The sequence below is a fragment of the Anastrepha ludens genome, chromosome 5 (assembly GCF_028408465.1).
Source record: "Anastrepha ludens isolate Willacy chromosome 5, idAnaLude1.1, whole genome shotgun sequence".
Lineage (NCBI taxonomy): Eukaryota > Metazoa > Arthropoda > Insecta > Diptera > Tephritidae > Anastrepha > Anastrepha ludens.
Window position 1 is genome coordinate 60,800,334 of NC_071501.1, and position 144,179 is coordinate 60,944,512.

At 36.8% G+C, this 144,179-nt stretch overlaps 1 protein-coding gene across 6 annotated transcripts; it reads left to right on the top strand.

Moving 5' to 3' along the window:
• Nucleotides 1-26,116: 26,116 nt before the first annotated feature.
• On the top strand, nucleotides 26,117-89,167 carry LOC128865360 (excitatory amino acid transporter). Of its 6 annotated transcripts, XM_054105619.1 has the most exons (8): nucleotides 26,117-26,549; nucleotides 38,815-39,127; nucleotides 53,390-53,569; nucleotides 74,724-75,057; nucleotides 82,798-83,385; nucleotides 84,048-84,377; nucleotides 86,979-87,090; nucleotides 87,512-89,167. In XM_054105619.1, the coding sequence occupies exons 3-8, from the start codon at nucleotides 53,407-53,409 to the stop codon at nucleotides 87,665-87,667; spliced, it is 1,683 nt and encodes a 560-aa protein (XP_053961594.1). In that variant the 5' UTR covers nucleotides 26,117-26,549; nucleotides 38,815-39,127; nucleotides 53,390-53,406; the 3' UTR covers nucleotides 87,668-89,167. The 6 variants fall into 6 exon arrangements, with proteins under 6 accessions (XP_053961594.1, XP_053961590.1, XP_053961591.1 ...); XM_054105615.1 differs by lacking the exons at nucleotides 26,117-26,549; nucleotides 38,815-39,127 and adding an exon at nucleotides 51,886-52,419 and having other exon boundaries at nucleotides 52,485-53,569; XM_054105616.1 differs by lacking the exons at nucleotides 26,117-26,549; nucleotides 38,815-39,127 and adding an exon at nucleotides 51,886-52,399 and having other exon boundaries at nucleotides 52,485-53,569.
• The last annotated feature ends 55,012 nt before the right edge of the window (nucleotides 89,168-144,179 follow it).

The window sequence follows — 144,179 nt, forward strand, 5'->3', positions numbered from 1 at the left end:
TAACTGCAATATTTTATCTTTCAAAAAATATGGGTTCCCTTTATTGCTATTGTTGCGATACTTCTGTGTGATTGTGTTCAATTGTTTTATTAAAATGGTACATTTCAATGCTTAGGAATAGTGCCTAAGTTGATTAAAGAATTTAGGTTGGCTAATTTGAGCTGGTGCCCAATCGCCTTGAAAGTGTGGAGCGTAGAATTTAATATCGTTGGAATTTACATATATATAATATTTTGCCTTTAATTTGAATGTGATATTATTAAGTTTTTGATTGCATTTATTTTATAAACTGTTTGGAAGACATATGGGTTGAAAATGGTTTCCATGCAATACTCATTTTAGTTGAGCGTTACCACCTATTTGTAAATAAAATTATAAAATATATATATAAGTATTATAGCCTAGTTATCAGGTAAATTTTTGTAGGAAAAATTCTATTACAAGAGCATATTTCTTATTAGCGTTGTCATCTGAATTTAGGGCAAAAGTTCTTATATATCATACATTTCACTTGAAATAGGTACCAAATAAAAGAAGTTTAATAAAAAAATATACTTAGTTGGTGCAGCCACCTATTTTTTGTTTTTTTGGAAATTGGTGTTTATAAAATCTTAACGTTGATGCTTCGCTCTGTTGAAAAAAAAAAATTGAGATTCAATTTAGAAACTTACGGCAAAAACCGCTCATCCCCGTCTGCCTGCAACGCTCAGTAATTATAATTACTGGGATGTGGTTAATGTCGTCGAAAAAATGGAGGTCAGTCACCTTCACATTGCAAATCCCGCTACATAAAACTACTGCATGAGATGCAGTGAGTCCTCGTTGGATACTCCCAGCCGCCGAAAAGCAACTTTTTTTGTTCACATCACTAAGTGGTTATTATAAATCTGGATACCAATCATCCTCTTCTGGCATCGGATTTAGCAAAACGGATACTAAATTGCTCTTGACTTACAGTCAAAAAACCGGTATTGCGTACTCTTGCGTACTTTTCAATTGATTAGTTGATTCAGTTTTTGCCGGTTTCAGAGGGAAGAACTTTTCAATACCACCTGGCCAAACTGTTAATAAGGAATATTATTTGAGCTTTATGCGTCGTTTACGTGAAGCAATTCGTCTAAAAATACCAGAATTATGGGCCAACCACTCTTGGTTTTTGCATCACGATAATGCACCGTCTCACACTGCACTCGTTCTTCGAGACCATTTCGCCAAAAATTCCACGCATATCGTTCCGCAACCACCGTATTCGCCTGATTTGGCTCCGTGTGACTTCTGCCTATTCCCAAAACTCAAGAGACCACTCCGGGGAACGCGTTTCGAGTCGATTGAGGAGATAAAAGCTGAATCGAAGAAGGTGCTGATGGCTATATCGGAAATGGACTATTTAGCATGTTTCGGGGATTGGAAAAATCGTTGGCATAAGTGTATTTCATCGAGAGGGGATTATTTTGAAGGAGATGAAATTGATTTACAAGAATAAATAAAGATTTTTCATTTTACAACCAAATTCACCTTACTTTTTGCCCACAGTTTTATACATATTGCACATTAAGAAAACTTAAGACATATGTTTGTATGTATTTTCAGCGCACACAGTTTTTTCACATTTGTTTGTCTTTTTTTAACTTTGGCGATGTTTTACGCACTATTTTATAAAGAAAGCATATCAGTTTTAAGTGAATTCAAAAACATTTAAGAACGAGGGAAATAATGATCAGTTTAAAAAATCTGTTAAAAGCTGCCTGAGTTATTCATATTTTAATGCAATTGCATTCTTATGCAAGTAAGTAATTATTTACTTAACTTATTTAAAAATACTGTTTTCTTTAGCTGTATAACCAAAATTGTATTGTTTATGTAGTTCATTAAGTAACTTTGTCTCTGGGACAAATATTTAAATTTAAAAGAAGATTATGAAAATAAAGTTCATTCAGACTTCGTGCAAATTGAGAAAAATTCAATAAATTTTCATCAAAATTTCAGCCTAAAAACATTCAACAGTGCAGTTTTATGGCCCATTCAAATTAACAAAGTAATAAAAAAATGTACAGTCGAACTTCCATATAGTGAATTCGCACGGGACCTGAAAATCACTTCACTATATAGAAACTTCATTATAAAGGAACATTGATTTTTTATGTAACTTTATTTAAAATAATCAGTGAGTTTGGTTTGAATTACAGTCTTCCATTTTTCATTTTCAATAAAAGCTTCCAAATCATGTAGAGAGTTGAAAACATTAATCGGCACGTCACTCCTCATTTCCACAAAGGTTCTAATTACGCTAATGGATGAAGCAGCTTGTATCAACGTAGGTAATGCCTCCTCAGTTTCTGCCAATTCTTCAACGGTCAAATCGTGTTCATCGTTATCTGAAATAATAGGTCTATTTATAAGTTCGTGCGGTTTTACAACAGATGGCGTAACTTGATTATTATTCCATCGATCCACATTTCCAAACATTCATTGGAGAGCTACTGTCGTAAGGCACAAACGTCAGTATAAGTTTTTTATTTGAAGCGTAAACAACAATATTTTTACCACACTTGAAAATGTCGAATTTCGTGCCAAATAATGTGTTTTTGCGGGGAATTCTTCTTCATTATTTTAATATGAAGAAAAAAGCAGCCGAAAGTCATCGTATCTTGGTGGAAGTTTATGGTGAGCATGCTCTATCTGAGCGAACGTGCCAGAAGTGGTTTGCACGCTTTAAAAGTGGTGATTTTGGCTTGGAAGACGAAGAACGCGAGGGTGCGCCGCCAAAGTTCATGGATACCGAATTGGAGGAATTGCTCGATCAAGATCCGGCTCAAACGCAAGAAGAGGTTGCAAAAACTTTGGGAGTTGATCAATCAACCATTTCCAAACGTTTAAAAGCCATGGGAATGATCCGAAAGGTAGGCCATTGGGTGCCGTATGAATTGAAGCCAAGAGACGTTGAACGCCGTTTTATGGCATGCGAACAACTGCTTCAACGGCACAAAAGAAAGGGTTTTTTGCATCGAATTGTGACTGGCGATGAAAAGTGGGTCCATTACGACAATCCAAAACGTCGGGCAACGTATGGATACCCTGGCCATGCTTCAACATCGACGTCGGCGCAGAATATTCATGGCCTGAAGGTTATGCTGTGTATCTGGTGGGACCAGCTGGGTGTTGTGTATTATGAGCTACTGAAACCGAATGAAACGATTACGGGGGATGTCTACCGACGACAATTGATGCGTTTGAGCCGAGCACTGCGAGAAAAACGGCCGCAATACGCCGATAGACACGACAAAGTTATTTTGCAACATGACAATGCTCGGCCACATGTTGCACAAGTGGTCAAAACATACTTAGAAACGCTCAAATGGGATGTCCTACCCCACCCGCCGTATAGTCCAGACCTTGCGCCATCCGATTACTATCTCTTCCGATCGATGCAACATGGCCTGGCTGACCAGCACTTCCGTAATTACGATGAAGTCAAAAAATGGATCGATTCGTGGATTGCGGCAAAACCGACCGAATTTTTCACAAAGGGAATCCGTGAATTGCCAGAAAGATGGGAAAAAGTAGTAGTAAGCGATGGACAATATTTTGAATATTAAATTTGTAACCATTTTACGTCAATAAAGTTTCAAATTTCGAAAAAAACCGCACGAACTTATTCATAGTCCTATTAATATTTACATATTAAATTTTTATTTGACTATAAAAAGATAAATGCTTACCAGGTTCAGCTGGACTTTCAAAAATGCTGTTGAGAATATCTTTTTCGGATGGGTTGTCCCAAGTCTGCACACCATTATCAACATTTACGTAGTCATCAAACGATGCTTCGATATTTGCTACTTTTTTAAATGAAGACTGTAAAGCAGCCAAATCCGATATTGAAAGAAGGTCCTCTTCATCCCAATGCTCAAATGGAATCTGCATAGCATCTTTTGAAAATCCAGCCTTTTTAAAACAGTTGGCAATTGTTTCTGGTTTAACATAGACATTCCATACATTGCTAAGATTTCGAACTGCTTGCAGCAAGTCTATGGCCATAACAGAATTTCCCTCATCCACTTGAGTCAATATATTCGTTAAAATTCGTTTTCTGTAATGTGGTTTCATGTTGTAGATAATGCCTTGGTCTATTAGTTGCAGTAACGAAGTCATGTTGGGAGGAAAATAAGCGAGATGAATGTTTCTCAACTTGTCTCTTACATCTTTAGGGTGGGCAGTGCAGTTAGCAACAAAAAACAACACCTTTCTGTTTTGATCACAAAATTTTTTGTCGAGTTTTACAATCCATTTCGTAAAAATCTTACTGGTCATCCATGCTTTTTTGTTAAACTCATAATCGACACCTAAAGATTTTATCCCCTTGAAGTACCTCGGATTTTTGGCCTTTCCGATTACCAGCAATTTTATCTTTTCTGATCCTGTCATATTGCTTCCCACCAGGACAGTTATTCTCTCCTTGCTTTGCTTCCCACCAAAGCATTTTTCATTTTTGAATGCCAGTGTTTTAGTTGGCAAGCATTTGAAAAACAAAGCAGTCTCGTCGGCATTAAAAATGTCGTTAATGTTGTAATTTTCAATTAATTTCGGTAAGACGTTCGTTACCCATTCATCATGGTTTTCTATGTTGGCGTCAGCACTTTCCCCACATAATGTCTTTTGAATAACGCCATGCCGACTTTTGAACTTGTCTAACCAACCTGTACTTGCCTCAAATTCGTGGTGTCCTAGTGCTTCCGCAAAATCTTTGGCCTTTTGCTTCAATAATGGTCCAGATAAAGGGAGATTCTTACCACGTGCAACGAGTAACCATTTCAGCATTGCTTCGTCAATATCCTCAAAATGACAAGGTCGAAGTCTTTTGCGTTTGGTATTTACTGCCAAATCCTACGCATTTTTTAAAATCACTTCCTTATTTTTTAAAATATTTGATAAAGTGCTGGGAAGAACTCCGAATTCATTGGCAATATCTTTTTTTTTTTCTTTCCTTCATTAACTTTGTTAATCATTAAAAACTTTTTTTCAAGCGAAATGCTGCTTCGATGCGTCATTTTAACTTCAATCACTGAATAAAACTGTAATAGCTCAGCTCTTTCTGTTTTAATTTTGGGATTCCCCTCATTACAGATTGTCCACATCTAACCGTAATTTTTTTCAACAGAACACTTTTGAAAAAATTCACTATATGGAGACAAAAACTTAGGACGCTTGAATTTCCAGCTGTAAAATTTGTTCATTATATAGAAAACTTCACTATATAGAAATTCATTATAAGGAGACAAAAATACACCGAAAGTAGAACGAAAAAGCAGTGTCTTCGAAACCAGTTCATTATAAGGAGAGCTTCATTATATGGAAGTTCACTGTAGAGAAGTTCGACTGTATTTATCTCGATACTTCACAAGTTGAAATGTGGAAATAACTACGAGTCTAATACTTTTGAGTTCGAAAGTTTTGACGAATAAAAAAAAACAAAATTGTATTGAATTTAATTCAAACCCGTTTTTATTGAATCTATCTTAAAACTGCGTTAAAATTACTGTTACAGTGTTATTTATTGTTTAAATTCTGTGTATGTTGCATATTAGCACGGTGAATAGTTCTGTGGAATTGTTTAGCGTTTATTTGGCAAGTGCCGGAAAAACAAATTCGGCAAAAAGCTGATTAAGTGTTCAATAAAAATATAAGTTGCATTATTGCTCTTTTAATATGTATGTATGTATCAGAGACCTGCATGGCTCACTGCTTTCTTGAGTTGTTCATACGCTAAATTTCTTGCTCACATTCAGTCAATTGAACCAAAATATTTGGTCAAGTGCAGTCAGCTCATGCAGGCGAACGCGTAGTTCAGCTCAGTCAACATGTATGATCTAATGTCTTCGGCTCAAATCTAATCATTGAACAAAAAGCAGCATTGAATGAAATTAGCATCGGCCTTTGCGTTCAAACGATCAAACTTGTTCAAAGAAGTAATTGTCATTATTGTAAATAGCACATGTTCGAGCAAACGAGCGTTGGCGTACAATGTACGCTGTAAATTGCGTTTCGTATTTGAAAGGATTAGTTGGTTTCAGCAATGTTTCCTTATTAACATTATTTTCTTTCGTGTTTTATTATAAGTTTTAAGAAAAAAAACAAATATGAAAATATAGTGTTTTTGCTTTAAAACTTTGCTTTTACTTTGCTATCGTTAGTTACAAGCAAAAACTCAAGCGGGATCATACGTGTTCAAACCGGCTCATTTGGCTCTATAGCCCTTTTATTCTTGCTCAAAAAAATGAATGTATAGCCGAACGAGCAAATACCCGAAACGGCTGCTATGAAGACGATTGGTGATAACATCGGAAAGCTAAAACGCAGCACATGATTTGATTGAGCTGAAATAAACAATGACAATAACTTATTTGAACAAGTTCGATCGTTTGAACGCAAAGGCCTGGTTTTTTGTTCAAGCGAAGCGTATGAATGTTTTACACTGAGCCGGTGCAGTTCTCTGGTATGTATGTATTAAGGGGCTAAACTATAACATCTAATCTGCGTATTCGGTTATCTAGATTTGCTAATTAAACGAAACCAGAATTAAAATCATCAAAATAACTTGAAATTGTCTCAGATAAATAGTTGTGGCAAACAAAATAATTTACAAGTCATTTGAAGTGCTCAATGAACACATCGCACTATCTATGTTCATTTTCAATTCAATTTTAATTCTTAAATTTCAATTTTTAAAAAATTATTTTTGCAATCACTTATAAAAACTTGGCGCGTTTGGAGCGACTTCTTCATTTTGTGGCAGGTTCTTTAATAGTTTTCTACATTTTTAGAGGCTTATAATTTTGAAAACTCCCTATGTAGCTAGTGATTTTGATAATTGATAACTGATATTTATTCAGTAAATTTTGCCATTTCATTCGTTAATACCCTAAAAGCATTTATAAAAAGTTTTCATTTGTTTTACTAAGATGATGGAAACCAATTTTTCCAGAATTGTGAACCAATCATATTCTAACAATAATGGCAAATTTATGAGAAGTACCCCTATATGAAGTGTGCCCTCTGCCATAAATCGCTTAATCATTTTGTATGTCGGAGAACAACTGGTTGTTAGGAAACCTTGATTATTTTAAGGCAACACGTCCGCGAAAAAGTTGCGCAGTATTAAAAGTATTTAGAGGGTTTCCGTAAGTATCCCACTCTCTGGAGTTCAAAATTAATGCAGAGTTTATTTGAAAACTTCATAAGTTGTTGCTGTAATAAAGACCTTAGATCGACACTGAATTGAATATCATCTGTCAGTGCTATTAGCATGTACACATTTACATATTCGTGTATGTTCAATATTTGGCGCCTACATTTGGCGGATTTCGGTGGGCTCCTTCTCCAATCTGTGGTGTATGTCTTGATGTTAATAAACCCAACGGTTAGTATCCTACCGCCTAACCGACACATGATCTACGGTTAATTTCTGCATTAACGTTGGGTTAAAAAAAGGCAGGAGTTTGTTAAGCGTCGACATCTCAAAATCTTTAGCTATAGAAAAAATGCATCAGGTGAATTAAAAGTTATAGTCAATCATTTACTAAGAGATGATAGTATTGTTTTCTTGATGGTAAAAAGCGGACCCGACAATCAAAAGTGCCCTTGATGCAAGAACTTACAGGTTTTTGCCGACACTGAACAACAGTATCTTACCATGCCATCGGCTGCAGTTTTTGTGGAACTTTTATTTCAAAATAATATATCATAAATAACATAAATATACAATATATAAAATTCAAGGGCATCAAACTGAATGCTTTTGGGGTCCAAACATATCGATGTAACTATCATACATTTCAAACAGTTTCCAATAGGTATAGCTTTCCACGACAAAACCGCAATGTTGTAACTCTCCCCGATGCCCTTTTCTGGGTGTTTGGCCGACTTCTTCCTCCTATTTGAGGGACCTTAAGCCGGCTCCGAGCGACAGATATTTTTCATGAGGAGCTTTTTCATGGCAGAAATATACTCGGCGGTTTGCCATTGCCTGCCGGGGCGACCACTATTCTTCATTTTGGTGTTTCACGGAGATTCGAACCTGCGTTCTCCGTATGGTAGTCACGCACCAACCCATTCGGCTACGGCGCACACTGGGGATTTTTGTACTGAGATGCGGAAAAAAGTATACATACCAAAAAATATTTACATTTTTACTACTTACGAAGTTGTATATATTTGTGTATGAAAAGAACATGTTTAAAAACATTATTTTTTAAAACTATTTTTTAAAAAAATTTAAAAAAATAATGTTTTTTAAAATTCATAAATTTTATTTTTAAAAATATATGGAAAGAACATGATTTAAAACAATGTTTAAAAACTGTTTTAAAAAAATGTTGAAAATCAATGTTTTTTCCATATAGAAATATATACTACTGCGTTATTTGTAAAAATATGAAAATTTTTATATGGACTGCCGACAAGTGAATAAATAATGAACAAATATTTATTTTTAATGATGTCATACATACACAAATTATACACATTACATATTCATATAAAACATATTTTTTTGCAAATTTTATTCTTGTAAAAGCGCAATTACTTCCTTGCTTAAGTCACTGTGCTTTTTCTTATTGAAAGAAGGTGTCAAATGTGATATTAACGGGTCTGATGTCACCATCATTCGGTGCATGATGTCTTGATTCGTGGCAATTCTGCTGCATTTTCTGGAGTGTCTGAGTCTATACTTTTTGTAGTCTTTGTTTCGACATTCCTGAGCCTCTTCAGACAATATACCCACAGGGAAAATACAATTTTCCATTATATCCTTACCGTGTATGAGAATTTTATGGAGAGTAGTTGGCATATTGTACCATTCATACAAAGTAACAAACTTTTTTGCTGTCTCCATACAAAAATCTCCAAATTTTGTTGGGTTCACTGGCTCACGTATGGTTATGGCTTCAAGAATAACAGCCAATCTTTTAATTAAATCTTCGTCCAAACCTGTTATTTCAGAAACTAAGGTTGGATTGGCAAAGAATCTTCGTGACGTGTTTCCGGAATTTGTTGTGCCGGATCCTTGCTTGACAGTATCAACCTGTATCCCAATTTTATCTTTTAGCTCTCGTTTTATCAATTGTTTTCTGGCTTCTTTTATTGGGCGAGTATGTGAGTCGACTCGTCCTCGTTTAAATTCCATATTATAGACTAATTATTACGATTCACAGATTATTATTAACCAGTTAACTGTGATTGACGAGTATACTCGTCATGGAGAAGTGGCAAAATTTTGTGTATTGACGAGTATACTCGTCATGCGTATAAATTAGTGACCATTGGCTATTTAAATTACAATTTTTGAGAAAAACTACACATATTCTCAAATTTCACGATGTTTAGAATATTTTGAGGCTATGCTAATGAAAACCATTAACAAAATTATTGCCGCAGATTTTTTTTTTTTTTGTTGCCCTGTGTTATCATTGCCAAAAAAAAGGCAGTGGCGCCTGGTGGCACCTGCAATTCATTAAAACTGAAAGAGACGCTATTAAGGAACACGTTGATACTAGTTTCTGACCGTAGGTAAATGTAGCTCAACTTGCAGATCCAAGAATATGAAGGAATATGATTTTTTTTTTGTTTTTGTAAAATTAATTATAAATAGATAATCAAATGCTTCACAGCCTTTGTTCTTCCGGCTAAAATATATAAAAATATCGTACCCTAAATGAAAAATAAAAAATTCGAAGTCGGCTCAAGCAAAAGGAAAAAAAACCACCTTGGGCTTTGAAGTTTTTTCTTAGTCAGTTCAATACTATAAAACAATTATACTTTTCACATATCTATAAAAAAAAAACTGTAAGTCGGAATTTAGTAATTCTTTTTGATTTTATTGTTGGTTCTATTCTGGAATTTAGAAATACCATTAAACATTGCGTAGGTGGTATGTTGGAAATTTGACTTTTTTCCGCAAAATCCCCAGTGTGCGGCGGCCGCACACAAACACATAACAAAACAATAAAATACTGAATTCAAAGCAAGCGATAATTTTTTCTTCTGGCAAAATATATACATATTGGAAAATTTTATACACATCTTGAAAATTTTGAAATTTTGTTGAAAATTTGTTAATTGTGTTTTTGTAATTTGCACAAAGTTTGAAACTTAGATTTATATTCCTTTTGTAATATAATTAACAATATTTTTATAAAAATAATTATTAAGATGAAGTAAGAAACAAATGAATTGCCAAAATGTATCAATAAGTCCCTGTGGTGTAAAGTGTCCTATACTCGTCTAACCTATATTACAAAGTATATGTGCTTAGACCTGCCGTATAACGACTTTACAAGACACTCCCCACCAAACCATTATGGAGGCCGGATGGTTGCTACGCTGAACCCTTGGACAAACATTTTTTGACTTTTTATAATACCTATATTAGGAAAGTCAGGAATATATTACTCATTATCCGCACCGTTCTCAGAATATTTAACACAGAATATTGAACCATAAAAATTTTGCACCTCACCTAGATCCGACATAAATATTTATTATTGAAATTGGAGAAAATCAATGCTTACTTTATATGTTAATGGTAAATTTCCGTCCGTCAGTCAGTTACAAACTATGCTTCTCATTGTCTTTGAGTTTGTCTGATTACTAAAATTAACAACCAGCTAAAATTATTATTAAATGTGTGGGGGTGTATATATAAAGTTCGGCCCGGACCAAATTTTAGAACACATTTTTCCCTCTACCATAGTTACAAGTCTAAAACCGTGCGTTCAACTTTCTATGAGCCTTGTTTTTTATATTTATAAGTATGTAAATACGTATATTTCACATTAGTAAAGTAATTAAAAAATATGATAACGGGACTTTTGCGTATAGACATAAAAATGTAAATAATCGATTTTAGAGAGAAATGCTACTTTGACTTGTTTATCCTTTCTTTGAATTGCCTGTTGAATAGTGTTACTATTTATATTATGCAGGGAAGACGCCGAATTATTTTTTTACCACTGTACATAAATATAAACTATGAGAAATCATAAAATATTTTCGTTAATTTTATGCTATAATACCAGAAGCTGTATTTCCTATAAATAATTTGATTTCTTCTGCAAAGCTTCTTTGTATCAAAAAGCTTTATTCTTAATACTAAATGTTTGAAAACAGCAGGACGCAAAAGTTAGAGCGAGATAGACCGTAAACAAAAATGCTTGCAACTGCGCATGGAGAGTAGCTTCGAGGTAGGGAGATTGAGCGTCGTATATGGAGAGCGCCAGTATACAGGGAAAACATGTGACATCTTCCGTCGCGCTATCAGAAAGGACAGACCGTAAACAAAGACAGCTGCTTGAGGCAGCGACGCCTGGCCTCTCTGCCACAGCAGACAGTACCCACAATATGCAATGCCGCCAAGATGTCGTTGCACGCGTGATGGCGCAGTTGCCAAATACTTACCCTTTGATGGCTTTATTTTACGCCGCTGCGATTATTTTTCTTTGCAGTTTTCCGGTTTGCGTTGCGGCGATGCCGTTGCCGCTGCTACTGCGCTTTTCGAGCTGAGTGGGTCAGGTGCAATATAGTCATAGCTTTTTAGCGCATTTATAAAGCAGGTGAAAATGGCGGAAAATTTAAAGGGACGAGGGTAAGATGCCAAACGAAAACTAAAGGTACAACGGACACACTTATGAAATGCCGATTTGCAATGACGTAGAACGCAATTTGATGGTGCAGCTGAAATTAGAATGGTTTATTATTCAATTTGTATATTTGCATGTCTGGATGTATGATTGTACGAATGCATGAATAGGGCATTCAAAAGTAAACAAATCTAAAATATTCTTTATTAATATTGTAATTTGAAGCTCATTAAAGTTAATTGTTATACAAATTTAAAAGCTTTTCACTTTCTGCTAGCGAATATCTAAACATTTCAGTGCACAAGCACCGATACCAAAAGTATTGTCGGTGTTGAAATTGTGACCGTGAACTTGTGTACGATTTTTCCATTAAGTTGTGTGGGCCAGCTTTTATTGTACATAATTTAAAAGTATGAATGAAGACTAACGAATCCACAACAACAATCTGCTATGTGTCGCTTTGCTTGCTGCACCAAAACGTTCATTGATATCGCAGTTTGAAACTGAGACCTAATTGCGCGTGAGTTGTGCACGCTGAGGGTGGTGTGCCCCAGATAGTAAGTCGTATTCACTTATTTATCAACACACGTACACTCATATGTTTAAATACTATTGGCATATTTGTGCATACATATTTATTTATTTATATCAAAGCAACTACTTTAACATACTCAGGAAGGCGGGCGGATAAGTAAATGCACTCGTATAAGTATTATGAGAATGCAGGTCAACGGCAATGATAAGTGGGTAACTCAGAAAATAAAAGTTATATAAAAGTGTCTCTAAACTGTTTCCAAAAAAAAAAAAACTAGTGCTTATTTTATATTCGTTTTTTACCTTAATATAGCGCTGACCTCGAAAAGTCAACCTCTGCTATAGCTAACTATAAGTGTAGGGATTTGGAAACCACAACGTGTTCACTGCTAACAATTTTCTAGAATACTTTGTTTTTGTATTTACCCAAAATATTTCGAATATGGAAGTTACCATAGCCAGGTGTGGCTACGAAACGGTCGGCGCCAAATTCGATCTTTACTATGGACATGAAACACAGCATTTTCGAGTGCATTTCTGCTATAAAAATATTTTAATAAAAACCATTGCCTTTCGAAATTGGCAAACAACAGCATTATAATAGGTCTATTTATAAGTTCGTGCGGTTTTACAACAGATGGCGTAACTTGATTATTATTCCATCGATCCACATTTCCAAACATTCATTGGAGAGCTACTGTCGTAAGGCACAAACGTCAGTATAAGTTTTTTATTTGAAGCGTAAACAACAATATTTTTACTACACTTGAAAATGTCGAATTTCGTGCCAAATAATGTGTTTTTGCGGGGAATTCTTCTTCATTATTTTAATATGAAGAAAAAAGCAGCCGAAAGTCATCGTATCTTGGTGGAAGTTTATGGTGAGCATGCTCTATCTGAGCGAACGTGCCAGAAGTGGTTTGCACGCTTTAAAAGTGGTGATTTTGGCTTGGAAGACGAAGAACGCGAGGGTGCGCCGCCAAAGTTCATGGATACCGAATTGGAGGAATTGCTCGATCAAGATCCGGCTCAAACGCAAGAAGAGGTTGCAAAAACTTTGGGAGTTGATCAATCAACCATTTCCAAACGTTTAAAAGCCATGGGAATGATCCGAAAGGTAGGCCATTGGGTGCCGTATGAATTGAAGCCAAGAGACGTTGAACGCCGTTTTATGGCATGCGAACAACTGCTTCAACGGCACAAAAGAAAGGGTTTTTTGCATCGAATTGTGACTGGCGATGAAAAGTGGGTCCATTACGACAATCCAAAACGTCGGGCAACGTATGGATACCCTGGCCATGCTTCAACATCGACGTCGGCGCAGAATATTCATGGCCTGAAGGTTATGCTGTGTATCTGGTGGGACCAGCTGGGTGTTGTGTATTATGAGCTACTGAAACCGAATGAAACGATTACGGGGGATGTCTACCGACGACAATTGATGCGTTTGAGCCGAGCACTGCGAGAAAAACGGCCGCAATACGCCGATAGACACGACAAAGTTATTTTGCAACATGACAATGCTCGGCCACATGTTGCACAAGTGGTCAAAACATACTTAGAAACGCTCAAATGGGATGTCCTACCCCACCCGCCGTATAGTCCAGACCTTGCGCCATCCGATTACTATCTCTTCCGATCGATGCAACATGGCCTGGCTGACCAGCACTTCCGTAATTACGATGAAGTCAAAAAATGGATCGATTCGTGGATTGCGGCAAAACCGACCGAATTTTTCACAAAGGGAATCCGTGAATTGCCAGAAAGATGGGAAAAAGTAATAGTAAGCGATGGACAATATTTTGAATATTAAATTTGTAACCATTTTACGTCAATAAAGTTTCAAATTTCGAAAAAAACCGCACGAACTTATTCATAGTCCTATTATTACGTCGAAATCATCGATTTGATGAGAAACTCGGCCGCTTTGTTGCATCGTTAAGTTTTTCCCAAGGCAGAATTAGTCCGGGAGCCAGGGGTTTTTATGCCGATTGAAATTTTTTCACATAATTTTGGACACATATGAAAACATAATAATGATGGTCGGCTGCGTTTATAACGCTGGGAAGACCGTCAGCCGAATAGTCCGGGAGCCAGGGATCATTTTGACCTCATCATTTCATGCCGACTGATTTTAATACTGCAGACAGACGCTATCCAATGGATGACGAAATCAACCGTCAGCTGGTCCAGTAGCGGTGGGTAGGTGCGTGGGATGCTGTGAAACGTGTGGAATAGCAAAAAGCGATTAGCCAATTTTATTGCCGGTACTTATTCTTAATTTCATTTCTTTAGTTAATGATATGCTGTTTCCATGTTAGTTTTTCGTCAATAGTTACTCCAAGATATTGACGTCTTGTTGTTTGCATCTATATATAACTTGTATAGTTTTGTCCTTATTAACTTCTAAACACCATTCGCCAAACCAGTTTACTGTATTGCTTATTAATTTTTCAAGTGTGAAGGTTGCCAGTTTTTCGTTGTTGTTTGGTGCCATTAATACAGTATCATTGGCACATCTGCCGTGTATATTAGATATAAAAGAGGCCCTAGTACACTGCGTTGCGGTACTACAGCTGTCATTGGTAGGATATCGGAGTATTAGGCTTCATTTCTTATATATGGTTATCTAATAAGAGGAGTTGTTTTGATATTCAAGCAAAAATGCTATTTTTTAATATAATATAAATAATCAGATGTTTATTTCATTATAAAGAAGAAGGTATGCCGTTAATCGTGGAAAATAACATCAGGCAAATGACCACCATGACCACGCTTACAGGACAATATACTTTTCATGAAATTTTCCATAACCGAATTGCAAAGTCGCTGCCCTATGTCCCCGATAGCCTCACGAATTCCATCTTTGAGGTCTTCAATCGGGCCTTGGCTGTTGGCGTAGACCTTCTCTTTCGTGCGTGGCCCCAAAGAAAAAAGTCACAAGGTGTTAAATCACAAGTTCTCGGTGACCAATTGTGATCACCTCTTCGAGAGATAACGCGGTCCGGAAACTTTTCCCGTAAAAGATCTATGGTTTCGTTGCTTGTGTGGCACGTAGCGCCATTTTGTTGAAAATAAACGTTGTCCAGATCAATTCCATCCATCTGGCCATAAAAAATTGTTAATCATCTCTCGATAGCGCAATCCATTCATTTATAACACCTGTTATTGGAAAACCCTTTATAAAATTTTCAATCAGTTATGTAGCTCTTCAAAAGTTCATATTAATTTTGTGGAAAGATTCGTTTGAGCTTATGCAAAACTCCTTTATGCCAAACTTTATCAAAGGCTTTTGCAATGTTCAAGTATACAGCTACACAATATTTTTTGTTATTCATATCGTTAAGTATTTTGTTGACAACCCTGTGGATTTGTTGGATTGTTGAGTGTTGCCGCCTAAATCCGAATTGATGGCTTTTTGATCACTTTTTTTGCTGTCAAAAGTGGTTCTAATCGGTCGAACAGTATTTCTTTAAACACTTTTGAAAGTATTGGCAATAAGCTGATGGGTCGATATGAGACAGTTTTGGTGGCAACTTTTCCTGGATTGGGTATGGCCATAATTTGAGCAATTTTCCATAGCCGTGTGAAGTATTTAGTCTCTAACATACAATTAAATATATTTCTTATGAATTGCAATGCTTTTTCAGGTAACTCTTTTAAAATTTTTCCAGTCATTAGATCTTATCTTGGAGCTTTTTTGTCGTTTAACTTTCTTATTTGATTTTTAATTTCGCTTATGGTGGTCTTTCTTGTTTTGGTTTGCGGGATGTTTATTATGTTGTCAGATTTAATGTTAAGGATTTGATTATCCATTTCGCTTGTGAATGTGTCTAAGAAGTGTTTGGCTAGTGTATCGGCTTTTTCTTTACTTATGTTTGCCCATGTGCCGGTTTCGGTTTTGATGAGAGGTTTATGTACTACAGCGCCATTAAGTGTTTTGTTGCTTTCCATAAGGAGTAATTTATAGATGCTGCTGTTCTCAGGTTTGCCATATAAAGGGTGATTTTTTAGGAGCTATAGGAAAGTTTTTCAAAAGCACACACGTAAAATTCAGAAAAATGCACGAAATTTTTATTTAAATCGATATAATTTTATGTTTGAAGATTATTTCATGCAATTTTGGCATACTCTTTCTAATGTCCAAAAGTGGATCTTCGGCCAACTTTCCAAGAGCGCATTCACCAAAAATTCTGCGTTGCGGTAGGTCGTTCGGCTTCAATTCTTGCACCAGCTGTATTTTGAAAGGCTTCACATCTAAACCCTTTCGCAAAATTGTCCACGTTGTTGAGTAACAGAGGCCCAACTACTACTAATTGATGGTCATCATTAACACTGGCCGTTATAGCCGCGATATTTTCTTCAGTTCGCACTCTACGTAAGCGTGTTGGTGGTTTGATGTCCAATAATGCATGACTAAATTTAGTCACAATAGCTCGAATAGCCGCTTCAGTGGGTCGATTAAACTGACCATAAAATGGAAGAAGTGCGCGATAAACTTTCTTAACAGAACACGTATTTTTTATAATAAAATGCAATGATTTGCAAGCGCTGTTCGTTTGTAAGACGATTCATGGTTCAATTATAGACTTCACGGATAATGATGGCTCTGTGCGACGGTGCGTTATCATGGTCCAAAATCCACGAGTTGTTTTCCCACAAATCCTTTCTTTTTTGGGGAATTGCTTCGCGCAAACGTCTCATAACACCCAAATAATGTTTCTTGTTTACTAAGTGCCCTGCTGAAAAAATTCGTGGTATACCGTTGGTTGTAATATTGTCATCCATAAAAACCGTGAGCATAACTTTCTTTTTTAAGTGAAAATTACGTGGTTTACGCTTAAACTGAAAAAAGTCAATTTGTGGTTGAATCAAACAATGTTATTTAGCTTATTTTAGCCATAATATAAGAAATCGATACAAATCATTGGATTCTAAAGTGTAGTGTTTAAGGAATTATACAAATTTCAAATCATGTCGTAAATTTCTATCTTTATCTAACTCAGCCAAGGGCGTTTTCTGAAATAATTTTACCGCCATTGCTGTGGGACTTATTGGAACGTTCTGCATTTCACTATCTTGAAAAAATTGCACAAACTTAGTGAATCAAAATCCATGAAGGTAGTTTTGTATTTCGATTTATGTCGATACTTCTAACCCACCCTTGGCGGTGTTGAATAGACATTGAATGTTTTCATTGACGTCACACAAGATATCATTGATAATAAGAAATCTGGTAACTTTCGGGAAAACATAAAACACTTGTTGGACTGCTATTAAGAATCTTCAAAAGCATGCAAGTTTTTTTCCGAAAATATGTGTTCAGTTAGTAACGAACACGGAGAACGCTTTGATCAAGATATCGCTGCATTTGAAAAACGTGACCAGGGAAGATATATTTTATTGCGAGTAGATTTTAATTTGCAAAAAGAACATCGTGGTTTTAAACTTGGCTTTTTATCTGGGGTTTGAGATGTGGTCGAAAATTTTATTTGAATTTTCTTATTCTACCAATATCAGACAATGTTATCCAACAAAATCAAGAGTTAGAAATTTGTTGAGTAGTACCATCTCGAGGCTAATTCCAAAATTTGCAACGCCACAAAAACATTCAGATCGCAGGATCCCGGAACTTCGGGCATGCCTAATACTCACGTATGCCTACTTTCACAGATTATTTACCCAAGTTGCATGCAGCAGTTTTGTAAGATTATCACCTTGGCATTGCCGAGCAATCATCGTAAAGCAAAACTGTATTTGCATCTAATTACATTTCTTTGGTTTTATAAATGTTTAAGTTGATCTTTGCTGCGGCCACCTGGCATAAAATAACTCTTCTATGTGCCTATATTCTGACATGCTTTCCCATTTGCCTTTTGCATATACGCCTAGGTAAAATCTCTTCGGTCACGCAAACTTTGCAAACGCTTTGCACCTCATAACACAATACATTCGCACAACATTTCATTTGCGCTTGGTTTGTTGAAAGGTGTTTTTTTTTATGTTGCATAAGTAGAAAATAAATTATCATAGAATTATTTTATTTTGGTTCACCGGCAAACGCAATTTACAGATTGAAAACTTGGCAAATCGTCTAGAAATATTCGGTGAGTGTGAAATGCAAAAGATTGATGATACTAATATGTGCTTATACGTATGTGTGTATGTATGTATGTTAATATATGTGCATATAAGTGGGTGGCAAATGTTAAATTATGCCGGCTTTATGGAATCGTATATGATTAAGTTGCGTACAAAATTTGGTTACAATATTTTTAGTTTTGTCATTTTATCAAAGTTTTAAGTACAGTGCCTCCCAGTTTATTTTGAATGACGCGTTATTCAAAAGAAAATTTGTGATATTTCTTATTTATGTTCCATTAAAAAAAAAAAAAAAAAAAAAAAAAAATAAATGTACTTTCCAAAAGTCTTACATATATTTGAATTATAAACACCAACAAATAAATTCGAAGTAACTTTAATTTAAGAAGCAAATAACTAATTTTGCCAGTGCATGATATGCGAATCTTTCCATTATAAAAACTTTAAATGGCTTGTAAACAAAGAATAAATTTACAAATCGAAAACAGTTGTTTATGCGCTCAAACGAGAGACGATATATTAAAATGTCGTATAAATTTTGATGCCCTTACCGGTAATAGGTGTTGCTTCCAGTACTTCAAAACGAATTTATATTAGTAATTTACGTTCTAATGCGGACACAGCTTAAAAATTTATAGTACAATAGAAAGGAAAGGATTTTTTATAATAACATCTGAACTTTCAAATTATTTGAAATATTCCTGATTTATTATTATAGTATTTTGGGCTTATCGAAAATCGTAACCTATAATTTCTATTTAAAGTTTAGGATACAAACTGCTGCTTGGAAAATTCCGTAGCAAAATGGCTTATAATTGACTTTTATTCTTTTGGTCACAGATCCGTTGCCCTTTGTACACATAAAATAACAAAGAATGGAAAAATGATCTGCCACTTGGAAGCAGCATAAAGCTCAATTCCCCTCCTAATAGATAGATGTTTGATATGAGTATAGTTTTGACCAAACTTAAAATGTTCCGCCAAGTGGCGCTGCAGTACTCTTTTGTAGGGAAGATACCTTTAAAAAATCAGAGCCTCTGCCAATTTTGTTCAAACTTGGACACAATCGCCCTTCATGGTGAAAAAGTTATTCACAGTAATTAAATTACAATACAAAAACAAAGTGGAAAGCCAATTTTTTTTTAATTTGAATAAAATCGGCAAATCTTATAGTTTCTAATAATTATATAGAATTCTAAATGCACAAATAAACACCCCATGTTTTGAAAAGTCAGATAATAAATATGATTAGAAATGTGAAAAATGCTACTCGTAGTCTTTCGCACTTTAATAATGAGCCGGCTTTTAATCATTTAATAATAATATCTCGCCATTTGTTTTTTAAAACAGGACCATCGATTATAATGTTTATAAACCTGAAATCACTGGAATTGAGCTGCGGAGCCTAAGCTAAACGTCGAAAAAATTTGAATCAAATATTATTAAAGCTCCGACTTTTTTGAGAAAATCTTTGCTTCTTCCGCTATGACTTTTGAATTCTATGTACTCCAGTTTCCAGAACGCCCAGCTTCTGCATGATAGCCCCTAAGGCACACCGTCAAACAGTGAGTACCGCAGGAGCTTATTAAGAATCATGCCCTTTCTAAAAGTGCTTGTATTCACCTCGTTCTGACTTATTAAAATAACTGAAAATTAAATTTATTTGAATTAAAATATGAATACGAAATGAAAATAAGCCTTTTGTTTCGTTTAAAAAAATTATTAATAATAAAAATAGTAAAAAATTGAATTGTTTTTTGTGGTGAGTTTGAAGCCCCCCTGAAAATAAAAATAAATGGGAAAAATTAAAAAAAAAACACTAAAAATATATTAATATGGTTCTTCTATTCTTGCTATAATTTTTTGGACATTTGTGAAAAGAAATTGAAACAGTTGATTAAATAATATCGATCTGTGAACATTTTATACAAAATTTACGGAAAGTGGATTTATTTTCTATACAAATTCAGTGGTAATAATAATTGTTGCTGCCATGAAAAAATATTGAATACAAATTTAAGCGAAAGAGGTAACTCATAGAACAAATTTAGAGAGTAGCAATTTTTTGGGCCATCCTCACAATGTACTTATAGTGCGTATACAGACATATGCAGCTATATTACACATTTATTACTTATGAACTTTAGCAAAACAAAGCTAATGAGCTTTTACATTACATATTTAATCTTAATTCAAAAGGCACTGAAGTTTTGCCTACACATAAGTGCTTGAATTCTTGATTGAAATGGCACACTTATTTAATTCACTCAATCATAAAAGTTCAAATTTGTTTATTGCATAAGCAAAACGTAAGGGCTTGTACAGGACCACCATTCGACGGGTCTGAGTTCGAAATCTATTCTCGACATGAAACATGACATTATAATAGAAAACGTTTAAAAGTATAAAATGCTTTTAATAAAAAACATCTGGCGCTGGCAATCGGCATTAACTATATAGACTATAGGCCAGCATATTTGTTCCACAACATCAATTAAAGGAGAAGCTCGGCCAAGAACCCAGAAAGAGAATATGCCCCAATATATATAAGATGTCATAAGTGAGTGTAAGGGTACAATTATTTAAGAGCTGAATACATTATGTGCGCTGTTGAAGATGCCATGGCGTATACGTAATAACTATTTCGCCTATGCTGACTGCAAGTACAATACTGAGACTGTGTGATTATCGCAAATTGTGAGCAAGTAGCACAAAGATATGAGTATAATTTTTCTATTAACGTCCATGATACTTATATTCAATTTAAATTAGATAAAGACTGCAATAACAACAATTAAGGGACAGATGTAAGCAGTAATAGGATAAAATTTGTCGTAGCATAACAAAACAAGAAAACACTAAAATTAGAGAAGGGAGGCATGACGTAAAACTTACAAAGTAGGAATGAGGTTCACTAAAACGATAAGGAGGAAAATAAAACACATGTGGGTAATTTCATGGTGCCGTACGTGACATTCGTACTCTTGTAAGGTAAAGTAAATCTTAAAGAATTTTAAGTGACTGATAAACAATTTGTGTATTTTATTTAAAAAAAAGGTCAAGCACCCTTAAGACCTTTGTCCCCTACATGGCGGCAAACTAAGATAATGCAATACGTGACAAGAAACGGAAGTGAGTTTAGGGCGCACCATAAAATAGGCCAAGATCTGCGATTTTTCGGCGGTAATTTTTTATTATTTCTTGAATTAAGCCATTCACCTTAAAGGGGGGAGCTTGCTTTAGAGGCTTGAAAAAATCGATTTTTTTTGCATAAGTGTCTTCTCAAACTATCCAAGAATGTGTCCTTAAAATTTCAGAAGCAAACTCAAAATATTTTCGGAGTTACAGAAGAAATTGTGAGCAAGCGTCGCGCAGGTATACGAGCGGCCAGATCGCTCGAAGCGCGATTTCTCGGTTTTTTTTTACGATTTTTCCTAATTGGCGGGAAAGATAGGGAAAAAGTTAAACGTCCTATCGAAACGAGATAGCATTGATTGTATTCGGAATTAAATACTCTTCTAGTTGAACCTTAAAAAACCTTAAGAACCTATGATTAACCCACTCTTTAAACAATCTAAAGTGAATTTGTTTTTCCAAAAAATTTAATTTGTTTTAATTAGCGAAAAATTGTTGAATTTCGCACTTTTTGTTTGATTTTCTTGGTTTAACTAGAAGCTATACTATACTAAAATAAAATTTTTTTTGGGTTTCTGGTTTTAGATGAAAATTGCGGCCTGCATCTTTCCCGGTGCACGACACATGCACACTCGAGGCGCCTCGGCAAAATGCTTGTACCAGGCATAATATTATATGACATATATTTTAAAGAAAAAATTTGATAAGACTGTTGAAATATATAATAATAAAACCTGAAAGTTTCGTTTCAATCGAATATTTCTTTTATTCCCAAAAAAATCCACGAAAACATCGATTTTTTGAAGCCTCTCAAGCAGGCCCCTCCTTAAAATGATATGGGATATATTGTATATGACCTATTTTATCTCATACATATTTAAGTAATAAACTATAAATTCTTTATAAATCTAATCTAGAACTGAAAAACAATTTAAACACATATGTATGTATATATATCCTTATTCAAAAAGAGGCCAGACCCGGATACCCAATCGAAGGTTTTAAAAAAGGTGTTCACCGGTAAATTTTTCCACTCTTCTTCTCTTCGTAATACTTTTTAAAAATCATTTCATGCCTTTTTATTTTGTCAGTCGTGGATGATATTTTCATGGAAATACCCATATGTTTGTGCTAAGTATGCTTAATCTAGTTTTGTTTTCAGATATGTGTATGTGTGTATGTATGAGAACAACATATGCATTGTACATGCGTGAAATACAATAATAGTAGCCTAACCTTGGCAGATTGAGACGAAGCTTTCTGACGAGTGCCTGATAGCATTGCACAAAATTCTTCGAAGAACCCTAAATTTTATTGCGCTGTTTCATATCTGCTTGACCATAACTAAGACGCTTGTCGACGCACAATTTATTTGGTATATTCAGGGTGCTTTCCTTGACTCTAGATTTTTCGACTTATCTGCTATGTTCGGGAACTGGGATGCGAGCCACTGGTTTAGGCTCATGTGGATACCCTGTGTGCTAACGAAATATGTCAGGCAGCTACGTAGGCTTAGAGCTATGTGGGTATGTCGGTGTGTATGTATTTACATGTCAAATGCATTTGTACATGCATGTATTTTAATGAGCGAAAAGCAGAAATAGCGAACAACGGTAGAAACAACAAGATTAACATTAGCATAACAGAGGGGTAAGGTCAGGGCACAAGATGATACAGGTGACGATTCTTAAGATCAAAAAGTGTATATCGAATCTTCGCAAGCAGACAAACTGACTTTAATTCATATTATATGGATGTGACATATTACTTTTTTCCTAATAAGCATTTCAAATTAATCAAAATTAATAACAAAAACAGCCCACACCGCACAAGAAATGCAGTTATGACAAAAGCAAATTAGAGAAAAAACCAGCGCCGTAATAGTTTGCCAGAAAATTTTCTGAGCCCAGTGAATTTCTTCATGGGTGGAATGCGCAGAGAAAGTGGCGAAATAAAGGGTGATTTTTTAGCTATTATCTTTTTAAACAGTTGGTTTAAACAGCTGACGCACGTTTTGTGTTTTGTTTCACTGTCAAACATCTTCAGTTTGGTCTATAATTTAAACATGAATCGTCTTAGAAACGAACAACGCTTGCAAATCAGCTGTATCGGCCAGTGTGAATGATGACCATCAATTATCGATTCGTCGCCGTTCACAGCAATTGGGCCTCTGTTACTCAACAGCGTGGAAAATTTTGCGAAAGGACTTAGGTGTGAAGCCTTTCAAAATACAGCTGGTGCAAGAATTGAAGCCGGACGACCTACCGCAACGCAGAATTTTTGGTGAATGGGCTCTTGGAAAGTTGGCATACACTTTTTTATCAAAAATTTGTGTTCAGCGACGAAGCTCATTTTTGGATCAATGGGCACGTAGATAAGCAGAATGGTCGATTTTGGAGTGAAGACCAGCCAGATGAATTGCAAGAGCTACCAATGTATCCAGAAAAGATCACAGTTTGGTGCGGTTTATGTGCTGGAGGTATCATTGGACAGTACTTCTTTAAAGATGCTGCGAATCGTAACGTAACTGTGAATGGTGAGCGCTACCGTGAAATGATATCCAATTTTTTTTGCCCAAAATGCAAGAGCTTGACTTGCATGACATGTGGTTTCAGCAAGACGGTGCCACATGCCACACAGCACGCGTAACAATGGACTTGTTGAGAGGCAAGTTCGGTGAACATTTTATTTCATGTTCGGGACCTGTCAATTGGCCACCCAGATCGTGCGATATAACGCCTTTAGATTATTTTTTGTGGGGGCTATGTTAAAGCTCATGATTATTCAAACAAGCCTGCTTCAATTAACGCATTGGAAGACAACATTAAAGCATTTCCGAAACTTTGGAAAGAGTATGCCAAAATTAAACTAAGCGGATGGACCATTTGAAGCGCGGTCGCGGTCAACATTTGCATGAAATAATCTTCAAACATTAAATTATATGGACTGTATTATCGATTTATATTAAATAAAAATTTTATGCATTTTTCTGAATTTTACGTGTGTTTTTTTGAAAAACTTTCCTATAGCTCTTAAAAAATCACCATTTATTATCATAACACCTACTTTTATTTCTTAAGCATATGTTATATACTAAACGTAAATATAATCACTAGGCTGACTCAACTTCTCTAAATCCGAAAATTTCACCGCCAAATAAGTGAATGAGTGAGTGACTGCATAAATGTGCGCTAATAATTATGGACAGAAATCTTCAATTTGAACAGGGTTTCTAATTTCTTCTGGAATGTTTTTGTTAGCATAAATTATATAAACTATAAGCTAAAAAATTTATTTGTAGGCAGTTCTCATCCGAGTCTTCGCTTTCGTTTTCATCATGACCGTCCTAATGTATGGCGCACAAGCTTGGACGATGAAAATATCCGTTGAAGCGTCGCTTGGAGTGTTCTGAGATAAATATTCTGCAGAAGATTTTTGGACCTTTTCACATTGGTGACGGCGAGTTTTACAAGCATTAAATATATTCGATACGGCACCAGCTGGTGGCGGCAGAGGAAGAGGAAGGTCTCCTCTGAGTTGAAAAGATGAGGTGGCGAAGGATTTGGCTTCACTTGGTGTACCCAACTGGCACTAGTTAGTACGCAGAAAGGAACGTCTAGCGCGCTTTGTTAATCTCGGCAAAAATCGGATAAGCGGTTGTCGCGCTTATCAAGAAGAAGAAGATGTCAGAAATATCTTAAGAAACCATAATATTATTTTTGAACTGCAACAAATCAAGAATAACTCAACCGGTTTTTAGCATAAAAATTTTTGAACTGCTTCTGCATCAATAAAATATATGATTTATTTATTATTATTATTAAAATGAAAAAAAAGGAAAGCTTGAAAAAGAAAAATACAGTTTGGGTGTATGTTCGATGTGCGTGGAACTTCACTAAACTGGGGTGGACAATGTATGCTCTCCGACTTCTGTATCTGCTAATTTGTTATTACGTTGCTGACTGCTTCTTCGTACATATTCTGCTTTAACGGTATTGCAGCGAAAACAATGCTTATTTAACATTTCTAATTTGTATTTAGTGAAAGCATACATATATCCATATATATATATATATTTTTTTTTTGTTTTTAGTGCGTTTTGTTGTTGTCCAATTTTAACACACCTTTCCTATGGAAGCAAAACAAAATATGAACCACCTTAATGTATGCACATATGCATGTATGCATTTCGGTACAATTGTTTGTTTATTTTTTTTCTTCACACGGGCATCATTAATGAGCTTAAAATTTTATTAACATATTGCCAATGATGGCATAAGCCCTTTGCTCTTACGCCAGCCACAACAGCAACATCCAACCCTTCTACTCGTCAATAGAAACACACTTCTTTGTATGAATTCACATGCATAAGCACAAGATTATATGAAAAAGTGCAATGCTTGAGAATTTGTGCTAAATTTAATTTAATACTCATTGAAATTTTGTCGACGGTGGCGTGCACCCTTTCGCCATTGAACGCGCAGGCCATATACTTTTTGTTTTGCTTACAAATGATTACATAAATGCTCACACGTATATACATATAATATATGCATATGTATAAACATATATATCTATGTACATGTATATGCATTATATATTGTCTTCTCCATCTGCAGAAATTACGACCACTACTTAACCGCAACAGCTTAGCGATGCGTCTATTGCATCGAAAACAACTTCGACCAGCCCGGCCAACCAGCCAGCCAGCCAAACAAATTTCCGTTCTATTCGCTCGCAGTTACACATCAGCACGATTTGGTGACAGTCGCCGTTGTTAAATAGAACCAATTGTTCACAGTTCAAGCAATTTGCTAGTCATTTTTTGCCTCGATCCGTTCAATCGTTACAAAACACGCTCCGTCAATTGCTCGACACGCAGCGATAAAGCCTCATCAGTTTTTATATTCAGTTGGCGCGTAATTTCTCGCCATTCGTTTGTTTTGATAATTTGTGCGTGGAATTATCTCCGTAAATTGTGCGTCACGTGGCATGTAACTACAAGCAATAACTTTCTAAAATCGCAAGTGATTTTACTCAGTCGGTGCGCGCTTTTCTTCCTCACATAGTGGTACAAAAGCTTACTTCGGAGCAGAAAGTTGCTTGGAGCATTTCGCACATACATACACACATAAAGGACGCTTTGTGAGTCCTAGAAAATGTGAATATTTTTTTAAGTGACCTTTTAACTGTATGCGTAGTTACGAAAGAAACGCTTTTTGCGTGCGATTTTTTGTTTGTTGTTGTTTTACTTTTCTTTTCACTAAAATGTTTATTGATTTTTAATTAGCATATGGCGCATACATATATTATGCATTACATACACTTGTGTTAGCACTAAGGGTATACAAATTTTCGAAGGTCTTCAAGTATTGATTCCCGACCACTCAAAGCTAAGAATATAAAATTCAAGTACGATCTGTTTAAATTTGTTGGAAACGTTGTGAGATTAAAAGTATTGATGCGCTTTATCGTGAGACAAGTTTTGATAGCTTTATTGTTCATTACGCGATGGGTGCATTTTTTCAGTCCACATACAAGTACAAACAAGGTTTGAGCGCAGCTCCAGCACCGGATTTAAGTTTCATAAAAGACGCGTTGATATGCCCAGAATGTGAGTCGGAAGCTTCCACCGATGTATTGAAGGAGGAAGCATTTGTGGTATTCTCTGTCTATTCTCACAGTGCGATCGTAAAAGTTATATTACTTAATTACATTTATTTATTCAACAATTCATTAGCACAAAAGGATCATGACTGCATCAATAAAGTTTATGAGTAGAATAAAATACCAAATTCACAGGAATATCAGTAAAGTAATTGGAAATAATTTCAAGATAATACGATTGCATACTCGACTAGGATATATGCAGATAGCAATACTCATAGTGCAATATTATGTGTCAGCGAAAGTATGAAAATAGAATTTTTGGGGTTAGCTTATAATTTCGAGGTTAGTAATTGGTGTTGGTTCCTCCTTTTATTACATATTAACTTCTGATAGTCGTCGAGTCATCAATTTGATTCAGTTTTTTTATAATATTATGGTTTGACCAGTTTTTGACCGTTCGAGATTAATACTTTTGAGTTCAAAAGTTTTGATGAATAAAAAAAACAAATTTATATTCAATCAAATTTAAACTCTTCTTTATTGAATCTATCTTAATAATTCTGTTCTAATTCTGTTTAATTGTTTGCCGTTTATTTGTCAAGTGCCGGAAATGCAAATTTGGCAAAAAGGTGGATTTATGTTCAATAAAAATATAAGTTGCATTATTGCACTTTTAATTCTGCACTGCAATTCTAGACGGCACATGGCGGAAATGCAAGTTTAGTTAAATTATGTATGTATTAAGGGGTTTAACTATAACATCCCCCCCGTTAGTTTGAGGCTCCGACGAAATATGCAATACATATTTCTTTTTTCTTAAGTTATTCGAAAAAAATATTGTTAACAAAATAATTATGACTATGATTATTGCGCTAATGCTGATATTAATTCAACTTTAATATAAAGGGGTTTTCAATAAGGGCGGGTAGATGTTGAAATGGAATAAAATGACGTTTGCTGTGAGGAACCTGCTGGAACCACATGTCGTCTAGATCCATATGCTTCAATATGGGCCATAAGAAATTGGAGGGGCCACCACGTCTACCGAAAAATGGGCGCAATGCGCGCAACGTTTGAACGCAACGTTGAACACTCATTTTGATAATAAAGTTTTATCATTTGAACGAGCTGTTCAATCGTGTAACTTGCCATGATGATTTGGCATAAACAACTGAACAATAAACAAAAGATTTGACAGATGTCACCAAAACAAAATGGCTGCCACAGGGCGCCAAAATAGACCCGCGCCAATTGAAAAACCCTTTACATTTTGTTTGATAATTTGTTGAATTGACTTGTTTTCCTTGTTCTAAGTACAGCGATTCTAATTTTAAGTCGCCTATTGTTTAATTTCTTCTTTCTTTTATATTTGCTAGGGAGTTTGGTAAAATGAATTTGTCAAATATTTTAATTTTTGTATTAAAAAATATTATGTTAAGTATTTGGATTTCACAATTTTCAAATTTAATCATAAAGTTTCCTCTCTGTTTTTTTTCAATTTTACTACAATTATGAGTTTTCTTTGAATCAAAATTCTTCAATGTAAGTATTCCGGGGATGATGTCTTTTACTTCAGTTTCTTTACAGTCTTGCATATCGCAATATGCTTCTTCAAAATTGATAATATTTGATAAATATATGTCTGTTAATTTTACTTAGTTTCTTTCTAGGTTTCCCTTAACATAAGTGTCAAAAATATCATTATTAAAATCTACAAGTATTTCATATAGGCTTAATTTAATAGATTTATTATTGATATGGCGGCCGCCGTAGCCGAATGGGTTGGTGCGTGACTACCATTCGGAATTCACAGAGAGAACGTAAGTTCGAATCTCGGTTAAACAGCAAAATTAAGAAAAACATTTTTCTAATAGCGTTCGCCCCTCGGCAGGCAATGGCAAACCTCCGAGTGTATTTCTGCCGTGAAAAAGCTCCTCATAAAAATATCTGCCGTTCGGAATCGACTTGAAACTGTAGGTCCCTCCATTTGTGGAACAACATCAAGGCGCACACCACAAATACGAGGAGAAGCTCGGCCAAACACCCAAAAAGGGTGTACGTGAAAATTATATTTATAGATATATATATATTAACCACCCTACCTACCTACCTATATATATTATATTATTGATATTAGGCATTGGTTCAAACACGATTTTTGATAGGATTCTTTCTGAATATTGAGGGGTTTGAGGAATTAAAATAATGTCGTTCTCTTGTAATGCGACGGCTACTTTAATGTTAGTGTAACTGTCGAAGTCGTATATCAAATCTAAGTCTGTTTTAGTAAGTATGTCGGAAGGGATTATTCCTAGTTTACAGGAGAATATTATTTGTCCAATGCCGTCAATGTTGTCACGTAAAAGGGATATATCGTTATTTATTCGATAGATATTTTCTAAAAATGTTATTTCGTCTTTGTTGCTACATATATTACTGTAGCTATTTTATTTTGTAAGAAGTTTTTGAAGTTGTTTATGTAATTTCCTATAAGAATTTGCCTCTGATTTTTTTTATATTTTGTATTTGAGAGGAAATTATATTAATTACGCTTGTGAGTTTGTTCAAATTATTCATTAAAATCTCTTAGTTCTTGTTTATAGTGTTCACTGAATTTTTAATTTCTAATTCATCGTTGCTGTCCATCGACCCAGCTACTAATTTAAGCCCTTTTCCTAAAATGTTAATCAGTCCTCGTTTTTGCCTAAAGTGTGGATTTAAATTTGCAATTTTTTCTTTGACTAAAATAAAATTTGTATTTACTGTATCCAGTAACGCTTTGCTTTCTGTCGTGGTGGATCTAAGCGAAAGTATGTTTTCATGTTAGTGATAAAGTATCGGTGTATGCTGTAACGTTAATGATGTGTATTATTTTGTTGTAATGTTCTATTACTTTCATTTCGTCGGTCTTAATTGGTAAGTATCCGTTGTTCTTCGTAAGGTCTAATATATCAATGGATTGTGCATAGGTGGTCATTAGGAATACAATTATCAGTACTCAGAAAGTCATTTGAAAGGGTTATGTTAGTTAATTTTTACTTTGGGGTTATCTTTGCCTGGGTATTTTTTAATCTGTCTTATAGGAACCTTATAATATTTGTGCCCAGTTTTTGTATTCTCTTGGTGGTCTTCGTCGATTTTTCTAGTATTTATTTTCCTATATTTTCTGTGGTTTTTATCTCATCTAATTTCTTAAATAAAATTAGTTCCTTGTATTTCTACGTGAGATCTGTCTCTGTTTAGTTTATCTATATATTTCTCTTTCGTCTTAGAAATAAACTCGTGGATAGTTTTGTAGCTATTTTCATGGATTTTTCCGTCAACAAAGTCTATTGGTTTAATTTTTGTTGGACTGTGTATTGTATTATTGTGAAAACCTATTATTCTTACCATTTTTTCTTCCATTGTCTCGTTTTTATTCCTAGCGTCATGTCTTAAGAACCTTATATGTTCATTAATTGTATTGTGAAGTCTTTCAACGTCGGCGTTTGAAGTGTGGTTACTGTTTGAAATATAGTGTATGTTGATATTTTCATCTGCAAGGCATTGTTGTATCGGGATAGCTTTGAATCCCAATTCATTGTCTACTACTATCTTATTCTTCCTTTTATTTTATTCTTCCGTATGTGTTTATGTAATGGAGTAATTTTGTCTTAAATTCTGTCCAATTTCCAATTTTTACTATTAATTTTATAAGCTACCGCAAATTTTGTAAATTTATCGATAATAGTCATGAAAAGTTCCTTTCCTAAAGTGTATAATACGTCCATATGAATAATTTCGAAAGGTCTGGAAGGGGTTTCGCTAACTTTATATGGTATCTTTGGCGGTCATATTTTTCTAACGTGCATATTTCGCAATTATTAATAAATTATGTTATTCTTAATTTGAGTTGAGTGTTATAAAATTTGGTTTTTAGTTCTTCATAAACTGCTTGAGTGCCTCTATGATTCTTACACTTGTGTTCTTTCTCAATTATTTCACTTAATTCATTTTCATCTTCTATATCATTTAATAAAGTAAGAAATAGTATAATTCTAAACTTTCTGTTATTAGAGAATAATTCTTCGTAAGTGGTTTCAAAGGTGTTTTAAAATGCGTCATCTATTAAAATTGCATTTAGTTCTGCAGGATTAAAATGATTTTTAAGTAGGGTAATGGCTATATTTGTATCTAACTCTTCAATTTGGATAACTTTTCTTTTGTTTTTAAAAATTAGCTTGTTTTTCATTCTTACGGATCCTGATTCAATTTTTCTATAATAACCTGATTTTTAAATAAATTTAGTTTAGACGGAGTCTCTTTAATAGTTGAATAATCGGATTCTAATGCATTTATGTTCATAAGTTCGAGTTCAATACGAGATAACGCGTCCGCGTTACTATTTTTCGATCCTTTTGCCTTGTCGCCATCTTTGCTTTTGACAAAAAGAGTTAATGTACGTTCTCCAAATACAATTGTGTTATTCGCATAATTTATGTTTGTTTTTAAAATCCTTAATAAATTACTGCCTATTAATTAATCGTAGAAGTCATGAAATTTTGTTATATAAAATTCGATTATGTCAAGTACTGTTCCAAATTCTTCAAAAGTTGTAATTTTTGCTTTTTCACTTAGGCAGATTTTATATTGTAACGTATTTATGTAAATGGGATCTATTTTCTGCATCCATTGTGGATGTCAAATACCGGGATTTAAAATTGAATTAGTTGCACCTGTATCTGTTTTGTTTTTACTTTTATGTATGGAAGTTCTCCGAGGCGGTATAACGAAAATTTTCATTTTTGGTTATTTCGTGTTGGTCGATATCCATTAGCTCGGGTAAAGGGAATCGATTAGATTGGTTATAGTTTTCATTTTGGGGGGTGAAATTTTGTCTATTATGGTTGAAATTAGAATCAGATTGTGAATTATGGTTAAAACGTTGTCCGGCGTTGCGCAAATTAAAATTCCGTTGTTGAAAATTTTGACTGTATGAATTACTTTGTAAACTAAAATTTTGATTTGAATTTTGATAAGAATTGTGTGGGTTAAAGCTTTGGAAATTTTGCCTGTTGTGATTTGAAATTTCGATTCAAGTTTCGGTGAGAATTGTGTGGGTTCAAATTTGGGAAAATTTGCCTGTGTCGATTGAAATCTGGTATGCTTTGTTGATTGTCTATTCGGAGGTGAGCATATCCAACTTTGAAAAGGATATTCATCGCTCCTTCTAAAGTGTCTGGATTCCTGCATGGGCTCAGAAATTTTCGATTTGATTATATTGAGGACTGTGCGCGGGTTCTTGTCCAAGGACAAATAGAGCTTTATTGTTAAGACGCCAAAGTATTTTCTTAATTTCGTCAAAGAAGTCAATACTGGCAACTTAATCTGTCTCCAAAGTTATTTTGGAGTACGTTCTTAATGTCGGTCCATGAAACTGCTTCGAAATTAGTTTTTATTATTTCCCTGGCTTGGCCTTTTAGCTTGCTTTTAATCATGCCCGAAAACAGTCCCAGTGATAGTTCATCATATGTCTGTAACATAGAATGGACTTTGCCTATTAAGTCTATAAATGTCTGAAGGCTATTGTCGCCGGTAAATTCAGGAAGATTTCCTAAATACTTCAGAGGATCGAATCGTATTTGAGCCATTATACTCTAATTATTTTTATTTACGTTAATTAATAATTAATTAATTAATTTCCTAATAAAATCTTAAGTTAATTAATCTCCTAATAGGTACTCTGCTATCTCTTTGTTGTCCTCGTCGAAGTTCTCGTCCATATAAAAGAAAATTTAAACTTTTCCTACCTTTGTCTGTTAGACTGGATGAGTCCTTTCGATGCCTTTCCGTTGGGCGGAATGAAGCTGTTCTTCGCCTTTTATTTTCACTTTGTCTGTTAGGCTGGATGGGTCCTTTCGATGTCGTTCTGTTGGGCGGAATACACCTGTTCTTAGCCTTTTTCACTTTGGTTTTAATCTATAGTAGCAATATTTTGCTTACTATGTTTTCAGTGGAAACATTTTTTTTTTTTTTTTTTTTTTTGAGTTTTTTTAATTTATAGGAGCAATCTTTTGCTCATAAATATTTTCACCGTTGTGGCAATCTTTAGCCCACAATTTCGCGAAAAAAATGTTTTCGGTACCGCACTAAGAAACATAAATTCATTTATCTTCACTTTTATGATGGGTAAGATAATTGGGGCATTTTACCGACCGCGCGACTTTTGAACAATTCTGTGGAATTGTTTACCGTGTATTTGGCAAGTGCCGGAAATGCAAATTCGGCAAAAAGGTGAATTTATGTTCAATAAAAATATAAGTTGCATTATTGCACATTTTAATAAAGCAATTCTTTGGAATTGCCTACTGAAAGACGGCGCATGGCGGAAGTGAATATAAATATAAGTTAATTTATGTATGTATTAAGGGGTTTAACTATAACAATTAATCACACTCCTAAGAGTTTTAGCGCTATTGTCCAACATTTTCAATTGGGTTAAGGTTAGAGCTAAAGGCAATCCATTCTAAAATTGGTATGTTTTTCGCTGTCAAAAACTCTTTTTGCTTTGGAAGCATGAAGGGCTGCGTTGTCATACTGGAAAGCCCACTCCTCATCGAAATTGTTATCAAAAAACATAATAAGGTATGAAGCGAGCCGCGGCAACTGGAGCACCTCGCGGAATGCGCGTTCGCCTACGCGCACATCGGTGGGGATGGGGAGAGTGGTGAAGGTGTCCTCGGTAAATTCCGCGAAGCTGGCACAATTAGCTTTGTTAAAGTTAATGTATGACCGGTGATCCACCGAAACAAAGTCGGCAGGTCTCTCGATCTAGATGATAATGGGCAAGTGGTCTGATGCAAGCGATATCATAGGCCTCCAGGTTATGCTATTTATCATACCGGAACTAGCAATTGTAATGTCAGGCGAGCTGCTGAAATTGCCCACTATCCTGGTGGGGGCGTCGTCGTTTACTGTGCTCAATGTCGAATCGTCTATCTGCTCTGCCAATTGTGTCTCCTACGATCATTTGGTAGGCTTGAATGCCAAAGATCGTGATGCGCATTGAAGTTACCTACTACCAATCGGTTTTCACCCCTGAAGAGCGCACCTATATCAGGGTGATATCCTGCTGGGCAGCCTTGACATTCAGAGGTGCTCACCCTGCGGTCGATTCCTTCATCGATGAGACTATACTGCACTGTATGGTGGACTATGAACGCTAGCTCTCCATCATTGGCTCGCTCACGATCTTTTCTGTGCACGTTGTAGCCATCACTGGTGATCAGGGAGGAGCTATCTTAATTCCATGACGCCTCATGAAGTCGACTATCTCGTCTATCTTTCTCATGAGTCCATTGCAGTTTGGTTGGAGGAGCTTGAAGGTCCTCGGGAGTATAGTCGTAAGTCGGGGAGTGAGGGTCGCGTGAGGTTGTCTGCGTTGGTCCTGCTGTGCGTAGTTGTTGCGGCCTGATGTTGACGAGCGGCCGCGCCACGGGGGCAGTTGCGGGTACAGAGCCCTGCAGCAGGGGGCAAAGAAGTCACGTGTCCACTTACGGCGCAGGCCAGAGCATCTCCGAAAGTGGCTCCAGCTATTGCAAGAAGGAACCCTGGTCTGACTATGCGGGGGACCAAGAGTTGCTGGTTTGTGAATATGCACTTTTTGACGTGATAACGTCTTATAATTCGATTTAACAGGCTGCACGCACGAAAAAATGTGTCGTTACCTTGCTCATTAGTGTTACCTTGCTCATTGCCGTTACCTTGAATGAACTGCAAGCGAAAGCGCGGAACGAACGACAAAGCAATCAAAGCAAACGAACGGCAACGTTCGACATCTTGCTCTCTCCTACTTAAGTGAGCGTATATGTGTATGTATATGTGCGTAAATTCACGTATTTGTATTTGCATATGCCTTCTTATTGATTTTTATTAATTTGATTTGCTTGAAGAATTTAAAATAAAACCAAGTTTGTTAATAATACCTGTTGTTTTAATGTTATTATTATTTTTTGACGTGATAACGTCTTATAATTCTATGTAGCCGGCTGCACGCGACAAAAAATGCGTCGTTATCTTGCTCATGCGTCGTTACCTCGCTTGAACAGCATGTTATGTTATGTTATGTTATATGTTATGTTATGTTATGTTATGTTATGCTATGTTATGTTATGTTATGTTATGTTATGTTATGTTATGTTATGCTATGTTATGTTATGTTATGTTATGTTATGTTATGTTATGTTATGTTATGTTATGTTATGTTATGTTATGTTATGTTATGTTATGTTATGTTATGTTATGTTATGTTATGCTATGTTATGTTATGTTATGTTATGTTATGTTATGTTATGTTATGTTATGTTATGTTATGTTATGTTATGTTATGTTAAAGTATATTATGTTATGTTAATGTTAACTCATTCTCTATATCCATACAAAATATCTATCAAACAAATAAAATTAAAATTTTCTTTTGAAAAATGCAACCATTCAATCGGTATTTTCTTATGACGTTATCACGTTAAACTATCGTCAGTAAACCGACTTTACAGACAACCTCTTTTTTTCTGGATAACAAAAAAATTTGATTTTTGCCGCTCGGTGCCTTCTTCGACTAAAATTTGTCTATGCAAGAAAAAAGAAGAATGGTGGAACGCTTAGAATCCTTAGAGGCATTGATCCAAGTGAAGATTTCCGAATTTTTTTACCTTATTTGGACTTGTTAATAGAGTTTTAAGCCGATCACAATATAATATTAGAAAAGCAAGAAGCACAAAAATAGTTGTTACTGCAAAGAGTTAAATCGAAGATCTTTCTTGAATTTCATATTTTAGAAGATCCTCCTCACTTCCCTTTTTTCTGAAAAATTTGTGTAAACAATTTTTGGGCTTAAAAAAATAGGTTTCTTAAAAATTTGGAATCCGATCTCTTTCTAAGCGAAAGTCAAAGTAAGGGTAATTAAATTTAGCGCAGGAATGGAATCACCATAAAAAGTAAAACCGAATTCAATAGAGAAATTGATCAGGAGCTAAGCTTCAAATTTTATATTCTAAGTTTTGAGTAATTAGGGAACGGAAAGATAGGCGGAAATTAAAAATCGGAAGAGTTTGAAAATTTTCCATACAAATTTGGACACCCTTAATGTGGGAATACTCTGCATATATACGGGCATTTGAAAGGCACATTACGTGTGTACGTAATAATTAGAAATTCGTTTGAAACATAGATTATAAGTGAACGAGCCGAAAATAAGAAGTTAAACATATTTATAATAAAAATTTGTAATGAGGTCTTCAATGATTATGCTATGCACACACATACGTTCACATATGTCACGCTTTTGACGAATTGCCTATGTATAGTAAAAAGTTTTTTGGCGAGTTCAAAGCTGAATCACCTTTTCTTCCAAATACATTATATAGGTACACTTGCGATTGTGAAATCACGTGAATCTTGACAAATGTTTATATGACATCAAACAATGGTCCTGGCGGAAAAAAATTCAGCAGTTGGATGAAAACTTTTGAAACAAAGTTAAAGTTTCGGTTTATTAATTTATTAGTTGATTAATTAATGAATTTTAATAAATTTAATTAAAAAAGTTCCATTGCGGCACGGAAGGTCGCCACATTGGATTGATTAGCTTTCCTCAGTAATTCGGTTTTAGATATAGGGCGAGACCAGAAAATTCGCATTATGCAGCGATTAATGAATATTTGGAGACGCCTTGTGATCATTGCCGTGACCTTCGACGTTGTGCAGCCGAATAGCAGGACCGACTTGAAGCATGTTTTAAAAATTTGCAGTTTGGTGTGCGTAGTTATGTTATTATTCTGCCAGAGCGGTGCAAGAGTGCTGGACGGCGCTCTGGCTTTCGTAATTCCGCTTTCAACGTCAGTCTCACTCCCTCCATCTGCGGCTATCATATACATTTTCAATAACCTGCGCACACACTCTTAAAGAATCTGATGAAGAGCAGTTCAGGTTAAAGTTAAGTTTGGTGGATGAAAAATACTGAATGAAGTACTTCAGAGGGTTGCTTCTAGTAGTAAAGCAAATTGTTTTGATTTTGCAACAATATAAGTTTCGTTGTTATTGAAGAAACCAATATTGAATAAAAACTGGTTTACTTCCTTTGCTTTATGGTATTTTCTACTTTTTTGCTTCAAGGCATTTCCGTCATATATTTCCTCTGTTCCCTATTAAAAGTTACTAACTAACTAAGTTTACTAACTAACATTTTCAAGAAAAACTTCTTCATCTATTGTATATAACTACAGTATCTTTATAGTCTGTTTCGTTAACAATTCCTTTAGTGATTTGTTACAAGAATAAAAGGGGAATGGTAAATGATAGAAAAAGTAAAATGGTGTTTAATATGGCTATTTGCGGTCTCTGTTTAAAACTAGATGCTTCTCGCGGCTCCACCCGCAAGATTTTTGTAATTTATTGTAGTATAACACAACCCGATCTAAACATTTTTTTGCGTAACTAAAATTTCCTTTATATAATATACCTTAACAACATGAATGGGAATGCAATGCAAAAAGCAATTTTCTTGTTTGGTCGTCTTTTGAGTGCATAAATAATCACTTTAACAAACTTTAATACGATTTTCTTATAAATACGTTATTATTGTGATTTATTAGGCTAATACACACTGCGACCAAAAATATTTATTGTGCACAGCCTGCTGGGATACCCTATATTTTAAGGTGCAGGACATCAATTCAATTTGTTCTGCATTTTCAGTGTCCATTTCAGAGAATCGGCAGATGATGGCCGCAGAAAGACCAGTCTTAACTGTACTCTGCTTAGCGATTTTAAATTCTAATTAATTTTAAGATGAAACTAGCAAACAGAATAAAAGTTTATAATTGCTTCTGGCTACGGATTTGTACCCCTCTTATTGTATGATAGTATGGAGGCTATGTGGTCAACTTGCAGAATATTTTTCAAAGATTGGAATCCGGTTATGATCAACTTAAATTAGAAAAATTTCACTAATGCTTGTAGTACCCCCGAAGTTCCATTCTCATATGTCGTATTATTTTAATTAACTATTAATTTCTCATTCGCAATTTTCTTATTATGGGTCAGACTGTGTCTAAATCATTTTAGTAGTGTAGTAAGTATCACGCCCCCTTAGCCGTATCTACTGCTTTTCAAGTAGCCATGGTGCCTCTCTCGGACCCTACTATTAGGCAACAATCGTGTAGAATATTGTGTTTACCCCTTTGCTAGGATTTATAAAATTCATAACTGATATTGAAATCTATTGGAACCTTAAAAACTGGTCCCATTCGCGAAGGAACCATAGTAGTGGTTGTTATTCCTTGGGATCTATGAGTAAACTGTGGTTTCATAGTTGGTTACATAGTTTTAGTGAGGGAAGTGATTTTTGGGCTGTCATCTGTTAGATTTCCGAAACAGCTTTGCAAGGTTTCCACAAATTATTGTATATTTACTCATTTATTCGCCTTCTCTGTTGATGATACGAAATTTAACTAAAATGGACCATAAATACAATTTTAAGAAAATATCTCCAAAGGTGTTATATCGCAAATAGAAATATAATAGACTTGCCACCCAAATTATGTCCCCTAAAAAGTAGCCTAGCGAGGGTACCAGCCTGTAATCAGTTAATGGTTGTGTGAGCTCAATTTGCTTATGCGTGGTTGGCAATTTTAAATTAAGAATAGGTATATATTGAAAATCATTTAAAAGTATTGAAAATTTCAAAATTGTAACTTCCTACATACATGCATTAAAACATTTTCAAATTCTCTTTGTTTTCTTTTCTTTGTTATTATTACAGTAAAAACCAGTACAACGGCTACAGCGGTGCAAAGAATTTTGAAGTTGTTGATGCAACTGCAGCACAAATTGCTGCGGAAACTAGTGAGCCTAAGTGCGGTGGCGATACTTTAGTTCAATTAAAAAATAAGAATTTAAACACGATATCATCAAATATACGCGAAACTTATCAAAAAAAAGTATAGTTGAGTAGTCGGCTTGCATTGCCCATTTGCGTTTATCTGCGGAGTCAGAAGAAGCGGCTTGAAAAAAGTTTAACAGAAAGGTTTAACACAAAAATTGCAAACTGGGTAATTTGTGGTTAGTTGTTAAAGGTAAGCTTTTTATTGATCCAAAATAAATATTCCTGGAAGGAGCGTAAATGTGTACAAAGGAGAAAGTTTGAAAGAGATGGCTTTCCTAAAAAATTATTAAGAAATATAAGATATAATTGTGTTGGTTCAAATACCTGCTGCAGTGTGAGTAAATGTATTTTGCCTTTCATAAAAAATGTATGCACTAAATTCTATGACAAAACGTCCGAAAAGGCAAATAATGTTGAAAAATATTATTCAGTGCAGTGTTTATTACTGTTAACAGCATTTCGTGAAGAAACGCTAAGTCTCAAAATATTCTTTTGTATATGGACAAAATCAAGGCGCACGCCACAAAGGAGGAGGAACACGGCCAAACACCCAAAAAGGATGTAAGCGCCAATTATATACGAAGCGATAAAAACACAAACAGAGCATCACCAGTGGAAAAGCTCTAAATGTGTATGGCTTTGCTATATAACGTTGGACTGCTGCCAGACTCAAACATTATTATTTTCTATGGTTCCAGGGAGAAACAAATGGGTATAATGTAACACAAATATTACCAGTGTTAAATACAAAATAAAAAATAACAAAAAATAAAATCAGTAAATGCGAATGTAAGTAAGAGAGAAAATCCAAATACAACATAACGGAGTTTCAAGATATTGCATTCTAAAAGTAACAAGAAAGATATTAATCTTGCCCAAAACCTCGAGACATTCGAAATAATCTTTTTCGGCTTGGACGAGGCTGAAGATTATCCTCAACGTTATTCTGCGGTTACCAAGGCTAATAATTTATGTGGGTATCCTTGAAAGTAGACATCTCTTTGTGATGCCAGAAGCGGTTTAAAATCGAAGAAAAGGTGGCGTATGTCGATTTACTTGTTCAATTGTGCTTTTGCCAAGCACGAATATATTGAATTGACTTCAATCTTTCAAACTTATCGTCAATAAGACCTGGCTATAGAAGTTAGTAAATAATAATAAATTATCTATACTAAGTGGTACATCTGACGCTATTCCTTCTAAGCCATTCAGAAAAAGAATTGAGCATATAAAAAAAGTATTTGTAAAACGCTAAACTTTTCAGAGCCACTGCCTTTATATAATTTTCATGTCAGCTTTTGAATTTGACATCACTATATGTTTTCATGTTCCTTTGTATTCAAAGAGCTACTAAGTGGGTTTGATTGCGCTAATATCTTAAGATTACCTGTCAGGACGTTGCGCCAAAAGGACAAATTTCACGAGCAATTGAATATGTAAATTTATTTATGCGAAGAATGCCTTTCATTTACTGGAGCGGTAAAAACGCAGTCCAAATCGTACACAAACTCATAGATCTTATTTATAAGTGAACAGTAAGTAAGGTTATAATTCTATTTCATAGTTAAATAAATACATAAATAACTAAGGACACGATTATATGCAACAACCAAAACATATTTTAAAAAAATCCAAATATGTTATATTAACAAATATAAACTGAAATGATAATATAGCCATAGGTATACATTCTGTAAAAGTACCCGGAATTGTTCAATAAAAACCCAATGATTAGTCCAGTCATCAAATCACCTTTTAAATTCGTTTGAAGAAATACTCTTCAACTCCTACAGCGAATTCTCCTTAATGGCCTCTATCAACTGAATGTGGCATCCGCGGAGGGACAATTTAAGTTTTGGAAAGAGGAAAGAGTCACAGGAGGTAAATCCGGTGAATACGGTGGTAGTTCTGTTCGATGATGTTTGTCGGGTTTTTTGTCAAAAAAGTGTTCACAATATGAGTCTTATGAGAGGGTGCGCTATCATGATGCAAGATCCATGAGTTTTCTTTCCACAAATGGGGCACATTCTCACTCAAATGTCGCATTACTTCCAAATAATATTCTTTATTTACCGAAGAACCATTTGGAATGTGTTCCCAGTGCACAACATCACGCTAATCAAAGAAAACGAGTAGCATGACTTTCACTTTTGACCGATTTTGACGTGGTTTTTTGGGTTTCGGCTCATGTGGATAGCGCCATTCAGCTGCCTGTTGACTGGTTTGCATGTCAAACTCATATAGGTACCCATATCTCATCACTGTTATGATACGCTGGATAAACGATGATGATTTTTGAAAGAAATTCAACTATCTTAGAACGAGTCGAGCAGCCACGCGTCTCACGCCCAATTGATGATGTAAAATATTGCGAATAGATTTATGAGCCACGCTAAGATCACGAGCTACCTCGCTCAAATTTAAGTGATGGTTTTCCAGCACCATTTACTTGACTTTGTGGACGTTTTCATCCATTGAAGACGTTGATGGGCCACTAAATCGGGGCAAATGTTCCACAACTTCTCGGCCCTCTGCAAAAGCCGTATACCACTCGAAGACCCGAGTTTTTGATAAAGCACACCCGCCATAGGCCTTCTGCAACATTTTCAATGATTCGGCACACGAAATCCCGTTCATAACACAAAATTTAAGACAAATTCTTCGTTCGATATTTTTATCCATAGAGAAAATCGCAGAGCATAACTGCGGTTGGCTGATATAATTAAATGCTTTGACAGATCACGCTCAAACTCTGCGATACTATAGAGGACAGTTGCACCAACATTCCAGCAAAAAAATCAACTAGGCCACGGTGGGGTCGGACGTCGAGAAAAAATGGAAACATCGCTACTAGGTTGCATGATAATCAGCGAGAGAGCGGTTATCCTTAACTACCACTACTTGGTTCTTAGACTCCAAAACTCAAATCGTGCAAGTGCTTAAGCCTAACTACCACAATTTATGTAAACATTTTTGTGAGACAATGTTGGAGCAATTCCGTGCGGTAAGCAATGCCTTTTGGTGTCACGAATTCCATTTTTATTTAACTAAGTAAAATTGCCGGTATTGATCACCTAAAAGCAATAGGAGAAGAGGGGAAGAACTACCATAATTGGACCATCTGTTTTTGAAAACGTCGAGGCCAAGCAATTTCTGTGGACTGTGCTGAACAATACTTTTCTGCCAATACTGAGAGAGCATTCTTCCTTCAGTAAAAATACATGGTGTATCCGACATATCGGTCAACACTTCTTCTTCTTAATTGGCACGATAACAATGTTGGAAAAGATGGTATCAAAGAACAAACTGGAAAGAGTACAAACGGTAACTTTCCTGCCATAAGTACCAAAACTCTTGGTACTCTATTAGATCTTTCCTCCATAGAAATCTATGCTAGTTTCCAGGTTATTTCTAACTCAATACATGGAAAGATTTCAGATTTAGGGAGCTATATCACACTACATCATAATTCGAAAATAACTTCTCATGAAACACTTGGTTGTTGAGCAGGTCCCACGGTTCTCAGGAATCGGAGTGCACGAATTTATCAGCCAGTTTGGGGCTTTGAACACCACAGTGATCCGGCACACACATAAATTCCAAATTCAGCTTATTCCAGCTTCCAACGGCGTCTGGCAGCAATTAACATTCATCAACAATTTTGGAGGCGATGGCAGGGGTGGCGCTCACAAAAAAAAGAAAAAGTAACGAAATATTTGGAGGTCATTTACAGTTATTTTGACAAAATAATGTACAAACAGCAACATTCTTTCCTATGCCTTCAAAATAGTACATTTCTCGAATTAGTTGTTCCCCACCCAATAACCTCACATCAATAAAATCAGGTTCATAAGGAAATTCAAAAGAAAGTATTTATAATTATAGTAACTACAAAAGTGTTTAGCGGCAAATTAATGGTCAAATGAACCACCCACCAATTCTCAAACAAGATGAAGAACATTTCAAGTATAATACAGTCATCATAAATTTAGTGCGAACACAACTGAATAGAGAAAATCAATAGCAATTATTTTCTTTATTTTCTTTTCTATATTTACCTGCTTACATTTGTATGTAAGTAATTTGTATATAAATCCAAGTCTTTCGTTCGCTGCGACACGGAAGCAAAAGTGTCCAAAAGTGTGACTGACCCTACTTGAACTACAAACATAGGTATGTATTAGGGCGGGTCGATTTAAAAATCGCTCATTGCTCTGTGAAAATCGTATTCTACTCGTAGGGATCAAAATAAGAAACTTTGCCGAAGGAACCATACCTCTAAGACGAACTCTGATGTCCCCCAATTTGGGTCGAACGAAAAATCCCACTTTGACCCATTTAGAGCGCTCCAATCGAGTCCAAATGTAAGACCGACCCCCATTAACTTTGGAAGGCTACCATGGGTGAATCATGCCAGTGGCACACCCCCTGGGGGGTTCAACATACAATCATTTCAAAATATCACCATTTTTGGCCTTTACATGAGAAAAGAAACTAAAAAGTTCGACCCGAATTGGGGGACATCAGAGTTCGGTTTAGAGGTATGGTTCCTTCGGCAAAGTTTCTTATTTTGATCCCTAGAATATGGTTTTCACAGAGCAATGGGCGATTTTTTTGCCGCCCCACAAAAGACACTAAAAGTTTTGTCTCCCCACAAATCGACCGGGCCTAGTATGTATGTATGTGTGGCATAAGAACAGAGAGTAAAAAAAAGTGGATGATCGATTCGAAAGGAGGTAGTTTTCGATTCTTATTTTTGTTTTGCCTTTTTTCGACAGACATATTTTTATAGATATAGATATGCAAATATAATACTTTTTTTAATGAAGTTAATTGTATTTAACCATGCAAATATTACAATTTTTTTTCTAACTTTCATTCGAAATGATCACCATTTGCTTTTACAGAAGCCATCAAACGATTAAGCCATTCAGCTATTGCAGCGCGCACGGTTTACATGGATATTGACGTCCCTGCTCGACCTTATTTGTTGTAGGTCATGCCGAATCCCTGAAAATACGATGAAGCATTGCAAAAATCTCCCAACTTTTATAACCTGTAATCTGCCTCCTCATATGAACACCAGAATGTACCAGAACAAAGTGCGCAAACTGTTCAGGTGACCATCCATCAAATACCAACACATGCCCATAGTTTCTTCAAGCCTAAGGAATTCTTAAAATCAATGTAATGGACAAAAAATCACAAAGCAAGAGCTCTACAAAACTCTTTTCCTCAAACTTACTTCCAAATTTTAGCTCTCCTCTATAGCACAAAGAGAAATAGTTAACAAAAGCAATATTGACAGTTCGTCAAATATATCAACAACATTTTCAAAAAATATAACTGAAACAACATCCGACTTGAAGCATTAACTCTACCACAAGCCCCAAAAAAATATGGGGAGACATAAAAATCTTAACTGGTTCCCCGCGAATTTCAACCTTTTCGTACATTAACTCTTCAAACGGAGGTCTATTTTCCCTAGCCAATATTTCTTACTTCTTCGCTTCATTTTTTTCCCCCCCCTTTCCTCCAAAATGTTGCAGGTCTTAATAGTAGCTTCTCTAAAATAAGGCAGCGAATCCAGAATCCAAGATTCAGTTATGCTGTCTACTGACGTCAACTGTATACCTACTATATATGCGTACTTATGTATATCCGCCATATACTTATTTGATATAAAGTAAGTTAGAAGAGGTAAATATATTTATAAGAATGCTTTAGACAACGTGTAAAGGCGTGATCATTTCGGTTTTTGAAATATTGTTAATGGATGTGCAATTTTGTAAAACATTTTTAAAATTTGTTAGATTTGCTTGATTGGAATGAAATTATTTGATAGCTATGCGCGTACTTATGTCTGACAAGAAGCTAATTTAAATAGCTAACATTTTGCTACATTAAAGGGGTCATCCCGTGTGGCGGGTGGCTTTTTTGTATCTTATTCTGGTATTTGCTTTTCTGATGAGCAATACAAATATAAAAATTGAGTTTTTGACTACATATTTACTGGCAGTCCGACCGTGGGCAAAAATATTTTTAGACTACAGTCCTCACCGTTGCCCCAAGCTAAAGGCATTCGTACCGAAAAAAGTTGTCGCCGGTCTACATGATTTTGGCTAATTGGCTCATTTAAAATAAAAAACCAATCGGTACTTAATGTGTGAAGCTGCGATTATCGAATGGACCAGAACCATTCGAAATTCTTGACAATGATCTATTGACATGTTTTTGAAAATAAGTTTTAAAATTATTTGTTATATATGTATATAATATATTGTTATTGGTGAGGTTACTATTTTAATTCAATCGATGATCATTATTTGCCAACCTACCATTTTACAGCAATAAGTCGACGCGTTTTTGAAACATACAGACATGACTAAATGGACTCTGCTATGCCTATAACTATCGCATTGCTTTTAAGCTAGTATATATACCCGTATTTGAAGAAAATTACAATACCCTTGTGTATATTAGTGCGCGCGGGTATACAATTCATAAGCGTGAAGTTCATTGGCGTGTTTTCTTCTTCCCACAGAGAAGCGTACATATGCGATTGTATGTGCAATTCAACGTGAATTTTCAATTTTATTTTATATTATAAATAAACATGTTTAAAAAGGTTCAATTTATCTTGCGGTTGATTTTTATTTGTTGTTAAACTTAGATTTTCCGCGCTTATGTGCCATAAATATTTGGGACGTCAGTTTGCACAAGCCTCTTTAATAAATAACTGTGCCAAATGGCAAAATGTCAAAGAAAACATTGGGTGAGAATTTCATACATACGTAAATATAATCATGAGATTTACAAATAGGGACTAATTTGCGAAGACATAAGTACATGCAAAACGAATTCAAAGCCAAAATATCGTACGAAAGCAGCAGCGGTAGCGTTAGGCAACTAAATCGATGTCAGAAGAAATTAATAACAATTAAATCTATTTTTAAGTTGTCTGCATGTACCTAAATGAAATTGCAAATCTGTTGTAAAGGGTGTGTCCAAATGCTTTGGACGAGTTCAACAAAGCACGTCAGTTAACTGGTGCCTGTTAGGCGCCCCAAGTGAGCAGGGGTTGTTCTCCACTTGATCCTTCCAACGCAAAGAAGCCCTATCTTCATCATGTCATGTAAGGCAATTCTTTAGTTGGACCACATTAAGGCGGGCTGCGGCATTTTCCCCTAATTTAATGACGCCATAACGAACACCCCTTAACACTACTCAGTCAAAATCAAACAGTGACTGATGATAATTGATAGAGTGAAATTTGGTAATTTTATTTATTTGACGTAATGTGAAAATTTAAATCCTGACAATTTTTCTAATGCAATAACCAGTCGGCGCAGTCTATGGTGTGCTGTCTGCGGTTCTTGTAAGGAAAAACAGTAAGATCTTTCCTCAGAGATTCGCAGTTCCAAGTTCAAAACACGCATCCTCAATGGAGCATCCAATTGCAGTTCAATGCTACAGACTTATCTCTGCTTCCGGGCCAAAGATTCTTGTAATTTATTTTTCTATACGTTGCTAAACGGAATAGTAAATAACCTCCTTGTTCTAAAATTGTGGCTTCTTAAACTATTGTCAATGCTAATACTTTAATAATGGTGGTGGTGGTAGTTGAGGTGACACAGCCCATTCCAATTAGCACAAAATAAGCCATTTTGATACATAACTTGTAGAACTACTTGACTATGAATCTTGAATATGTCTTTCTTGCAATTTCTTTCAAGTTAACCATCGAGAATTCCCCACCATTCTAATGTCGTAGATCACCCAGACTCGGGCACTCATACAGATAGTTCAAGACTGTTTCCTTAGATTCTTCTTGATTGCAGCTTTTACATCTATCGATGTACGGTCACCCACCCTATCTTCCTTGCAAATGCCACTGGCCGTATATTGTTGAAGCAATTCTGAATATGTCTACTCGTGGCTTTCTTAACAACTCGTCAGTTTAGGATTTGTTAAAATTGTGCCAAATTTAGTTAGTTATTTTGCAGGCATCCGTGTTAGCCTATCTGACAACGGCATGCTTCTGGAATAGACGTTAATGCTACTCTAGGCAAAATATCAATGAAATGACTCGAAAACCGCCAATAGAAGTGAACTTAATTTTAGATCCTAGGGTTCGGATCTGTGCTGTGTTTTTCTGGATCAGAGCATTTTCTAAAATTCTTTGTTTATAAATCTGTTTATTAATACTTTAGCATAAATTCTGTCAGCGTTCGTTTTGCGGTTCTACTGGCTTGATTTTGAAACCAAAAACAACATTGGGAAATTCATCTGTAGACGATAATTACTGCAAACTATTCAACTGCAATTTTGCGTACTTTTAATTTCGGAGTCTGCTATTTATTTAAGGGGTTATACGCAGTTATGAAGCAAATAAAAGACGGGTTGTCAAGGATTTATCCTGAAGAAACTTCAGAATATTTTAATTTGAAAATTTTTGACGGTTATAAAAGCATCCTTCAAGAACGTAACAAAATTTTTTATTTATGAAAATGTTGATTATAGAGCGCGCTGCAGGCGATTTCTGGAACCTCCTTTAAAAAAAGACGATTTACGGTGTACATCGTAACTCAGGATTGGATTATCTGAAATCAAAAAACCAAACAAATTTTGTTAATATAATAGATTATCTAGTAATTAATCGTTCGGCTAATCAAAATAGTGAATTTTCACAAAATGGCAGCTTTTAAAAGAAATTATTTCGATTTTTACGTTAAAATTTGGCCGTAAATTGATTATAAAATGGAAAATAAGTATCAGATTTACAAAAGGAACGATTAATTACTAGAAAATGTATCTTTAAAGATTGAGTTAAAACGGTTGACCGATCAAACAAGCCGTTTTCGAGATATCGTGTACACCGACTTGAAAAATGCCGTTTTGAAAAAAACACGTTTAAAGTTTCAATACCTACCTTAAAACGTGCCGAGGCATCTCTACATATTTAGGTATAACTCCGAAAGTATTGCTTAGATCTACTTCAAATTTCGTGCGTATACTTTTGAATATATGCACATTACAAAAATGCAATAAAAAAATCGATTTTTTTGAAAGTCATAACTGCGTATAACCCCTTAAGGTAGCAAATTTAGTTAGTGAATTTTGTTGAAAAATAAAAATCCAAATGCATCGTAACCGTGGATCCATAACTGATGCAGTTGAAAAACTGAAAAATAAAAATTAGAAAAGAATGTCGGAAAATGTTAGGAAATGTGTCGAATAATGAAACCAACGATTTAAATTATTTATTTAAATCTGTTGCTAGCTAAGTTCCACCAATATTTGAGTAGTTCAGTTGTGGTTCGTTGACATTGCGTTGCTGCTATTGCGGTGTTAAACAATTCACGCCAGAAATTACATTCCATGCAAAATATTTGTTTTAAGGAATTTTTGACGGCCTTCGTCTTTCCTCTTCAAATACTTCAATGACAAACAGTTAAAAAACTATTCATCTTTAGCTAAAGTAGGTTCGGAAGCTAAGCTGGATGAGACAGTTTTATGTGGAGTGTACCATTTCAAAATTCATGACTTGACACAGCCGTAAAAATCAAATTGGGAATGTGAATTACGTTTTGAATTAGATCGCGTTGATAAATTTATGCTGCGGAAGATAAAAAATTCTATTCGGAGGCAAAGTACTTTTAATGTGCGGTGATTTTCACCAAATTCTACCGGTAACGCTTTAACGTTTTCGTCAGATCCAAATTGAAAATTGTGCATTTCAAAATGTTGGATCTTCATTACGCACACCTGCATTTTCTCACGAACAGTTGTATGTTGCTACCAGCAGGGTTTTTTTGTTTGGTTAAAAATAAATTGTTGCCCATTTAACTGTTAAGAACATTTAAAAAAAAGGTAAAGAATACATAGGTATATTTAAAAAATTATTTTAAGAAATAATACAATTGATCGATTGATTAATTGTTCCCAATTTTTGGCATATTTTAACCCACAGGGTGTCAGGTGGCAAAATTAGGAATTAAAAACTAAATTAACAAAAAAAAATAATTATCTCCTCTATCTACACTTTTGGAATCTGGCTTCCGTACTCGCTGGAGAAGTAATCTCGGGATGCCATTAACGTCGCTGACGATATTTACTTTTAGAGCTGAGATGGTCGCTGAGCTTGTTTTATAGACTTTACTTTTGAGGTACCCCCACCGAAAAAGTGTAGAAGGTAAGATCGGACGACCTAGATGGCCAGCATGTGCCACCAAACGGCTTTTCAGTTTGTTAAGAAAGAAATAATGTGGTATCGCCATAGTCTTTTTAGCCGTATGCAGCGGGCGCCATCTTGCTGAAACCATGTGTGTCTGCTGAAGGAAGGATATTCTCCCATTAATAGCAGAAAATAATCGTTCAGCATGCGCCGATAAGAGTCATCGTAGGGCACAAAATACTATGATGTCGAAGTGCAAACCTTATAAAGTATTTATTTATCTAAGAGTCACGGTCCACATAAATTGCTTGCCCTCGACGATTTTCAAGAATACATGATCCAATTATTACAGTGCATGACATTGCACACCAAACCGTCACTTTGGGACTGTGAAATGGCGCTTGATGTTTTAATAGTGGGTTCTGTACTTTAGGTCACCAATAACGGTAATTTTTCTTACTTACATTTCCATTTGAATGAAAGCGGGTTTCACCATTCTCAAAGGTAGTTTTTTCCGTAAAAAATCTCTCCAGCATTGCCTCGCAGAAACTTTTGTGCAAATCACTTGTACGATTTTAATTTGGTGAAGTCTAAGACCCTTCCTCAATATTTCTTGCACAATACGTTTTGAAAGTTTCAGGGCAGCCGCTCTCATGCGCACGGACTGACCCGGATTATCGTTCAAACTTGTACCAACGAGTTCAATATTTTTATTTGTTTTCGATGTTCGGCTGGGGCTCTGCCGTGAGCTACTTGTTGCCCGGAACCTTCGCGCCCATGAACAAATCAAATTATCACTTGGAGCAACACGCAAATGTCGAATATTGTAATGTGAATAAAATCTACGACGAGTAGTTGCTAAGAATCATTGGCCTTGAAGCACGCTTCGATTGCGAACGCATGTTATTCACCCGCCCACTGTGGCATCGAGACTAAATAACTTTAAATTTAAAACCTTATTCTTCCACCAGACACCCTGCATTTCTACAAAATTTTTGTATTTCGATTTTTTGTATTTTGCATTAATTTATTCGAATTTAGTATTATTGGTACTCATTACTAGTTTGGGTCAAAACACATTTCTCAGCCTTGTATCTGTTATAAAATTTGGTGCTAATAACTTTTGACGATATTGAATAGCTAATTTTTCTCATTAATTATAATTTCTGTTTATAGGAAAATTACATAAAATTTCCACAAAAATTTCCATACGATTGCAAGTTGCCTTTAGGGCAACAATTGTTTGTCAATTGAAGGGTTCATCAATACTTATACTATAAATAACGAGCGGCCAGAAGTTAATAACTGTCATTCATTTGTAACACAAACTAAATAAACAAAATTGTAATAACTGTCAATTGCACAAGATTTGTAGATGGAATATCGGCACGAACTGTAACAGTTGTGAGTTTTGTAACAGCAACAAAATATGCACTGGTGGTCAAAATAATAGCAACGTGATGTGTTAAAAAGTTTCGAGTACTTATTTATTATGTACTTTATTCCAGTTTTTATAAAATTACAGTTCATACTACAACAAGCTCTACATACTATATACATTTCAAACTTTATATTGAATTAAGAAAAAAATCACAAAATTTTCTTAAAAAAGTCATGTTCTTAGATCTGAGTACGCAGCCTTGTAGTCCAATTCATTTTGGTATAATACTGTGCAAGTTTGAAATGGCTAAACATAATTTTTTTTGTTTGTTTTTTTTGTTACAGGTGTTCTATGTAATAAAATATCGAGTTTTCGTCAGAAGAAAGAACATACCTACTAAACTCGGTCTGAAAAAAAGTATCAAAAATCAATGAAAATTTTTACTCACTTTTAACTTGCACTTTATTATAATAGATTTAAATAGGCTGTAAAGCTATATATTGTACTTAAAATTTTTTAAATATTTTAAAATTTTTCACAAAATCGTATAAATGTTTTGATTTACCTATTTGAACTCTATATTTATAAAAAAAGCCCACAGCTTTACTTGCGCATAAAATAAAATAATTTATGTATTTATGTTTACAGTTGCAGTTATAAAAAAATTAATAATATTAAACTTTTGAATGGGAAACAAAACCAATTTCTATTGTTAGTTCACATTTTCTTGATATGAAATAAGGCAGGTCCAAACTTGTTGAATTAAAAAATTGGTAGCGACACCAATAAAAAATAGCGTTACACACAGACCAACTTTTTGCAAAGAATTTAAATTCGTGGCTTTTAACAGGCCCGTGCGCAAGGGGGGGGGGGGGATGGGCGTTTTAGGGGTTTGGGAGAGTTGCACGGTTCAAAGCCGCCCCCCCCCCCCCCCCCTTGACGTAGTTTTAAAAAATGTTTTGAATCGATATGAAAAAACAAAAAATATCACTGCAATAAAAGTTGGAACCCCCCTTAAATCTGAGCGTCTGCGCACGGGCCTAGCTTTTAAGTGACGGTTTTCCTGATAAATTAATTACTCGTTATATAAATACATATATGAATGTGTACAGATAAGTTAAAATTAGAGAAAAAGTAAATATACGGTCAAAATTTGCTATATGTCGCACTGCTTTTTTTTTAACCGCCGCTGTATGTAAGTCAACAGCAATGTAACAATATATCACGAAACTTGATTATTTGAAATAAATTATTTGGTCGCAGTACAATTATACATGCACATAATAAAAATTTGAAGCAGCACATTTATTGAGTGGAAACAATTTCCATTATTAACTGGAGTAAAGCGAAAACTAAACGAAAGCGATAAGGTTAGAGTTGTATGGCACCTGGCACTTGGTTGCTATAAAAAAGCGCTGTAACCGCTGTAAGCGCAGTCAACGCATAGAAAAGCTTCTCCTCTTAACGTGCTTTTCTCAATAGCTCCTGAGAGTTTATCCTGCGTGGAGAGCGCCTTGTATAAAAAGAATATCCATGAGCCGCGACGCTCATTCGCTTTAGGTATATTGAGTCGAACGAATTGAAGCGTTTTGCAAACAGTGATTTGTGTGAAAAGAATTTGTGAAAAAAGTTATTAAGTATTAGAAAAGTAAATGAATGAAGCAGCTGTGTCGAAGTAGTGAACATTTTAATAATTAGTGAATAGCATTTCGGAAATTACACTTCAATCGGAAAATTAAAGATTGTGAAAAAGAAGACAGTGCAACGCCCTTTTGTGTACCCACAATCCGCCGGAAAAGCACAAACATTCATATTTGGCCGACACTTGACACAGATTAATTGTGCAGATAGAACAAAAATCGATTTTTTCGTCAGAAAATTCGGGATAATGATACTCGTATAGGGTGAACATCGATTTTTTATTGTAACTAAAGCTGTTATACCGAAAAGTCGAATTTAATATTATAACTCGTGCATTTCACTTTGCAGATTGAATTAACTGCCAAAGCACTCGAATCAATAATTTACTGGATATACAAGAAAATTGCTTATAAACTGGTCTTTTTTACAAATAATCGACAAGTGAATAACTGTATTAGGAGAATTCTCTTTAATTAAAAACGTTTTAAAAGAATTTTTAACACAGTTTTCAAACAAACTACAACAACGGAGCCAATACTAAAATTCCAATTCCAACTAGACGTCCCGGACGAGTCCGCCTATCCAGCTGGGCGGCATTCACGTCCCAAAAAGACTACACCGCATCGGTAGCCGAACAGCATCGAAAGCCGCCATACCTATAATATGTCAATTATCGGTAAAGCCAGCTTAAATATCCACATATAGAATTCTGAATCGATGGCGTACTTAATAAATATCCTTAAATTTAATGTGAAATATTTAAAAAGCAATTAATAATCGTAACACACAACTTAATAACAATAACTGTAATAAAAGTAATAGACTGTTCACTGACGCACAAAGTACGCTAATAGAAGAGTAAATAATAAGATAAAAACAGAAACCCATTTTTCCCACTATGGATCAATAAACAATTACATTAATAACCCGCTGGCGATAGCAAAAAGGAAAATTAAGAAAGCAGCACTTGGAAGAAGAAGAAAAACCCGTTTCGCAGCAGAAGTCAATATTGATTAGTGTTGGCAAAAAACAAAAAAGCAAAAATATACATTTCCAATTCATTACTCAGTCACTGCGTACCTTTGCCGCTTGGCAAACTTTAGACATTTTCTTTTGGACGCCACTTTGTCCTCTTCTCTATACAACGCCGCCCACTGTACACATTTACGCCCTACGCATAGGAAATATATTGAATTGTCCAAATTGGGGCAAGGCGTTGAATGATACAATGGAAAAATCTGAACAATTTTCAGATTATCTTTTTGCGAAAATGGGTCCGCCCAGTAGTACAACTGTCAATGGTACCGAGCTGCCACCAAAGACCACTGAACGTAGTGGGGCGCCGCGTGAGCTTATCGGCTACCGGAAATGGCTGCGGGAGAATCTAATGCTGCTGGTGACGCTGTCGGGTGTATTGCTGGGAGTTATTTTTGGTGAGTAAACACGATATACATACATATGGTTTGCACGTTTCCTTCACATACATACAATTTGTGAATTTAATACACTTGTACTTATATATTCATTTATGTATGTGTTTGGTGAGTTGTACTTATTCAACTAAATTGATAAAACGTGCCTCTAGTAATTGCGAATGCCCCCATTTCACGCGCACTTATTTTACCCATACATAGAGTTTCTGTTTTTCATATAATTTATCGAAATAGGAGGAGCAATTTGGCCCGCGTCTCTTTACTACAAACTAGAGAACGCAGGAGGACAATAAACTCCAGTTCGTTACCTTAACAAAACTCGAATGGGAAATGTGGAGTATTCATCGATTTATAAACTTGCAATACAATATTTTAGTTCTGTATAAGTAAAGTTACACACCTATTAATAAGCAAAATCTCGGAATAAATCGCTGAAATGGCACTCGCATCCTAAGGCACATGAGCTTCAACATGTCATCAAGCGATTATTATAATCCTCTATGCACAAAGTTCCGTATGAGTGATATACTGGATTGCCAAATATTTTTAACAATCTTCAGCATCGTTCTTTTATATTTGTTTTTATGTATTCCTAATATTAAAAAATTATCATTTTAAATTTACACATTTTTCTTTTTCGTATATTATAGCGAAAACAATTGTAAATACATTACGCTCTTACACGCAAAACAGCAATACGTTTTTATAGATGTATGTATGTATGTATGTATGTGTATACAAGAAATTTTTCTCCAAATTTCTTTAGCAGATAACGAAAGATTTGTGAATCATCCAAAATTTTGATTTGAAAATTCAATACAGAAGGCGATTTAATCGGTTTCGAAAATCTGGCGACGGATTTAAGTTGAAATTACCAGGAAAACATACAATCAATTTTTTTATCCTACATGCAAAATGTATAAGTGATGCGGTCACCAAAATATGTTAACTTACTAGGTAAAATATGTTAACGTACTAAGTAGAACTTTCGTAGGTAGTAGTTCGGGTGAATGAAATAGCATAAATATACCAAATAGTTGTACTCGTGGATGTTTTTCATTTACAATTTATATTAAGAATGATTTATCCAGACGAATTCAAATCTCAATCAAAGAAGAATGTATATTAGGCCGGGTCGATTTGTGGGGAGACAAAAAAATCGCCCATTGCTCTGTGAAAATCATATTCTCTGGAACAAAATAAGAAACTTTGCCGAAGGAACCATACCTCTAAAACCAATTCTGATGTCCCCCAATTTGGGTCGAACTTTTTAGTTTCTTTTCTCATGTAAAGGCCAAAAATGGTGATATTTTGAAATGATTGTATGGGGAACCCCCCAGGGGAGTTCCAGGGGGTGTGCCACTGGCATGGGTGGATCGGCCGTCCAAAGTTAGTGGGGATCGCTCATACATTTGGACTCGATTGGAGCACTCTAAATGGGTAAAAGTGTGATTTTTCGTTCGGCCCAAATTGGGGGACATCAGAACTCGTTTTAGAGGTATGGTTCCTTCGGCAAAGTTTCTTATTTTGATCCCTACAAGTAGAATACAATTTTCACAGAGCAATGAGCGATTTTTAAATCTACCCGCCCTAATGTATATGGACTAGGAGCTTAACCTTTTCGTTTTGTAATATATAACATAATTTATTAACTCAACCTACTACGGAATTAGCGCTTACGTTTCCATATCTTCTATGTGTTTGTAAAAAGGGAGAAAAGGAAGAAAATATACATACATGTGTATGCATAGGTATATAAGACAAGTACGAATTTGTTGCTTACTAAGAGGACCTTACATACATACCCAAATACAATTTTGTACACCATATTAATGGCATTACATTAAACGCATTGGAAGATAAAATATGGTATAGGGTGGGCCATGTAAAATTTGCTTTTTGAATCGGCTATAAAAAAAACTAATCAATATTTTTTCAAACTTTTTTTTTTATTTTGAAGATTGAACATTGTCATTTATGAATGAAAAATAATATCGTTCAAATAACTGCCACGACTGGCTTTACAGTAGAACATTCGATCAACCCAATTTTTAATCACATTTTCGATTGTTTGGGCTCCAATTTCATGAATGGCAACTTCGATTTCGTGTTTTAAAGCATCAATCGTCTCTGGATGGTTAGCATAGCATTTTTCTTTAACGGCTCCCATCACAAAATAGTCTAACGGGCTTAAATCACAGCTCCGAGGAGGCCAATTGATATCGGAATTTCGGCTGATTATTCGGTTTTCAAAAACGGAAGCCAAAAGTTAGAGTATAACTTTGGCAGTGTGACAAGTTGCACCGTCCTGTTGAAACCAAATGTCGTCCATGTCATCCTCTTCAATTTGGAAACAAAAACTCGTTGAGCATGTCACGGTAAAGCTTGCCATTTACTGTAACCGCGGCTCCTCGCTCGGAAAAAAAATGGCCCGATGATGCCGCCAGACCAAAAACCGCACCAAGCAGTAACTCGTTGTGGATGCATTTGCATCTCTACAGTAACGTGTGGATTTTCTGAGTCCCAAATCCGACAGTTTTGCTTATTGACGTAACCACCGATGTGAAAATGAGCTTCATCAGAAGCAGAAGAAGAAGACTCACCACTTTGGAAATAGGTTTTCAATATTTCCCAATTTTGTTCAAGCATATAGCGTCCCATTTCGTAAATTATGAACACATTTGAGATGTCATTTGTGTTACCATTCTCAAAAAAATAGGTGGTTCAAAAAGCAAACGCTATATGGCCCACCCTGTATTTCTTCTTCTTTTTGGTATTCTCTTTTAGTTTGGCTGTTCGAAGGCTGATCGAGAAACATAGAATATAAAAACTTCATTTAAAGTATGTTCACATATGCAGTAATTAGCAATGAATAAACAAAATTATTCTTCCCGGCAGATTACTTGCAAAATTGACAATCAGCTGTCAATACTGTTTCGAAGGGTGGTAGAAATTGGTTTGGTGGATATTTAAGTGCTTTGATTTGTTTAATTATTATTAACGATATGAAGAAATTGCAAAGAGAATAGTTAATTTAATGCGCAATTTACTGCTGCTGGTAAACTATTGGAGGAAATCCGTAAGCGAAATCTACTGAGGTTTCAAAAAATTATGGCAGCATTACGCATGCGATATTCGTAATAACATTTTATAATAGCGTTCATGGAGACACGCTTTTTCTGTAATATGAATGCGTATTTAATAATATTTAACAAACATTTTATTAGAATTATGTCTACAAGCCTGTCGGCGTCCACTTTATTTAGTTTTTCCTGCGACGTTTCTCTTTACATTCGTAAAAATAATTATCGATAAAACAGTGTTTTATGTAAAAAAGTATAGTTATAATCTCAAATCTCGGGAGAGAAATTTTGTATGGGTAATCACGCTTTTTAATTACGGATTGGGAGTTAAGCACGAAAAAGATGATAATTTACTTATATATGAACGTAAGAATGCGTTACGCTTACAAATATTTTTAATTTTACTTCAAAGAAGAGTAAAGTAAAGCTGCAGTTAGCGATGCCGTAACTATAAAGCCATATCCATAACCATAGCAGCAATTGTACAGTATGTTTCGATTAGTGGCGCCATAACCATAAACAGCTGATATCGAAGTAGACTTAATTACAATATTTGCATTTTGTCATAAAACCCGAATAATTTTTCACTAAGTCACTAAGTGCGTAAGCTGGTCCTTATGTTTTTAGAGTGGTGGCACAACACGATTTGTATTTGATTATTAAGTTTAAATGTAACCACACTTTCGCCTCATTACTTCAGCACACACCATAAAATATTCAATACAATATTTGCTCGCCTATTTATGCATGTGTGTATTTGCTATTGTATTTGGGGATGTATATATGAAAGACAATTTTCATTCACGCAGAAATTATCCCATGCTGATGAAGTCAAACAACTTTCACATGAAGGAATAACAGCTAACGATTTGCGTGCTATTCAATTTGCTATAAATAAACGATGATCATTTCATTTCGCTTATTCATGTATGATAAAATTATTTCTGCGAGATTAAATATGTATGCATATTTTCGTTTTGTTTTTGTGTGACTGACTTTTACAAATGAAGAAAAATTTTGGTGGGCTAGTTGTGTAGAATCCTGTACGGAGTGAAAGCAATCTTCATATTTCGAAAGGCGCTTACTGAAAATGCTTATGATGGCAGCTTCCAAATGAACTGTTATTAGCTAAGAGTTGGTTAAGAGTGAAATATCATTTTGGTACATCGCCGACTCAAAATGCGAGCTTAAATGCATCTTTATATCTATAGCAAAATCTAATATATATGAAAATAAGTGAAGAGTCTAAATTAAAATAACAATTTTTAAATTTTATTTTTATTATTTTTTATTTAATTTTTTTTTTTAATTTTACTTCATTTATTTGTTTGTTCCATTGGATTTATTTTGGTTTCATTAAACAATTTTTTTTTGGTTTTATTTTATTCATAACTTTTTTTAAGACTTTGAGCGAGTCAGCCTGTCGATAAAAAATATGTTGCGTCATAAACTCAGGAGCAAATATAATTCAGAAAAGTCCTGATCTGGGTCAAATTCTCGGTACATGTGTTGTAAATAATATATACATTGGTGCCAGGATTGTCAATAAGAGTAAAAAAGAGCCGCAATACTAGGAAATTGTAGTATAAATATTATAAAAGTGACCGTTAAATGCTAATCTTAAGTGCTCGGTAAAATTTAAAGCAAAACCTCTAATGAAGTTGAGCCCAAAAACACCAAAGAACACATAAATTGTCTGCCACTATGTAATACCAGTGGAAACCAACTCCGGTGATTGGTAGCGATGAATGTCTTTGAGTAAAGTAATTAAAGAAGACTGAAAGTGAACAACTGAAACGACTTTTTTTCTAGCAAGTGAAAAATTTTAATTTGTTTTTACAAAAGAACAAAAGATGAGATGATAGATGGAATTGTTACGCTATAGAGCCCGTATCCTATCACACTTGTTGAACACAAGGTGTTTTTTTAATAGGAGAATAGAGGCCTAGCGGGATGAATTATCAGTAAGGAAAAGTTATGCCACTTATTCATGTCTTATACTGCAGGATTTTATCTCCATAGCTAAACCCTTGCTTTAGTATCAAATCGTCCATAAATATGTGGCGAAGTTAAAATGGGAAATATCTCCCAAAGGCGTACAGAAGCTAATTTCCTTAGTTTTTTTCTGGTCGAAACGTTAGAGAAACTCATTGCCTTTTATATTATATAATGTAATACGCGTACACCCTTTTTGGGTGTTTGGCCGAGGAGCTCCTATTTGTGGTGTGCGTCTTGATGTTGTTCCACAAATTGAGGGAACTACAGTTTCAAGCCGACTCCGAACGGCAGATATTTTTTTATTTTTATGAGGAGCTTTTTCATGGCAGAAATACACTCGGTGGTTTGCCATTGCCTGTCGAGGAGCGACCGCTATTAGAAAAAACGTTTACTTCATTTTTGTGTTTCACCGAGATTCGAACCTACATTCTCTCTGGACTCCGAATGGTAGTCACGCACCAACCCATTCGACTAACGGCGGTTGCCTTTTATATTACCGGCAATTGTTATCCGAATGGTAAACCTCTATGTGACAGTCAATATACATATCAGGTAGCCACACAGTGAGTAACTCTGGGCATTGAAAAACATTTGTCCAATTCATGCTCTTGGAGGTATTTCACGCATTTCATATTGGTCATATTGGATCTTGAAGAAACATTATTTAATAATCTCGTTATATTCGGATATCATGCCACCAAACCCATAATATAAAATTTATCATAACTCCTGAAAGAGATCACTGCCACCTCTCGAGGAAGGATCTCAATTTTGGTATGGCGATAGATCAAAGCTGGCTTAGGCAGAGGCTTAATACATAGTGACGGCAAAACTCTTCTTATAAATTGAGTACTTACTACGAGTATAAGGTACATCCAAAAGTTGTAGTACAGAAATATTAAGAAGAAAAAACTTAGTAAATGCAATTTTGTGTATTTTGAATAGAGTAAAGGCGCAATTGACTTACATGTACAGGGTCCGCCATATAACTTTACGGAATTAAAAATGCTATAAAAAAAAAACTACTCAATATTTTTCCAAACTGTTTTTTTTATTTTGAAGTACAATCCTTCCGGTTAATGATGGAACACAACTTCATTCATATGGACTTTGTACGGCGTCATACCAAGGTCTTTACGCAAAATTCGTTTCAATGATGTCTCCGAAATGTCCAATTGTAGAGAACGACGGTGAACTGATGTTCCTGGTGATTCACGAACACTCTCGGCCACAGCAGCAATATTTTCGGGTGTACGCACGGTTTTTGGTCGGTCACGCGTTGGTTTGTCAATAAGCAACCCACTTTCTCTTACTTTTTTCGCAAAGTAACGCACGTAATTTTCGTACACATTCTGCAACAAAACCATGATTTTCAAAGCAATGTCGCAATATTTCCCAGCGTTCTTTGAGCGTATACACAACCATTTTCGTTCAGCGGAAGAATAAAACTAATTTTCTGTCAAATCAAATGACAGCTAAGTGTTACCATTCTTCAAATAATACCTAGTTCAAATCCGTAAGGATAGATGGCGGGCCCTTTACAATAGTAAATCATTATTTTTATTTACAGCTGGATTGATTTTGGTGAGCTAAACGAGTCATCTGACTAATACTGTGACTACTATCGCATAACTGTATACTTAAATTTTTATTCAAGCGTTTTTATTTTTGCACCTAATTTCAAATCTCCCCTCGTTGCTGAAATTGAAAATTATAATAGGTCAACATTAACGCAACGTTATTGTGGGATGTTCCATACAAATTGTAAGCCATTTCTGATACTTGGCGCACTTATTCAGAGAAAGCTGTACAAATAATTGGGGGTGTAAAGTTATTAATCAAATTTTGTTTTTAAATAACTTTTTTACTAATTAAAAAAGTGATTTTGAGCGATGTAATTTTTTTTTTTGCTTGACGTGCATCCGTGCTACGTCTGTTTTTATACTGCAGCTGATGCTTTCCATTTCAATTCAACCGGGCTATTCGGGTCAGGTTTTTCGATTTCAAAATAATGAGACACGTATTTTTTTGTTCGCCTGAAAAATTTTTTTTCAAGATTTATCGGCAATTTTGTTTTTCGGCTCAAAATCGATTTTTTTTTAATTATATAAGAACATTTTTCTTTAAGTGCTCATAACTTAGTCAAAAATGAACCGATTTTAATAATTTTGGGTTCAAATAGATCGCCATTACTTACACGAGCGATTTCATGTGGAAACAATTGCAAAAACGTACAATAGTTGAACATTTTTTATTTAGCATAAAAGAAAAAAAATTGAAATTTTTTCGAAATTCAATATTTCAAAAAGTTTATATATTTATTTTTTTTTTAACTTTTTCCAAATGTAGAGAACACCTCAAACTTCAATTAAGCTGAATGCCTAGTAGCTAAAATGAGTTGTTTTTGAGTAATGAATTTTTGAGTAAAAACCTGTTTCCCATTTGCAAAAATTACTAATCTTTCGATAGGGTGATTGATTTTGTGCTACCATGTTTATCACGAACACTCAATTCTCGGATCATACGAACAAAATAACTTAGTTATTTGTAAATATTCAGTTAGTTACGAATATAAACATGTTCCGTGTGTAAATCACCCTAGTAATTTGTTGATGACAAAACTATTTGTTGCAATTTTTAAACACGTTCTAGTGGTCACATTTATTCATAAACTTAGACATTAAACACGTTTGAATATTGCATTTCACATTATTTCACCTTAAATAAAAATTTCAAAAATGTATGGATAATATTGTATTTTTTTTACAAACAACACTATTCATGTGTAATTTGCACGCAAATAAATAAATAGCTAATTTCAAAACACTAAATTGTCACATACACTCGTACACACTAGCATACATACATACATACATCTGTTTAGCGAGTTAATGGCACTTGGTGCAATTCGCCGCAGCGTAGGTATAGTAGATGTATATAATATGGATTTTATATAAATTGTGACATGCATTTAATTTTTATTTTTTGCCATGTTATAGTCTTTTTTCTCAATTGTAGCCCTTATCCATATCGGCCTTATTTTCTTAAAGATGAGTTGAGCTAAGTTGACTGAAATATGATTTTTTAGAGGGTTTGTTGATCTCGAAATAAAAAATATTTAAATTTCCGAGCCAAATGTTTTACAAATACAGTTTTTTACAAGTATGTGGCTTTTAAAACTTTTATGAGTGTTTTCAAACATATGTGGGTATTTTCAAACAATAAAAAAATACATATAGCCAAACGAACGTTTAATTTGTTAAATGAGTTTTTTTGCGATATGGCAGTTCGAACAGAAACACATTTCTTTCTCCCCTGTCAAATTTTAGTAACAAATAATTTAATTGTATCTTAGTTAATTAATTAGTTAATTTCTCTGATAAGTACAAAATCAAAATGCGAATCAGAAATTGATGACCAAATCAGCCGTTACCCATTCAAGTCACTTTAAGACGCAAGCGCCCTATTAAAAATTTTATTAATTAAAAGGAGAAGGAACAAATAAATGGAATGTAAATTTCTGTGAATGCTGTCATCTTAAGAGTGCTGTCATAATGATTTCAACTAATGATTTCACGCTGAATTTTTTTATTTAGCATTTTTATTAGTAGCTGATCTACCAAAATCTAAAAAAAGTCGATTTTGAAACAAAGAGAATTGCGATCTTTCCTTATTGAAATAAAGTTTTGTAAATAAAAGAGGTTTTTTCAAAAAAGATGATTTCATTTTTTTTAATTTTTGCACCGAGTAAACTTGTACCAGACCCTTTCCAAGCCTTTGATATGCGTTTACCCCAATAGTGGGAAATCTCCGGACTCTCAACATTTTTGAGAAGAGGAGATACAATGCTATGAATTAGTGGATATGATTAAGGTATTGTTTTTGGGCAAAAAAAAAATAAAGTGCAGTGACGCATTAGCTGGCGCATTATTATGGTGCAGTACCCATGACTGGTTGTCCCGTAATACCGGTTGTTTCTTCGTATTGATTAACGGCACATAAATTTCAAAATACAACAACTTTTTGCGAAGAGCTCATACCAATACACTTTTTTCCCCCAAAGTAAACTTGCCCAATGCCACAATTAGCTTTTTAAATACTTTAGAGCTTCTTATCCAGAATCAATCACACCGAAAATAAACACATATAGTATGAAAACACACATACAAAATACAAAAGTTTACAAAATATATTTGAAAATAGATTTTGCAAAACCTGAGTTATTTGTTTTACATTTTTATAAAGATATTTAGGATATGTTACTGGTAAGGAAGAGACCTTTTGGAATGTATCTCAATTTAAATGCGCATACATATTTTGTTCCGTTTAAAAGTTTTCGCATACTTATTTTTTTACATATGCAACAACATACATTCTATAATACAAGCCGTGTGAGAAAACTCCGCTCTCCTCCTTTGACAAATGCCAACTTCTCCCAGTAGTCTTCGAAACATTATTTTAAAATCTTTTTAACATAACTCAAACTCCATTACAGTTAGCTAAAACATTAACTTGGAATGATTATTCCCCTTGTTTCTAATGAAAACTAAAATCAGCTAAGGATCCAGGACCTGATTTCATTGTATGATTCAAGGAAATCTTTGCTGCGTTGTACAATGCGTGCATTCCAGAAGGACATATTCCTTTTATATGGAAAAGGCAGAATTTAAGCCAAAGAACCATTGACTTACCCGCCTCAACTCCGTTCGCCTTGAATATTCGACTTGGTGGGAAAGATATTATATTTGAACGTGTTATACGAGTACCCGTCAAAATAAGCTCATAAAAGCTTCTGGAAGAAAGTCAACTTTTGAAGTCATTAAATTGGTAAAGAATATGGCGGAGGATGCCTAAAAATCGAGAAAAAACAGCAGCTCGCGCTAGGCTCACCCACCAGAATAGCGGCTATTATGCTCGACACAGCTGGAAAGTTCCTTGAAAGATTGATCAAGCCTCGAACGGCCACAGGCATATACTCGTATAACGATGACTTTAGATATGGAAAGTCCACTATAGGGACAGTATTCAATTCAGAAGCATAGTCCTCCTTGCCACCTTTTATGTAAAGAACGCTTTCAAAAGCGTAAGACGACCGGAAATATTAACCGCCTTAGAGCAAAGGTTCAAAATTCCAACATACCTACCGCACATAATGAGGAATTACTTGAGATACCTATGTATATACATACGTCCGGGGTGGCACAATGATCAATTTTCAATGTTTTCTTGAGGAACTAATCGAATACGCAGGCGATATCGCCGCAACCATCACAGCACGAAACCTTAAAGAAAGAAAACCCTAAAGAAAGTCATGGTAAAAGACATAAACGCGGCTGGATTCAAGTGGCCTAAAATTGGCCACAGAAAAAACGGAGTTAGTGCTTCTCATAAGCTTCTAATAAAGAAGCACATCCCACTGTATATACATACGTCCGGAGTGGCACAAGGATCAATTCTTAATGTTTTCTTGAGGAACTAATCGAATACGCAGGCGATATCGCCGCAACCATCACAGCACGAAACCTTAAAGAAAGAAAACCCTAAAGAAAGTCATGGTAAAAGACATAAACGCGGCTAGATTCAAGTGGCCTAAAATTGGCCACAGAAAAATCGGAGTTAGTGCTTCTAATAAGCTTCTAATAAAGAAGCACATCCCACTAGAAGTTAAATGTAAACTTGCTCCAATATGCATCCCTGCTCACTAGACTGATGACAATAAGGATGAATGGAATAATGATGGCTACAATGCTCTCTGAACTGTGGGCAAATTCGGCAGTTCTAGAGTTGTGACCGTCTATCGCACAATATCAGAGCAAGCTGTTCAAGTCATAAACTGTTCAATACAAACCGACTTACTAGCCTTCGAAAGGAAAAAGTTTGAAGAACGAGGGTATGGAAGAAAGAAGTAGCTGGCGTGAGTTGTGTGTAGCTGCGCCATGAGTTATCAGTATGTTTTTCTCTTTTTGTGCATTACAACGAAATGAGTAGACACGTTTTTGTATCATATTTTATGTTAAGAAATGAAATAAAGCAAATAAATAAGATGCCCCAAAATATTGTGAAATATAGAACTTTTTACAAGAAAACCGAATCTGTGTCAAATCAAGTGTGAGTGACTGTATATTAGGGCGGGTCGATTTGTGGGGAGACAAAAAAATCGCCCATTGCTCTGTGAAAATCATATTCTAGGGATCAAAATAAGAAACTTTGCCGAAGGAACCATACCTCTAAAACGAATTCTGCTGTCCCCCAATTTGGGTCGAACTTTTTAGTTTCGTATCTCATGTAAAGGCCAAAAATGTTGATATTTTGAAATGATTGTATGGGGAAGTTCCAGGGGGTGTGCCACTGGCATGGGTGGTTCGGCCGTCCAAAGTTAGTGCGGGTCGGTCATACATTTGGACTCGATTGGAGCACTCTAAATGGGTCAAAGTGGGATTTTTCGTTCGCCCCAAATTGGGGTACAGCAGAATTCGTTTTAGAGGTATGGTTCCTTCGGCAAAGTTTCTTATTTTGATCCCTACGAGTAGAATACGATTTTCACAGAGCAATGAGCGAGTTTTAAATCGACCCGCCCTACTGTATATATTTGACATTAAAGATATATTTGACTCGGGGTCCTAGCAAAAGATTCTGGCTGCCCTAGTTAAGTTTTTCGGGCCCACGTAACTCCCTGGGGTAATATCAAACTACTTTAGTTTTAGGGGGTTAAAGTTTTAAGCCGACAAGATATACAGGTTTCTAATGCCCCACCTCAGAAACTTCCAAAACTCTTTAGTACACACAAGTGAAATTGATAGCGCCAAAAACTAAAAATCAAAACCAGATGCATTATTTTAAATGATGCATCCTTTCTTATTTTCAAGGTGACATAACAATTACATACATTTAATACCGATATCTTTAATAAATAAATAAATATTTACCAAAGATTCTACATAATAACTTAAATGCCTTATGGCAAAAGCTATTTAGAAAAAGGAAATTTTAAACTTACGTAAACGAAAACACAAACATCACAGAACAAGTTGCAAATTATGCGAATGATCATGTGTATGTTCGTGCGCATAGCCATTCTTCAAGGCATATGCTTTTTCATAACGCTAAAATATATGAACAACAACATCACACCAAATGGCTGTAGGAGGAATGCATTGCTTGGCGCGGATGTGCGTACTCCTGACACTTGCGGCATATTTGCCTTCTGACGTGATAGCGCGATAAAAATGTTTTATCGCAATATAATTAGCTTCATTACATCCTCATGTCAGCACTCAAAACAAAAAACAAAATCATTATTGTTATTGCTTTCCATTCATTACACCTCTGGTCTCGCGCCCGTTGGCGATTAACGCAATTCCTCAGTTTCGGTGTGCACAGACTGCAATCTAATTTGCACTCAAACAAATTATCTTTTATCGGCCGTCCCGTAAGGCTCTATTCGCAGTTCACTGGGTCTGCGCTCAACACTTGCACACTTGAGTAGCTGTCAAGTTCAGTTGTGTTTTGAAAACATGGAAAAAATAGCAAACCACTTGCAACAGCGAACGAACGAAGATGGCCTTGAGCTTGTTGGCCCAGTTTATGGCACGAATCAACACTCGTTTTTGCCTTTTACTTACATAAATACAAGCACGCAAACATACAAACATATGTGTATGTATGCATCTACGTACATGCATTACATATGAAAATTGATGCATGAAAATGTTTTCCTGTGCCCTTGCCACAACCCTTATTTTGAATGAGGTCAGATGTATCCATTCTTCCTCTTCATCGTTTTTAGTTTTTGTTGAGGATGTCTCTCCTAACAATGGCAATAAAGAATACAAAATTTAATTACATTAAATAAGCACTACTTCCAAGAGGGGGTCAGTCGACTTGGTATGTATTTTATTAAAATAAACAGCATTCGATTGAATAGTTCGTAATATCATTAATGTGACATCTACAACGGCTGCTAAAGTGGCAAGAGTCAGAACTACGGATGAACTTTGCTCATTGAAAAATCTTAAGCTTTTTTTAAGATCGAAAATTAATTAATTATTTTTATCACTTTATTTTGGGTGTGTGCAAACCAACAAATTGCCTGTTGACTACTTTCGTTGAATGAAAATGCGAGCGCGTTCGTTGTTACTTTACAAGTGACTTCTCTATTTTTAAATTGATGTTTTTATAGTGTCGTAGCCAAAACTTAACTCACGGACTGTGGGCAAAAAGTAAGGTGAATTTGGTTGTAAAAAGTTGTAAATCAATTTCATCCCCTTCAAAATAATCCCCTCTCTATTAAATACACTTATGCCAACGATTTTTCTAATCCTCGAAACATGCCAAATAGTCCATTTCCGGTATAGCCATCAGCACCTTCTTCGATTCAGCTTTTATCTCCTCAATCGACTCGAAACGCGTTCCCCGTCACGTAAACGACGCATAACGCTCAAATAATATTCCTTATTAAGAGTTTGGCCAGGTGGAAGGAATTCATAGTGCACCACACCACGAGAATCGAAAAAAACTATCAACATGACCTTTATTTTTGAACGACTTTGACGTGCTCTTTTCGATCTGGCCTCGCCTTTAGCACGATATTCGCTTGATTAGTCGGTTGTTTCAGGGTCGTAAGCATAAATCCAAGTCTCATCTCCCGTAATTTCTGCATTTGAGCTTGCCCTGATAGTCTGAAAGCATTGTTTCACACACATCACCGGGACGACTTTTTTCCAAGAAATTGAGAGTTTTCGCTACTAAACGAGATTTGACTTTTCGTAGGCCCAAATGGTCTTTCAAAATGGTTTTCACAGATCCTTCTGATATTCCGATCATATCAGTAAGGTCTTTAACAGTCAACCGACGATTTTTGAGCACTAACTCCTTCACTTTATTGACGTGTTGGTCATCTGTTGACGTCGATGGTCGTCCGGAGCGCTCCAAGTCATCAACACGTTCTCGACCCCCTTTGAAGTCTTTGTACCACTTATAAACATTTTTCTGCGACATGGTCGAATCACCAAATGCCTTCTGCAACATGCTAAATGTTTCCGCAGCCGAAATTTCATTCCGCGAACAAAATTTGATGGCACTTCTCTGCTCAACCAAATCAGACATTGTAAAAATCGAAAAATGCACTCTTGGTCGTTTGGTAAACACAAGCGTAAATATATTACTGATAATGACATTCACATGAAAGTTGGCCCAGATGTTATTAACAGTGCTGCCAACTCATGAAAAAATAACTAGAGCGAAATTTTAATCCCGCGAAGTTTGTCAAATAAATTCACCTTACTTTTTGCCCACAGAGTATATAATTAAAAGTAAATATGAATTATTCATGCTGTGTTATGTTATATATGTACTTATAGTATACATATGGTGTTATTATCTACCGTAAAATAAACAGTAAACCTAAAATTTAAGGTTAAAGTTAAATGAAAAAGTTATATAATTCAAATTTGATGATAATACTTAATCTTAAATTATATTATATTAAAATTAAATTATGATTGTTACATTCAATTAAATTGATAATTAACGAAAATTATCTAAATGAAACACCATTTGGCGTAACACTCACTTCCACGTCTATGAGTGTCTCCGCGCATAGTTTAATATTAGACCTGAAAATTGCTTTGGGAGGCGTGTAATAAAACTTCGACACCTTTTTTAAATTAATATAAAGGGTCGTTAAATTTCAAAGGCCGATGTTGAATGTGAACCACACCTAAATGTCAAGTTTTTTTCTGCATATTATTTGACATTTTTCAATTGCTGACTAACTCAATTTGAATGATGGAAAGATACACAATCGAGCAACGCGTTAAAGTTATTCAGGCTTATTATGAAAACGGGCGTTCAAATCAAAATGCATATCTCGCACTTCGTGATTTTTTCGGTCAATTTAATTGTCCAAATGTGCGTACAATCGGAAAAATTGTGCAAAGGTTTGAGCAAACCGGGTCTGTATGAGATGTGAAAACACCAGTGCATGCTCGTACAGCTCGTACTACATAAAATATTGCTGCTGTTCGCGATAGTGTGCATTTACACGCTTACAAGGTGCAGTTGACTCAAGAACTAAGGCCTCTTGACCATTTCAAGCGTCGTCAAAGGTCAGAATGGTGACAGGAAATGGCAAGAATGAATAACCAATTTTCGAAAAAAATCTTCTTCAGTGATGAGGCACATTTTCACCTCAGTGGTTTATGGGCCGGCGGCATCATTGGGCCGTATTTTTTCCAAAATGAGGCCGGTCAGGCAGTTACTATGAATAGTGTTCGCTATAGTGAGATGATAACGAACTTTTTATGGCCCGAATTGGAAGATATGGATGTGGACGATATGTGGTTTCAACAGGATGATGCCATTTGTCACACAGCTAACGAAACAATGGCTCTTTTGCGCGAAAAATTTGATGGCCGAATAATCTCACGTCGCGGTGATGTCAATTGGCCGCCAAGATCATGTGATTTGACACCGTTGGACTTCTTTCTTTGGGGTTATTTGAAAGAAAAGGTGTACGTTGATAAGCCAGCAACAATTCAAGAGCTAAAGTATGAGATAATTCGGCACATTAACGGCATAGAACCTCAATTATGCCTCAGCGTCATCGAAAATTTGGGCCATCGGATGGAAGTGTGCCGCCGAAGCCACTGAGGCCATTTAGCCGATATTTTGTTCCATACATAATTGAGCCATACCAATATTATCATAATAAAGAGAAATCACAATAATTTCCTAAAAAAATTGTATTTTATTTAAAATCAATACCGGCCCTTGAAACTTAACCACCATTTATTCGATTTTTTCCAAATATCGGTGTTTTAAGTAATGGATCTGTAGACCAGTAACTGCGTATTGTAGCATTTTTCAGCTGGCACATTAAAATTATAACAGCAATCGCTTCATTTCAGGAATAATAACATCAGCCCACAATTGAATTATGCTTATCACCAAAGCGAGAAATCTCGTTCCCGGGATTTTGACCAAATCAGCTTAGCTCATAATTTCAATACACTTTTATTTATATATAAGTAACATTTATTATTTGCAGGGTTCAAACTCCCCCCAGACGAAGTTTTAAAAAATTCTTTGACATGAATCGAACAAATGAATCATACAAACATATGTTTGTCTTTACTCAAATAGTAATAAATGCATAGTATATGTTCAATTACTTCTATAAAATCTGATAATAGCTAATGACATAGATCGATTAGATGTACAGAGAAAACAAATTATATACGAATAAAGCTTGAGAACTTTGATGAGTTATTATAAAGCATATTATAATAAATTAATTTCAATCTTTTTTTGATTATTATTTATCCTTATCACCAATCAATTATTCATCATATCCAAAACTGTGACTTAAGCGTGTACTGTGTCATAAATTTATAAATACAAGCAGAGTTATATCAGACTGTCGACGTAGAACCGACTGTCGTGGTTATCATAGACGGTGGGTGCGGCCATAACTGCGGGCTCGGGGCGCACATTTTTCAGGTCTACTTGGATAATCTTTGCCTTTTCTCTACTCTTTCAAGCTTTAACTGAAAAGACAACGGTGCATTTGAATTTACTCAATTAATTTAAATTCCATTTATTTCCTGCATTTATTTTAATATAATAAAAAAAGAGGTTGTCTGTAAAGTCGGTTTACTGACGATAGTTTAACGTGACAACGTCATAAGAAAATATTGATGGAATGGTTGCAATTTTGAAAACAAAATTTTAATTTTATTTGTTTGATAGATATTTTGTATGGATATAGAGGAGGAGGTAAATGGAATTGCAATGGAATAGGTCAAGTTACAATACATTTACACAAACATGAAAAATGACGAAACATTTATCAAATTCATGAAAGATATCTTCAATTTCGATTGTGCATCAGACGTTAATAAGTCAACAACACTAAGAGGCACCATCATCGATTTGCCTTTTTCAAGACACTTTACACTCGAAACACTCCCTTTCATTTCCTACTTTTTCTATCATCGTCCTATTCTCAACAGAGAAATGGTTCATTACCATGCACACAGGAAGAAGGCATATGCAAATACAAGTATGTCAATTTATATACCTACATATGCGCATATACATACATATATATGCTCACTCAAGTAGGACAGAGCCAGATGTCGAACGTTGCCGAACGCGGGTGCCGATTGTGCTCTTTGTCGTTCGTTCCGCGCTCTCGCTTGCAGTTCAAGCACATTAGCTTACATTTGCTTGCGTACGGAATAGATTCGTATATTTGATATGTCCATATGATTTGTATGAATCTTTACATATAGATTTGTTCGTTTTGAAAATTGCGCGAAATTGTATATGTATATGCATGTTTATATACATATATTAGTATACAACATATCTTATAAGGTATATGGTAAATATTACCATACATTTTTTCCTTCATATAATATATAATAAAAAAATTAATAATAATAACATTAAAACAACAGGTATTATTAACAAACTTGGTTTTATTTTAAATTCTTCAAGTGAATCAAATTAATAATAATCAATAAGAAGGCATATGCAAATACAAATACGTGAATTTATATATATACATATGCGCATATACATACATATATACGCTCACTTAAGTAGGAGAGAGCAAGATGTCGAACGTTGCCGTTCGTTTGCTTTGTCGTTCGTTCCGCGCTTTCGCTTGCAGTTCATTCAATGCAATGAGCAAGGTAACGACAAATGAGCAAGGTAACGACAAATGAGCAAGGTAACGGCAATGAGCAAGGTAACACTAATGAGCAAGGTAACGACACATTTTTTCGTGTATTCCGACATAGCGTACGACACGTATGTGGCGCCTTCGACTCAAATACACATAATCAATTTTGCTGTCAGTCAAATTCTTGCCGCAGCGGACGCAAAGGACCCATTATGAAAATAATATTTCAGTTTTAGATATTATAAATATAAAAAGTATACACATATACATATGCGCATAAAGTTATATAATTTTGGTATAATTCAGCCAATGCATACAAATTATAGGATTGTTCTTCAACCCGCATTTGCCTTCGCGTTCGTGTGCAATTTTTACTCTTAACTGCTCTACCTCCAGCAAATTTAGCTAATTTGCTAGCCATCAAGCGGCGAACAGGTAAATAATTTCAAGTAAACAAAGAGTTGACAATACTGAGAAATAGATTCGTTGTAAATTGATAGCAGTAGGAATAGTTAATTTATTTGCCCAATTTACTACTGGTGGTGGTAAACAGTTGGAGGAAATCCGTAAACGAGGTTTACTGAGGTTCCAAAAAATTATGGCAGCAATACGCATTCGAAATTCGATATTAGATTTTATAATAAGTGATAAGAGGGCACACGTTTTTTTTCTGTTATATGAAAAACTAAATAAAATGGATGCCGGCAAAGAAAACAGGTTTGTACACATAATTCTAATAAAATGATTGTTAGGTATTATTAACTATTGTATGTATTACACATACATATTAGAATTATGTCTACAAACCTGTTTTCTTTGCCGGCATCCATTTTACCTATTTAGTTTTTACTTTGGCCTTTTTTTCTATAAACGCGTAAAAATAACGATCTATTACACCAAAAACAGGGTTGTATGTCAAAAACTATGATATTATCTGGGATTATTTTATGATTACAGATTTTGTATGGGATATCTCGATTTTTAATTACGGGTTGGGAGTTAAGTACGGAAAAGTAAATCATCTCCTTATATGTGAATGTATTTATTATAAAAGGCAATAAAGTTACTATGATATGCTTAAAAATAAAGTCGAATTTATTTTTGCTTTATCTACTCTGACTACAATCAGCTCTAACTCAAGACTATGAAAGCGATCGAGTATGATTCCCGCAAGTCTCCACAACCACTTGACATGTTGATGCTTTTCCCTTGAAATGTAACCAGAAAATGCCATTGTTCAGACGGTAACGAAAAAACGTAGGCAGTGGCTGCTGATTTTGTCAAATATAACCACGATGTACAGGAGCTATCTATAATTTTTGGAATAGAACCTAACACTTTTTGCTGTCCTTTGGTGTAAAAAAACCGCTACCATCTCTCTCATTACGACAGCAAATCAGCTGATTCTTTCAAATCAGCGAGAGCCGAATGTCGGTTTAATTTTGATCACACCTTTACATTCTTTCGTGAGGTGAACATGCACGCACGAAAAAATGCGTCGTTATCTTGCTTGAACTGCAGGCGCGAGCGCGGAACGAACGACAAAGAGCACAATCGGCCCCGCGCGCATTTGTACAGGGTGGACCATATAGCGTTTGCTTTTTGAACCACTTATTTTTTTGAGAATGGTAACACAAATGACATGTCAAATGTGTTCATAATTTACTTAAAGGTTTGAAATTTACGAAATGGGACGCTATACGCTTGAACAAAATTGGGAAATATTGAAAACCTATTTCCATTTCTTTTTCTTCTTCTGATGAAGCTCATTTTCACATCGGTGGCTACGTCAATAAGCAAAATTGTCGGATTTGGGGCTCAGAAAATCCACACGTTACTGTAGAGAAGCAAATGCATCCACAACGAGTTATTTTTTGGTGCGGTTTTTGGTCTGGCGGCATCATCGGGCCTTTTTTTCGAAAAATGAGCGAGGAGCCGCGGTTACAGTAAATGGCGAGCGTTACTGTGACATGCTCAACGAGTTGTTTCGAAAAATTGAAGAGGATAACATGGACAACATTTGGTTCCAACAGGACGGTGCAACTTGTCACACTGCCAAAGTTACACTCGAACTTTTGGCTACCGTATTTGAAAACCGAATAATCAGTTGAAATTCCGATATCAATTGGCCGCCTCGGAGCTGTGATTTAAGCCCGTTGGACTATTTTTTGTGGAGAGCCGTTAAGGACAAATGCTATGTGAACCATCCAGAGACGATTGATGCTTTAAAACACGAATTCGAATTTGCCATTCATGAAATTGGAGCCCAAACAATCGAAAATGTGCTTAAAAATTGGGTTGATCGAATGGCCTACTATAATTCATAAATGACAATGTTCAATCTTCAAAATAAAAAAAATTTTTGAAAAAATATTGATTCGTTTTTTTTTTTAATAGCCGATTCAAAAAGCAAATTTTACATGGCCCTGTATAAATTCACATATTTGTATTTGCATGTGCCTTCTTTCTGTGTGCATGGTAATGAACCATTTCTGTGTTGAGAAAAGTAGGAAATGAAAGGGGGTGTTTCGACTGTAATGTGTCTTGAAAAAGGGAAATCGATGATGTTGCCTCTTAGTGTTGTTAACTTATTAACGTCTGATGCACAATCGAAATTGAACATATCTTTCATGAATTTGATAAATGTTTTGTAATTTTTGAGGTTTGTGTAAATGTAACTTGACCTATTCCATTGCAATTCCATTTACCTCCTCCTCTATATCCATACAAAATATCTATCAAACAAATAAAATTAAAATCTTGTTTTGAAAATTGCAACCATTAAATCAGTATTTTCTTATGACGTTGTCACGTTAAACTATCGTCAGTAAACCGACTTTAAAGACAACCTCTTTTTTGTTTTTTACCCAACTATTCAAAAATTATGTGCTCCGGACTAAGCCACTTTCTGAAATCCAATGAAAATGGATTTGTATTCTTAATTTACTTTCTACTACTTCAACAATTCGCAAAAAATTCAGATTAAAAGCTCAATGATGTATATGTGTCTGCCGTAAATGGTTAAGCTCAGCCGGACTTAAAACGAAGTAAGGACCGCAAACCAAAAAATAAGTATGTATATTATTTATTTCCATAAAAGGTTTGGCTGAGCTTTGACTAGCTTTGGTCTTTGGTTGAAGTTAAAAGTAAACGCAAGGGCTCTCGTGTAATCGCAACGGTTCTTCTCATGTCTAACATATAAATATAGTTTACATACATACATACATACATTGTGTTTAAGTGGAAAACGGGAATGTAAATACACGACCAAGACGAATTGTTAAAGCTGTTATTGACTACATAGCTAAAATTTATTTATACTTACTTATATTCAAACTTCAACTTTTGTTTTATAATAGCCGAATAATAGTTAATTAAATTTCAGGATTTTCGCTACGGCCTTTGAATTTGCACGAGGACTCTATTATGTTGATATCCTATCCGGGCGAGCTGTTCATGCGCGTTTTGAAGCTAATGATTTTGCCATTGATCATATCGAGTTTGATTGCCGGTTCTGCTAGCCTGAATGCCCGAATGAATGGTAAAATCGCACTTCGTACTTTGGTGTATTTCGTTACGACTTCGTTCTTAAATGCGCTGCTTGGTATTGCTTTGGTGCTACTCATCCATCCCGGTGACCCTAATCTTCATAACACTGTCGATCGCTCCACTGACAAAAGGGCTGTGAATCTGTTGGATAGCCTTTTGGATTTGGGAAGGTGAGTAGGCGGTTTGCTTTTGTATTTCTATGGGTTTTTTATACATTTCTTGTACTGGTTTAGCTGGTTTACAGGTTTAAATAATTCACATACCTAAATAGAGGCATATAAAAGGCATATTAAATGTTATTATGGTCCTCTTTAATCTATTTTAAAACTATGGGTATAGTTACTATTAGGTTGGTCCTCTACTCGATGTGCCTTTTCGCTCTTCGGCAGGTGAAAACGCTTCTCATAAAATTCAGCCTATAGGTTATTTGCCCCCAGCAGAAAGGAAGAGCTATTCGGCTACTCGGCAAAACAGAGGAAAGATCAAGCAAGGTATTCCGTAGGGTGGTGTCTTTTTACCCTTGCTGTTCAACTTCTATATCTCGAAACTTCCCCAGCCACCAGAGCGAGTCTCTCTGGTCTCATACGCTGACGACTGCACGATAATGGCGTCGGACAATGACATTGATGGCCTGTGCTCCAAAGTGAACATCTACCTCACCGACCTTTCTCGATTTTTCACTACGAGGAATCTCCAACTTTCCACCAATAAGTCTATGGCGACCCTCTTTACCACCTGGACAATGGAGGCCAAACCGCAACTCAAGGTAAAAGTCGATGACACACCAATTCCGACTGTTAATAGTCCCAGAATTTGAGTGTAACTTCGACAGTTTGCTCGCCTTCTCTGCGTACACAACCGCAATTGCCACTAAAGTCCAAAATCGCAACAAGGTGCTCAAATCGCTTGTCGGCAGCACTTGGGGCAAAGACAAAGAATTGTTGCTATCGACATTTAAGACAATTGGCCGGCCGGTTCTAAACTATGCTGCGCATGTCTGATCGCCTGAAAACACTGACACGCAGTCGATAAAGCTCCAGACTTGCTAAAACACTGTCATTCGGACAGCGACGGGTTGCCTCCAGATGCCCCCTCTTCAACACCTTCACAATGAGGCACAGATGCTCCCTGTAATGGAGCACAACAAACTGCTCAGCATGCAGTTCCTGGTAGCGTGCTACCGCAGGTTTAACTCTTGCAGGCACCTGATTGAGCCAGACCCGCCTCCTAGGAACGTCAGGAGACACCTATTAAACTACGCCGACGAGATCCAGGACAACAGACATTTACTGGACCAGACAGTCTTTAGACCGACATTAAACGACGTTTATCGGGAGACCGTCATTACCTTCTTAAACTCCCGACCACCGAATGCCCCAACTTCCGCGTGAGACCCGTAGCAGGTTAAACTCCTACTTATCCAGAATTGACCCCGACTTACCAAACATACAAAAGTATGTCCGGCATGTGAAGGCACCCCGCACGACACTAACCACCTTTTCACGTACCCCTTAAAACTTATTCATCTAACACCCCTCTCCCTCTGGAACCAACCTGTCAAAACAGGATGTTTCCTGCGCCTACATTTATATGAGCTAGACGACGATGACGGGTGATATATCTTACACTGACGGGGCTTGTAAAGGGTTTTTCAATAAGGTCGGGTAGATGTTGTGTGGCACGTAGCGCCGTCTTGCTGGAACCACATGTCGTCTAGGTCCATATGGTTCAATATGGGCCTTAAGAAATTGGAAGGGCCACCACGTCTACCGAAAAATGGGCGCAATGCGCGCAACGTTTGCGTTAATGCGTTAACACTCATTTTGATAATAAAATTGTATCATTTGAAGTGCTGTTCAATCGTGTAACTTGCCATAATGACTTGGCATAACCAACTGAATAATAAACAAAAGATTTGACAGATGTCACCAAAACAAAATGGCTGCCACAGGGCGCCAAAATCGACCCGCACCAATTGAAAAACCCTTTATTACTGCTACAACAACAACAGCAGTTCGGCCATTTGCCCGACAGAGGACCGCACATATTTGTATTTGATAGCTTGCATACACCTTGTCATCTTCAGTTTTAAGATTTTTTTTAATTTTCGTTTTATTTTCCTTTAGGTGATGAAATACCACATATCACATATTTCATTTTTTCCGAAAATTAATTATTATATATTAGTTTATAACAACATATCAGATAAGGAATTAGCAGCCTCAAATTTTGGAGTTTATAAATCTTTCTACAGCCCTCAAATTTGTGATCTATATTAATCACCCTGTTAGTACAGTCGCTCTCTTTGGGTTTAGGAACTTACGTTCCAGTTGTGGAAGCTATGCAACACAGGGTGTATGCAAACAGAACTTTGTAGAAAAAGAACAGAGAACTTTCGGAAGTTGTCTGATGAGGAAAGTTAAATGAGCTTTTACCGATTTCTAACTACAGAGGCCGCTGCTAAGAAGCTTACTACCTTGGTAAGTAGCTTACGTCAGTAGCGAGCTATTCACCACGCTCATAGAGAAATTAACATTTTGGGAAGAACTTTGCTTATTTACCTGGTGAAAAGGTTAGCATTAAAATCAAAATGGATTTGTTGTGCTGGATAAGGGAATAAGAGGAAACAAATCTTTTTTGTAACTGCTATAAAACTCATAATTTTTGTGTGTATTATTTTATTTCACACTTTTTACATATTGCATTTTCGATCTCATTTATGCTAGATCGATATTTTTAAATTACCAAAAAAACTTCTCCATCAAAATAAACAAACGGGATTTGTATAGTTTTCACAAAATTTAGTGAATTCGCTTCAGAGTGCTCAGACTGCTGCATAGAAGCATTAAAGGAGAAAATACATACATAAATACATATGTGCAAACGTATCCATATGTGTAAGAGAAGAACATTGACAACTTCTCCCTGTGAATTAGTGATTTAGGCCCGGTCTTTTAGTGCTACTTGAACTGCGGTGATTTTTTTAAACCGAGCTTAAGCTTGTAAAATTCGGCCTTTAAACATAGTTTAACTGGAAAGCCCAAGTACTGAAAAACTGACCCTTAGAAGTTAAAATTCAAAAGTAGGATGTGAGATAGCTCTCACATATTCCAGTACATAAGGCCCAGCCGAGGCACATTTTTGTTACGAGTTTTACTTATCAAACAAAATTTGGTGGCCAGTTTTAATTTTATTTTTATTAGAATAAATTTGCAAAAATAAATTAGAACGAAACAAAGGCAAACGTATCTTCAGTATTAATATTAGGCAAAAAACGTAAGTAAAATATGGCCTGCCTAAATTAATAACTACTGTTTCTATCTGTTAATTTATAAGTACGATTAAATTATTTTTTTTTTGTTTTGTTTGTTTTTTTTTTTTTAAATGTAATCGTTGGGTGTTTAGACGAGTTCCTGCTCCAATATGTGGTGTCTTTTCATGGTAGAAATACTCTCGGAGTTTAACCATTGCCTGTCGAGGAGCGACAGCTATTAGGGAACCCCTTTACCATCATTTGATGTTTCGAGAAATCATTGGGATTCGAGCACGGTCACAACCGAATGGTAGCTTCGACGTAGATAGGTAGGTGAAATGGTTGAAGTGCACCTAGCACTCCTCAAGTTGCACTAAAGCGCCGTTTTGATACCATTATGAGACCTCCAACAGGCAGATATCTACAGCCAACCAGAGCTGTTGATATAATGGAGAAGACTGATTGGATTTAGGTTGGCGCACTGCCCCAGGCTGTCGAAGAAAGGAGCTCCCAGTGACCTTAGTCTTCTAGCTGCCAAACCCGGACAATTACAGAGAAAATGCTCAACGTTCTCCTTCTCCGAAGGGTCCCCACAGCTTCTGCAATGGGGGTTAAATGGTAACCCTAGCTTTTCCGCGTGTGTGCCGATCGTCCAGTGACCAGTAAACACAGCTACGAGTTTGGAAATTGAATAGCGAGGAGTCCAAAGAACATTCTGAGTTCTTTCTATGACGTATTAGGGCCAAAGGGTTTTCGAAATAGCACATGAAGAAATGGGCTCCATCTTTTCTGCGCTTTCCTGAGAAATAATTTGTGCAGTTCCCCTTTAACAACTGTCAAGGGGATGCCGATGACTGACGTTTAGCCTTAATAAATTTTCGCATACATTTCTCACCCGCCCAGTCCATATTTTGGAACGCTGTAACACGCAGCTGGTTGCACCAACCACAGAGAACTCCTTTTCAGGACTGATGACACCTTTAAATCGCCGAATAGTGGAATGTGGCTCACTAAAGACACTTAGCGGAAAAACTCAGAACTTTTTAATCATCTAATATAGGGTTTTTCAATTACGGCGGGTAGATGTTGAACTGGGATAAAATGGCGTTTGCTGTGCGGCACGTAGTGCCGTCTTGCTGGAACCACATGTCGTCTAGGTCCATATGGTTCAATATGGGCCATAAGAAATTGGAAGGGCCACCACGTCTACCGAAAAATGGGCGCAATGCGCGCAACGTTTGAACGCAACGTTGAACACTCATTTTGATAATAAAGTTTTATCATTTGAACGAGCTGTTCAATCGTGTAACTTGCCATGATGATTTGGCATAAACAACTGAATAATAAACAAAAGATTTGACAGATGTCACCAAAACAAATGGCTGCCACAGGGCGCCAAAATCGAGCCGCGCCAATTGAAAAACCCTTTATAAGTATTTAAGAATCGAAAAGACATATCTTTTTGGCAAGTAAGAAATATGACATTTTTGGTTACTCCCGAAGACTTCTTTAGCTCTATGGATCTAATGGTGTGCATTAACGATCCGTCGCCAAATTTTCAAATTGGTTGCTCCTTTTTAAAGAACCTCATATTTCTGCACCTCACATTGCCGCCATTTTGAATCAAATCTATCAATCTTCGTCCCCACCGACCATCCAATTGTTTTACAGACTTAAGTTGTGTGATTTTTATACGCCTAACATGTCAAACGTTCAATAAATATTGTGATATTTGGATTGCGATCCATATTGAAAGATTGTGGGTGTGTGCTACACGTTCAATATTAATTGACATTATTGCGACCGCCGAAGCCGAATGGAATTCAGAGAGAACGTAGCTTCGAATCTCGGTGAAACACCAAAATGAAGCAAACGTTTTTTCCAATAGCGGTCGCCCCTCGGCAGGTAACGGCAAACCTCCGAGTGTATTTCTACCATGAAAAAGCTTCTAATAAAAATATCTACCGTTCGGAGTCGGCTTGAAACTCTAAGTCCCTCCATTTGTGGAACAACATCAAGACGCACGCCACAAATAGGAGGAGGAGCTCGACCAAACACCCAAAAAAGGGTGTACGTGCCAATTATACAGGGTGGTCTTATTTGGCCCACCCTGTATATATATATTGCGATCCATATTGATGTATTTCAAAATGTTTATGAACTTTGCTATATGGATCACTATCCATCAATACTCCATGTAACACGTTCAATAAATAGTGCACCCCAAATATGCTTTCAGTAAATATTGAACGTCTGACATGGGCTTTAGAATTGCAACCTGATTTTCCTGAGCCGTTCAGTTAAAGGGGGTTCCTTAACCTTGTAACTTCTATCATCTGAGTTGAGTTTGGAAAAACTATTTTTAAAAATATGTTTTATTCATAAAAACTCGATTTTCGGAGGTATTTTCAAATTATACCAGTTTAATTTTAATATAATAGGACTATGAATAAGTTCGTGCGGTTTTTTTTCGAAATTTGAAACTTTATTGACGTAAAATGGTTACAAATTTAATATTCAAAATATTGTCCATCGCTTACTACTACTTTTTCCCATCTTTCTGGCAATTCACGGATTCCCTTTGTGAAAAATTCGGTCGGTTTTGCCGCAATCCACGAATCGATCCATTTTTTGACTTCATCGTAATTACGGAAGCGCTGGTCAGCCAGGCCATGTTGCATCGATCGGAAGAGATAGTAATCGGATGGCGCAAGGTCTGGACTATACGGCGGGTGGGGTAGGACATCCCATTTGAGCGTTTCTAAGTATGTTTTGACCACTTGTGCAACATGTGGCCGAGCATTGTCATGTTGCAAAATAACTTTGTCGTGTCTATCGGCGTATTGCGGCCGTTTTTCTCGCAGTGCTCGGCTCAAACGCATCAATTGTCGTCGGTAGACATCCCCCGTAATCGTTTCATTCGGTTTCAGTAGCTCATAATACACAACACCCAGCTGGTCCCACCAGATACACAGCATAACCTTCAGGCCATGAATATTCTGCGCCGACGTCGATGTTGAAGCATGGCCAGGGTATCCATACGTTGCCCGACGTTTTGGATTGTCGTAATGGACCCACTTTTCATCGCCAGTCACAATTCGATGCAAAAAACCCTTTCTTTTGTGCCGTTGAAGCAGTTGTTCGCATGCCATAAAACGGCGTTCAACGTCTCTTGGCTTCAATTCATACGGCACCCAATGGCCTACCTTTCGGATCATTCCCATGGCTTTTAAACGTTTGGAAATGGTTGATTGATCAACTCCCAAAGTTTTTGCAACCTCTTCTTGCGTTTGAGCCGGATCTTGATCGAGCAATTCCTCCAATTCGGTATCCATGAACTTTGGCGGCGCACCCTCGCGTTCTTCGTCTTCCAAGCCAAAATCACCACTTTTAAAGCGTGCAAACCACTTCTGGCACGTTCGCTCAGATAGAGCATGCTCACCATAAACTTCCACCAAGATACGATGACTTTCGGCTGCTTTTTTCTTCATATTAAAATAATGAAGAAGAATTCCCCGCAAAAACACATTATTTGGCACGAAATTCGACATTTTCAAGTGTGGTAAAAATATTGTTGTTTACACTTCAAATAAAAAACTTATACTGACGTTTGTGCCTTACGACAGTAGCTCTCCAATGAATGTTTGGAAATGTGGATCGATGGAATAATAATCAAGTTACGCCATCTGTTGTAAAACCGAAACGAACTTATTCATAGTCCTATTAACACATAGACTAAAAAGTCCGGGGCCTAACAAAGAAAGCAAGTTCTTTGTGTTCAAAATTGGCTTTATTCATCGCCACTTTTGTAAAACGATTATCTTTTGCCTCAAAATAGGTCTTCCTTCGAGCGAAATTTCTTACGCATTTTTTTTTAAATCACTGAGCAGCCAGTAGCCGCTGGGTGCCAAAGCTGTTGAATACGGTGGATGTGGGATCAATTCGAAGTTCAATTCATGTAGTTTTGCCCTTGTTTTGATTAACTTTTGACACGGTACATTATCTTGTTGAAACAACATTTTTTCAATACATTTTTCCAATAACACTATAAACTTAATATTCACTCTTGACGGTATTTCCCTTCTCCAGATAGTCGACGAATATTACACCACGAACATCCCAAATTACCGAGGCTATAACTTTTCTAGCCGATTGTTGTGCTTCCGGGCACTTTGGACGAGGTCCACCAGTTGCTCCCCACTCAAATGACGATTGTTTTAATTCCGGAGCGAAGTGAGGGATCCATGTTTCATCCGTTGTCACATATCGACATTTTTTTGAAATTTTAACCGCTGTCTTTTTAAGGTTGAAAGGGGTGAACGCAATAAAACTAGGCCATTTATGTGTTAGGCCCAAAACTTTTCAGTCTATGTGGTATATCAAAATTATTTGGCGGAAGTCTTAAATATAAAAATGTTTATAGTTCCGGTGGAAAATCCGCAATTCTTTTGGTAATGGTGAGGCACCCTAACATACGTATGTATATCATATAATCCTGCATTAATGTTGTCTACCTTTCCGGAGGATATCAACCGAGCGTCCCTTTCTATTAATTGAACTTCAAGTCATGGTATATAGTTGCATTTTATACCATTTCTTATCGATTTTTATTTGTTTGAAAATCACTCAAAATCAATTTCAAATATTCTACTTTCAGAAACGTCTTCCCGGATAATCTTTTTCAGGCATCATTTCAACAAGCGCACACTGTTTATCTTCCCAAACCGAATATTGTCCATACCTTCAATGAGACACTTAACGACACAGCGATCGGTACGGAGCTGGAGCCCACCGAAGAGATACAATCGCAACAACAAATGAATAATGAGCTTCAACCGGCGTTGATACGCGTCGTACAGTATCGCAGCGGTACCAACACTCTCGGCATTGTTTTCTTCTGTCTGGTTTTCGGCACCATATTGGGTACCATCGGCGAAAAGGGTCAAATTGTGGTGGATTTCTTCACTGCCGTTTTCGATGTTATCATGAAGATGGTCACCTGTGTCATGTGGCTAACACCAATCGGTATTAGTTCGGTGATAGCGGGCAAAATTTTGGGCGTGAACGATTTACATTTGGTTATGGAGCAGCTGATGTGGTTTATAGTCACAAATCTGATTGGGGTCTGCCTTTATCAGTTCATTATAATGCAGGGGATTTATTTTGTGTTCGTGCGACGCAATCCATTCAAATTCTATGCCGGACTCATACAGCCTATGCTGACCGCTTTTGCGACAGCCTCAACGTAAGCCAAAACTCCTACATAAATCTATGTAAATTCTTGTATGTATGTACCATAATCGCATAACTGCATACATGCATATGTACTTATTGTACTGACTCATAATGCATCTGAAGTTTATCTATGTATCTATGATAATTGCATTTAATTGTATGTTTAAGCTTATTTGAACGTCAGAAATTGACTCATAAAAATTTATGAGCACTTACATATTTATGTCCTTTATGGTGGCTGCATTCAAGTGCCCATATGTACATATATAAGTGGTATATATCTACACATGTGTACGTACGTATGGCTGACAATGATTAATGGATGCAGCACCGATAGACTTTTGTTTAATTGCTACAAATATTTTTTCCTTCTTTTTGGGTTCCAATTTTTGATTTGTGTCTTAATTTACATTTCAAAACAAAAAAAAAAAAAATTAAATTGATTCGAAACATATAACCAACAAAACACCATTAAATAAAAATTAATACAAAAATAACAAACAAATAACCAACTTTTACAACAATACAAAACGGCTGCGAACAATGTGTTGTAAAATTATCCTGAAATCAATCAACTACTCGACCTTCACTACAACTCCGTTCCGTTCCATTTCGTTCGGTTCCGTTCTGTTTGGGTTCCCCTATATGAAATTTATGGCTTCACAACTGCAGTGCTGCCGCTCTACCCATCACATTCCGTTGCATGAACGACAAGTTACGTGTGGATCAGCGTATCAGCCGCTTCGTCCTGCCAATCGGTTGCAACATCAACATGGATGGCACGGCACTCTTCATAGCGATTGCTTCGATCTTCATCGCCCAGATGAGTGGCATTCCGTTGGGCTTTGGCGAATTGGTGACAGTTTTATTGACTTCCACTGCTGCTTCAATGAGTTCGGCTAGCGTTCCCAGTGCTGCTCTGGTTCTGCTGCTTGTGGTGCTGACTGCCATCGATGCGCCCGTACAGGATGTAACCCTGCTCTTCGCCGTGGACTGGTTTGTGTAAGTATCATTCATGCCTTTATGGCACATATACTCGTATGTACATACAATAACATATGGCGTAGGCCTGCCACATAGCCTGATACAGCCTATGAAAAGGCTACTAAAAAGTGCAGTCTTAAGCAGTAAGTCGCAAACAGTTTTTGAAAGCATCGCGTTAATTTCAAGGGCAAAAGAAGGACCCATAGGGCTGACCGGAAATGGATTTTTGCAAATCTATCGATAATGGGTTTTCTTACTAACAATGGCTAATCGTGAAGGACAAATTCCGATCGGAAAGATATTTTGTATCCGAATGTACGCAGGATTAGTTCAAAAGAATGGGCTGAAGTCTTTATACTGGTCAATATTTAACCATCTAAAATCTTCACATGAGAAATAAATACTAAAAACAAATTTTTCGAAAAAACAAACATTTACCACCACTTGATGCTTTCATCCAAGGAGAGGCCTTGAAGGCCATCTTCAGGCTGAAACACAATGGAATCTGGTACGGCCCCTGCCTGGCATTGGAAAACAGAGAAGGCTTGGACTTCGATCCAACAATTTACTCCATCCCCCTTGACTCCATGCAGTCAATAGTCGTACTTGAAAAGACATACAGTGTAGTACTGTCAGAGACTCCGTTGTGGTCAAACTCTGAAAATGAGCCCGGCAAACACTGTTTTCGCATTTTTACGGATGGCTCCAGGATCGAGCACGGCTCCGACTCTGGGGTCTACGTGGAATACAGCAGGACAAAACCGCACTTGGCTCTTTAAATGTGTGCATCTGTGTTGCAAGCGGAGGTGTATGCTGTTCAAGAAGCGATGAACTTTGTTGTGGAAAAAAGAGGGATAGGCAAATCTGTATGTGTCTGCAGCGACAGTCAAGCTGCGCTCATGGCCTTAGACAGCCTCCCAAACACATTAGGGCCAGTCGAGTCCTGTAAATCCAGGCTGAACTATGTAGGTAGACATAATAGCCTGATGCTAATATGGGCCCCAGGACACGTGGGTAACGAGACCTCTGACTCCTTAGCTAAGATGGGCTCTGAGGCCAACTTCTTTGGCCCGCAGGCTTCTGCAGTCATTAAAGCCATGGTTAGCAAATGGGTTACAACAACCTACAAGCGAGCTTGGCAAGCTAACAGAGGCTGCAGATAGACTAAACTGATGTTACCTGTCAAGTCCGACCGACTGTCGCAAATCCTGCTGTCATTAAGCAGAACGAACTGCAGACAGCTGGTTGGACCACTTTCTGTGGGCGAAGCACATGGAAAGGTTGGGTATCTCAGACAGTGTACTCTGCCCAGCTTGTGAAGAGGAGGATGAGACGGCGGACCACTTCCTGTGCGTCTGCCCCGCCTTAGCTCGAATAATGAGGTCTTTGGCACTGATGTGTTAAGAAGCGACCACCTTGGCTCCTTGGCCCCACAAGATCTACTCAGATTTCTTCGCAGATCGGGTAGGTTTAAAGAAAATCAAAAGGGAATCCGATTGCCGTACAATGGACTTAATTGTGTCTGAGTGTTGTACGTGCTAGTTGTTCCGACAAAACAAAACTTCGTTAAATATACTCCTTTTAAAATTTGGGTGCCTCGAAATTCACTTTAGAGATATGCTCTAGTGGACCTTTTTTGAACGATGCCGAAGAAAGATTGACCTGTCCTAGCAAACATATAATTGTAATGTATGAAACATAGAGGGGAACAGATTGAAGTTGGATTGAAGACTATACATTTATTTTGTTAAATTTGTTTAGTCGCATGGGGTTTCGGTGATTTGTTAATAAAATTTAAACGAATTAAGTATAGAGAAAAATGTTTATTATCAACTTTAGTCTCGTTCTAACATTATATTCTATAATGATTCCAACATAGCTTCCATGATTGGAAGAATCCTTGGTAGTATTTCGAAGTTAGCACATTAAGGACCGCGGCTACAGCTTCCTTGATAGCATTTTGAGTTCCCTTGAAGCGCGATTTCATTTTGCAGAAGCCACTGGGCTACAGGTGGAAACGTAACGGGGTGTGGAAACGTTGAATTGCTTGCAATGATCGGATCATTGTCGTGGTACAAGGTGTAGTCATTTTCGGCGAGTTCAGACACACAGTAACGCTCTGTCCACCAAGAAATTTTCGAGCAAAACCTTTCGCCCTGAAGCCGTAGTCGAAGCGGCTTGTGCATGATTACCATTCGGCAAAGCCGAGGTTCGAAAACGCACTGTTGGCGTAAAACACAAAAGCGGTCGTTATACGAGTATAAGCGGTCGCCTCTCCGTAGGCAATGGCACACCTCTGAGTCTATTCGAATATACTTATATAAGAAATTTCCTTCAAATGCAATACCAATACTGGGGCATTCTCAACTAGCCAGGTCTCGTCTCCAATAACTACCCGACTCGCTCAGCCACTGCTGTTGCTTTGAATGCAGGAATACCAATCTTCGCAAATGAATTTTCGCTCATTTTCACGATGTCAATTAAAGAGTTCGAAACCCATCCAAGCTACACCTAAATTCTTGAGACTTAATTGCATTGTATATTAAATATATTGAAGAAAGAATTCTTATTATACCATAGTTGTTATATCAGCGCTACAACAGTCCATCCTTTTTACAGAGATCGCATGCGCACCACCAACAACATGCTGGGTGATTGCTACGCAGCTGCCGTCGTTGAAGAGTTGTCACGTAAAGAGCTAATGGCGCTGGATGCCGCTATACTTTACCAGGTAATACAATCGCCTTTAATATTTAACTTAAGAATAAAGAAAAAAAAACAACCCGAAGCACAAAGAATGTAAGTGGCGAAAATCGGTAGGAATGTGAATAAGTCCATTTATTAGTTACATACAAAAATAATTCTTTGAAAGTTTGACAAATTCAAACATGCCATGCTACATATTTGCTATGATCACTAAAAATCCGATTGCAGATGAATTGAATGTTCTGAGTGTACGTGGCGTCCAATCAACCATCGGTCAGGAGCGTGTGTCCCACAACCAACTCACAAAGTACAACTTCCAAATCACTTATGCCGGCACTACTTACATATGTTGCCAGATATTTCTGAAATAAAAACAATTATTTACGCATTCTCTTCAAGTTTTACTAATAACCACTCTTGTTTTCTTTACTATTTCATTTCTACAGGAAGTGCCACTTGGTACACCGAATGGGAATGCGTTAATTGAGGGGCAAACAGAGTTGGACAGCAAATGCTCCATGACCGATTCAGTGGTCATCGATATCAACAATGTAATCAACAGCAGTAATCTACAGAAGGGGAATATTAATTATCGCGCTTAGAATGGGGAGTTTTGCGATGGATTTAGAACACACACACGTGCACTCTCCCGATCATACATGCACACACATGCGTTCATACCAATAAGTAGAGAGGATCAAAGCGATAAATGTACAAGCAAACTATTCAAATGCACGTAGTTCTGAGTGCAATATTTAATTTTTCCTATTGTATCGAAATCAATATGAATGAATTTGATTGCGAATGTAGCGATATTTGTAGTATTATTGGGAATAGCTTGGGTAAATGGCTACAAATGCAAGATTTCAAAAACAAAGAATAATAGTTTTTAAAAGTGACATAGGTACATATGAGCTTTGGTCATTTTATAAGTGCGTACAAGAAGAGAACAATATATAAAATGTGCAATAGAACTTCCTGGTCTCCTCGCTGTGGCATAAGCACACACATATAAACATTTATAACATATACATTCGTACATAAATGCATACATACTTATATATTCGTCTACACATCCACGGGCCATTTTATTCGAAAAAGGTTTAAGTTTTTGCAGAGCGAGCTACGTACTCGTAAAAACAAAAAGCGTAATGAAAACCAACAAGTAATGACCCCTACAATAATAAAAACAATAACGAAAATCAAATCAAATGTAATTATATAACGGATGAGCAAAAAATGTGTGTTTTAAATTCTGAGGTACTACCAAAAATCCAGCAAAAATATTATATGTGAAATATCATTACATAAATACATATTTACGAGTACATATGTACCTTCATGGTAGCATTTCTAGTATGTCTGCACATATGTACTTCTGTATGTATAGACCCCATAGCTACACTTCCTATTGCATCCGTAAATATTAGAGACTGTCATTTTCTAATTAATGTCGAAAATTTTTGAAAAATGTATGTATGTATATGTATGAACAAATTATTAGCCCACCAATTGACAACACCATTTTTGTTTCTCAAAATATAAGTATACAAGTCAAAGTTCCCAACAGATGTATTCATAATCCAAAGTAGCCACAAATATTTACAAAAGTATACATATATGTAGGTATGTATGTAACCAACCAAAATAAAAAATATATATATTCAAAAGAATAATAATTTTAACTAAAATATGTCCAACAAATGTGCAATTTCACCTGTTTGTAGTCACTCCAATTCAATGATTTATTTTAGCAAATAATCGTATGTTTATTTAAATGGTCGGACGGTATTTTTATTTACACATCTGTATATCTGTATATTAATTATTGCTAAGATTTCCAAAGTATTCATCGAAAGACGGTCATGCATATATATAGACAAGTTTTAAATTGGCATAACGAAGATGTTGAAGCGCATAATGATAACAAATAAATATGTATGTATTTACACATGTCTGTATATTGGGTATTTGTTAATGATGGAGAAGAAACTTGTGTATCTCGGTAACTTTTGTGATCTTTTGATATAAGAAATACATATGTATGTGTAAAATAATTTCGTTAAATAAATTTCAATTTAAAATTTTCTTTTGCGCAAATATACGAGCATTAGCAAAAATAGTTGTACAAGGATTTCATAGTGCTAACAAAACTATAATTTTAATTCGAACAGCAATAATATTTGTGCAAATCGAAGAACAACTCCGCAAACCAACAAAAAATAAGGAAAACAAAACTGCGAAATTCAACTAACTCGAATTTTCAATAGTGAAATCTTACATACTTACATACATACCATATAATAGATGACAAATGCTTGGTAACCGAAGTTACAGAGTAAAACAAACATCAACAAATCAAGTTTTTATTCCCCATTTTTATACGCGTATGCTGGTGGAGAAGGTTGTATTTTTACTTGCAAACAAATCTGTTAATAATAGTACGGAAGCTTGTCCGTGAGGCTCAAGCCTGTGAAAATGTAACAAAGTAAGATAGAGGCTATGAAAAGTGCAAATCAGTTTCACAAGAAACTATTAAGGTTGAATATTTTTTTACTAAGTATGTAGTTAGTCCCCTTTTCTTCCCTTACATAATTTATATTGGCATTGCACTTTGGCACTATGTTTCTATTCCAATTGTAACCAACTAACCAACCAAAGAAAACAAAATTACTATTTGAGATGTTCTACTCGGGAAAATAAACATAAAACTCTATATATAGTACACGTAAATGTTCGTAGAGTAAAAAAGAAAATAAAAATATAATTGACTTAACCAAATATCACATTCGTAGACTGATTATTATTATATTTTCTTTAAAGTTCATTTGTAAACATTTTTATGTAAAGATGAACTAATAAATATCCATGTACGAAAAAGAAATGTGTGTTTTATTCGAAACAATGGGATGCAAGAAACGTTAATAATTAAGATGTGTTTTTATCGTCTGAAAATTTGAAGGAAAAACGACGATAAAAATCTTTCTCTTGAAAAATTAGCTACTCCATGCACGTGTATCGGCGATTTTCATATACACGTCAGAATTTTTTTTTTTATGTATAAAATATAGAGTTCGTAGTCCGCCTGTGTGAAAAACTTGGGATCAATTTTTAACCCTTTTTCCGTGATCCAATCGCGCTGAGTTTCTGCAGGCAGACTCGTGGAAATGTTTTTATTATGTAAAATTAAAAAAAAAATTTTATCAATTCTCAGATTTTCTTGAATTTTTTTTTCTAAAAAAAATTTTTTTTTCTAAATTTTCGGCATAACTTGAAGGGACTCCAAATTTTTAAACAGCTTATTAACCTTTAAGGGGGAAGTCTACTGTGAATTTTTCAAAAATGGATTTTTTTATTATTAGCTTAAAAAATACTTTGAACCCTCTTAAATAAGGTACAATATGTGTTACAGCTGGCTAAATTTTTCTTCGTTGAAATTTCGACCTTTTCCCGAAGCGCTCCAAAGCGCGTACCTGCTATACTGAAACTTTAAACGCATTTTTCTCGAAACTAAGTTTTTGTATACGGTGTACACGATATCTCGAGTTCTGATAAATGAATCAGCTTAAAAATTTAATTATATATTCTCTGTAATAGTGTCTCTCGTCTGACATAGGATTTTTTTGATATCGTTATTTGTTAAATTGTTATAAACAATAGTAACATCAATTTTAGGCAAAAAAAAAGAAACAAATTTCAAGAATTTTTTTTTCAACGCCAAAATTTTTTATCGACATAATCCTACGTCAGACGAGAGTCAATACTATGTATATGATAACAATATTTTGTTTTTTTGTTTTAGATCACCGAAACGTAAGATTTCATGTACACCGTTTAGGCACCTAAGAAAAGCGGACCTGCGCTTGCAGAAGTGCCACAGCGGCCATTTTGAATATTTTGACTTACAATTTTTTTTTCAAAAACTTAAATATATAATAAAGATAAGAGTTTAAATAGATTTTATGTACGAGCGGCCGCCGTAGCCGAATGGGTTGGTGCGTGATTACCATTCGGAATTCACCGAGAGGTCGTTAGTTCGAATCTCGGTGAAGGCAAAATTAATAAAAACATTTTTCTAATAGCGGTCGCCCCTCGGCAGGCAATGGCAAACCTCCGAGTGTATTTCTGCCATGAAAAAGCTCCTCATAAAAATATCTGCCGTTCGGAGTCGGCTTGAAACTGTAGGTCCCTCCATTTGTGGAACAACATCAAGACGCACACCACAAATAGGAGGAGGAGCTCGGCCAAACACCTAACAGAAGTGTACGCGCCAATTATTTATTTTTATTTTTAATATTTTGTTAGAAATAAAATCCGGAAAATAAGCCTGTTTTTTCCCTTGTCACAGTAGACTTCCCCCTTAATTTATTGTTTGATACAACACACTCTGTGCCGTTTGTATGTTTGTTACAGTTCCGGAAGTTCCGATCATCTGACAGTTGCGCTACTAGGAGACGTATACTTTGACAATTGTTTTAAGTTCTGTTGCGCGAAAACGTCTTTCTGTATATTTCAGCTTACGAAAAATGCAGTGCCCGACTCGAAATTACTTTTGTTACGTTTGTGGCTTAATCGCACCAAGTAAACATTTTAAAAATATTTCGAAAACAGTGGTTAATTCGTTTCAGAAAATATTCAAGACTGCTTATGTTCCTTACTTGTGGTATACTCCGGAAGTCGTGTGCGACTATTGCTATAGAAATTTATGCAAGTTTACTGATGGAAGGTCAACAATAAAGTACTCTGTACCAACAATTTGGCTACCAGGTACGGAGCACTGCATCGCTACGCTAATGATACCCACATCGGCATATCTCATGCAACTTTTTTTTAATTTCGAACAGGTGGCAACCCTGTGAAACATTGTCAGTGGCAACACCTAGGTGAAAAGTCTAGAAATGTGATACACTATCTGTGTGCCCAATTTCATTCAAATCCGTTAAGCTAATCCTGGGATAGTGTGGATATACCTACAGATATGCATACAAGAATTGCTCGTTAGAGTTATAAAATACAAAAAAAAAAAATTGTGACGTGTACATGAAAATCGCCGTTACACGTGTATTTTTATTTTTTATCCCCTTTCCGAAAAAGTATATTTGGTTCATAGGACAGAATGTGTGTAACGCGGTGTGATGAGAGCCATTAAGTGTTAGTTTTGTTTGTTGAGGGAGAAGTTTGAAAAGGGCAGAACTAACAGCGCTTGTTGTTTAAGTCGATGATGCCGATATCATCGGCATACGCTAACAATTGCGCGCTCATATAAAAAATTATAGGAACTTCACAGCCACAAAATAGATTTGGCTTCTTGTGAAATGTTGCTGGTAACATTCATTGTCAAATGAGAAGAAAAATCTATTTATCAGCCTCGCCCCAATTGGTTAAATTTGATAAGAAAAGAGATTTAAACAAATGAGTACACATATAGGTATATGGACATAGAGATATAAAGAAGACGTTTCGCTTAAAATTGTCATATCTGCGGGGTATTCGAACTCACGAAAGCTCACTCGCAAACGAACTGTCAGTGTGTAATGTGCATTTTAAATAGGTGTGAAAAAATGTTGCTGGCATGTTGCGCAGTGTTTCCAGGGCGTAAACTGACTACTACAATGAGCGAATTACCTATAGTAGATGGGACCCACCAATTTCATTATTTTTCTTCTCAAATAGCTGCATAATATTTTCTTGAGAAACCATAAGGGAAAGTTCTAAATGCGTTTTAGGATTTGTCGGACAGAGCGCAAATGTGATCGGCCTTTATATTATGTCTCACATATATTCATCCTCGAATACAAGGTAAATCAATTGATCAATATCCATGGCGAATTCTACGCTTTTGTGCGTGTACATATCAAACACGTTGGAATGCTCGAATGGTTCCGCCGGCATGCTTGTCGGTGCCACACAGTGTGTTAAGGTGTAAACACTGTCATTGGAAAATATGTAGATATTTTTCGGTTCGGATGAGCTGGAAGAGCAGCTTATGACTCTGCTAATTGCTCAATGTTTGACGATAAAATTGGCTTCGGCGCCTACTGTAAGAAACAGAAGGTAAGAGTTTCGCCTCGTCTTTGTAATCACTGTAGCTCAAATTCTAGCCTTTAATGAGGTAGCTGTCTGGCTAGGCAAAAATGTGACTATCATTAAAGAAATCTATATCTATTCTTATAGCCGAGCGCCGATTAAATTTCCTGGTGTGACTATTACTAATTTCATCATTGCTCGCAAGTACCGGGCATATAAAATATTGAAATTTCATCAGGGGTTTTAAATTAAAATCAGAAATAATAGTTCAAAATGTTCATAGCAGGCGTGAAACCATCCAGTGTTGTATACATTCCTTTGGCCCTTATTCAGTTCTTTAATGTAACAGGTGGCGCTAAAGTAATCCTCCTATCAGAAAATGCTATAAATTTTGTGACTAGCCCCTAATGTCAGTTCTGTTTTGACATTTGTGTAGTAAACACATGCGAAATACACGTTAATAAACAATGTTACGCTACACTGCTCCAGAACGCGGAATATTGCTGACTATTTATTTGACCAATAATCGATAGGTGACTTTGGCACAACGTGAACTTCGTCGCCGTCCAACGCCTACTGGTGAAACACTGCGACGTTTAGCCGCTCGCCTCGAAGAGACTGGCACAACACGAGATGCTGCCAGGCGTGGCAGACCCCGGAGTAGCCGTTCTGCAGAGAATATTGCTGCTGTAGCCGAGGATGTCATGGAAGCGCCGCCGACATCACCAGACGACGTGCCACGCAAATAGGTATCAGTCGACGGTCTTTACAGCGAATTTTGGTACTAGATTTGAAGATGTTTCCGTACAAAGTCCAGACGGTGCATCAGCTGTTAGCTGCTGACCGCCAATCGCGTCTAACATACGCTCAAGCCATTCTTAATCACCACCAAGAGGAAAATGATTTTTCATCAAAAATAATCATGAGTGATGAGGCCCATTTCCATCTTAGCGGGTACGTAAATAAGCAAAATTTACGCTTCTGGGACACTGAAAATCCGCGTGTAACCCACGAAGAGCCATTACACCCGCTCAAAGTCACTGTATGGTGTGCTGTTTTCGCTGGAGGAGTCCTCGGACCTTTTTTCTTCGAAGACGTCGCGGGCCAAACGGTTACTGTGAATGGTGAGCGCTACAGTGCAATGATCCACGAGTTCGTTTTCCCGCAAATTGGTGAATTGGGATTGGAAAACATGTGGTTCCAACAGAACGGTGCAGCGACACACACTGCACGTGCCACAACCGATATGCTGAAGGGTGCATTTCCCGGGCGCCTAATCTCTCGTTTGGCGATTTGCACTGGCCAGCAAGATCACCTGATTTGACCGCTCCAGACTCCTTTTTGTGGGGCTTTTTGAAGTCACGGGCTTATGTGAACAAGCCTCAGACTCTTGCAGCTCTTAAAGACAATATCCGTCAAGAATATTAGGACCTATCGCCGGAAGTTTTGGCCAAAGTGATGGAAAATGCCATAAAAAGGGCTCAAATGGCAATCAACTGTGGCGGCGGCCATTTACATGACATCATATTCTCGACTTGATGTAAAAAAAATTAAAAGACCAAATAAAAATAATCCAGAAGAAGAGTCAAAGTTTTTCATTTTTTTTTTTAAATTACAGCAAAAAAACATCGCAAGGTTACTTTTGCGCCACCTTGTATATGATAACTACTTTATCAGCATGCTTGAAATTGCATCCACGTCGATCATAGGAAAATATTAATTAGTTACTGCAGAAATCACTTAAATCAAACTATTTTCAGTCACTACTTTAACATCGGAACTTATCCCTCGCCGTCACCGTCATATGTATGTAGTTGTTATTGCATTGCTAACTTTATCTCTGTACACATTGGCTACTGGTAGTTAAAAGACAACCGCCGCCACCCCGCCACTAAAGAAGAGACAACTTTTCATGCTCAAAATCTAAGCTAAATAAACTTTGTTTAGAAACTAAAAAAGTTTGTCAACTTGCTGTGGTGGCTGAGTCGCAAACGGAGTTGAAATGAGGTGGCGACACACTTAACCGACACGTACGCTCATGTATGTATGTATACGGCGGTGTAAGCATTTATCCACTGTTGCCCACTTTTTGACGCTGGAGCCTAGACCTAGAGTTGGAGCTGGGGCTGGAGCTGGAACGCTGCCAGAGATGATAGCATGTACGCCCATATTTTTGTATACGGTGTGTTTATTTGTGTTGTTAGTGTGTACTAGTGTATTTGAGATTTTATTTTGGCTTGTCATAAAGTAATCACGCCAGATGCTAACCTCTGTTTTAGCCGATGTGTGCTTAACATCGGTTTTGTTGACGCTGCTGTTGTAGTTGGTGTGCAGCAGTCAACATTTGCCGACAACGAGTAAACATTCATGGGCTGTTAGACGATCAAAGTAGATACATATACTTATGTATAGGTATACGGATGTGAAGGCCCACGTGTGTATGTTTGTTTGCATTAAAAGCACGCTGAGTTGCCGTAACTGTATCGCAAATCTGCATGAGCCGACGAAGCTCAGTAAAGTGTTGCTGCGAATTTTAACTTTTAACAAAATAATTAAGTGTGGAATGATAGACACACACTCACACTAAACAAACTAAGTCAACTGGAAATGGAAAGAAAAGTCTTGTAACGAAATAGTTTTTGTACATACATACATACATACATACATGTATATACAACACAATGAAGCAGCCTCGCCTCCCAATTTCTCCACTTCTGAGGTTGTGACAGCACATTCTGTGCGCAGAATCTCAAAAATCCGCATGAAAACTTCACATCTAACATTCTGACTTGTTCAAATGTTAGCTGGTATGCTACGGCTACGCTGTTCATTCGGACTTTCTCCTACAAGAGACATGTAGTCGCTGCACACACATGTGTGGGAAATGTGAAAAGGCCCGTAAACCAAAGGTCTGACTGCCACCAGTTTTCTTTGCCAGCATGATATCCCCAAAATCATAGTGAATTTCAAAAAGTTTTATTTAATTACAATTTTATATGCGTTAAGTATTTATGTATTTTAGAACACCTGTGTTTATATCGAGTATATAGACACATCAATTATTGCAATCCATTAACTAGAGTTACTCGTCTAACTGAAATTTACTAATGATCTTTTAATTATATCATCCTTAGTCGTCCCATAAATTCTGTGACACATTTTGCAATATATACGGCGAGAACAAATTCGCAGAAAAAAGTTCCGTTATTTTCGTTTTTGTTCGTATGCATCTCATAAATTATACTCAGTTCCATGGCAAATTTCGCTTGTTAACAATGGAGTGGGGGCTAAGGAAAATCGCATTGCACTGATTGCACTAGATAAACAGAAAATGATGTCCGGGGAAATAAATGTATCGACCAGACCCATGTCAAGACTAATTAGAGATGATCTCCACATGAAAGCCTTCCGCCGCTCAACTGGTCATCTTTTGACAATGCGCTTGAATAAAGGCTGTGTTCGTAAATGCGACATGACTTGCAGCATAAGCATCAGTGGCAACACTGCAAGTTTGACATTTGATACTTCTTATAAAATTTTTGACAATTTGCAAATACGTTTGTTTGCATTTTTGAACGCGTATAATACTAAAATGGAAATTTTGCTGAATCTAACACTAGACGAAATTTGTGAGCAAAGAAAAGATAGATTTTCTTTAAATTTAAGAAAAGGAAGGCTATTGAAGTCAAAGAGGAAAATGTTTAGGTACAAATGCTTGTCTTTAAAAAGAAAAATACCTAAAAACAAATCGTTTATTAAAACAATAAAGTCGTCTCCCGAGGACATTTTCTATTCCCATTTCCGAATGAATTGGGCCACTTTTAAAGTAAAGTTTTATAAGTTTTATGAAAATTAATAATTTATAGTTTCACTTTATTTAGGCTTTGGAAAAGGCTTTTACTCCATACTGGGTAACTGCAAGGCTTGGCCGTGATGGTCATTCGTTAGAGAACTGTCTGTACATGACATTATGGAAGCTATGCAATAGCAGGGTGACGTTCCGACAGCGTTCGGATCGCTTCAACATTGCAAAAGGAACATCGCCCCGTGTATTCAACAAAACAATCCAAGCCATTTGTAATCTTGAAAGCGAAATAGAATGGCCGTCTGTTGACCGTCAGCAAGAGGTCATGACAAATTTTGAAAATAGCAGAGAAAGTCCCTTTCCTTTTGTTATAGGATGTTTAGATGGAACGCATTTTAACATACCTACCCCAAGTGTAGATCCGATTAGTTATTATGATCGCAAAGGAAACCACTCAGTATCCATGCAGGTTTGATTTACATGCTTCCACCTCATTATTTTTATCACTTTAATTTATTATCTTCCAGGCTATATGCGACAGCCAATATCGTTCCCTAGATGTGTTTATTGGATATCCAGGGAGCTGCCACGATTCCAATGTTTGGACAAATAGCCCAATATTTCAAGCAATAACATCTGACGAGTTACAGCTGGCACCAAGTGCTGTTATATTGGGGGACTCTGCGTACCCCATATCGCAATTTCTAATGATACCTCACAGAGACAATGGGCATCTCAGTAGGGAACAGAAGACTTTCAATTATCAAAATTAGACTCGACAGATGCAAGCAGCTTCTTTGGAGGCACGCGCTACGGTCATGAAAATATTCTTTTCACAGATAAGAGAATTTTCGCTGTTGAAGAAGTTTTTAATACGCAAAACGACAAAATCTATGCTAAAACTTCTAAAGTCGCAAAAAATGTTATTAGAAGGGTTCAGCGTAGCACCATCCAGCCTCCGTAATGGTTTGCTGGGGAGTGTCTTTTAACCCTTTCGGTCCGAACGGGACTTATATGTCCCGGCAATGTTTGAAGATACCTACAACTTTGATGGGACAAAAGACTTTTATTTCACCCATTGCAACTATTAAACATATAAAATAATTTGTATTTCCGTTAGCGGCTTTCCGTACCGAAAGGGTTAAAGGCGTTACATCTCTTCACTTTTGCGAAAAAGAGGTTAATACCTGGGCAAAAATGTACCTGGAAGACGTATTAGAAGGCGTGGTCAAGCAGTTGAACAGTACTCCCTTCAAAGGAGAGTGTTGGATCTTCCAGCAAGATTCTACTCTAGCCCATAAGGAAAAACCACCCAGCTAATAATCAATATTTTTGAGTTCATAGCCGCAAATCAGAATCCATTGGACTACAATTTGCTATCAGAATTTGAGAACACTGCCTCTCAAATGTTTTTTTAACATTTACATGATTAAATAAAGCTACCTTCTTTAAAAAAAAATATTATAATTTCCTATCTATAACGGACTTTACTTGTAACAGAAGATATGGCAGGTAAGTATATAATTTTTTCCCTCAGCTTAATCACAGTGTTCGTCGTAGAACCCACTAAGACTACGAAAAAATTGCTGCGAGTATCACTGATCCTTTGTGAACGCGAAAGAAGTGCTGCCAAACTAAGACGTCAAATTTTTATGCTTCAAAAGCAGCTGTCATAAAGTAAAAAAAAAAAAAAAAAAATTGCCCTTGAAAAATTATTTATTTAGCATAACTTAACGTGTTTTTTAAATTGAGGCGAGCGAGGTTGTCGCCAATGAATGAGATTCATACAGGGTGGGCCATATAGCATTTGCTTTTTGAACCACCTATTTTTTTGAAAATGGTAAGACAAATGACATGTCAAATGTGTTCATAATTTACTTAAAGTTTTGACATTTACGAAATGGGACGTTATACGCTTGAACAAAATTGGGAAATATTGAAAACCTATTTCCAAAGTGGTGAGTCTTCTTCTTCTTCCGCGGTTACAGTAAAGGGCCAGCGTTACCGTGACATGCTCAACGAGTTTTTGTTTCCAAAAATTGAAGAGGATGACATGGACGACATTTGGTTTGAACAGGACGGTGCAACTTGTCACACTGCCAAAGTTACACTCGTACTTTTGGCTACCGTTTTTGAATTCCGATACGAATTGGCCGCCTCGGAGCTGTGATTTAAGGCCGTTGGACTATTTTTTGTGGGCAGCCGTTAAAGACAAATGCTATGCGAACCATCCAGAGACGATTTAAGCTTTAAAACACGAAATCGAAGTTGCCATTCATGAAATTGGAGCCCAAACAATCGAAAATGTGCTTAAAAATTGGGTTGATCGAATGGCCTACTGTAAAGCCAGTCGTGGCAATCATTTGAACGATATTATTTTTCATTCATAAATGACATTGTGCAAACTTCAAAATAAAAAACAAGTTTGAAAAAATCTTGATGAGTTTTTTTTTTATAGCCGATTCAAAAAGCAAATTTTACATGACCCACCCTATAGTTGGCCTTGGTGCTAAGATTTTATTAATTTTTCCGTACTTTTATTCCTTCCGAATTTTATTTTGAATCATATTTCATGTTAAGAAAACATCTGCTGTCGAATTCTAATTGGGCATACAAATTCTGGTACAAATTTAGTTATATTTCGATGAATTTAAAGCTCAAAAGCAACCTGCATGTGGCATCATCTAACATTAATAATATCATAATTTGCACAAGAATTACGGGTATATTTTACTTTTTTCAGTGAAATCGTTGGAAGGACGAATACTTTAATTTGAAAAAATTAAACCGATAATTTGACATAGTCTTACTTGGTCTTCATGTTGAGGTTGGCATATTTGCATGCACAATGCTTCGTCTCTTAACTAAAGCATGTTAATGGTAATAAAAATATTTATTATAATCTATATCGAGTCTTGCCTTAGCTGCAAATAACTATTGATAACTATGGTTAGACAGCTGAGAATGGTAATGGAAATGTGTTCACATTTCTGTTCAGTAAGGTTTGGCAGGCCATCGTTTGAAGAAAAAAAAACTCTTTTTGTCAGGGTCATAGAGCACTGGCGGTATAATTGGTTCTTATTCCTTTCGACATGAGGAAGGAGCTGCCTTTACGGTGAATGGCAAGCGCTATCAGGCTAAGCTGACTGAATTTTTGTTTTAAAATATTTTTAAAATATTCTGATGGACCATGCATAAAATAAATCCCATGAAATTATCTTCCAGATTATAGTAAAAAATAATCAGTCCAACAATATTTCTACTTTGTATTATCATTTTAAGTTCTGAAGCTCTTAAAAAAACACTCGGTATAGTAACTGAACTTTTATAAATGATTCAATTTCTATTACGAAATCGAAATGGGATTTCTCTGATAACGGTCAGTTAGAAGATCCATCATTCGAAATTTGACATTTCTAGGTTTCTAGTCTCGACTGTTTCAAAAACCGCTAAAAAGTTGTTACGCTCTAGTACTGAAGGTTTCACGCCTTCTAATTCAGTGGTTAGTGAAAATGATTTCAACATTTCTCCTTTCAAATTACACATAATGTCCATGGGGAAAAAAATCGGCGATGTCTTGTTGTTTCTTGGAACTCTATAGAGAAGGTAGGAACAAAACCACTGGAATTCGATAAATCGGACCGTAAATTCAACTTTTTAAATACCTGAGTCTAAAAACTACAAACAAACTTTCACATTTACTTATTTATTTCAGCCTATGATCAACAATTCCGCAGATTAGTTCAGGAATAGTTTTATTTTTTAATTCTAACCCAGATATTTTCAATAAAAAGTAGTGTAAAGAAGATTGAAGTAAAATATTAAATTCTTTTAGATCCAGCTTCGCTTGGTGTGTCCAACTGAAGGCGGTGAGCACGAAACGACTGTTGCGCTTTGTAAGAAAAAGAAGACTTCGAACACTTTTCTGAACGTGTTTGTTGAATCAACCCAGTACTCCAGTATAAGGATTCTGTAAATACTCCTATTCAAGTTCATTAAGTTTTTTTGTGTTTTATCACAATCACCAGACAATGAAATCAGCCTTTGCAAAGCAAGTTGAAATTCAGTAAACTCAGTAAACATAAAGTTTAAAATTTCAACTTTTTTTCGGATCAGATAACCTACTGCTGACAATTTGCAAAATAGTTCTGGGTTAATACTTTAGATTTTTCGATAATCAGCGTAACAGGAAAAACCAATTTTTATTTACAATTTTTTACTTAAAAACGCTTTTTAACTTTTGCTTTACAGAAACAATATTTAATATCATCTACAAGATAATTTTATTGGTTCTCGAATGAATCTATTTTCTAAAGCACAATACTTCCGCATCACAAGACATACTAGTTTTAAGACACACCTTCATAATAAAGTCGGACTCCAACTTTTAGGGCTCTTTCGTAATGAAATGAAGCACAGAATGCACCCTAAATACTTGTTCCAGGTGTTGGTCTATCCGCAAGGCAGATCAAACGAAGAAGACAGAAGGCGAAACAAGCCGAAGCATTAGCTGAGGTAAGTACTCAAGCTCCGTCAACTTCGATATCTGTAATGGAAACGGGAAAGCGTGGCAGAACTGAGGATTCCTCTGTAGCGTTGCACTCTTCCGGAAATGAAACGGGGTCTGTGCCAACGACCGGGAAGAGGAGAAAGGCAAAGAAGAGGAAAGTCGAGAGACGGAATTCGGAAATGCCTGCATCCTCGCGCATCCTGCAATGTCTGCAAAAATTCTAGCCTGCGAAAACAGCAAGATCATTCTTGTTGACACAGATAAATCTGCAGCATAGCAAAGCAGATTGGAGTCTTCAGTGACAGTCAGGCTGCACTGAAGGCCCTGGAGAACGCGAAGCAAACCTCAAAGATTGTTCAAAAATGTAAGAAGAAGCTTAATTCTGTTGCAAGACAAAACAGGCTTGTTCAAGGAAACGAAATTGCCGACTAAAACTGGAGGATATTTACAGATTTGCCATAGAATCTGGGAAATTCTCACAGGACTAACTATCTTTATATCCGTCTCTATTCTTTCCTATCTCTTTCTCTGATACTTTTATCCTTCCCTCCTTGACTATCTACCCCCTTTCCAGAGCTTTAAATACAATGGGCTTTTTAGCCTGAGTGTTTTAGGAGCCACCAAATCTCCTGTTGCTCCTTGACTCGACCTTTTCAAATTTCAATTTCATATAAAAAATATCTTGGACCTTCGACTTATTCTTTTGAATTTGATTTATCTTGTGCTTATGCGTATGACAAAGTAGGATTCAACTTTTTGTTTTAGTAATTATCTTAGCTGAATTTGTACAAATGAGTTTGCTGTTAATAATTTTAAGCAAAGCCAAAAAACGGGCAATTTGTTATCAATTCATTTTAAAGGTAATTTAGAGAATTGCATAGTTAAAATATGAATCTGCACTTGTTTGCGCCTTTTGGTTTGTTGGGAGAATATGTATATGTATGTATAGCACGTATGTAGATATGATACGTGTTAGCCAACGTCCTACCAAATGCCTGCAACCCCTCGACTGGCATCTGAGTGCGGGTTGCCAAAATGGCATATTCTATTTTTCGATATTAGGCTACAGTGTAAAATAATAAACTAAAATAAAATGCCTCACTGCGACGACATCCCACATATACAAGTACATATGTGCGAATACATACATATGTGGGTATGTAAGGCGGGGGATAATCTCATATAAAAACTATGTAGTTTTGTATTACCTATTCGTAACTCTATTTGAACTGGTGTAAAATAGGCGTCAAGTAATGACCCGAACCTATTTCTCTCGTGCAATGCGATCCGGCGGGTAGACAACAGCTTCTTACGTTTCAGTTAAATTAATACTCTTATAAATATAAATTGATTGGATAGTCTTAAATTTAAAAAAAATTAATACCTATTATTAAATAATATACAGCAACATTGAAAAAGTAAAAAAAAAATGTTAAAATAGGCTTAACAAATATTTCTTAACCCTTTACCGCATACGAACCCAAACATGGTAATGCAGTTTTGACTGAATTTTATATCTAAATTAAGTGTTATAAAATAATGCAAACTATTTTAAGCCATGAAATATATCGCAATAATTAAACGCAAAAAATTGTCTATAGTTTCATGACATTTTGAAATAACCTCACTTTTGTGGAAGTGGGCAGAAGAGCAGAATTGCAATGCGAGTAATTAATTTTTAAAAAAGGATAACAGAGTAAAATGTAAGTACTCTTTGACAAAAAATATAATAATTTCATGGAGTTGATATACTCATCTTTCTCGACGGATAATAAATTATAGCTTTTCAACTGTTTTCTGAACTCTTTCTTTTCTATATGGTTCAGTAAAAAAAAAACCAAAATATAAAATCGTTTCATTATTTTTCCTTTAACATGCCTTATTTGTAACTAAATAAACCTTTTGTCATCGGGAAATTTTTTTTAAGGTTTTATTAATTCGTGCAGTATAGGATTAATATTATGCTATAATCTTATTCTCTCTCGGAAAAGGGAAACTTTTTAATGTACAACATTTAACTATGCATCGAGCGTCTTTAAAGGATTGGCTCAAAACGGAGCATTAAATATGGAATTTAGCAGATCCAGCGAGCACGGGCTGGCATCGCCCCAAAATGAACTAGTTCCACTTTGGTCTGGCGACAGCCCAATTCGCTACAGTATGGAAGTTGCATTAAAGTTGCTAATATTGAATTTCTTACTTTGTTTTTGTTAGTGCACATTTTTGTTGACTGGCGAAAAAATGCGCGCCTGCACGAGTATATGTATGTATGTATGTATGTACATTGAGTCAAACTTACTTTTGCCTTTTGGTTCGTTTTTGGGTCTCATTTTTTCTCTGGTGCACATTTTGGTTATTTGTGTACTAAGCTACTCGATGCTTTGCTCGCTTCGCGTTCTTACGTCGCTTGTTGAAGTTTTTTGATATTTTTTGTTCTCGCTGTTGCCTAAGATGCATAATAATTTATGATCGCGTCCAAGATGTGGGTTAATCGTGTACTAGGCTAAGTTTGAAGTTTTTTCGCTATTATTTTTACATGGCAGTGCTGTTTCTACATTTTTCCGCGCTGAGCCGCCATGCCGCTGATCCATGCAGAGATTTTTCTTTCACATATGCATACTTCTGCTTACAATCTGTATGTGCACATATGTATGTAAATATATATGCACGTATCCACACATTGCTAGCAGATGAATAATTTCCGGTTACTTTGTTTTTATTTTTAAATTAGCTAATTGAATATTTTAGACTTCTAGCATTTAAATGTTGCACCGCAAAGCTACCTTTTATACCTTTTGACCCTTTTTCCCTTTTCAGACATATGCAGCTACTGGATATCAACTTCACTTCACACTTGGCTATTCGCAAACAAACGATAAAACTACGGCAAATATTGAACCAAATTGCGTCGGCTTAACATTTTCCCAACAAACGACCATTGATTTGCGCACATTTACACACAATCGTACATATACACATACATTCGTGCATACATATTCAGATTAAAGTGGAGTAAAGAAAGGTTCAGGTAGCCAACTGCACTGAGAATGCACTTTATGTTCATACTCGCCACACAAACAAACAAATTTTTGATAGTTCTGCCGGTGAGCAAATCGACTGTTTTTACGATCCAAACAATGCAACAAAATCGCCTGTGCTTACAATGTTAATTGTTCCTAATGCATGCGACTAATTTCCCTCTCTTCTCACTCCATCTGCAGCGCTTGATCTTTATCTGTATTGCGTCGGCAGCTTCTGTTTGCCGTTTGATATTTGCTTAATGCGGAAAATTGTTTGCTGTAAAAATTCACATCCTCCAGCCATTACGATGCGCAATTGACGGCGACTTCTTACTCGTATAAACTTCTAATCCGGCTTTGTTGGAGGTTGCTACGGTTCTTAGAAACAAAATTTCAAAGGCCACCGGCTTTGTTTATTAACATGGTAATGCAGCAGAATTTTTGTTTAATGAGTTCGGCAGGTGAATTACGATTGCACCTAATGCTGGTACTTCCATAGTATAGGTTGTCTGCCGCAATAAACATGATAGAGTCAATTACTTTAAGCAGTTGTATCAATTGATTACCTCAAAAATCTATTCCATGAAATGAATTTAGGGATACTCTCACCCGAAAATCAATAAATGATCGGTAATTAAAAGTATGCGCGTGGATTCATCGACCCTTTTCTTTGTTATTGTTGCTGCTGTAGTAGCTGACAAATCACTTGCTTAGAGTGTTGAAACTATCAGCCCTCGTCGTCAATGTTATTTAACGGTAGATCCAGAAAACGGGTGGTTTCGACGGAGTAGGGCGAAAGGGTGACGATTTGTAGATGGGCAGGTTTAAGAGGGCATGTGAGGAGGTCGTTAAGGTCATGCGAGCTACATTTAAGTGCCTCACATATGTGAAGAGTGCCGGGATGAATTCTGGGTAAGTGGGAGCTTAGTCTGCTTCAATTTTCAAAACATAATTGTGTCAGAGTAAAGAACCGCTAGACTTGTCGTTTTGCTTTGAATTTCTGAAATTAACAAATTTTGGTTTCCTTCACCAAGATTGAGTTTTGACATGCTTTTAGGTTTGAGTGACTTTAGGAGAGGAACAACTTTTATTTTGCAATAGGTAGAGCGAAGAAACTCTCGATTACCTATAAAAATACTCAACCTCCTCTATATGTGCATAGATTTGTTTATTTATCCCTAAACCACTCGGAAATAGTTTTTTGAACTTTAAGCCCGCGCCGACTTATGCGGATTATGCTGTTCATACGAGTACAAGTTGCGTTGCGGTAACGTCACTCTATTGTTTACGCTTAGTCTCGGTTTGTCGGCTAATTTGTGCAGATTGCTTTGTATTGCGAAGATGTTAGTGGAACTAAAATGCAATACAAAACATTTGCTTGGTTGGCGAGATAAATTACCAAAATACAGAGAAAAATTTGAAAGTCATTGAAAATAGTATTTTCAAGTTGCATGCATAGGCATTAGTATTTACATATGCATGTATGTATGTATGTATATATAAGTTTGCAATCATGAAAAGAAAGTGCGGAAAAGTGACTGTGGAACAACTCTAAATTTTAGAGAAAGTGGCATAAAACAACATTTAATTCATGCACTGCTATGTCGAAAAGATGCGCTGCCTAGCTACGTCACTTTGCTCAGGGCAGTTTATTTGGATCATCGGCTAAATTTATTATAATCAAAATCACAAAAATTGCTGGCAAAGGAAAATTTAAGAACTATCTACTCCCAAACAATTTTTCAACTTCAAACAGATAGTGCTTACAAAAGTGCATGTTTTGATGTGAAAATATGTGAAACCATTTTTGTTGCGTGTTTAGAGTAAGCCAACTCTTACTAATGTGATTTTTGAAAATGTGAATGAGCTGGCAATCTTTTACCGATTGCGAAGGAACTAACGAATACGACAAATTATTTCTTAGTGTTTATTTGCGAATTATATTACGAAATAGTAGAGGAGACTGTGACAACAGTGCCCGATGACGAATAGTTCGAGCTTCGTTGAAATCGACAATTTTGAAAACATTTACATGCGTTCATCGTTATATGCAGATATTTTTTGCTCTTACCAAAACTTCCATCGTTGTATTCGGTGCATCAGTTGCGCATGCATCTGTGGGAAGAGTAAGAGCATAATAGGCCAATCCCAATGGGTCCGTTGCGTCTGTTGCGGCAACGAATTTGACTGACAGCAAAATAGATTATGTGTATTTGAGTCGAAGGCGCCACACTCTTGCCGTACGCCATGCCGGGATGCACAACAACTGAGAACTTTCTACTGCCAACAAAAACCTGTTTACGTACAACGAAATATAATATATACTACGTTCACGACAAGAACATCTGATTTTTTTTTTGTTTATATGCGGCAATACTTTCATTGAGGCTCCACGGTACGTTTCACACGTCACGTCAGTTAAAGGCGTTGCCGCAACCTATTGCGAAAGACATATAAATTTCTATCATTTTGTGTGACATGTGCTACTCTGCTTCTGTTTACAATTTGAAAGCTGTAAAGTAAACTGTGAGAGTATAGCAAACTTTTTTAAGGCTCACATTTCTCCACTTAGTGCAAAATCGAAAATCAACTCATATTGCAAATTATGGTTTTAATGCCGGTAGAAATATACTTACATATCCAGACGGAGTCAATTAATTTTTAAAATTGCTAGGTAGTCCAATTTGTTCATTATTCCGTCGAAAGAAAAGATTACCTACGCCTTTTGTGCGCATTACACAATGTGCTGCTTCTTCCGTGCCGTCTTATTGATCTTATTCAGATATTGGTTATTGAGCGCTTTCCCCTCCTGGCGCCGCACTAAACGGCGTCCATCAGATCTAAATATATTAAGCTTTGACTCATCTGTCTTCTTTAATACGACGATCAATTTTTATTTCTGCCTGCGGTGTGCAAATGTACATATGTATTTGGTCTTCCACTATCACTTGCTACTGCCAACTGTTTCCTGTTATAAGGGTAGATCCACCCTCAGATTCAGCTCGTAAAGGATCAAGCTGTGATCCGAGAAAGAATTTTTGTTGGAGATCCTACAATTGTCTACCCTTACTAAACTGTTTTCGGAAATCACTTCAATCACTTCCGCCCATCCCCTAAAGTACTCCGTACTGGGAAAGGTGATGGTGGAGGTATTACCTCTGTTATATACCGTCAGGTTAGTATTAATAATAAAATCGCTCTTCTCCGAGCTGCCCCACAGAGAGTGCGCCGCGTTAGCATCGCATCCGAGTAGCAGGTTTTTGTTCCTAGCTTCAAGCACAAACCGACAAGCTTCTTCGGGTCGCGCTGGCCGATCATGTCCTATGTAGCTGGAACCAAGTACTATGCCGACACCGTCAGCGGCTTCCACCTTAATAGCCGTCACATCCTGACAACAATACAAGATCTGGGACTACTTTCAATCCCTTTGTAGAACAGGATATGGCTATTTCTATTAAACCCCTTCACATCAGTGCTCCGCACCTAGGGTTTTTGGATTAATGCGATGTCAACGACCTCCTTAGCCAGGAGAACGGTTAGGTTGTCCGTTGCAGTCCTTGAGTGCTGCCGAACTGAAGTTTGTTTTCCACTTTTCCCACTTTCCATTTGGAAAAGGAAGGATACGCTATTCTTTTGTGGAACCTTCGCTTTTATGGTGCTCCAGCCATCCATCGGAACATTGCGATTATGAGCTTGTAGGTAAGGAATCAGCTGTTTGGCCTCGTACTCCATGTTCGACATCCAGATGCGAGCCGTCGGCCGTTGTGGGATTTCGCTGGCCGGGATTAGTTTGAGCCTTAAACCTTCCCAGTCGTTCTGGATCTTGCCAACAACTGTTTGCAGAAAATCAAGGGAGAGCTGATCATCGCATTTGATCACCCTGTATCGGCGGAACACCTCCTTTGAGTTAAATCCTGGCACTTAACCCTCCAGGTTTGCCATGACGTGATCAAGAACAATACGATACAACCGTGCCTCGATCCACGGACCACTTTTCCAATGCAAGGTCACCGAGGTTGGTCATTTCGTCTACCAACGCAGTTTGCAGGTGATCCCGTGCCAGTTCATTAAATGTGCGTTTGGCTGGTTTGGGTATTGAAGCGGTGGGAACCGACTCTTTGTGGTTCTTTGAAGGCTTGGCGCTTTCGTCCTGTGAACGATTGCGTTTCACGGATTCTGCCTTCTGGATAGTTTGGAATGAGTTTTACCTTCGGCCTCATTTTTGCTTATTCTGCCGAGAATAGCCGGAGACCTCTGGTAAGGCTTATACCTGGACGGGCTTTTTTTACGTTTTGACGCTTTTGCCTCTTGACATCAGCGGAGGTGGATGGTTGATTTAAAGTTGACGGCGTGCTGGGACCCACATCTTTGCCATCAACTGTCTCTTGACTGAAGGCCAAGACTTCGTCTTCTGAGGAAGTTCCCAACTTCCTCAGTTTGCTAGTGTCCGTCCGTGTAGTCCATTTGTCCGTCCGTTTTGGCTTCGTGTCCGTCCGTTTGTCCGTCTGCTTGTGGATGTTATCCGATTTTTCGGGATTTTCTGTATTCATTACTGTTTCGTATGATCACATGCCCCGGCAGGGGGCTGCACATGTTACCATGTGCGGTGACTAAAGAGGATATCGGGGAAATAACCGGTCAACCATGGCAGTGCCCCATACTACGGTAAGGCTACCGTTACAACCTGAAGCGGCCTGGTATCAGGAGGGCTCCGTTAGAAGACAGCCTAATTTTATGCCCCGGCTGCCGAACCCACCCAATAGGCACGGGTCGCATCACACCTTGGGTTGAGGGAACTTTTTTAACAAAGTTTATATCTTCGATTTTCTTGTAATTTGTAATAATATATTGCAAGTTTTGTGGTTTTTTAATAGTCTCGCCTATTTCGCGAGTGCTCTTGTCTTCTTGCAAATATTTAATAATCAGCTTTTGAAGTTTGTGTATTTTCAATTTTTTGGACTTTTTTTTTCTAAAATATTATTTGAAAAAACATACACAATGATACCGGGTCACCTCGGGGTATAACCATGACCTTGCCGTGGTATGGGGCGCTGTCACGGTGGTCGGTGATGGTATGAAACAGATGGAGTCCTTCAAACAAAAAACCTCTATGGATAAGCAGTCCTTAAATACAAAGGAAGCTATAGCTTCCACCCCCAAATCTGGATCAAACCAGATTTCTTTTAGTACGGCGGAAGCTGGGATAATCAAGTCTAGTGGAAGTATCAGTACATCCAAGCCCTTCACGGCTAGCCCATTTCGTACGGCGGGAGCTGGCGCTGAGCACAAACCTGGTAACAGCAGAAGTGGCGGTACTAACAATAAACCTCTGGCCAAGGAGTCAATTTCCTGTACCACCAATACCGGGACTAGCCTTCGTAAAGGTGGTAAAACTGAGTGTGAAACGACTGATACCTCCGCAGTAGCAGAGCTTGCACGGCATGGCTACATGGAGAGACGTGCTGCTTTTAGGCTACTGGAGCGCTTGAAAACGATTCCAGAGGGGGAGTGGTCTGTCACACAGAAACATTCTTTTGGTTGAGCGAGAAGGGTAATGGAGGAGTCCGTTCGGGGTTCTGAACCGAACCCAAAACGTCAGTTGTCGGACGACCCACCCAGCAACCCCAGCACGTTGAAGAAGCCCCGAAACACCAAGACATCTCCAGCTACACACAGCGAAGCTGTCAGAGGCCCACAGCTATGGGCGGTGGTTGATAAAAGCAACCCTGACGGCATTATTTTGCCTGACAATTGGAAGAAAGTGGAAGCCAGGTTCTCAAGCGTTTTCTTCCAAATTCTGAAGTAGAATCCTGGTCCAGCTCATTTCTGTCGCGATAGCGGATGGCATCTGAACCACGTGAAGCTTATCGCCTGTGCCGATCAGAGATCAACTGATCTTTACAAAATAACCATTTCAAGGATCGGCGAAGTATGGCCTGGGTCTAAACTCGAGACCGGCCGACTACCATCTTTTCCGCCTCCTATCAAACCATATGAAGGGCGTTACCTTCGACAACAAAGAGGTCCTTAAAAACTGGCTCGATAAATCTTTGACACCAGACTAGGAAGTGCATCAACAAATTGTTCGAGAGGTGGGAACAGGTTGTACACAGCAACGGGGAATATATAATTGATTAACTTATTGATATAATTATTGGTTTTTGTATGCATAAAAGCCTTCGGTAAAAACGCTACGAACATATTCCCCAACCTAATACTTTAATATTTTATCTGTGAAATAACTCTATTTAATTTATAGTAGTAGATTTCGAAGCTTTTGAACCAACCTCCAACTTTTTGGCAGAGACTTGCAATCTTTTTTGTACCGATGGTAATCATATTAAACTAACTATTAATTCACTTTTTTGCTAGAAAGGTGTCGCAAATAAAATATATACTGGGTGTCACCTTAGCAGTCAAAAAGGTGACGTTGCTTATTACTTATGTACATTGACAACACAACCTTACAAATAATTAATAGTTCTTTTACCCAAGAATTAGGTGACTCAATCCTATGAAGTGTTTGGTCACTGAGTCCGAAAATCTTCATAATATGTATTTGTTTCAGTCATATAAGTATTTTCCGAAATATCGTAAAATGGCGGTTTCAGATTAAAGAAAAAGTGAATTCTTAAAAATTTAAAATATTTGGAGAACTCGTGTCTTAAGGTAACAAACAAACAGCAATAAAATATTTAGATTTTTGAGAGGATTTTTCATAAAAAAAATTGATACTTAAATTTTTAAATTTTACTTACTTATAATTACACTCATTCCTTAACGTAGGGGCGATCGAGGCATCGCGAAGCTTAGATCGGGAACGCCTGTGTGTGGCAGTAAAAGATAGTAAGGTAAAAATAAAATAATAACTATCAACAATAAATCCAAAATAAATAAAAATACTCTTCAATAAAAGAGATTCCGTCCACGGAATAAGATAAAAGGGGAATATACTATATAATACATTGCGTGTATCCCCGCCGTTATTAGAGGTCTAATATGACGCGCATGATTGGAAAGAAATGTTGTTACGAACAGTCTGGCAGCACGGTCAGGATAGATCCCATTGTGGCTCAAAAGCAACACTGAAATACGTTCGATCGGTGATTGGTCGATGAAAAAAGAAAAAAACGGGAGAAACATAGAAAATCGAAAGCCGTGTAGGAAAAAGGCAGTGCGCGAGCAGACAACAGGGCAAACAGAGCAACCAAATTTTTTAATTCATTTTTGTACACCTTATTTAAATAAAGTTATTGAAATGCAAACAATGTTTGCCAACAAATGTGTTGCTTCATATATTCAAATAATTTGCAATCTTGCCATGCCCATACTACTGTAAAGTCCGCATCATTTTCATTACATGATATAATGGCAGAAGTTTGAAGCATACTCAAATGCATGTTTTTAGGCTTGTTACCAACGCAGTTCCCGATTAGGTCCCATTTTGGTAATAGAAAGTTACTATTTATGCATGTAATAAGCCGGGAATACCTTCTATTGTTTCTAAACTTATGTCTAATGCTTGTTTTAGCGATAATCAAAGTTTACCTTTTCTTGGGAAAGGCGGCATAAAAAATCTCAAGGCCCTTAGATCAAAATGTTTGAGTCTCACTCTAACTTCTTTCAAATCTGTTCGACTTTGTGCTCATTTGGAGCCAGAAACCTAAGACTGACGACCCTAAACTAAATAATAGGGTCGGTTCACTCAAAGTTGCTGCAGCTGAACCTCAGCTACGGCTGTGTATCTACTGTAGTGGCTTTTAAGCTGAGTTAAAAGCTATAAAAGGAGCTGTGTTGTGGACTGGGAACTCGTCTGTGGCAACACAACTGATCACTGTCCACTGTAATAGTCAGACTACCAGAATACATCTACCGGGTAATAATACTTCCCGCAAATAAGCAATAAAATATAGGTACTCCATCCTTGTGGAGAGTGGCAAATACCGTAAGCTATTCTCACCTAGCCATGCCTAACAATACATTCACAAACATTGGAAGAGTAAAAATATGCATCCGCGTTTCCAAACTTTACCTCACCGAATTTTTGAACAAGACTCGCACCGCAGTTTGGCTCCTAATAAAGCATGAATGCGGAAAATCCTACTGATATGTGGACAGTTAGATACCATTACCAGTTTTGACAGCTACTAAAACATAATAATTGGAAAAACTATCATTCCTATCTGGTCACCCTTTAGTGTACTTGTATATAGAAAAAGAGGAAAAGACACAGGCGCGCGCTGATTGGTTTTATAAATTCAAATGATTTCGACGATCAAAGCATTGAACAATATTTGAATGCAAATGTTGATTTTTGTGTTCTGATTTCTATATGGTTGAATTGAAATTCTTAATTTCGTTGAGTCGTGCATTGTGTTTTATAATTCTGTTACTCGCTCATAGTTTTCTGGAAAGTCAATCACAGTAAATGAAACAGCAGACTCCGAGCTCAATTTGATGCTTACTTGCGAATTAAAGAGAATTCCCTATTAGTTTTTAAAATAATTACTTCCCTCAGTTTAAGAGCTTTAGCTGTATTACTAATAAAAATGATATCTGGCTTTTGAAACGGCCCTAAACTACTTGTACCATAATAATCTGTCACACAGTTGGCCAATCGGCTGTTAAACAACTCAGTGTCATAACATTATGGAGAAGGATATACCCTGCAGGGAAAACCTAACTTGTTTAAGAAATTTCCGTAACACGTTTCAAAACTGCCACAAATTTATTTGAGTTTTTAATAAAAAGAGATTTGCATATGTAGAACAAAATTTCCAATAAAAGGCAGCCTAATTTTCTTTTGGCACTATTTGCTGCTTTGCCCACCTCGATGCAGGATCAAAATGAAATAGGTATCATTAACATTTCAGATATGATACAATAAACTGATCTTTGTATTCAAACGACCGAAATAAAATACAAATAGAGATACTAACACTTTTATACCGACTCTGAACGCCATATTGGTTTAATGAGAAGATTTCTATGGCAGAAACGCCATAGGTAACGAGGTTTCGCCATTTCCTGCCGAGTAGTGAGCGCTATTAGAAAAAACTTTTTGAGAGGGTTTTGGCTGCATGTTAGAATTTGGATTGATGAGAAAGGACCGGCAACCGCACATCGACTAAATAATTTGCAGGCCATAAAATAGAGAACTAAATATGTCAGTATCTAAACGTATAAATATAACTTCAGTGGCATGAAAAAGGTGACCGAATGAATTATCACCGAGCTAAAGAAAGTAGAAGAGAATCAACACCTCTTTTCCGGCAGGGTATATACTTGTTGCATACTCACATATTATGCATATGGGTATGTAGTATACATACGTTGATGGGTGCCGGCTAAATCAACCGCAACAGGTTTTTGCGTAAATGCTCTTCGAGTTTTTCGGACCAACTATTTACTCTGCAGTACACACTGGCCATTGTTCGCCACTGTATGCTGATAATAAAATAATTTTATGGCTTTTTGCCTGCTCATAATGCCAATTTCAGTGGGCCTTATGTCAGTTCATCAACAGGCGTGTTGAAGCATAGGTGTATGGCATTTGGCAGGCGGGAGACGACAGACGGCATTTGCTATGCCAATGTATCATCCTTGCGTCCACGGATATCTAAATGTGCTTGTGCGCGAATGTGTTGACCATGTAGCATACGTGGCGCGAATGTGGGATTGATTCGGCGTGTATCCATGGTTGCTACTCATTTGCGGTTGGTTCATGCATCCTTGTCATTTGCTTAAAATTTTCCATTATTATTTCTAGGAAAACAAATGTAGAGAAATTATCAGCGGTGTTGGCGATAAAACTATTACCACTTCGGAATATGATGATAAGGGGTATAGTAAAATACCTACAAGATTCAAATTTCAGTGGTTGAAAGCTATGTATGTACTTCTCTCGATTTTGGAGCCAAATGTGAACGGGTTAGAGATTTAACCGTGCCGAGGTGGATATATTAAATGTATTCGGCCGCCGTAGTCGAAAGGGTTAACGCGTGACTATCATTGGGTAGTGCCCGGACGCGATAGATAAAAATAGATAAAATTATAGAAAATGTTTTTTTACTGTCGGTCACCCTTCCGCAGGCAATGGCAAAACCACGATTGTATAATACCTATATCCGACACGAAAACCCGTCTGTCGTTCAGAGGCGGTGTAAAACTGTAAGTTATTCCATGTCCCTCCAATAAAGAATGTGACCGTCCATTACATATGTACATTTAAAATGGTCATAGAATAGAATGGAACAGTTAGAGCAATATTTACCAGTAAAACAGTTGATGCAGTTGCCGGAGCAAGTTATCTTGCTATCCTAGCACACGGCCGCGTCTCTAAATCGACTAATGAAAGAGCATATTGAGAGAGCAAGTATTCCATGATCATACCGTCTCTCTTAAGGAAGTAGTAGAAGGAGTAAAACTCCGCTAACAACTATTGTCTTTTTAAACAGTTGGTTTAAACAGCTGACGCACGTTTCGTGTTTTGTTTCACTGTCAAACATCTTCAGTTTGGTTTATAATTTAATCATGAATCGTCTTACAACCGAACAACGCTTGCAAATCATTGAATTTTATTATAAAAATGCGTGTTCTGTTAAGAAACTTTAAAGTCGCAAAATTGTGTTCAGCGACAAAGCTCATTTTTGGATCAATGGGTACATAAATAAGCAGAATTATCGATTTTGGAGTCAAGATGAGCCAGAAGAATTGCAAGAACTACCAATGTATCCAGAAAAGATCACAGTTTAGTGCGGTTTATGGGCTGGAGGTATCATTGGACCGTACTTCTTCAAAGATGCAGCGAATCGTAACGTAACTATGAATTTTGCCCAAAATGTAAGAGCTCGACTTAGATGACATGTGGTTTCAGCAACACGGTGCCGCATGCCACACAGCACGCGTAACAATGGACTTGTTGAGAGGCGAGTTCGGTGAACATTTGGTTTCACGTTCGGGACCTGTCAATTGGCCACCCAGATCGTGCGATTTAACGCCTTTAGATTATTTTTTGTGAGGCTATGTTAAAGCTCATGACTATTCAGACAAACCTGCTTCAATTAACATTTTGGAGGGCAACATTTAAGCATTTATATGTGAGATACCGGCCGAAACATTGGAAAGAGTATGCCAAACTTGGACTAAGGGGATGGGCCATTTGAAACGCAGTCGCCATTTGAACTTACTGCATCTAAACTAATAGCATATGAAGATGACATAGCCATAGTCGTGACAGGCAAATACCTAGATACCGTGAGCGACATAATGAATAATATACTCGCAACAGCGCATTAATGGGCAACTCAGACAAGCTTAGGGGTAAACGTCGACAAAACGTGATACTTTTTACTAGAAGATAAAATATTCCCAAGCTAAACGGCGTAGAACTGACTCTTAAAGACCACGCAAAGTATGCCATCTTGGAGTAATTTTGGATAGCAAACTATCATGGAAGCCCAATAAACTGGAGAGGAAGAAAAAGGCCAGTAACGCACTATATGCATGTAAAAGAATGCTGGGAGTTACGTGTGGTATACTTCCTTCAATAACGTATTGGTGCTACTCAGCTGTAGTAAAGCCAATATTACTCTATGGTGGTGGACTGCATTAAGAAAAACGACACATCAAACTCCTATGATAAGTATTGAACGTCTTGGTGCAATCTGCAATTAAAACTATATTACTATTACGGCAACACTTGAAAGAATACTCAACCTACCACCGATTGACATTGCGGCAGAAGATCTGGCAGCTAGATCTGCCGCAAGACTGAATTCAACGGGTAAATTTACTTGTGAAATATTCGGGCATATCCCAATAGGTATGAGTTATCGGGCCAATACGGATTATATGACTCCGAAATACAATTGGGTAAAGAGATTTGAAACAACAATAGCAGAAGAGGGGTGGAAAAGGGGTATGAAACCCAATACGCTTAATATAGTTACTGATGGCTCGAAAATCATGGACGGAGTAGGTGCAGGGATTTATTACGCAGAGCTAGAAAATAAGCGGCCAACTAAGCTCCCTGACCCAGTATTTTTCAAGCAAGGTTCGACGTTAGGGCCAGGGAAGCCATAGAGACTAGCGGCAGATAGACAGTTACACATCTATTGCGTACCTGGACATAAAGGCATTGCAGGAAACGAAATTGTAGATGAGATTGTCAAAAGCACTGTTTACATACAATTCGAACAAGAAAACGACGTACTGAAACCTTCAACTACGGTATACAATCACATCGCTGCGGACATGAACACATGGATAGACAGGAGGTGGAATAATCTACCCACTTGCAAAACCGCGAAAATCATGTGCACATAGAATGCAGATAAATACGCCAGATTTGTACTAGCCCTGTCGATTAACGATTTTTTATGGCTGGAATTGGATGGTATTGATCTGGACAACGTTAATTTTCAATAAGACGGCGCTACGCGTCACACAAGCAACGAAACCATTGATCTTTTACAGGAAAAGTTTCCGGACCGTGTTATCGCTCGAAGAGGTGCTCACAATTGGCCACCGAGATCTTGTGATTTAACACCTTGTGACTTTTTTCTTTGGGGGCCACGTGAAACAGAAGGTCTACGCCAATCGTCCAGGGGCGATTCAAGACCTCAAAGATGGAATTCGTGAGGCTATCGAGGATATAGGGCAGCCACTTTGTAATTCGGTTATGGAAAATTTCATAAAAAGGATATTGTCCTGTAAGCGTGGTCGTGGTGGTCATTTGCCTGATGTTATTTTTCGCTATTAACGACATACCGTCCTCTTTATAATGAAATAAACATCCGATGATTTATATTATTTAAAAAATAGCATTTTTCTTTGAATATCAAAAATATTAAATATATTAAAAAAATAAATATACCTATTAAAAAACCCTTTATATTTACTTGTATATTGGAACATGTTTGATTTTGTTGTGACCGCAATTTATGCCTAAACTTAAAAAAAAAAAATAAATAATTGGCGCGTACACTTCTGTTAGGTGTTTGGCCGAGCTCCTCCTCCTATTTGTGGTGTGCGTCTTGATGTTGTTCCACAAATGAAGGGACCTACAGTTTTAAGCCGACTCCGAACGGCAGATATTTTTATGAGGAGCTTTTTCATGGCAGCAATACACTCGGAGGTTTGCCATTGCCTGCCGAGGGGCGACCACTATTAGAAAACTTACTTTCGTTTAATTTAAGATGCCATATATTGTCCCAGTCGTATATTTCATGTATGGCTAATTGTAATTGCACTGTCGATGAGTTTTCCGTGTTTTTAAAATGGAGAAATCAACGAAAAATACAATTGATTTTAAAAATTGAAAAAGTCAAAAAAAGCGGAATTCAAGATCTCACTAAATTCGCAAAGAGCTTGAGTCATAGGTCCATAGGTCCACTCTAATTGGAGTGCGCATGCTAGAAAAGGATTTACTTAATGCGATACTGAAAATTACTAGGCAGATTTTTACTAGAAACATAACGGTTAATTCTGCTGAAAGCGGGAGATAATTAGTTTTATCAGAAATAGTAATTTTGTCGAGTATAAAGGAAACAAGTAAATATAAGTTTCTATTACGCAAAGTTAATTCTTCTTCTTAATTGGCGCGATAACCGCTTACGCGATTTTGGCCGTTTCTTTCTCGTGCTAACCGGCGCCAATTGAACACACCAAGTGAAGCCAAGTCCTTCTCCACCTGATCTTTCCAACGCAGAGGAGGCCTTCCTCTTCCTCTGCTACCACCAGCTGGTACCGCATCGAATACTTTCAAAGCCGGAGCGTTTGTATCCATTCGGACGACATGACCCAGCCAACGAAGCCGCTGGATCTTTATTCGCTGCGCTATGCCTATGTCGCCGTAAAGCTCATACAGCTCATCGTTCCATCGCCTGCGATATTCGCCGTTGCCAACGTGCAAAGGTCCAAAAATCTTACGCAGAATCTTTCTCTCGAACACTCCAAGCGTCGCTTCATCGGATGTTGTCATCGTCCACGCTTCTGCGCCATACGTTAGGACGGGCATGATGAGAGTCTTGTAGAGTGTTAGTTTTGTTCGTCGAGAGAGGACTTTACTGCTCAGTTGCCTACTTAGTCCAAAGTAGCACTTGTTGGCAAGAGAGATTCTACGTTGGATTTCAAGGCTGACATTGTTATCGGTGTTAATGCTGGTTCCTAAATACACGAAGTCTTTTACAACCTCGAAATTATAACTGCCAACAGTGACGTGGGTGCCGATACGCGAATGCGCCGACTGTTTGTTTGAAGACAGAAGGTACTTCGTTTTGTCCTCGTTCACCACCAAACCCATTCGCTTTGCCTCTTTATCCAGTTTGGAGAAGGCAGAACTAACAGCGCGGTTGTTAAGGCCGATGATATCAAAATCATCGGCATACGCCAACAATTGTACGCTCTTATAAAATATTGTGCCTGAGCGATTAAGTTCTGCGGCTCGTACGATGCTCTCCAACATCAGGTTAAAGAAGTCACACGACAGCGAGTCACCCTGTCTGAAACCTCGTTTGGTATAAAACGGCTCGGAGAGGTCCTTCCCAATTCTGACGGCGCTGCTGGTGTTGAGCAACGTCATCTTACATAGCCGTATTAGTTTTGCGGGGATACCAAATTCAGACATAGCGGCATACAGGTAACTTCTTTCCGTACTGTAGAATGCAGCTTTGAAGTCGACGAAAAGATGGTGTGTGTCGATTCTCCTTTCATGGGTCTTTTCCAAGATTTGGCGTATTGAGAATATTTGGTCGATGGTAGACTTTCCAGGTCTGAAGCCACACTGATAAGGTCCAATCAGTTGGTTGACGGTGGGCTTCAGCCTTTCACACAATACGCTCGTTCGAACCTTATAGGCGATATTTAGAAGACTAATCCCGCGGTAATTGGCACAAATTGCAGGATCGCCCTTCTTATGGATTGGGCAGAGCACACTTAAATTCCAATCGGCAGGCATGCTTTCATCCGACCATATTTTGCATAGGAGCTGATGCATGCACCTTACCAGCTCCTCGCCGCCATGTTTGAATAGCTCAGCCGGCAGTCCGTCGGCGCCCGCGGCTTTGTTGTTTTTTAGCCGTGATATTGCTATTCTCACCTCGTCATGGTCGGGTAACGGAACGACAATTCCGTCGTCAACGATTGGGGTATCGGGATCTTCACATTCTCTATGACATGCGCAGCTGTCACCGCAAAGTTAGTTGGCATCGATAAATGTATGAGGGTATTAGTTCGGAGAAATATGAACGCACAAACATACATATTTTGTCGATCTGCCAATTCATTCTTTGTTTATAAGCGATTTAAGGTAGTAGTCTGGTAACTTACACGTTTTTTGAGGCCATGTTTGGAACATTTTTTGGAAGGGAAAATAAAACTCAATCGGTTTAATTTTCTGATATGTTATTAAAGGTATCAGAAGGTGTACAAAAACAATTTTTTTTTTTTAATGTTTTGATACTATTTTTGTACACAGCAGCAAGCGGCAAAAAAAGAGGTACAGTGGCTGGCCGGCGGGATTTCGTCACTTGTGGTCATCTGAAACAGAAAAAACAAATTGCTTATTAATCAGTGTGCTTGTCGTTCTGGCGGGTAAAAAGATCAAATGATTTATACAAAAAATAACAAAATGGCGGACTTCGTAAGAAAATTGCCTTTTTTTAAAGTGGAAATCGAACTAAAAAATGGAAAGTTAGGGACGAAATAAATTAAATCTACTACCCGCCAGAACTATTGATATGTAGAAAAACATATCTAAATTTCAGCTCAATCCGTTAGATAGAAAATTTGTTTTCACGACGGCCATCCGGAAAAACGTTGTTTTGAGAAAAGCGCGTTTAAAGTTTTAGCAATTGAGCACTTTCAAAATATGCAAAAAGCCGAAATCCAAGGTTTTTCTTTGCGATGGAAATAAGGGGATTTCCTGGAAGGATAAAATTATTACATAGTTTTGTATTGAAATTGAACGAAATTATATTAAACAAAAAATTTATTTCATTTCAAAATTTTAATTATTTCTCTTTTGCCTTCAATACTTTTCAACCAACCTGTATAAATCATATTTACACCGTCTCACAAGCAACCGGAGAGAAATCAATATTTTGATTATTTAATCAAACCAGTTAATTGCCTACTAAATATCAATTTGCATAACGTACAAATAACGATACATACTATATGTAAGTGGAAAAAGCTTAGACGTCAATATAAGCCAAAAAGTGCCGATGCTGTATCATCAACAGCAACAGTTTGGTCGAATGGCGTAATAACATTTGTCACCTGCAACTCGCAGTGCCGCTAGTCTTTGCCGACGCTAGGGTATGGCGTGAAAAGCCAATGCTCGGAGACATTCCTTGGCCGCCAGAGCCATCACACCAACAACGAATCGGCAATAAGTGTTGCCAATGTGGTAGCGGTAGCGGCGCCCAGTGGCGATCGAATGTTCACATCAACCAAACCATTTGAATTGAAACGTGCATTTGTGTCTGACCACTGGATACTGTCAGGTGCTTTATTGGCTCACTAGATGTTCGTCTGTTTTGACGTGCGATGCTTCGAAGAGCGGGTGTCGAATATAGCCTAATTGGTAATATGGAATTAATACAGATGCAAAAATAAAAGGATCGAGCTAACAAGCAAACAACATCAAGCATCCGAAATTCAAATGAAATTGCAATGATCTGACAGTTGGTTTGCCGAAAGTTGCTCAGTTAGTGCGCTGCACATGCGCATGCGCCGATAATGGTTACGTGTGGGAATCGAAATTTGGATTTGGGTATTGTGAAACGCTTACGCCGCATTAAGTGCGATTACTAGTTACGGCACGGACGATGGTAGTGATCACTGCAGTAAGAGCCAAAAAATAATAAATAAAAATTAGCCACAGCCGAAAGCAAGTGCAACAATAGTGCCAAAAGCAACACCAACGGCTGTGACCGCAGCAATACCTACACTTGTACGCGTTGCAACTACTACGGTGAATGTCTGTGGCACGCAAAATGTCTATTAGGCACCAAACTACGCTTTTGTCACCGGGTGACTACCTCTTTTCGTTGTCCATCGCTTTGTTGCTGCTATTGTTGCTGGTCTGGTTGGTGGAAGTGGTGGTGATGCTGGCGCTGCTGCTGTGCGCGCCGCATGCAGTCGTGGCAACAATTTTTACGAATTACCTGTTAATTTTTGACACTTCATAGATGCGTAGATAACATTTGATTGCCGAGTGTTGGTGTTGGTTTTGTTAGTGCTGCTCCTGTTGTAAAGCAGTTTGGGTAAGCTTTGCATTTAACTGCTGAATTTATAGTCGTTGAATTGTCGGCAACCAATTGGCGCGGCTACTGTTTTTTAGCAGTACCAGTAGCTACTGCAACAAAAGTATTCATTCTTATTTTTGCAAAGCAATTTTGACCTCTTTTCCTACAGAGCACCCAAAGTGTAGCCAATTAAATGAATTGGTTCCTTTAGTTATCATAATTTTTACCAGTTGTACTTCATTTTCAGTTCACAACTAAATTTTCGACGCTTACAACGAACGGAAGTCGCAAACAGTGACAACTATATTCAGTGCTTTTCAGTCGAAGATTATCTACTTGAATTTTCAAAGTGCACTTTAGTTATTTACATGCATAATACACATGCACATACATTCTGTCAAAAAAGTACCAGGAATTGTTCAATAAAAGGCAAAATAATCGTTTAATCATCAAAATTGATTTTGTCGCCTTCAAAATAGGCTCCATTTGAAGCAATACACAAATGCCAACGATTAGTTCAGTGATCAAAGCACCTTTTAAATGCTTTTGAAGAGATATTCTTCAACTCCTTCAGCGAATTCTCCTTAAAGGCCTCTATCGACTCAAAGCGGCGTCCGCGGAGTGACAATTTAAGTTTTGGGAAAAGGAAAAAGTTACAGGGGCCTAAATCCGGTGAATACGGTGGTTGTTCGATGATATTTGTCGAGTGTTTGGTCAAAGAAGTGTTCACAATATGAGCCTCGTAAGACGGTGCGTTATCATGGTGCAATATCCATGAGTTTTCTTTTCACAAAATGGGCGGTTTCCTACGCACATTCTCTCTGAAACATAGCATAAGTTCCAAATAATATAACCGTTTGGAATAAATTCCGAGTGCACAACACCGTGATAAGCAAAGAAAACAAGTAGCATGACTTTCACTTTTGATCGAGTTTTACGTGCTTTCGGCACGTTGGGTTTCGGCTCATGTGGATAGCGCCATTCAGTCGCCAGTTGACTGGTTTGCATATCAAACTCATATGGGTCCGAATTCACTTGATCAAGCATGTCTTCAGCCACCATCTTCCTATGAATTTTTTGAAAGAAATTCAACTCTCTTGGAACGAGTCGAGTAGCCACGTGTTTTATGCGCAATTGATGGTGTAAAATGTTGTGAATTGATTCGTCAGACACGCTAAGATCACGAGTTACCTCACTTAAACTTAAATGATGGGTTTTTATCCATAGTGAAAATCGCAGAGCAGACCTGCGGTTTACTAATATAATTAAATGCCAAAAACAAGATAAGTGTTACATCACGCTCAAACCCTGCGACTCTTTAGAGGACGGTTTTTAAATAAACAATCCCCGATATTTTTTGACAGAATATATGTGTAAGTGCTCTACGTATGTGTAAATATCCAGACATTGAATTCGAACCAAAACTCGAGCATACAAATAATAATAGAAAACCTATTCTCCAATTAGGTTACCACAAGATAGGCAGTGCCAAACTCAGAGTTGAGATTTTAAGCTTATAACTTTCTAAGAGAAAAGAGAAATTAAAATGCTAAAAAATAAAAAATCCCCTGGTTTCGATATAATCACTGCAGATATACTCAAGCAGCTTCCACCTAAAAGCATCCAGATTCTCACTAGCATAATGAATGCATTTTTTAAATTCCATTACATTCCTTTTCTCTGGAAAACTGCGGAGGTTATTACGCTACAAAAACCAAGCAAACCTGGACACGAAGTTTCATCGTATACACCTATATCACTCCTACCAGTGATCTCAAAGCTGTTTGAAAAGCTGTTGATTAAAAGACTCAATAAAATAATAGAACGAAAAAAAATAATTCTAACACACCAGCTACACAGGATCACGCACGAAATAGAAAAAGCACTCGAAAATAAAAAAGTAATATATGTTCTGGCGTGTTCCTCGATGTGGCAAAGGTATTCGATAAAGTTTGTCACACAGGTTTGCTTTTTAAACTAAAATTAATACTTCCTAAGCAATACTACGAAATCTTGGAGTCGTACTTATCAGATCGCTATTTTCGAGTCAAGCAAGATGATGCTTATTCAAGTTTTCGACAAATAAATGCAGGAGTACCTCAAGGCAGCGTTCTTGGGCCTCTGCTGTACCTTATCTTTACGCATGACCTACCGTCTGATCGTAATTACGTCACAGCAACGTTTGCAGATAACACCGCCTTGATTGCAGTTGGTGAAACTGAAAACGAATCGACAGCCACATTACAAACCGCGTTAAATAAGATCTGCCAGTGGACTAATACATGGAAAATTAAACTTAACCAAACAAAATCTGTACACGTAGTTTTCACAAACACTAAAATACAATATATACATAGGTGATCAACAGGTCCCATACTCAAACTATGCGAAGTACCTTGGTATGACACTTGACTGCAAACTTCGATGGAAAGAGCATGTCAAGAAAAAGAGGCAAGACTTGGACATCAAACTCAAAAACATGCAATGGCTCATGGGTAGCAGATCAGATCTCACGATAGAAAACAAGCTGTTAATTTACAAGCAGATACTAAGGCCAGTATGGAGCTATGGTGCGCAGCTATGGGGGTGCGCCAGTCAAAGTACGAAAAACCAAATTCAACACTTCCCAAATAAGGTCCTTAGGTACATTGTCAAAGCACCATGGTACTGCAGAAGTTCCGACACTGAGCGCGACCTTAAAATAAACTCGGTCAACACTGAAATCGCGAAGATTGCAGTTGCCCATAAAGAAAGACTAATAAACAACACCAACGAAGAAGCACTTAATTTAATTGAAACCAACGGATTAATACGAAGGCTCAGACGCACTAAACCTAACGATCTCATACCTCCATAGAAATGCCTTATGTCATGTAGAGTGAAAATTGTGTAATGTTATCATAATTAAGTTGCTTGTTAGTCATTTGTAAATATTTATGAGCTAGTTGCAATAAAAAATTAAAATAAAAAAAAATAATAATAATAGTATCTAATAATAATAATAATTTTCTATTCGGTAGAACTCTTAATTATTTAGCATAAATCAAGCTCGTTTTATGATCAAAATTAAATTTAAATAAAATTATGGCACTTAGATCTTTTCAAAATCTTTCTAATTGGAGACGCCATAAAACTATGAACTATTTGTAGGACAACCAGATGCACACCGCAAATCGGAAAAGTCGCTCACAAAGAATGTATGCGTTAGTTATATACTTATTTGTGTAGTTGTGTACGTGAGTAATTGTATTTGCTATTGATTTTAACAGTTACAGATTAGGTGGCAAAACATTTCCGCACCACGTTGCGCAATATCGGCACAAATTCGAATTTGATTTGAGACTACTGGCAGCATCCCGTGTAAAACCTATTGAGCGTCCGTAGGGCTTCTCTGTCTAAATTATGGAGTATATTTGATACCGATTTTGATTGGAAGGTAAACCGTTTGAATGGACTTTGTTCTGAATAATTCTAAACCAGTACTCTTCAACTTTTTTTCTTCTTAGTTGCTTATAAGACCCCCTTTGTTTTTACTTTGCCAAATCAACAAAAAAGAAATCCTACCCGCCAAATAGCTACGTGGCGCCGCTATTTGCGTCTCTTTCATGCCATCATAGCGCTTATGCCTTGATACAAAGAGTTATTTTTGAACACCAAAGTGCTCAGGATATTGATGAGTCATATCGCCGTTTCCATATATTGATGGATCTTGCTGCACTTCGAAAATAAGCCCTTTCGAAAGCATCTTTACCAGAAGTTTTTACTTCGGAGTCTACACTGCAACGTAGTGGGATAGTAGCCTATTGGCTCGAAGTTCGAATCGACCAAAAAATCAGCCCATTTACATTGAATGCCTCCGGGGTAGAGATGAGCATGTGAAACATTTTGACCCACCTTTCGCTGATTCATTTTTGTTTATTTATTTGACTTACGCTCAGGAAGGTTGGGGTTTTTTTATTAAGCACACTTTTTGACTTAAATGTTTCACAATTGAAATTTTATTTAGATATGTATATTGTATATGTGGTCGCCGTAGCCGAATGGATTGGTGTGTGACTACCATTCGCAGATGCATAGGTTCGAAACCCCAACCACGAAAAACCAATTGATGTTGTTTCTATTGACAGCCGCTCCTCGGCAGTTAATAGCAAATCTTCGAGTTTATTTCTGCCACAAAAAAGTTCTTCATAAAAAACCATCAGCCGTTCGGAGGCGGCGTAAAATTGTAGGTTGTAAGTACAGGTTGATTCTTATAGAGGTTTCTTTTTAAAAATTCAAAAAAATTAATTACAATGAATTTAGTTCGATGTACTATTGGTTTATTTGAAAGATTAAATATTACCATTTTTGCTTAACACGATTTTATACAGGAAATACATTTCGATCTTTATGAAAACGCCCAGTTATGGTCAAGAGATATTGAAATTAAATTACTTCCAAAGATTAAAGGAAATTTCGAAAATTTCACTTCATAATAAATAGAGTGCAGCTCTTATGGGTATGGTACAAAAAATATTTTAGAAGTTGTATAGCCTACGGATGAATATTTTTTTTATATTTTACCGATCCTGGGATTTACAGGCTCTCCTTATTACAAACCGGCGATCCCAGGACTAGTTCCGGGATTTAGATATTCATTATTTTGCAAACACATAACTCGGAAATAATTCCAGAAATATTGTTTGGGAAGCTCTCCAAAACAAAACCCAAATGGAGTTTAAATATAATTTCGTACTTAAAGTGAAAGTTATTTCATTGAAAACAAAGTACAGTTGAATTTGAGTGCGTTTAATAAAACACTAGCGTGAACTTATCTGATCTGATCTGGTCTGACAAACGAACTCAATGAAATGTTTGAGTGGTTGTGTTTCTCAAAATGGGAAACACATAATTAACGTCTGGTTTCGTTTTAATAACGGAATCCTCCGTTGTATTGGTGATGGGATTTTCAAGAGTGATATTTCCTATAGACACTTTGTTGCGTCAAGAAAGAAAAGAAGATATCTCAATTCTGATTCTTAATTTCTTCAATGTTATTGAAGAATGTTTTGCCGAAAGCTCGCAATATTGCTCTTAACAACTCAGGACAATTTCAGAGATAGTGAAAAGGAATTGGCCCTTCTCCACTTCTCCACAACTACGGTCTTATGTGGTACATTTAACGTCGTCGTGTGCTCCAGTGTACTGTAAGAATCGTTGTTCCCTGATTGTTAACAATTCTGGTTAGGATACGCTAACTTTGTCAGGATAGTTCCAATTCTATCTTGGACGCTTCAGGACGCCCGTCGGTGGGTGAAAGTAGTTCATAGTAGTTGTCGTACAATTTAAGCGAAATAAGCGGAATGAAGAGACTTGCACTTATAGTCACTCATTCGTTCTAAGGTTCCTCGTGAATTGTAAGCATCAGGTGGCGATGCAGAATCTCTTGCAAACGCGAAACACACGGCAGAATTTATTCAACAAGTGCAAGAGATCATTGACGAGGACCTTTGAAAATGAAGATTCTCTGAAGGTTTTATACGTCGAGTTGTCCATGAAGATCCATGATTCTGGTATAAATCCCACGTTATGCGCAGAAGACAGTTTATGTCGGAGCAAACACGAGGACAGTGAATTGTCCGATCACATCGTCTTCTAAACAAAGTTAAACACCCTGAAGCGCCTGAGATGATATGGCTTTTTTCTTGACGAAAAAATTGTTGACCAAAAGCAAAAGATCGACGGCAGTAATGACCAGAGTGACTATTTGCCAATCCTACAGAGATTCTTGCTGTCATGCACTCGAAGTTTCCAACCACTGTCGTGGTTTTAAGTGTTATGAGCAAACAAAGACATGACATACCACCACATTACTTTGCTCAAGGATTTTGAGTGAATTTTGTTGCACGTGTTCAGAAACGGATCGAGGACGGTATTGCAGCTATTGGAAATTTTATTGAATGATTTTATAGATCCATATATAATAAGCTAATGTTGTGTAAAAAATTCGGGAAGTTTCATAACATTTTCTTGAAAATAAAGTTAATCACTTTTACTCTCAAGTTAACCTCAGGTGCCGTTTAAAAATAAAACAATAAAAAACGTTCAATATTATCTATATTAGCTACAACCTATAACTTAATGTTGCTTTTTTGCTTCAAGAGGAGATTTGCTCTGGATTTCGAAATCCCGGGATTGACATCATTACTACATATTAATAAATAACGAGAAATCTAAATGATACAGTTATCTCCTATGAGCGGCTATTCTGAATTCTTATTTTGTTCATAAGTTTAGCACAAAAGTAATATGAAATTACTACTTAATTGCATTTTAGTTATTAAATTTGCACCGTTTTCCTTAGAAGCATTGTATAGAGTTTAACAAATAGGATTACAAAGACTAAAGCAAACTATAGAAGGATTGACTTAAGATTAAATATGTCATTGAGGATGTAAAAACCTTTTTTTAGGCAAAAAATTGGTAGCTCTGATTAGGTTGCTCTGTACAAAAAGCACTTTTAAGTACAGCCGTGGTAAACTAGGCGAAGAACGACTTTATCCAGCCTGGGGGCCTGATTTTACTTTGTATCCAGTGTGAAAATTGATTATATTTTAGAAAAATATAACTGAAAAATACATCGTCAAATCAGCTAAATTTTGCAGCCCTAGTAATTTACATCTATTTATTGGGAACCCATTTGGCCAGAGCATTTTACGTAATTCAATTTTCTTAAAACGAATATCCTCAATTCAACCCAACGAATATACCTGATAGAAAACTATTTAAAAATACTAATAGATTTAATTTTATCGAACGTGTTTGAAAAAAAAATAGTTTAAAAAAACTAAAAAACACGCTTTTATTGCTAATCGAACTAAAAAGTAGAAAATAAATTTTAATGACAAAGAGACCTATAATGAAGTAATAGCAAATCGAACGATCAGTCATAGTCAACTACCTCAGAACAGAATTATAACAAAAATTAAGGTACAAATAGAGTAATTCAAATTAGAGTTAAAAGCGTGGGATGCTTGATATAGTAAATATTACAATCATTCTATTGGCAACTACCTATGTACAGAGGGTTACGAAAGAGAAGCAAAATGCATCCCACGCTTTTAACTCTAATTTGAATTACTCTATTTGTATCTTAATTTTTGTTATAATTCTGTTCTGAGGTAGTTGACTATGACTGATCGTTCGATTTGCTATTACTTCATTATAGGTCTCTTTGTCATTAAAATTTATTTTCTACTTTTTAGTTCGATTAGCAATAAAAGCGTGTTTTTTAGTTTTTTTAAACTATTTTTTATTTTCTACTTTTTAGTTCGATTAGCAAAAAAGCGTGTTTTTTAGTTTCTTTAAAATATTTTTTGTTTATTATGAATGAAAATTATTGTTATCATTGCAGTCAGTGAATAAATGATTCGATATATTCGTGTTATATTTAATTCCTTTCTTATCGACTGTGAGTCTAAAGCTATGCAGTTATCGGCCGTGATAAAGAAGTAATCGGGATGAAGAACTTATTTCGTGGAGGGAGCCTGAGAAACTGATTTACAAGAATAAAAAAAGATTTTTTCATTTTACAACCAAATTCACCTTACTTTTTGCCCACAGGTAAAAAAAGAAAATATTAATCCTGGCAATCCTAATAAGGATAATGGAAAACTTTTATCAAATTATTGCATTGTCATCGGTCCTTGATAGGTGTGCAAAATTTCAAGTCGATCAGATTTTTAGAAGCCAGTGAAAATTAAGCTCAAAGATTCCGTTACATACATACATACATACATACATACATACATACATACATACATACATACATACATGCAACCCGACCTAATAAAAGTGTGTTAAAAACCAGTGTGTTTAGTACTGGCCAGATGTTGATCTCCTTTTGAGCCGAGAGATTGAGAGCTCAAGGTAATCAGTTGAAATACTGAAACTACTATATCTAAGACATATGTTGGATCACATATCCTATCATCAATGAAATAACTTTTCTGGTATACTCAACAGAATATTGTCAAATCTCAAAATATTGCGTAGTCGAAAAAGTCTTTTCGTATTTTGTCAATAGATGTCGTTGGAGTCATCTATCTCCAGTGCTACCAATCACATTGTGCCATCGTGTTAGAAAGGTGACATTTTAAGCTTCATTTAACCAAAAAAAAATTAAATTCGGAGAAGTTGAAAAAAAGCTATAGCTGTTCAAAAATGAGTGAAAATAATGAAGAAATTCGCTACATTTTGAAATTTTTGTATAAAAAAGGGAAGAATGCCACGCAAGCCACCAATGAAATTTGTGAAGTTTACGGAGACGATGCTGTATCAGTTTGTGTAGCAAAACAAAATGGTTCGTTCGCTGCCGTTCTGGAAATTTCGATGTGAAAGATGCACCTCGCTCCGGTCGACCTATCGTTGAAAAAGTCGATGAAATTATGGAAAAGATTGACCAGGACCGTCACATAAGCTGCCATGACATCGCACAGTGGTCCGACCAGAAAGCGTTGGCGGACAAAATTCAAAAACTCATTTAAAATAGCTGAAAATATATATTTAGGGGTTTTAAGGATCAGTGATGACGAATCTGACCTTAGTTTTAGCAAATTTTAAATTCATTGAATACTATAAATACATTTTTACTTCCGTAATTAGCTGGTGAGTTCATTTTTACATTTTTCACGACCCCAGAGAGTACCACGTGGAGGTTTACGGTAAGGTTATTCTCTCCTCATTTTTTTTTTGTTTTTAGATTTTTTTTATTTTTTATTTTTATTTTTTAATTTTTTTTTTAATTTTTAAATTTTTTTTTATTTTTAATTTTTAATTTTTTTATATTTTTAATTGCACCCTGAACGTTACCTTCTGAACGCAAATTTACTGATGCAGCATACGCGGGCCTGACCGCTTGATTTACGTAAATTCTCTACTTTACGTCTCTTGGAACGTTCGCAAGCATCATTGAATGTTTTTACGGGGCGGCCAACATTAGTACAGCTACCAGAGCCAGATGAAGAGGATTTAAAGTTGTCGTTTAAGGGAAAATCAATTTTTTCAGCTAACCTAGATGCATTCTCATTTAATACGCGACCCCAATATCTGTTAGATCGTTCTAATTTTTTATTAATATCTTTACAAAAATTACTAACAATCTTCAAAACCTGATCTTTCAATTCTTTCACACTATCATCACGGTATTGAAGCTTCTCAAGAACGTAATCTTGTAATTCTAACTTCTTTGACTCAAAACTTTTTTTTTTCTGAAGAACGCAAAAAAATAAATAACTCCTTTTTTTCAAAACTATACGTCGTTTTGATTTTATTATTACAAGCAATTCTCAGATGTTCGTTAATATTCTAATCGGCTTATGCCCGTTCCTCCAGTGACAGATAAAAATGTTATATTAATTATTATATATAATTTTATTGTATATAGTGTTATATAAACATATCTCATATAAATATTATAATAATATTACAAAAAAATTTTGTTTTTTTAATGTCGTTCATGTCTTTTTCTGTCTTTTACACAAAACTGCATAAGCCATATGTAACATTTTGCCTGTGGGTAAATGCACAAAAGCTACATTATTTTTCATTTGCGCAACTTTGTGCAACAGGTTTCAGTTTGAGATCATAGCTGAAATATGTGGCTACATCACTCATATTGATTACAAGTGGACCGGTGTGAACCCCTCGAAAAAATGATCTTTAAAAAAAAAATTTTCGAAAAAATTTGAAATTTCAAAAAAAAAATTGGATTTTGTACCACAACTTAAGAGAATTATTACTGTTTCCGTTAATATATTCAATTATCTTTTTTTTTCAATATTTGGTTAACAATCAAATGGTAATATTTATTTGCAGACATGAAAAGGAAACTCTTGTATGAAGTACGATTTGCATACAATTTCATGTTTAAAGTCAAAAAACTACAATGAAAATTTTTTTAAATTAAGTAATATTTTCAACAAATCTGACTTGAATATTTAAGAAAACATCTGCATTATCAAATTTTTATTTCAAAAATGTTGAAAAATTGAATTTTGTCCGGCCGCCGGACCACTGTGCATCGCCAAGGCACTAAACATTCATCATCAAACGGTTTTGAACTATTTGAAAAAGGCTGGTTACAAAAAGAAGCTCGATGTTTGGGTACCACATGAATTTAATGGACCGAATTAACATCTGCGATTCTTTGCTAAAACGAAATGAAATTGAACCATTTCTGAAGCGAATGGTAACAGGAGACGAAAAGTGGATCAAATACGACAATAATGTGCGAAAAAGATCATGGTGCAATGGTGGTGAAGCTCAACAAATGGTCGTAAAGCCAGGATTGACGCCTCGAAAGGTTATGCTATGTGTTTGGTGGGATTGGAAAGGAATCATCCACTATGAGCTGATCCAGCCTGCTCGAACGATTGATTCTACACTTTACTGTCAACAACTGATGAGATTGAAGCAAGCAATCGAAAAAAAAACGGCCAGAACTGATCAGCAGAAAGGGTGTCGTCTTCCATCAGGACAACGCTAGGCTACACACATCTTTGATGACTCGGTAAAAACTGGGAGAGCTTGGCTGGGAAGTTTTGATGCATCCACCATATAGCCCTGACCTTGCACCTTCGGACTACCATTTGTTTCGGTCAATGCAGAACTACCTTAATGGAGTAAAGTTGACTTCAAGAGAAGCCTTTGAAAATTACTTGTCACAGTTTTTCGCCGAGAAACCACAAAAGTTTTACACTGATGGAATAATGTTTCTTGAAGAAAAATGGCAAAAGGTGGTCGACCAAAATGGTACATATTTGGTTTAATAAAGTTCATTATAAATATAAAAAAAATGAGTTGAAGTTTGATTAGACATACGAAAAGACTTTTTCGACTACCCAATATGTAGCTGGATAATCGTTCGTTTTAAGTTTAGTGGAGTTTGACTTTAATTGGGGCTCGACTTTTATTTCAACTTCGATTTGAAAATTAACAAAAATCCTTAAATTTTTAAAAGGCTCTTAAAACTGATGCCCTTTTAATGCCTGTATATTTAATTTGCTCGTTTCTTTGGCGAAATTTCTTTAACAGCCCACATACTTACTACTTACATATAACATGCGTATACAGTGTACACACACTATACATACTACACACATACTCAATTTAGAAGTTTTTTCATATTGTAAAACAAAATATGGATCTTTATGACGTCCTCCAACTTTTTAACGACTTTTGGTGCTGACTTGTTGTTCCTACCCGTGTTTAATGAAAGATGCGTAGGAACAACATTTTAATGACGGCTTTTAAAGAGTTTAAGCATTTTTTAATGTTTATTGCCGCTTAATTAAAATTGTCACTGAAATTTGCTGCCTTTCCGTCATAGCGTATGTATGTTCGACGATTCTTGAGACGATTTGCCTCCCAAGTGCACTGCTGGAAAAACCTGAGAATATAAACAACAAAATACCAATTTACGACATAAATGTAACAACAACAAAACAAAATGTCAATAGTAGCAGTGAATATTGCTGCTGCATTTGCGAAAAGAGTACTTAGTAGCTAAATGCTCATATCTGGTTTCAATAAAATGATTTGCCTCATGCTCGTAGATTACTTTACGAGAAATTATGTGTATTTGTGCTTTTCTATTCCTATGCCTATATGAGTGGCAGTTGATTGTGTGCCTGCACATTCAGATCGTCCATATCGACTCTAGAGCCATGAAACTTGGAAACGTAGAAAATATTTGCCACTGTAGGGGTATCCACGGTTTCCAACTGGTAACCATTTTCTTTTCCTTATTTGCAGAACATGAACAGAACGATCTTTCTAGACGTCTATGTAATTTTTATAAAGATCTGATCATATTTGGTGGGGCCACCGCCGTAGACGAATAGGTTGGTGCGTGACTGACATACGTGGTGTACGGGTTCAAAACTCCATGCGTGAAACACCAAACGGTTGAAGGGTTTCCCTAATAGGTGCCGCCCTTGGCAGGCAAAATAAAATCTTGCAGGTTCCTCCATTTGTGGAAACACATCAGAACGGAGGAAGTATATATATATATAAGTTTTGCTATTCAAAGTTGCTGGAAATTGAATAAAGTTAAGCATGTAAGGATGTGCTAAATTCAGTCCGGACCGAAATTTATATACCCGCAAATATTTAATTTGCCCTGGCTGTATAGTTTTAAACTTATAGGCAAAGAAGGCTACAGCTCTCATGAGATGGGCGGACCGAAATTTAGTTTTAATACAATATATTGTATAAAAAGTGGGTGTGGTCAAAAATATTTTTGTCGGACCAGGTGAGGTGGGGAGCAGTCCATGTTTCAAGTTCGGACGAGTTGTATTCAGCCGTTGTCGAGTTATATAGGGTGTTTTTTTTAGAGGTTAGGTTTTCAAGATGAAATAAAACGTATATAATTTAATGTTATGGCCAAGAATTTAGCTTTATTATAAAGATAAGGGTTTGCCATTATGTTTTAAAAATGATTTCGGGCAAGTGGCCGCCGCGGCTGGCTCGAATAAATTCCAGCCGAGAGGCCCAATTTTCGACCACTTTTTGCAGCAATTGGGGCCGTATGTCAGCAATAACGCGCCGAATATTCTCCTCCAAGACGTCAATCGTCTCGGGCTTATCTGCGTAGACAAGCGACTTCCCATAGCCCCACAAGAAATAGTCCAGCGGTGTTATATCGCACGATCTTGGAGGCCACGCCACAGGTCCACGGCGTGATAATGCGCTCACCAAAAGTTTCCTTCAATAAATCGATTGTTGCGTTGGCTGTATGGCATGTAGCGTCGTCTTGTTGGAAACCATCAACATCGTCCAATTCAGGCACGAAAAAGTCATTAATCATGGCTCTATAGCGCTCTCCATTGACTGTAACATTATGGCCGGCTTCATTTTTAAAGAAATATGGACCAATGATTCCCTCTTCCCATAGAGCACACCAAACAGTGACTTTTTGAGGATGTAACGGCGTCTCAGCAATGGCTTGTGGATTATGTTCACTCCAAATGCGACAATTTTGCTTATTGACATACCCATTCAACCAAAAGTGGGCTTCATCGCTAAACAAAATTTTCTTGTGATGCGTCGCGCGAACCGAAAAACATTATTTTCGTAATAAATTTGCACGATTTGCAAACGTTGTTCAGGTGTAAGTCTATTCATTATGAAATGGCAAACCAAACTGAGCATAAATCAAGTGACAGCTGTCAAAAAGACCATCTACGAAAAAAGTAGTGCCAACTTGAAAACCTAACCTCTAAAAAAAAACACCCTATACTATACGTATTAACCTAAAAGTGGTGAGGTACCTCTATTTTTCGCGATTAGACCGATTTCTATAGCAACCTACCTTGGACAAAGAGTAAAATGTGTGCCAAATTTCATTGAAATATATTAATTATTGCAGGAGTTATCGTGAGCACGGACGGGCAGACATATGTAAATGGGCCCTCTCATCATTCTGAGCGTTTTTGGTATATATGTACTTATAAAAGATTTTCCAATAATAGGTGTTACAGGTGAATGGATTGCGCTATCAACGATTAACGATTTTTATGGCCGGAATTGGATGGTATTGATTTTGACAACGTTTATTTTCAACAAGACGGCGCTACGTGCCACACAGTTGCTTGCACCATTGCTCTTTTACAGGAAAAGTTTCCGGACTGTGTTATCGCTCGAAGAGATGATCACAATTGGCCACCGAGATCTTGTGACTAAGCCCCTTGTGACTTTTTTCTTTGGGGCCACGTGAAAGAGAAGGTCTACGCCAACAGCCCAGGGTCGATTCAATTCGTGAGGCTATCGAGGACGTAGGGCAGCCACTTTGCAATTCGGTTATGGAAAATTTCATGAAAAGGATATTGTCCTGTAAGCGTGGTCGTGGTGGTCATTTGCCTGATGTTATTTTTCAGTATTAACGGCATACCTTCCTCTTTATAATGAAATGAAATAAACATCCGATCATTTATAGTAAAAAATAGCTTTTTTCTTTAAATATCAAAATAACACCTCTTATTATAAAACCATTTATTTACTATGTCGATTCTTTTATTGTATGTTCCTACATACAACCGTTATGTGAGCAAAATTTTAATACCCTTGGAAACGAATGGAATTTTCAAGTGGAAAATTAATAAAAGTAATTATTTGGTACAAAATTTATATGACACAACATTCCGCACTGTAAAATTCTGTGTTAAAAAATTTAAGGAGCACACACGGATATGTTTTAACATCGCTACTTTTTTCTGAATTTTTATTTTTTATTTTCACTTCTTTTTTAGTTTTTGATAGATATTAATTTTTTTATTGAAAACAGAACATACTTTTTTTCTTTGCACTACTTTATATATATATACAGAATTATGACCCGAATGAATTTAGACTGTTTAGAATTTGCTTCACATTTTTCCAGAATTTTTAGCCATGCAGAATTTTGGATGGGTTCCTAATATGACTGGTAACTGGTGTGCCCCAGTGGCACATTTTCACAACAACTTCGATGTGATAACGTTTATATAATTTTTAACAACTAATTTCCTTTAAAAACAGTTTTGTATACAATGAGGTGCGTATTTAATTACTTTAATTTTGTTCAAGACTTTAATCCAAGCTTAGCTTATGGTTCGCTAAAAGCGTCAGCCTTATCTCTCTGGCCACGCCTGTAATGGAGGGAAACTTCTAAGGCTAGCACAGCCTTTGCACAGCCGTAGCCGAATGGGTTGATGCGCGACTACCATTCAGAATTCAGAGATAACGTAGGTTCGAGTCTCGATGAGACATCAAAACGAAGAAAAAGTTTTTTCTAATAGTGGCCGCCCCTCGGCCAGCAATGGCAAACCTTCGAGTGTATTTCTGCCAAAATATCTGCCATTCGGAGTCGACGTGAAACTGTAGGTCCCTCCATTTGTGGAACAACATCAAGACGCACACCACAAATAGGAGGAGAAGCTCGGCCAAAACCCCAAAAAGGGTGTACGCGCCAATTATATATAAATAAGCACATACATATGTTGTTATGTACTTTGAATAAAATTCCCTTCTAGGCGCAGCAGTCCTTTGTTCTCGTCGTCTCCGTGTTCTCACTTAACCCCTCAGCAAGGGCGACTTCGAAACTGCGAATGGTTTCCTTTGGTCTTTATAATAACAACCACATCAGCGACAAGACATCAAGAAAAATGTGCCGATTTGGCTTATTGTGTAGTTGTTGTTGGTTGCATTGCCTTTACTGGAGCAGAATGTGCGCGCTCGCAATATTTCCAAAAGCATTTTAAACGAAAAGCCAGAAAATTACGATGTAATTTTTGTAATTTCTGTAATTGCCTAATTCTGATTAATTTGAATGGGCAGCAGCACGAGTAACAACAAGAAACGATCACAACAACATCCAACAAAAAAATAAGTGGCTCAAGTGAAATTAGCAAAGGGGTAAAACAATGAGAACGACAAAAAGAGCGCAAACAACGCGTGTATAGATTGGTAACACCAAAAAACAAAAACAAAAACTAAACACAAAAAATGAAGTTACACACGCACACAATACTGGCAGCTCTTAGAGCCAAACATACTTACATATATAATATATTGTTATTTTTATACGAGTGTATCCGCGCAGATGCAGGAGTACCGAGTCATCAGTCAGTGATGCTGAACTCCAAACGTTGAATGTTTGTGACCGAATTGAGAGGTCAAAATTAACCATCCATGCCGCATGGATGTACATAGTAGCTATCCTTATTGTTGTCGTTGCACAGTGTTTCGTTACTGATACAGTTCTACAGAAAATCGCAATTTGCTCTTTACTTTTATATCAAATCAAACTTTGCTCACGAAACGTTTGTTTGTAAGCCCATAAAATAAACGTAAGTATATAAAGGTACAATAGGGTATTGTGGCCGAGCTTAGCATTTTCCCCTATGCATAAGTTTCATTGAGCACATTTGCATAATTTTTTCATTTACTTAGATAGCTTAATATTATAAGTTAAGAATTAAATACCGATTCAAAAGCTAAGCACCCAAGAAGGACCTGAAGGCCAGCAAAACTCAAACTCTTCGCTTATGTGAAGATGTCATCGAAAAGCGGACCACTGGAATGCGTCACCTACAGAGGAGCCGCGGCGGTCGTTAATCCGAAAATATATTTTAAAAGCAATGCCATTGTAAATGACAAAAAAGTATTATAGCCATATAACTTAAACTGTTTTACTTAATCGCAAATTTTCTTAATTCTTCCTCTTAATGATATTCTTCCTCAGATATCTGCCGCGGCTGTAGGGTGATCAAGGCCAAGAGCTCCATGAAATCCTCGGATCTCGGTCATAAAATAGGCTTAGGTGAGTATCCTTTAACAAAGAAATGTTAAGGGTAGCTCAGATTAACCTTCGCCAAGCTAGTTTAGCCACCGATAACCTCTGCGTCATCCTCAGGGAGGAAGACGTAGATATATGCCTGATCCAAGCAGTCCGGCAGTCTTAGATTATGGGCCTCCAAAGTAGATACTATGATATTTTGTATGTCAAGTCGGAAGGTAAGCCTTGGGCTTGTATCCTCATTAGAAATACTAATAATGCTTTTCTGACTTCTCATTTAAGCTCACCACACGTGACAGTAGTCCGTTTAGAAGCATCTAGGGGGCGCTGCTACTATTTGGTTTCTGCATACATGGCCCTTTTGCCTGCATACATGGTCTCTTTTTGATTTCATTATAAATCGAAATCTCCTTATTTGGAACAAGGGTAGCACCCCCACTTTTGTATTATGGTTGGGAGGAGGTTCTTGATATCACTCTCTCAGGTTTCTCAGAGAAATTCCTTTTCGGATCACAGGTTGGTCCTTTTCGAAATCAATTTTGTACGGGAACCCATATCTCCCGACAGGAACCCCAAAAGAACCGACTAGTGTCTGTTCAATTGACTTTTCAATAATAAATTGAACAGGCGAACTTTTTCCTACTCATCCACTGATCAACTGGACAAGCTGGTGGAACACTTGCAACGATCCTATCAGATGGCCTTCAAAGTGGTTTGTCCAATATCTTTTAGCAAGACAGACTTTCCTCCCTGGTGGAGCAAGACGCTCACCGACTTGAAAAAGACGGTTAGGAAGGTTTTTAACGAATGTTACCTAACTAAAAACATTAAAAATTACGGTGTAATTTTGAATGAATACAAAAAAGCCATGAAATATGCGAAATGCAACTCCTGTAAGGAGTACTGTGAGTCTATTGAATCCGTGAATGATTCTGCGAGGATAATCAAGATCCTTTCGAGAGACCACTCCTGCAGAACTTTTATAAAAAGGGAGGATGGGGAGTGGGCAGAATCTGCAGAAGAATCTTTGACTATCAAGGTAAATAATCACTTAATCAGATAGAGGCGAATGGAATGCCACTATAAAGGCAGTAAAACTCGGAAAATGTGTTATTAGAACGAACAAGAACAGTTTTCACAAAAGTAAAGGATTTCTGAGCAATATTCCAACCTGAAAATTGACTCAAAATGGCATGAACTTCCACCCGATCAAAAGCTTTCTCAAAATCAGTCGCTAGAGACATGATCCTTACAATTCTATATATGAGTCTTATACATTATGTTGAAGTTGAATAAGGAAATCTTATATACTATGTTTATTTTTCAAAGCTGTATGTGTGTGGCTGATGAATTGAGTAATTAAGATATATTTAGGTCTGAAGGAACTAAAGCCCATTCCAATTCATCATAAAGAAAATGGAATAATCTGTAATTTATAGATATTTAAAAGGTTTCGACAGACTAAAAAAGTTGAGTTCACCTGTTGCTGCACCTGTTTGCTGCACGAAATGACACACTGTGAAGCCGTCGCTGCTACTAGCACTTGGTTGGCTTGGTGTAATTGCCACTGCTGTTAATTTTTATTCTGATTTTGATTTTGATTTTTACATCGTCACTCTTTCATTATCCTACATTTGTGTTACCACTTCCACGTCTGCCTCCGCCTACTGCTAACTAATACACTTGCAATATAAATACATGCGTATTGCTTACTATGCTGTGGTTGAATTTGTTTTCTTAAATCCGCCAAACGAACAGCTCCATTTCGCGTTCACCTTACACTTCATAATGCTGACTTAAGGTCTGATTCATAGTTTGTTTAAATTTATTAAAAAAAGAAAGAAAAACAAACTTACTCAGATCAGCTACACAAATGGATGGCATTCGCACTGGTTTGAATCTTCATACGTAAGAGTTTGTATAAATATGTGACTTGTGGAAGCGCGCTTAGTTGAGCTTTTGCTGGCGAAATATTTTTACTGGTGCTGCTGCATATATTCCGCCAAGCTACATAGGCAACAAACTGCTGGCTGACCGGTTAGGATTGGCTTAAATTTGTGATCAACGAGTACGGACAATTGCTCTTTGGCTGCGGCAAATTAACATGCTGTCAGTTGCGGCTTATTCTACCGCTTTCAATACCGAACGGTGTGCGTAAGGCGGCATTATGTTGTTGTTGTTATGTTTGGATTTAAGTAAGATTTGGTTCGCAAGCGATATCGTCGTTCTGCTTGCGTATTAGGTATAATTGTTAGCTTCGATCGAACATAGACATTTTTTTGGCCTTCCAAATGGTCTGTGTTTCATTGACTTTTTAGGCTTAGATGCCTTCCGCTGATCTTCAGATTTACAAGAGCCAGTGATCAGAATTAATGCGGGTTTATGTGACTTCAACATTTTTCCCTCGTCCGCTCCTTCTGCAGTCTTCATATTGAACGGCATACCAAAGGTAAAGGTCCTTGGTAGGCTTGTGGATATTTTTTCGTTACGTACTTGGGTCCGTAGTCAAGTGAAGTTGCGCAGGACTAGTATGCAGGTGGATCTAGCTTCGATGACCACTGTGGAAATGATACATTATATGATGGGAAAAGTCTTTTCTGGTGACAGTCGCTCTTCGGCAGGCATTGGCAAACGTTTGACTGGATTCTTGCTATGGAAAATCTTATTACAAAGAACTATCTCCTGATCGGAGGCGACATATAGTTGTAGGCTCGTTCAATTCAATGAAAACCTCACGATAAGTATTCCAAGTATTTCTATGGATCACTATTCGACAGAGTAAAAATAAGATGTTTCGATTTGTATTTGAAAGGAACGGCATGCTCCCCACAGTTGTTTCCATTTTCGTAACATTTGCAAATTAGGTGAGCGTGTTGCCTGACGGGTTGGTCCTAAATTCTGCATTACAATATTATTTTGAGTAAAAATTCTGGAGAAAATGTGAAAGGAATTCTAAACAACCGCTAAAAACCTTGTAGGCAAAAATATTAAATTCCGAATTGATACTTATGTAGGTTAGGATAAATGGAAGCGAATACCCTCTTGGACAAAGAATTAAACTCCACGTCGATTGTGATGCCATACAGACAGAAAGCAGAGAGAGAAACCCTTCAATGCTGATGAAATTCACCAGGTGTGTGTTGCCTGAACTTGCTATATTCGCAGTTGTAGCAAAAAAGTGAGAGCCCAGATGTCTGAATCTTAGCCCGACGAGAGCTAAGGGTGGGTGTTAGGAGAGAGTTACTAAGAACATAACACAGGTTCTCAAGGGGATTCTAATCCTCTCATTTTGCGGGGAAAGCGTCTCGAGGGGCCTCATCAGCTCAGCAGTTAACCTCTATGAACCTAATATCGAAGTATTCGGATGCTGTAAAGAGATCAATCAGCCACTCACCGATTAAGAAGACGAGCTTCGTCTTCAGAGGATTTACCGAGAGATCGCAATATTCAGTTCATTTCACAACTAGGTTTAGGTAACCCTGCAACAATTCCATCAGATCAGCTAAGGACTTCCCTCAGGTAATAAGTGCCACGCCATACGCAGCCACTCTTCTCCAACTTCTCTAGAAACGACACACAAAAACGCTGCCTTAATTTTGGGTCGTATTCCGTTTTTCTGGATCTTGCTAGTTTTCACTGAAATATTTCGATTTCAAGTTTGCAATTTTCCTCAAGACATTTGAAAATCTTTTCGCTGGAAAGAAAGTTGCCTCTTGCTTGCGGAGAAGTGGACGTGGCGGCTTCGAACAAAGGTATTTACTTATTTTGCTCGACCGTTATTTATATATATCTCACGAAAAAGAGCATTCGTGATGTGAGCGGGACGATATAAGCAAACAAAGTACAAAGCAAACGACAAAGAAGACAATTGTGAAGTGAAAAACGTATTGCCCTGTGACATGAATAGATTCTATTCCATTTGATTGAGTCAGGTGCATATTATATGAATTTGCAAATGATTATATTTTCTAATGATTATTCAACAAACGCCAATTTACAAAATAATTTGGTACAAACCGTATGAGCTCATTCCAATTTTTTCGTAAGCTCGGCTTCCCAATTTAAGCTGTTTGGGGGAACAAATAACGGATCCGCGCAATGTGTTTTCCATTATTAATTTCTTATTTGGCTATCATATCAAGTTTTACTGAAAATGCACGCACTTTATAAAGTAATAATTTTACTTGTAATTTTCTTATTGAATTTGAATAAGTTTTTATTATGAAAAAGCGTTTAATAAAGAAATAAAGTGCTAATGTCCAATATATAACGGGTGATTTTTTAGCTATTATCTTTTTAAACAGTTGGTTTAAACAGCTGACACACGTTTCGATTTGTTTTGTTTCACTGTCAAACATCTTCAGTTTGGTCTATAATTTAACTATGAATCGTCTTACAAACGAACAACGCTTGCAAATCATTGAATTTTATTATACAAATGCGTGTTCTGTTAAGAAAGTTTATCGCGCGCTTCTTCCATTTTATGGTCAGTTTAATCGACCCACTGACGCGCCTATTCGAGCTATTATGACTAAATTTAGAACCAAATTTACATTATTGGACATCAAACTACCAACACGCTTACGTAGAGTGCGAACTGAAGAAAATATCGCAGCTGTATCGGCCAGTGTTAATGATGACCATCAATTATCGATTCGTCGCCGTTCGCAGCAATTGGGCCTCTGTTACTCAACAACATGGAAAATTGTGCGAAAGGATTTAGGTGTGAAGCCTTTCAAAATACAGCTGGTGCAAGAATTGAAGCCGAACGACCTACCGCAACGCAGAATTTTTGGTGAACGAGCTCTTGGAAAGTTGGCCGAAGATCCACTTTTTTATCGAAAAATTGTGTTCAGCGACGAAGCTCATTTTTGGATCAATGGGTACGTAAATAAGCAGAATTGTCGATTTTGGAGTGAAGATCAGCCAGAATAATTGCAAGAGCTACCAATGCATCCAGAAAAGGTCACAGTTTGGTGCGGTTTATGGGCTGGAGGTATCATTGGACCGTACTTCTTCAAAGATGCTGCGAATAGTAACGTAACCGTGCATTTTTCTGAATTTTACGTTTCCTATTTAAATGGTAACGTAAATCATTCACTTAAATTAACATGCTATGTTCTACCTACAGGCTCGAAGAGAGTTTATTGAGACAGCTCAACTGGCCGCATACGACATTTTGTAACAAAAAAGTTTAGACAGGCAGTACTGCGAGCAACACACAACATTTCGCATCCAGGGCATGCGAACTACATCAAAGTTGACGACCGTGCGTTTCGTTTGGCCTGGTATACAACGGGGTAGTCGCCAGTTTGCAAAGCACTGTATCCAGTACCAACGTAACAAAATTGGCCAACATAGCGTGCCACCGTTCAAACGTCGTGAATGCCTGAGCCTACGTTTTTCACATTTATATATTGACATCGTAGGACCGTTCCGTTATCTGACGGTAAGCGCTACTGCCTCACCGTAATTGATCGCTTCACTCAATACCCAGATGCGATAGCAATACCGGACAGCACGGCCCCGTGATAGAAAGCTGGATATCGCGCTTTGGCGTTCCAATTGACATAACTTCAGATCTTGGGCGTCAATTCGAAAGTTCCTTATTTCAACAACTTTTGCAATGTCTTGGCAATCTTATGCCAAAACGTCGAGCGATGGACAAGTTTTTTACCACTTATTTTATTAGGACCTCGGTGTTCATTCAAGATTGACATTGGCGCATCCCCGGCTGAATTAATTTTTGGAACAACCTTACGTTTACCATCGGAGTTCTTTACAGATGGCCAACCAGCGAAACGGAAATGGTAACACATCTTCGACATGTCATGAGAAATATTCGTCCAGTTGATACTACTTGGCACACAAAAGAAAAATCCTTTGAGAAAAGAAACTAAAAAGTTCGACCCAAATTGGGGGACATCAGAATTCGTTTTAGAGGTATGGTTCCTTCGGCAGAGTTTCTTATTTTGATCCCTAGAATATAATTTTCACAGAGCAATGGGCGATTTGTTTGCCTCCCCACAAATCGACCCGGCCTAATATATATATATACTCGACTCTGGATAGGTAAGAGTTTAGCTTGGTACAATAGCCCTATCGAAGCTCTCGGGTTGTAGTAAGTTACTATTAAAAGACGTCTTTCAAAGAGCCAGTGTATAAATATGGTTGTATATTTTCGA

Excerpts from the sequence above, each read along its gene's own strand:
- LOC128865360 (XM_054105613.1), top strand. The coding sequence starts at position 53,365 with ATGGAAAAATCTGAACAATTTTCAGATTATCTTTTTGCGAAAATGGGT. Across the intron at positions 75,058-82,797 it reads AGCCTTTTGGATTTGGGAAG|AAACGTCTTCCCGGATAATC; the intron begins GTGAGTAGGCGG and ends TTCTACTTTCAG. Across the intron at positions 83,386-84,047 it reads GCTTTTGCGACAGCCTCAAC|TGCTGCCGCTCTACCCATCA; the intron begins GTAAGCCAAAAC and ends TCACAACTGCAG.